The sequence below is a fragment of the Stegostoma tigrinum genome, chromosome 18, assembly GCF_030684315.1.
Source record: "Stegostoma tigrinum isolate sSteTig4 chromosome 18, sSteTig4.hap1, whole genome shotgun sequence".
NCBI classification, from domain to species: domain Eukaryota; kingdom Metazoa; phylum Chordata; class Chondrichthyes; order Orectolobiformes; family Stegostomatidae; genus Stegostoma; species Stegostoma tigrinum.
Genome location: NC_081371.1, coordinates 52513079 through 52657257, shown reverse-complemented (window position 1 = coordinate 52657257; position 144179 = coordinate 52513079). Strand labels below are relative to the sequence as shown.

The following is a 144179-nucleotide window of genomic DNA, read 5'->3' as shown; positions in this document are numbered from 1 at the left end:
CAGGGACGGATGAAGCTGAATGTCCCCTGTTCGCCAATATTTTGGATTCTCATTGCAGAGTCCATGGGGATGAAACCATTCAAGGTGATTTTACCCTCAAATTTAATCCGCCTTGTAGCATCCCACCCACTTCTCCCACAATCTTCTAACTTTCCAGCTATACAAGATGTAAGCATATATCTCATACTATCCTAATGCCTCCAAACCCCTGATTTTAGCACAACCTTTCCTTTATGTTCCTTTCAGATACTCAAAAGGAGCAACGTCTTTTTGTAATACCTTCTTAACTTGTGTGTTGTAGATGGTGGATAGGTACTGGGGAGACAAGAGGTGAGTTACCACCACAGAACTCCGAGCCTCTGATCTGACCTTGAAGCCACAGTATTTATATCATCACAGAATCGTAGAATCCCTACAGTGCCAAAAGAGGCCGTTCAGCCCATTGATTCTGCATCGACCTCGCCTTCAGTATCTGCGGAGTTGCGAATGATGCTGAACACTGTGCAAGCATTGACAAACACACCCACTTCTGACCTTATGATGGAGGGAAGATCATTGATGAAGCAGCTGAAGATATTTGGGCCGAGGACACTACCCTGAGGAATTTGAGCAGAGATGGCCTGGAGCTGAGATGAGTGACCTCCAACAACCATGACTATCTTCCAATTTGCCAGGCATGAATCTAACCTGCTGAGGGTTTCCTCCTTATTTCAATTGATTCCAGTTTTAGTAGGGCTCCTTGATGCCACACTCAATCGAATACAGCCTTGGTGTCAAAGCTGTCACTCTCTTGTCTCTGATTGGATCAAGTCTGTAATGAGGCTCACAGCTGAGTGACACTGATGAAATCCAAACTGAGCTTCAGTGAGCAGGTTATTACTGAGCAAATGCTGCTTGATAGTGCCGCTGACAGCCACTTTCATCACTTTATTGTTGTGCACTACCTTGATTGAAAAGTAAAAGGGAAATGTGTCATTAAGTTCAGATAATATAGTTTGAATAGCATGCAGTGTGTACAAGTGTAGCATTTGGATGTGCAGTTCGCAGAATTGCTGAGTGTTTAAGGTTCAAGCTCAACAAAGGAATTTTAGTTATGAGTCCTAATGGATCAGTGTTATATGTTGGTTACCTATGAGGATGAGCTGTGTTGAGCAGTCTCACAAGTTAGTGGGAAGTATGCAAATATGGCATTTGAAAACACAATCACTTACTTTAGCCGTTCATGTGAAGTTATTGAGCTTCTTAGTGGACCGTCAGGGACCTTCAGATGACTGTTAGCATTGTCCTGCTCAATTATTGAATCTCACTGCTGATGAGCTCATGTCTGGAAGGTCTCTGGGTCCCCTTTTGATTATAGGGCATCACTCTCTCTCTCTGATCTCTCTGCCAATGCATTGTCAGAAAACTTTTCAACTCTATCTCTCCCAGATTCTGCCAGTCTTAACAATTTCCCAGGTCAGATTCACTTCCTGCATGACAGTTCATTCACAACGCACCTTCCCTTTAAGATATGCAAATGAGATTGAAGGTGGCTGTATAGTATCAGAGATAATGGGAACTGCAGATGCTGGAGAATTCCAAGATAACAAATGTGAGGCTGGATGAACACAGCAGGCCAAGCAGCATCTCAGGAGCACAAAAGCTGACGCTTCAGGCCTAGACCCTTCATGATGAAGGGTCTAGGCCCGAAGCGTCAGCTTTTGTGCTCCTGAGATGCTGCTTGGCCTGCTGTGTTCATCCAGCCTCACATTTTGTTATCTAGGTGGCTGTATAGGTCTGCTTTAGCTGATGCTATAAAATTGCAAGATAATAAAATGTGAGGCTGGATGAACACAGCAGGCCAAGCAACACCTCAGGAGCACCTGAGATGCTGCTTGGCCTGCTGTGTTCATCCAGCCTCACATTTTATTATCTTGGATTCTCCAGCATCTGCAGTTCCCATTATCTCTGCTATAAAATTGCAGTTGTGAGCAACCAGCTGATTCCTACGTCCAGTAAGCTGAGTGGTGACTCCTGGGTGCATGCAGCAAAGATATCAGCCAGTAGAATATTGATGTGTTATGTAGAAGTGACATTAGGTAATTGCAATCCCAATTATATTTCAGGGGTTATCCAATTGGCCTCTAGCTTTTCACTTATGCAATTAAAGGCCAGTAGATATTTGACTGTTCAGAAGCAAACTGAATGCAAAGGAAGCAAATTTAATTTTGCATTTCCAATCTTAGGTACAAGGTGATCATACTTTTATCTGCACTAGTAAATCCATTAGATATTTGTTAATATTTGAACAGTGTCTCTGTTAAAGGTTAAATCACATGTTGCTTGAGTAAATGCAGCCTACTGGTTTGAATGGCATTTTATTTTTCCTTTAGATAGGATTGGATTCAATACTACTCTATTCTACTTGTATTATAACATGCTCATTAGCCCTCGAGCCCTCATTGGCTGCTTCAGCTCCCTAACAGCTAAAATATCCAGCCCATCTTATTTGCCTTCATAATAGACTGAAACGTGCTAGAAAATTGAGTGTGTCAATGACACAGGCTGTCATTCATACACAAATTGGCTAACAGGTTCCGGGGATAAAGAGATGAACTGTGAGCTGGAAATCTCATAAACATGTTCTCCATCTTTTATATAGTATTTCACCTTTAGCCTTCCAATATTGTTAAGGATTTACTAGATTTCACATGAATTGCTCATTAAGCTCACCATGGAAAGATACGTAAAGCAATCACTAATGTAATGTCAGTGATTATTTAATAATTATTGATGCAATGCCAATCAACATTTCTGGCTCAGAAGGGGAACAATTTTAATTCTTCAAGCCTGTTACACAACTGCAGGATGTCCCAAATATCTACACGATTAACAAAGTACTTTTGAAATGTAATCACTATTTACTCCAGATGAGGCCTTATTGCAGTAGATTTCAATTGTTCAGTTATTCAATGTTTAATTGTGTGAGCTTGGTAACTGGTCTATGTGGACTGTGTTTGATTGGTTCAGCCTGGGTGACAACTACCAGCAAAATAAGCAAACACTTCAGAAGCTGAGTGCAAACAAATAACAATTGCAGACATATTTTAAAATTCTTGTGAATAAATCCATGGTATGCTTTCAAACTAATATTATCTCTGCATTATTCTGAGGCAATAAAATATTTAACGTGATAGCTGTTGGAAGTAGACTTAAAATACAGTTGGACATGGAACATATTAATACAAGGAGAACTAGTAAGATGGAGAGCTCAAGCTGTAGAACACTGAACTGTACAGCACAGGAACAGGCCTTTCAGCCCACAATATTGTACCGAACATGACACAAATGAAACTATACCCTTCTGCCTGTGCTTGGTCCATATATCTCAATTCCTTGCACTTATCTAACAGCCCCTTAAAAACCTCTATTGTATCTGCCTCCACCACCAATGATGGCAATGCGTTCTGGACTCCTACCACTCTGAGTAAAAAACTTGCCCTTCATGTCTCCTTTGAACTTGCCCCTCTCACCTTAAATGCATGTCCCCTAGTATTAGATATTTCAACCTTGGGAAAAAGCTTCTGCATTATCCATTTTTCAAAATTGGAGAGATTTTGATTTCCTTCACACATTATTTTTACAGTAGAGAATTAAGTCAACCTTGCGCTAATTTTTCTGCCATTTGGTCAAGTGGTCACATCCTGAGAGATCATTATGTTGATAATGTGCAAATCCCGGAAGTTTTATATTTGACAGACAGTTTCCTGTTGGAAGGGCACAGACCAGCTTTTCAACCCATGGGGGCATATGCCTCATATTCACATCTGGTCAACCTACTATCCACTAACCAATGAGAAAATTTAACGGAAAAGCCCCGAGTCAATATGGAGGGACAACAACTAGAGAATTCTTGTCTGATGCCTCTCTCAGATGATCAAACACAACGCACATTGGCCATACTTAAGTTAACTGCTAAGTTACTTACCAGTAATAGGAAATATGGCAAAATTTCATAGAGGCTGAACAATGTGGAGTGGTGAAAGGTGAGGTAGCCAAGTGCAGCAAGGCCCAGGTCAATGTCAACAGCATCTCACTCCATGGTTTCTGCTTTTCATGAGCAGTGAGGCAGCTTTCTTACTCGGCAATGGGAAATTGCAGGTTGACAGTCATTATTGCTTGTTAAATGCCTTGTTAACATGCGAATCACTTCATTAAGATTCAGGTTCCCTTCTCACCAAAGGAACTTGACATCAGAAAGACTTGATGAGAAACCAAAGAGAGGTCCTGGCAGATTCAGTTCACCACTTGCTCTGAATGAACTCCACATTGGACACCAGGCACATCTCAGGGCCCTCCCCACATCAATGGACATTGCCATCTGATACGTGCCAGCACACCTCCAATGCAAATTGCTGAATTCTTTTGCACACCAATGCTACACCTCGGGCTGCCCTGGTGACTCTCATTGCAATACTGCAGCAAGGACACTGCGTGCTTAGGGACGCATGCCCAGCTCAGGGACTGGGCCAGGCTGTATCTCTGGGCTCTTCACACACTGTCACAGTGCTCACTCACTCTGAATCTACCCGGATGCTCAGAACCTCCCTCACTGGCATTGCCTTGTCTACTTGTGCTCCTCGGCCACAGTTAGCAATCTTTGTTTTCTTGCCATGTCGTTTAGCACAGACACAAAGCCAGAGAGCTCGTCATAGTTGCCAGTAATCTTCAGTCAAGGGCGTTAGCTTTCACTCAGGGCTTTCCAGTACAGTAATTCAAAAGCAGCCTCTGATATCGATCAAAGTCCTATCCAGGCCAGGCAGAATCAGGATCCTCTGCTAATAAGGTTCAGGATGGTGTTCTGAATGTTAGGCAGCGCTCCACCTATAATTACCCTTTCTGCCCTATTTTAGGAAAATTTGTCATGGAATTAGGGAAGATGAAAGTGGGTGGCACAGCTATTACTGTTGGTGCAGGTGGGGAGGTGTCCCAAACAAGTGTGACTCCAGACCCACAGAAATGCAGTTGATTCTTGACAGCCCTTTGGACAATTAGGGATAACCAAAAAAGCCAATCTAGCCCGCACTGTCCACATCCCACGAATGAATAAACACTTGATCTAGAAGATTATACACTCATCAATTTGAACTTAGATATATGAAAGGTTAAAAAGAAATCCCTTTCAATTTCACGCATCAGTTGTGCATTCACTTGTTGAAAAGAAACAGCTGCCAAAGTCTGCATGTAGTTCATAGCTGAGGTTGTACTAGCTGTAATTTTTAATCCAGCTGTCCTCAATGTTCCTGCCTGTGCAATAGTGCTCAGTTGACAGCAACAATCAGTAAGGTCACCACCAAAGAGAAACCTCCTCTCGGCCGTGCCCAGGTTGTGACTATGTCCCATTCTTGAATAAATTCATACGTCAATTCATACGAAAGATCGTACACAACACAATATAAAATAACTGTTTGTAACAATGAGAAAATGTTTGCATGTTGTATCTTTAAAATTACTATTTAATCTTATTTGTAAGTGCAAGTATTTGTAAGTTGGATGTTTGTAAGTTGGAGACCTGTGTTAGTATAGCCCCTTTCATGACTATGGTATTTCTAAGTGCACCTAACAGCCGTTAAAGTAGATATAGAAATAAAACTGGATTTTATTGTCATGTATACTCAAGTAGAAGGGTACAGCTGTCCAGGGAAAAGTGTACAATGTCACCATCCCCGGCCCCAACTTAGGCACAAAGGTACATAGGTACAAAATCTTAGGCACAATGTAGCAAAATGAGAAAATATAGTTAAAAGTTCAACATTAAAGTCCTTCTTCATATAAAGTAGAAAAATAAAGAAATAAAGTTAAAAGTTCAACATTGCAGTCTTTCCTAAATGCTTAGCCACATGCCCCACAATCTCCTCCGTGCTGGGATTAATCTTCCCACACTTGATGCAATCACATATTCCCCCACCTCTTTTACCTCCCTCCCTACTTCTTTCGAAACATCAATACCCTGGAACATCCAACAACCATTCCTGCCTCTGTGTTATCCAAGTCTCCATAATGGCCACAACATCATAGCTCCAAGTACTGATCCATGCTCTGAGTTTATCACCCTTATTCCTGACACTTCTTGCATTGAAGTAGATACACTTCAATCCATCGCACTGCCGCTTTGCCCTATCAACTGCTTATCCTTCCTCACAGATTCTCTGCTTGCTCTATCTGCCACTACACCGGCTACCCCATCCTCTGGAGTGTAGCTTCAGTTCTGACCCCCCTGCCAAAATAGTTTAAACCCTCCCAAAGAGGTCTAGCAAACCTCCCGCTCAGGATATTCGTGCCCCTACAGTTCAGATGCAACCCATCCTTCCTGTACAGGTCCCACCTTCCCCAGAAGGTATCCCAATGATGCACAAACTTGAGGCCCTCCCTCCTGTACCAACTCTGTAGCCACGTGTTCAGCTGCACTCGCTCTCTGTTTCTGGCCTCACTGGCTTGTCGCACCGATAATAATCCTAAGATTATTATTCTGCTTGCCCTGGCTTTCAGCTTCCACCTTAACTCCCTATATTCACTTTTCAGGTCTTTATCCCTTTCCTTAACTATGCCATTAGTACCAATGTGTACCACAACTTCTGGCAGCTCTCCCCCCCACCTTAAGAATCCTGTAGACTCGATCCAAGACATCCCTGACCCTGGCACCAGGGAGACAACATAATCTCCAGGAGTCTCACTCGGTACCACAGACTCTCCAGTCTGTTCACCCTGACCATTGAATGTCCTATCACTATCACTCTCCCATTCTCTGCCCCCTTCCCTTCTGAGCCACAGACACCTGGCTGCTATGGCTTTCCCCTGGTAGATCATTCCCCCCTCAACAGTATCTAATACGGTATACTTATTATTGAGGGGAACAGCCACAGGGGATCCCTGCACTGTCTGTCTATTCCCTTTCCCCTTCCTGACAGTCACCTAGCTGCCTTTTTCCTGTACCTTGGGTGTGACCACCTCCCTGTAACTCCTCTCTATCACCCCCTCGGCCTCCTGAAAGATCCGGAGTTCATTCAGTTCCAGCTCCAGTTCCCTAACATGGTCTGTGGAGCTGGAGTTGCGTGAAGTCAGAAGGGACACTAGTAGTGACCCATACCTCCCACATCCTACAAAAGGAAGTTCTGTCACAGTTGTTATGCAGGAACTGTGGCAGCCAATTGGCGCACATTAAGCTCCCATAAACAGCAGTATGATAATGAGCAGCTAACCTTGTTTCTTCTGGTAAAATTGATTGAAGGATAATGATTGCATGGGAGACTGATTCCATGGCATCATCTCCATCTGAGCGAACAGGTGGGACCTTAGTTTAGCATTGTCCTGAAAGACCGCATCTCTGACAGGCCAAGCAGCATCTATGGAGCATAAAAGCTGACCTTTCAGGCCTAGAAGGGTGTAGCTTTTGTGCTCCTAAGATGCTGCTTGGCCTGCTGTGTTCAGCCAGCTCCACACTTTGTTATCTCGGACTTTCCAGCATCTGCAGTTCCCATTATCTCTGATACATCTCTGACAGTGCAGCTTGATAACTGAACTATAGCTAACACTTCAGAGACAATCCCTTTGAACACTCTGGCACTTTGTAAATCCTGTTAATGTTAGTGTAAATATTCAGGGAGAGATTAATGAAGTATCATTTCTATGTTGAACAGTAATCATAGCACTGAAAATTGCATGACTCACACAAAAATATCCACATTTTCTCTTTTTATCACATTGGAAGCCACACAATCAAATGCCCTCTGTGTTTTTGTTGATGTATAATACAGCCAGCAGCAAGTGCAACTGTGTTAAAAGCGGAAGTATATTTATAACTCTAAATTATTGAAATTATCACAAACCATGCACACATTCTTCAAGTATTTAAGGAAATGGGTGGAATAAGGCAGAATGGCTGTATAGAGAACGAGTATATTTATTCTGGCAGTTCAAAACCATTTATTTTCTTTCAAATGTTAATTTTCTGAACTGGGAGAGTTTGTTTAATTCTGCAAAACAAACATTTTAAACGTCATATTTCCAGGCTGGATTCCAAGATCCAAGATCTTTTAAGATTCAATTCCTCCTTCAGGATCAGAGTGGTGTCAGACACAGAAAGACAAACTGGTAAAAAAAAATTGCTAAATATATTCAGTAGTGCTATTGTTTCCAGGTAGCTTTGAATGAGAGATCACTTGAGCAAAGTTAATACTTGAAAATAAACAACCAAATTGCTAATCAGTTGAATGACATGTGTATTTCTGTAACTCTACTATCTGCGAGTAAATAATAGTTTTTAGCTGAACCCTTCCAAATTAAATGGTGTTCAACACAAAATATGAGCATTAAGCATCTTACTTGGCATTTATCTTCTTACTATTTCCTATGCACATTCTCCAGCTGCTAAACAATGTGACAGAAAATTTCTACTTTTAGCTGTGCTTTAGCAGCATCTTAAATGTGTGCTGGTATTTCGAGGCAATGAATGCTGGATGGATGTATCTTCTGCTTAACCATTGAAAGTCAACATCTGTCTAACTTCACTTTATTTGTAAAGACCACGTCGAGGACATCTGTCTGAGCTGCCCACTGTTTTGAAATTGTGTCACCTTTTGTGTGTTTTCAGTTTGAAATTAACAGTGGGCCAAATATGGTAGAAAGCAAACACACTTAAAAGAATACGTCCATTTAAGTTCTTACAGTGGTTCTGCTAAAATGATCCTTAAAATCAAGTGCTTGTTATTAAAACATTTCTTTCTAAAACGAACAGCAGCAACAAAACATTTTATGAACTGACTTTGAATCAGTGACAGTGAAGGAACAATAATATTCAACCAAGTCAAGATGTGTTTGGAAAGGCGAGGATTGATTAGGCATTGTCAACATGGCTTTGTGTGTGGAAAATCATGTCTCACTAACTTCATTGAGTTTTTTTAAAAAAGTAACGAAGAGGACTGATGAGAGCAGAGCAGTGGACGTTGTCTATATGGACTTCAGTCAGGTGTTGACAAGGTTCCTCATGGTAACCTGCTTAGCGAGGTTAGATCACAGAATACAGGGAGAACTAGCTATTTGAATACAGAACTGGCTCAAAGGTAGCAGACAGAGGGTGGTGGTGGAGGGTTGATTTTCAGACTGAACGCCTGTGACCAGTGGGGTGCCACAAGAATCGGTGCTGGGTCCACTGCTTTTCATCATTTATGTAAATAATTTAGATGTGAGAATAGGAGGTACGGTTAGTAAGTTTGTAGATGCCACCAAAATTGGAGGTGTTTTGGACAGCAAAGAAGGTTACCTCAGAGTACATCGGGATCTTGATCAGATGGGCCAATGGGCCGAGGAGTGGCAAATGAAGTTTAGTTTAGATAAATGTGAGATGCTGCATTTTGAAAAGACAAAACATGGCAGGACTTATACACTTAATGGTAAGGTTGGAGTGTTGATGAACAAAGAGACCTTGGAAAGCAGGTTCATGGTTCCATGCAATTAGAGTCAGAGGTAGCTAGGCATTTGGTAGGCTTGCCATCATTCGTCAGTGCACTGAGTGTAGGTGGTGGGAGGACATGTTGTAGCAATACAGGACATTGGTTAGGCTAGTTTTGGAGTATTGCATGCAGTTCTGGTCTTGCTGCCACAGAATGGACGTTGTGAAACTCGAAAGGGTTCAGAATAGATTTACAAAGATTTTGCTAGGATTAGAGGTTTGAGCTATGGGGAGAGGCTGAATAGACTGGGATATTTTCCCTGGAGCATCAGAGGCTGACGGGTGATCTTATAGAGGCATAAGTTAAACAAACAAGGTCATTTCCCCCAGGTGGGGGAATCCAAAACTAGAGGGCATAGCTTTAGGATAAGAGGGGAAAGATTTACAAAGGATCTAAGGGGCAACTTTTTTACGCAGAGGGTGGTGCATGTATGGAATGAGCTGCCAGAGGAAGTGGTGGAGGTTGGTGCAGTTACAACATTTAAGAGGCATCTGGATGAATATATTAATAGGAAAGGTTTAGAGGGATAAGGGCCAAATGCTGGCAAATTAGTGTAGATTTATTTAGGATATCTGGTCGGCATGGATGAGTTGGACCAAATGGTCTGTTTCTGTGTTGTATCTGTCTATGCTCCTATGACCCTGGAAGGGGTTTCTCAGTGCCCTTGTTTTTCAAAAGGGATGAAGTTGCAGGTTTTCAAAAAATCCTTTGTGACTTGGAGCAGTGCATCTGTGGATCATACGCAGGCTATCTATGGTACGGCACCGAAGGAGAGAATGGAAGTTTAAGGTAAAAGAATGAGCTGTCGATCATGCAGGCTGCTTTCTCCTGCAAGGTTCCAAGTATTGTGAATGGTGTTGGAGCTGCACAAATCTGGCAAGTGGAGAGTAATCCATCATAGACCTGGCTTGAGGCTCTTAGGTGGTGGAGAGGTGCATGTGATCGATGAGCTTTTTCCTAAACTGCAGTTCTTTAAACACAACACAAACGGCATATATTTCTATCTTTCATCGTGTATTAATAAAAAAAAGTATTTGTTTAAAACTAGGACGAACCATATATGGTAACAACAAGTAACCAATCTGGCAGACAATGCTTCAAATATGATTTCTTGGCTCGCCCTTTGGTTGTCCGTTGGCTCTGATGAGGTATTTTGTGTTGTTTCTCGATACCCTGCTCTAATTTATAGCATATGTGATGTTATTGTCACCGTTATAAAATATAAGCATACTTAGAGGAGATCATTTTATAATGGAGAACAGATGGGAGCAGATGAGGTAAAAAAAGGGTCATGAGGGTGTAAGCAAATTCACTCCATATTCCCAATTTCAATATCATTCACATGTTTCAAATCTGAAACTTATTACCTGAATGTGATAGTTATTCAACCAGTAATATGAGCAGATTATGATGAAGATTCGTCCTTAAATACATACCCCATTATGAAATCGACCAAAATTGACTTTGAGTTCTTGAGACAACCTACTAGAAGTTATAGGATGGCCTCATCATTGAGATTCGTACTTCATCCCGTTTGTTAGCACTGTCACTAAGTTTTAGATCAGATTTCAGGAAGAGAAAAAAACAGAAGCTTGTTGACAATTTCATGAATCACACGTTATAAATCAGTTTTCTGTCTTGGCATTCTGAGCTACCAGCGGCAGTAAAATCAGATCCAGGCACGGATTCCTGAGTTCCATCTCGAATTCTTCCTTTTCTTCTTGTGGTATTTTTACCTTCTGGAATTACATTCAGCTTCCAGCTCAGAAACAGTTCAGTCAGTCCATTGGCCCATGCTGATATTTCCACTCCACATTAAACTCATCCATTGTAGTCCCAACAACCCCTATTAACCAATTCTCTATATTCCTGTCTCTGTTACATGGGTTGTCTAGCTTCCCTGTGGATGCCTCCATGCTTGCCACTCCCACTATTCTATGTAGTAGAGAACTCCATGTTCTCCCCATTCCCTGGATAAAGAACTTTCTCCTGAATTCCTCATTGGATTTATTCATGATAATCTTGTTTTTATGACCTCTTGTTTTCATCTCTCTATTTCTGGGGAGGCTATTGACCAATACCCACTGCAAGCTCCTTGATAACCTTTGCTACCTTGAGTACAATTCTTTACACTTTCATTTCCTGAAATGACTCTGTCCCATTCTCCCATTTGCCACACACGTTCAGATGATCTAACTTCCCACAGCTTCATTTCCAAGATAGTTTCCTATTTTTCAACCCAACCTATCTGATATGACATTTTCAACACTGATTATTCTCCATTTATAGAAATATAGAAACACAGAAAATAGGAGAAGGAGTCATCATTTGGCCCTTTGAACCTGTTTCCCCATTCAATATGATCATGGCTAATCATCCATCTCCTGTTCTCAAATTTCTCTTCATATCCTTTGATCCATTTAGCTCTAAGACCTATATTTAACTCTTTGAAAATATTCAATGTTTTGGCCTCAATTGCTTTCTGTCACAGAGAATTACACAGGCTCACCAATCTCTAGTTGAAGAAATTTATCCTTGTCTCAGCCCTAAATGGTCTATATCTTATCCTTAGACCGTAAATCCTGGTTCTGAATTCTTATGAGATCAGGAACATCCTTCCTGAGTTTACCCTGTCTAGTCCTGATAGAATTTTGTAGGTTTCTGTCAGAAACCCTTCAATCTGTTCAACCCTAGTGAATATAATTATGGATTGTAATCGAGATAGAAATCCATCTTAAATGGTGGAAAGCAAAAAGACTGGCCTGATGTGTAAGGGATGTGTTAAGTGGTTATTAGCGAATACACAAAGGATTATTTCTCAACAGTAGCCTGAAGCTTTAAATGCAAAAATTGAAATAGTTGGTACTCACATTGCAGCCAAGAATTTGTTCTATACAGCATGTGTATTATTTTTGTGTAAGCTCTAAACCATCGAAAGCAAATGAATTAAAATCTGATTTAAAATAGTGGTGCTTTACAGTAAGATTGGTGTTGTTCGTAAATTGGGGATCTCGCTGTTCAATATTTCGCAAGAGCACTATGAACCAAAGTTTATCACCAAGCCACATTATGAAAAACAAGAACAGGTGGCCCAAACCTTACTTACACAGGTAGATTATAAAGCCATCTTGTAGCAGGAGAGAGGGGTTGAAAAGGTGGAAAGACTTAAAGGAGGAATTCTAGTCCTTACGCCCTTTACAAGTGAATGCACGGCCAATAGCAGAAGAATGAAAATTGAGGATGCAAAAGAGCCCGAATTGGAGGAACACAGAGATTTTGAAGGCTTGTAGGGCAGGGGGAAGCTATTGAGGTGGGGAGGAGAGGAGCCAAGGAGGGATTTTAAGACTGTTGGTTAAGCCACACACTGCATTTAATTCTGGTCTCCCTACTATTCGCTAATAACCACTTAACACATCCCTTACACATCAGGCCGGTCTTTTTGCTTTCCACCATTTAAGATGGATTTCTATCTCGATTACAATCCATAATTATATTCACTAGGGTTGAACAGATTGAAGGGTTTCTGACAGAAACCTACAAAATTCTATCAGGACTAGACTCATTTTCTCCCTCATTTTTCACTTGGGAACCCTGCAGACATATATCAAGTTCAATAATTTTAGACACTAACTCTCCTATATCCTAGCTCCCAACCCCATATGCCAGGCTTTATTTATCACACAGTCTGTCATTATACATTACCTATTGTTAGCCACTAACAGACCCCATTAACAGCTATTCACCCTCCCAGCTAGATCATTATCAACTTCTTTGTCTGCCCAACTGTTCTTCTCTTTCTTTGGGGTCTATCCTACCTATTGTTTACTCCTTACCCCACTTCCCACCTTAAGTTCTGCATATAAACCAACATTTTCACAGCTACAATCAGTTCTGAGGAAGGGTCACCAGACCCAAAATGTTAACTCTGATTTCTCTTCACAGATGCTGCCAGATCTGCTGAGCTTTTCCAGCAACTTCTGTTTCTGTTTCTGATTTACAGCATGCACAGTTCTTCCATTTTTATTTAGAGTTAGAAGCATGTTACCACTGTTGGAGGGCTTAAGCTATAGGGAGAGGCTGAGTAGGCTGGGCCTATTTTCCCTGGAGCATTGTAGGCTGAGGAGTGAACTTTTAGAGGTTTACAAAATCATGAGGGTCATGGATACAAGTGAATAGCCAAGGCCTTTGTAGGAAGATTAGGGGAATCCAAAATTAGAGGGCATAGGTTGAAGATGTGAAGGAAAAGATATAAAAGGACTCTAAGAGGGAATATTGACTGCAGAGGGTGATATTTGTGTGGAATAAACTGCCAGAGGAGGTAGTGAGGGCTGGTGCAATTACAATATTTGAAAGGAATCTCGATGGGTCAATGAATAGGAAGTGCTTCGAGAGATATTGGCTAATTGTTGGCAAATGGGATGAGATTAATTTAGAATACCTGGTCATCATGGACAAGGAGGATCAAAGAGTCTGTTTCTGTGCTGTCAGAATGGCTCTATGACCATGTGAAGCAACATGGGAGCCAATGTGCATCAGGAAACAAAGGCTGACGGCTAAAAGAACAGCAGAGTTTTGGATTTGCACATACATGGCTCAGTACAAATGTAACAAGCATCTCAATATGCATTTTTACAGTTCAGGATATCTGTTTTTATTTTAAAGGTCTTTTAATATTTCCATTTTCGATTTGTACTAATAACATTATAAAGATTCAGAAACAGGAAAGTAACTTAAAGGGCCATCGTCCAGAAGAAACACAGGCAGAGTAATTTCATCTTTGCAAATGGACCACTAAATGACAGCAATTTATGAAGGCAATTTTTAAAATCATTCATTAATGTAACTACAAGAGGCTAAATTGGCTGCATAACATGACTACTATTAATACTGAATGTAGATTAATTTCACATTCTCAGTTGATCGTTGTCCTTTCCAACAATATGTTTAACAGCAGAATAGTAACAAACTTCTAGATTCTTCTGTGACAAGAGATAGGAATTGCAAAGTGAAATAAAAATTAAATGCCTCCCTATGATTATCTGTTTTGGTGAGTAGATATCCCCACAAGTTCTTGTTTGCTGAAGCCAAAGTCCCCTCTGGTCCAATTGACTGCCAGCTCTTCAGCCATCTAAACTTCAACTGTGGAAAGCTCTCCCTAAATCTCTTTGCCTTTCCTTCTCTCTCTCTCTCTCCCCACCATGCACCCCGCACCGCCACCGTACCCCCCCACCCTGCAACCTTTGTGGTAGCCCTGAAAATCCAGTTCCTTAACTAAACCTTTCTTCATCTGATTTAAGTCTCATTTGGCTTGACGTCAATCTTCATCTGGTGAAGTGTCTCAGAACACTTTGGAACAATAAAATTTCAGCTTAAAAGCAACTTGATATTGTTTCTGAGCTGGACCCTAGGATCTATTAGACAGTACTTGGCAAATACTGAAAACGCAGCATTCATCTCACCCTGATTAGTGCTGATATATTGACATGTGTACTCCACCCCAGTGGGCGCCAGCTCTTAGACTATTTTACCACAAGGGGCCAATTAGAGCAGAAAATATATTATTTACATGGCATTGGCTCGACATTTTTAAAGGAGGACAGTTATGGAGAAAGAGCAGGGAAATAACACTAGGAAAAACAGTTCCAAGTTAAGAGCTAGCACTGGCAGTGACACTGGGGTTGGCATTCACAATGACGCTGGCACTGATACAAATGGCTTGATTGGCCTCCTCTTGTGCAGCAATTTGGGAAACTCACCTGCAGCTTTTTCCAATGACTGAATCATTTTAAAATGACATTGAATTGTAACTGATAGATGTTAATAACCACAAACACCAAATAACCCACTGTATATAAATTCCAGATGTGTAAACGTTCAGCATATTGGCATGGAAACTTTGATTTGTTCAACAAAAGCCTCAAAATGTCGCAGTTCTATCTGGAATAATTGTTGCAGTGGTTACTTACAATGTATTACCATTAAATAACCACCAGTCATTTCTCCCTGTTGGACCCCTGGGAGGAGATTGGTTAACTCAGTTGATCGGACAGCTGGTTTGCGATGCACAAAGACATACAACACAAAAACAGACCCTTCGGTTCAATTAGTCCCTGCTGACCACAACTCCAAACTAAGCTGGTCCATAAGACCATAAGACATAGGAGTGGAAGTAAGGCCATTCAGCCCATCAAGTCCACTCCGCCATTTATCACGTCTGATGGGCATTTCAACTCCACTTACCCCCACTCTCCCCAAGGCGCTTAATTCCTTGCGAGATCAAGAAAATATCCCGGCCTCCACTGCACTCCGTGGCAATGAATTGCACAGGCCCACCACTTTCTGGCTGAAGAAATGTCTCCTTATTTCCGTTTTAAATTTACCCCCTCTAATTCTAAGGCTGTGCCCATGGGTCCTGGTCTCCCCGCCTAACGGAAACAAGCTCCCACCTGCCTGCGCTTGGCACATATCCCTCCAAACATTTCTTATTCAAGTACTTACCTAGATGGTTTAAATACTGCAACTGCACCTGCATTAAGGGCAAGACAGTTGAAGAACAATGGTAAATGCTTAGGGAAATACTAAATAGCTCTCAATTAATGTATATTCCTGAGAGGAAGAGGAGTTGCATAAAGGTGAAGAATCATCCATGTCTTAACATGAAGGCAAAAACTAGGGCATACCGTACTACACATGTTTATTGGACTCTGGAGGATTGGCTGTGACAATGGCCGATTGGACAGTTGGTCAAGAGATCCAAGTGGTGTCCTGGGTTTAAGTCCTGCCATGGAAGATGGTGGAGTTTGAATTGAGGCTGGAATTGACAGACCAATAGTGACCATGGATTGATTAACAGAGAAAAACCAATCTTAACTGATATCCCTCAGGGAGGGAAACTGCCAACTTTATAGAACTAAGGTTGGCTCTGGGCAATTGGGGATGGGCAGTGGACGCTGGTCCATGCAGCAACACCCCTCATCCTTTGAATGAGTCAAACAGAAAACTATAAACATCAGCAAAGAGATACTAAAGCAAAACCAAAACAGCTGAGGTGAACTACGGAAGAAAACAAGCAGAAAACAGAAAAACTAATACCAAACGCTTCCACAAGTACATCGAAAGGAAGATAACAGCGGAAGTAAGTGTTGGCCCTTTAGAGGACGGAATTGGTTAGATAATAATGGGAAACTCAGACATCACAGAGGCACAAAATCAATACTCCTGTTTTCACAGTGGAAGATAATAATCTCTTCCCAAAAACTGCAGTTATTACAGAGGATCTTGGTGGAAGTCCTATGTCTTTGGAGAGGGTATTAAGTAAACTGATGGGATTAAAGGCAGGTAAGTCCCTGTGACCTGGTGGCCTGCATCCTCGAGTATTAAGGGAGGTGGTAGCAGAGATAGTGGATGCATTAATCACAAAATTCAAAAATTTCTGGAATTCTGGAAACATGCCAAAGTATTGGAAATTTTACTAATGTGATACCTTATTCAAAAAGGGAGACAGGCAAGAAGTGGGAAGCTATAGACGAGTGAGTTTGGCCTCTGTAATGGGGAAATTGCTGGAGTCAATCCTAAAGGAAGAGATAACTGAACACTTGGAAAAGCGAAGATCACTTTATCAGTTTCAGCACAGTTTCATGAAGGGGAAGTCATGTTTAACAAACCTGCTAGAGTTCTTTGAGGATGTAAACAGGAAGGTGGATAATAGGGATCCACTGGATGTGATATATCTAGACTCCCAGAAGGCATCTGACAAGGTGCCACATAAAATACTGATCCAGAAGGTTAGATTCCAGAGGCTTATGGGTAGAGTACTGGCTTTGATTGAAGGCTGGATGGCTGACAGAAAGCAGCGCATTGGGATAAATGGGACCTTCTCTGGATGGCAAACTGAAACTAGTGGGGTGCTGCAGTGTTCAGTTCTCAGAGGTCAGCTATTAACAATCTATATAAATGATCTGCAAGTTGAGACAGAGTGTAACATAGCAAAATTCATGGATGATGCTAAAATGGGTGATAAAACCAGGCAGTGATGAGGAGATAAAGAGGTTACGGATGAATATTGATAAGCTCGGAGAATGGGCCAGAATCAGGCAGATGGAGTTTAATGTGAATAAATGCGAGGTTATCTATTTTAGCCAGCAAAATAAAAGGGCAAATGATATTTAAATAGGAAGCAAATTCAAAGTGCATCAATAATGAAGAATCTGGTCATTTTTGTTCATGAATCTCAGGTGCCGCATACAACCAGAAAGGCAAATTAAATCTTTACTTTTATTATCCAGTTCTTTTGCAATAAACGCAAAGTTTTGTTAGAATTATGTAAGACTCTGGTTTCACACCGGGAATATTGTGCCCCGTTTTGGTCTCCTTCATTGAGAAAGAATGTGGTGGCACTGGAGGTAATTCAGAGCAGGTTCACCAGGTTGATTCCAGGGACGAAATGGATGCCGTATGAGGAGTGGTTGAATAGTTTGGGCTTGTACTCGCTGGAGTTCAGATGACTGAGTGGGGATCTGATTGAGGTATATAAATTCTAAAGGAGATTGATAAGATGTGTGGCCGAAAGATGTCCCTTGTGGGACAACCTCAAACAAGTTGTCATATATACAGAGTGAAAGGAAGTAGGCTCAAAATTGAATCAGAGATAATGGGAACTGCAGATGCTGGAGAATCTGAGATAACAAAATGTGAAGCTTGAGATGACTGCTTTCTGAGGATTGTGAATCAATGAAACTCACTGCCCCAGAGTGCAGTGGAGGCAGAATCAGTCAACAGATTCAGGAAAGAAATAGGTATGTTTCTGATGAAAAGCAGGGCTGGGGGAGCAAGCAGGAAAGTCAAGTTGAGACCAGGATAAGGTCAGCCATGGACATAATAAATGGTGGAGTGGACGCAAATGGCTGAATTGTCTACTTGCACACCTAATTCCTGTGTTCACTACTTCCTCTGGAAGTTTATTTCACACACAAATCACTCTCTGTGTAAGCAAATTGTCCCTCAAACCTTTTTAAATATTTCTCCTCTCATCTTAAAAATATGCCTCACAGACTTGCAATCCTCCACCCTAGGGGAAGGGCTCCTGCCATTCACCTTATCAATACCCCTCATCATTTTATAAACCTCTGTAAGGTCATCTCTCTAACTCCTAACACTCCAGTGAAGAAAAGTCCCAGCCTACCCAATCTCTCTTAATAACTCAAACCCTCCACTCACAGCAACATTCTGGTAACTCTTCTCTGAACCCGCTCCAGTTTAGTAATATCATTAATAATATGCTGAGTGTCCAAAACAGTGTTTAGCCTGTCAGCTGCAGTTACAATAAGTAACCCTCATTCTCAACTTCTCCCCTTGTCTGAAGTGTGATGACCCTCTGGTTAAACCACCACTAGTCATCTCTCTGTCTCTCTCTCTCTCTGATGAGGAAGGAGCCCTATGGTGACTTTACCTTTATCACCTCTTTTTTTTATTATACATTATTTATGAACATTACTTTGGTATTTAAAGCTATGCTGAAGTATTTTAAGAACACAGCCACAATATTTACACTGTTACGGTATCATGTAAAGAAGCCATGATTTTCCATCATTATTTCATGAGCATGTTACTTGTGAGAAAGCCCAAAGAAATGAACCATTTTTGCTGACAAGTGGCTGATTCATGGCTCAACTGCATGAAAGATATCACAACCCCACAATGGATTTCATTTCTGCTCATTAAACTGCATGCACCACAATGGTGCATTTCTGCAATTTTGCTGAGCTATGACATAGAAAAACAAGCATTTCTCCCACTCTTTTGAAAAGACAAAAAGAAGCCCAAAGTTTTTAAGATGATAACATTATTTTAGCACGGTTTGGTTATTCAAAAAGATAAATTCAAAAAGACAAAAAAAGAAATTGTATGGCCTAATATCAGCGACGCATCAGGTGTCTTTCATCTGGCTTCGTCATGAATGAGTGTGACTCATGAACTGGACGACTCTGGAAATTGAAATTTTGTTCCTTGCCTCCTGCCCAACAGCAAGAAGGTATAGCTTCTCAATCAGTAATGTTCATATGAAAGAGTTACAGCAATGTGCCTTACATATTCTATGTATCTACTGTTCTAAAACAGTTCAGATTTTCATGCCCTCAAATCTCCATAAATCGATTGCGGTAATCAAAGTTGCTGCAAGATATATTAGCCCTGAAGGTAGCACAACATAGATTTACCAAATTGATAATTACACTCCAAGAGATTGCAAAAATGAGGTTACATTCCTAGAAATTTAGAAGGTTAATTGGTGAAGTACTAAGGTTTCTAGACATAAATTAGAACCAGAAAGAGAAATTATTTCCACCAGTTAAAGTTACAGTTGGAAAATTCATTAGTCTTTTTTCAGGCTATATCTTTAGGTTTATAATATTACAAGATAAAGCAGCTCACTTGTCTGGCACCATATTTACAACAGCTAGTCTCTCCACCACTAACACAGTGGCAGCAGTGTGAACAATCTACAAGATGCATTGAGGTTTCTTATACAACACCTTACACACCCATAACCTCTACCAATTATAAAGACACTGACAGCAGATACATGGGATCACCAACACCACAAATTCCTCTCCAAGTTACTCATCATCCAGACTTTAGAAATATATTGCCTTTCCTTCAGTGACACTGGGTCAAAATCCTACTACTCCCTCCCCAAAGGCATTGTGCATCTAGCTACAACAAATTGACCGCTGTGAGCAAAGGAGAAAGCTCAATGGTAACTAGGGCTAGGCAATAAATGCTGGCTCAACCAGTGAAGGCCACATCCCCTGACCCTTTTGGCAGCACGGTGGCTCAGTGGTTAGCACTGCAGCCTCACAGCACCAGGGGCCCAGGTTCGATTCCAGCCTGGGGTGACTGCCTGTGTGGAGTTTGCACATTCTCCCTGTGTCTGCGTGGGTTTCCTCCGGGTGCTCCGGTTTCCTCCCACAGTCCAAAGATGTGCAGGCTAGGTGGATTGGCCGTGCTAAATTGCCCGTAGTGTTCAGGGGTGTGTGGGTTATAGGGGTATGGGTCTGGGTGGGATGCTTCAAGGGGCAGTGTGGACTTGTTGGGCTGAAGGGCCTGTTTCCACACTGTAGGAAATCTAAGCTAATCTAATCTAATCTTCTTTAAGCCATACTTAGAGGCTAACAGAAAAAAAAGGAAAGCAAATTACCTAAATAGTCAGAGGTTACAGAGCTGAGATGCAGAGATCTGTATGCCTTACTGCAAGAATTGCAGGTACAGCAACAATATAGGAAAGCTAAATAGAACGTTATATTCTACAGTGAGGGAATTTGAATGCAGGAATATGGAGGCTATGCTTCAGTTATACAGAGCATTTGTGGTACAGTACTGGTCAATGTACATACAGAAGGGCATTAATGAGTTGGAAGCAGTTCAGGGAAGCTTTACTGTTCTCATACCTGGAATGAGCAGGTTTATGAGGAAAGGCTTGACAGGCTCAACCTATATCCTCTGGAGCTTAGGAGACTCAGAGATGGCTTCATTGAAAGACATAGGACCCTGAGTGGATGTGGAAAGAACATTTGCTGTCGTGGGAGAATGTAGACCGAGGGGTCATAGTTTAAAAATAAAGGGCCATCGATTTATAATAGGGAGTTTTTTGAATTCCCTTCCCCAAAAAGTTGTGGATGCCGAATCTTTAAAAAAATTCAAGGCAGAGGTTGATAAATTCTTGATTATCAGGGGGCATGCAGGAATGTAGAGTTGAGGTTAAAATCAGATTGGCTGTGGTCTTATTGATTAGCAGATCAGGGTCAAAGGGTGAAGTAGCCTACACTTGTTCCTTCCTCATATGTATGTTTGCGTTTTGAAATGTAGGTAGAGTGAAAAAGATCCTGTGGCCTGAGCTGGACTCTGTTGATGAACTGGATGTTTTGTTAATTATTGAATGGAAGACTCAGATTGTTCTATTGAAGAGAAGATGACAAATATTTATATCTGGGAACACCACAAATTCCTCTCCAAGTTACTCATCATCCAGACTTTAGAAATATATTGCCTTTCCTTCAGTGACGCTGGGTCAAAATCCTACTACTCCCTCCGCAAAGGCATTGTGCATCTAGCTACAACAAATTGACCACTGTGAGCAAAGGAGAAAGCTCAATGGTAACTAGGGCCACAGCTGTTTCTAAGCCAGAATGATGATGCCAACATAAAGTTATAGATACTTGTTCAGGATACTGTCCCCATGGGCAGTGGTGATCAGAAATAATTGATTCATATTTCTGCATTCATTCAAAGCTAATGTGTTTCCTGTGGCTGTGGAAAATGGGAAAGAGGGCCAAAACATATGTCATTTTAATGGCAATGGTCTAACGGTGAATCATTTTTCAGAGTTTGATTAAATCCAATGGATTTGTTCCTGTTAAACATTAAAACACATAACAAGTTATGAAGCAGAATTTACAGCAAACCAACTGATTTCTGTACATGTGCAGCTTGCAAACACTAAGCAGACCACCTGCCTGGCAGTCACATGTTGTATACATGCAGCACATGGTGTTTATAAGGTGAACTCCCTGAAAAGTAGCCGGATATGAAACACAGGCGTGCGGAATTAAATTGAAGAGCTAAATATTCTGACGATGGATCACTGGACTTGAAACATGGACTCTGGTTTTTTTTCTGTACAATGCTGCCAGACCTGTTGAGTTTTTCTAGCACTTTTTGTCTTTGTTTGGCTCACTCCAGTTTGTACATTCTTAAATTCCTATGACCAAAACATAACTTAGAGATGATCGCAGTTCCACTTCACACTATAAGGGAAGATAAACCCCTGATGAATGGAATTACATGCTTGGATTTCTTTACTTGACCCAAAGATTGATGGCTGAAATCTTTGACTATTTTTCCAAAATTTAAGAAAATCGTTACATTTTTCTTGCTATTTTTCACTAATACAAACAAAATAATTAATATCAAATATCTCTTTACAAAGCATACCAGAGTTCCAGATTTTTGATTCACTGGCATTAAAGGAGCAGTGACATAGTTCTGAGGCAGAATGCTATATGACCTAGAAAGGAACAGATAGGGAGTGCTTATTGTTTTCTGCCCTGGTTAAAGATAGGAAAACTGTGAGTTTGTATTACGGGATATTAAAATATGAGGCTGGATGAACACAGCAGGCCCAGCAGCATCTCAGGAGCACAAAAGCTGACTTTTCGGGCTTGGACCCTTCATCATATTATGGCATAGATTCCAGATTAGATAGTACTGTACCTTCTAGGCAGCTACGTAACATCATAATATGTGACAGTCCAGTATAAAACAGACCTGCCTCACCTCAGTGTCTATGTAATGCAATCAGTGTAGTGTTTTCAGTCAGTCAAGTTAGGTGTAATATAATGCAACGTACAGTAACAGCAGTAAGCACGGGATCCAGACCATGTTTGTGAGCCTGTGATATTCTAAAAGTATAAATAGTTAGTGGTAATAAACTTCAAAACGTTTGTCTCAACATGAACCTATAGCATATATACAGGCTAAGAAGCTATGAGTGGGTTTTAAAAGCCGGCTGTAACAGCTAGTTAGCAGCAGTAATTAATGCTAAAGGCTGAAAATATAACAGCAGGACAGCAGTTGTGAAATGCCTTTCTTCATACATTCATCCATCAGCTTGCCTGAGTTCAGATCTGAAGTTACAATGACAACCCAAGACTGAAGTTCTGCAACCAAAACGAAAGGCTACATAAGAACAAGGAACAGGAGTAAGCAATTCATCTCCTTGAGCCTGCTCTGCTATTGAATTCAGTTATGGCTAACCTAATCTTCACTTCCACGCCTGCTCCCATAACTTTTCAACCTGCTACTAATTAAAAATCTGTATGTCTCTTCCTTAAGTTCATTCAGTGTCCAGGCATCCATCATATATTGCAGTAGTGAATAGGTGTTAGGGTTAGTGTTAAGGCATAGGTGTCAGTTAGCTCAGTTAGCTGGATGTCTGGTCCCTGATATACAGCAATTCCATTAGCTTGGGTTCAACTCCTGAACTGGTTAAGGTTACCATTGAGGAACCAACTTCTCAAGGGCCCCTAGTCTGAAGGGTAGTGACTTATAGGTTAAAGTCACCATGACTTATCTCTCTCTCTGATGAGAGAGTAGGACAATGGTGACTTTACCTCTTAAATGCCAAAGTTCTGTTTAGAATATAGAACAGTACAGGCCCTTTGGCCCATGATGTTGTGCCAAACTTTTACCCTCATCCTAACTTCTGTCTAACCTTCACCCCTACCTTATATCATCACCCATATGTCTATCTAATAGCCACTTAAATGCCCCTAATGAGGCTGACTCCACCAGCCTCTCCGGCAATGCATTCCACGCCCCACCCCCTCTTTGAGTAAATAACCTAGCTCTGGCATGTCCCCTATATCTACCTCCACTCACTTTAAAACTATGCCCCCTCATAATAGCTATCTTCACCCCAAGTCGCTGGCTGCCCACTCTATGTTTGCCCTCCTTCTTAAGAAAGACTGTTAAATTTTTAAATTTGTTTCTTTACTCTCTATTTTTCTATCTAAGATTTTTTACATTGGTATCTTTGTACCTAAGATAGAGCAGAGAATGGTGATATTGTAACATGTCGCTGTGCTCATGTACTTCTAATAAATTTAATTCTAATTCTAATTCTAAATATTCCTGTTGAAGATAAACTTATGCATGAAGATTGTCAGGTCCATCGGCACTGAAGCATTTTAAACTTTCTCTCCAATGCATTGCCTTTTTGTCATCCAAATTGGATGCACATAACCCATCACAACCATTCTTAAGTGACTTTTTTAATTGCAATTTACTTTCCTACCTATTTGACTGCAAATTTGGCTACAGTACATTCATCCCCTAGATCATGTCATTAATAAAGATTGTAAATAGTTGGGACCCAGGGGCCAAACCCTGTGGCACCCCCCTAGTTATGTATTGCCAACCCATTTATCCCAACTCTGCTTTCTGTTAGTTAGTTAATCCTCTGCCAAAACTAATATATTACTCTTAACCCCAAGTGATCTTATCTTGTGTATTAACCTTTTGTGCGACACCTTATCAAACGCACCTCAAAGTCCAAATATACCACAACTCCTATTATCCATTTTGCTTGTTACATCTTCAAAGAACTCAGCAAATTAGTGAAACTTGATTTATCCTTCATAAGCCATGCTGATTGTGATAGATGGCATTTTAAATTTCCGTATGTCCCATTACTAGTTCCACAAAAAGCGACTGCAACAATTTGACAATGATTGACTTTGAACCAAGTAATGCATGGCTTCCTACTTTCTGCCTCCCTCCCTTTTTGAATAAGAATGTTACATTAGCATTTTTCCAATCCACTGGGACCTTTCGGAATCCAGGGAATTTTGGAACATTATAACCAATTTATCTGCCATCTCTGCTTCCACTTCCCTCAAGGCTCCATGATGTAGGCTATCAGGCCGAGGGGTCTAGTCTACTTATAATACATTAGTTTGCCACAGCGTTGAATCAGTGAATACTCTACTCTCTTTCTCTTCTGAAAAACAATTTAAAAGGTTATTGCTGATCCGACATTTTTAAAACAAAAGAAGTGCTGAAGGACAGCCCCAACCAAAGAAAATGATCCTGGAACAATGAGCAGAAACAATCACACAAAAAAAGTTCTATGCTAAAAAAAGGCCTTACCTGAGTCTGGTCATCGGTCAATTTACAATATACTTTCTCTAAAACAGTGTCAAACTAAAATAAAAATGTGTCTATCGGCAGTAGTATTTTCTGTTGGCACAAATGCCGCCTTTAGACATAAGCCTGCAAGTTTTAAATGGGCAACAACTTTAATTACAGAGAAGGGAAGTCAACAATAAACAAAAAGTTTCACTTCACTACAGAAAATTATATTGGTATTTCCAAGAGGGTAATTTTATACAGGAAAGATGAAAAGCAACCATCTCACCATGGACAGACAATCCATTGACATTCTATCAGAATTTCAGTTGCTTATAGAATTAATGTTTACTTTATGAATAGCAGATAATTGATTTTTTAAAAATGACATGCAGTCAAATGTCTTCTTGGTTCGGGCACTGAAGGGTTAGGAAGAGTAAAATCCTCTCATATTTCAGATGATGTCAATAAAATGATTCTGACAATAGAAATCAACCTTAAGATTAAGCCAATTTCACTTAAAGGACTTAAACGTATTGTGAAGCTCATGCAGAAATCAATATATGTCAAAAGATCTTATTATTTCTTCACACAGAGCTTACTATATTATCAAATATATACGCCTCTGGGCTAGCTTTTTAAAAATACATTGTAAAATTGTTTTGGGATCAAATAACAAAAGCTAAATTAAACTGAATTATATAAAAGGGAAAAAAAACAAAACAAACAAAATGAAACCAGCATGGCAGCACAATAAAAAGGAAACCTTAATCATCTAAATTAAAATATTTCTATTTTAATACAACTATCTGATTAATTCCCAACACCTATTTGCCATATTAATTTTAACTACCCCAAATGCCTTTCACTTCAATGAATAAAATGACCATTTTCAGACCTTCTCTGTAATTGAGACGCTCAACAGTACATGCACTGACAGGTGCTGGCCAATCAGGGGCTGGCAGTGCTTGTTGCTACCAGCACCAGTGGGAATGACTGGTCTGGAAAGCACTACCCCTACCATGGATCCAGGAATGATGAGGGAATGCCAGAACAAAGACGAGTGAGAACTAGATGGGAACAGTTGGCCGGGTTGGGGGTGGGGGCGGGGGGAGGAGTGGGGGGAGGTCGGTCACAGGATTGAGATCACACGTTAATGGAACATAGATCAGTACAGCATAGTACAGGCCCTTCAGCGCACAACGTTGTGCCGCACTTTTACCCTAATCCTAAGGTCTATCTAACGTCCACCATTACTTTATACTATCATCCATTTGCCTATTTCGTGGCAGCTTAAATACCCCTAATGAGGCCAACTCCACTACCCTCTCCGGCAATGCGTTCCACACCCTGAACACTCTCTGAGTAAAGAACCTGGCATCTCCCCTGTACTTACCTCTACTCACTTTAAAATTTTGTGCCCTTGTAAAAGCTCCCTTCGCCTGAGGAAAAAGTCTCCAGCTGTCCACAGTATCGATACCTCTGATCATTTTGTACACCTCGATCAAGTTACCTCTCGTCCTTCGTTGTTCTAAAGAGAAAAGCCCTAGCTCTCTCAACTTTTCCTCGTAAGACCTTCCCTCTATTCCAAGGAACATCCTTGTAAATCTTCTCAGCACCTTTTCTACTGCTTCCACATCTTACCTGTACTGAGGTGACGAGAACTGGACACAATATTCTAAAGGTGGCCGAACCAGTGTTTTGTAAAGCTGGAGCGTAACTTCATGGCTCTTGAACTCAATCCTTCTATTAACAAAAGCTAACACATCATTTGCCTTCTTAACAACTCTATTCACCTGGGTGGGAGCTCTCAGGGAACTGTGGAAATGAACCCCGAGATCCCTCTGCTCCTCCACACTGCCAAGAATCTTTCTGTTAGCCCTGTACTCTGTTTTCAAGTTTGTCCTTCCAAAATGAATCACCTCACACTTCTCAGGGTTAAACTCCACCTGCCACTTCTCAGCCCAGGTCTGCATCCTATCAATGTTGTTTAGAAACATACAAAAACTGCAGCCATTTGGTCCTTTGAGCGTCTCCAATATTTAACATGATCATTGCCAATCATCCAACTCAGTACTGTGTTCCCATTTTTTCCATGTATCATTTGACTCCTTTAGCCTTCAGAGCTTTATCTAACGCTTTCTTGAAAAAATTAATTGTTTCAGCCTCAAATGCTATTTGTAATAGAGAACCCTTACCACTCTTTGTTGAAGACATTTCACCTGATCTCAGTCCTAAATGGCTTATCTGTATCCCTATGCTGTAAGCCCCTGGTTCTGGACTCTCAGGTCATCAGGAACATCTTGCCTGTGTTTATCCTATTAGAATTTTATAGGTATTATAAGATTTCCCCCATAGTCTTCTAATCTCCAGGGAATATAATTCTAACCAATCTAATCATCATCCTACCATTCCAGGAATTAGCCTGGAAAACCTTTGCTCTTCTCCTCCAATATTTACTTGTATAAAAACTTACCAATCTCAAGTAGGACAGGCAAATGGACATGGGTTCTGGTTATTTGATAATCTGTGAAAGGATTGCTCACCTAAAAATCACACAACCTCACCCCTTAACATCACAAACAAGATTAGACAGAAATTGTCATTTTCACAACTGAACGTAGACAGATAACATTAAGTAGTTTCAGTGCTGACACATTAATTCATCAGTTATCTCCACAGACGACAAATGACTAAGTGAGATTGTCACCATTTTCTGCTTCTGTTTCAAATGTCCAGCCTCCACATGACTTTTGCCTTCTTGACTAAACTGCAGCTGTCTTACCAGAAACAGAGTCTTGTGCCAACAATGGAGGTCTCAGCCATTGGCTAGAGAGCTGGTGACACTCCCCACATCACTCCCTGTCATGGAAGGACCACTGCACCTTGTGCCAGTCAGGCAGCCGACAGGTCATCCGCAAGTGTGTCCCGAGAAACCCGGTTGTGCCAATTGGAAGCTGATATCTTGGCTGCACATCACCAGGATGTGGTGGTGATGGGTATCACTACCTGAGGCCAAGGACACCAGCCACCTGAACATGAAGGGGAGCGGTTCATGGAATGTGGACGGAGTGGGAGGGATGTGGCAGAACCAGCAGTAAGAGGCTGGTTCTCAGAGGTCCTTCACTTCCCAATCGGAGGTTATGAGATCACACCTATTAACAAGGGACCTTCACCTCTATCATCAGGCATGAAGCAAACCCACCAGGAAGAGAATAAGGCCTTTAGCGGGCTCTTAACTAGAGTGGGCCAGCACGATTCTCCACAGACACTGCCTACCACCTATCTGCCTGATTAAATCACCCGCCAACACCAAACTCACAGCAGGGGAGCACATAAGATTCCAGCCCCTATTTTAACACGACATCATTTGGTTCATTGAGCCTCTCTAAACTTCACTCCATACACGGGAACATAGATGTAATTATATAATGCTCAGGCCAAGCCTTTCCATGATTCAACAAATGGGCTCCAACAGAATTCTTCACACAGGATGCAGAAGGGGAGGGCTTTTAAAGCAATTGGCTATTCATCAGGAGAAATGGTGGCAATGTGCTAATGTCAATGGACAAGCCATCCAGAAGTCCTGGATAATGCTCTCAGGGGTTTGAATCCCACCATAACAGGGAGTCAAATTCAAATTCACTACTGCCTGGGATAAAAAGACTGGGCAAATGGTAACTTATGTTCGTTGTTGCAAAACACCCATCTAGTTCACTACATGAAATTGACCATCCTGGCCTATATGTGACACCGGACCTACAGCAATGCATCTGACTCTTAGGTGGCCTAGTCAGTGACACCAGCAACCCAGAAACAAATTAAATGTTAAACTAACAAAGCTTTCAATGTCTTTAGAGAAAGGTGGGAACCCCACTAGGTGAGATATTTTATTTCTCCCTCCAACCCTAGTTTGATTTAGACCCTTCTCTCACTCCCTGCCTCTCCCTCACCCTTGATGGTTCACATTGCCCATAACAGGCTTTGCATGTAATTTATTCAACTGGAAGCACAGGAGATTTACTGGGCGTGGTAAACAAAGGAAAAATGTATCATTGTGTGGTTTGGTGATGGGAGAAAAAAATGTTCACTTCTGTGAAAGAGCACTTCTGGGTTTTAAAAAAATGAGGGAGACTAATTTGTAGATTTATGGGAGACAAAGCTAGATTATTGGACAGTTCTTTTAAAAGGGCTCTTTTTAAATAGCCTCACCCTGTGAAGTCTGCTCCAAGAATCAAGTTTTGATACTTTTCAAGCAACGAAGAAAAGCTAAAATCTAATAATTAATTTAAAGGTTCTTGTCAGTTATAGGATTTTTATTTCTGTTCTGGAATTGCTTGCACAATCTGTTTACCAAGCTTGATTTTCATCAGTTTACTGACCATATTTTTGGATACAGAAAGACCCATGCCCTGTTCTTGTATGGCTGAGTAGAGGAGGCCGTTTTGTTCAGAATATTTTGCTCACAGGGAGATTACTAAATGAAATAGACCTCTGGAAAAGCAGATGAGGCAACACTCCTGAATTCATTTCAGAATTGATTTGATGCCAATGTGGAGCCACTTCTGAATCTTTCGGGTTGGACGATTTTAGATGGGATGATTGGCTGTCATCATTCGTTGTCATCATCTGGTGTTGTGGTTAAGACAAGGAGATAGAGATGGGATTTTTGTGGCACAGAGGTATGTGTCACTCTCTGAGCTAGAGGGCCTGGGTTCAAGCCCCACTTGCTCCAGAGGTGTGTTAGAACTTATCTGAACTGGGTGATTGAAAATATCTAGAGGCCAAGAGAGGGGCTCCTGTGGTGTAGTAATTGTGTCCCTACCTCTGATCCAGTAGATCTGAGTTCAAGTGCCACCTGCTCCAGAGGCATGTTTCAACTTCTCTGAACCAGATGATTAGAAAATACCTAAAGCCCAAGAGCTTGTGGCTCAGTGGTACTGTCTCTACCTCTGGGCTGGAAAGCCCAAGTTTCAGGTCCTGGCTGCACCAGAAAAATGTCATACTAAGACGTAACAATAGGGTAAGGAGCAGAAACAATAGCTTTGCAAATAAATCTGGTAAAGGAGCTAGGAGGAAGTGTGATGCTTTCAAAATTAACAAAGCCATTAGAATTTTTGCTCCCAGGTTGACATCCGACAGCAAATCATTTTTGAAACCACGTATCTACAATTGCGTAAAAATGAAAATGTAAAAATCTAAAATTCAAATACACCACTGCCCCCACATGTCCTGACCTACACTTATTTTAGCAGGGGAGGGGCAGGAAATCGGAGCCTCTGTGGCTGCTTATGGTTCACCATGAATCTGTTGGCTTCATAAAATGGCCTACAAATGGGTCCTTGCAAAAGAGCCCCCACTCACCTCAAGGTTTTCAATGCCGCCCTGTCTCACCATCCACTGTTGTTCCTGCTAGCTGAGGGCCAGTAACGTTCAGTCTGTTGATACTTTCTTTCTCTTTCCGCAGATACCTGCTAAGTACTTCCTTTTCTTGAACTCAAAAGTATTTTCTTTTCGTGTTTACTGAGTTTGAGTTCTATAGGGTCATCTCTCACTCATCCTATTAAAAGCCTTAATTTTTTTTGTGAAGGAAACACTCTGGCGCAGTTGGTGCTGAAAAGAATCACAACGAGATTAGCAAACTATGAGAGGGATTTGCTTTCTGCATCTGCATCACTAATGAACATGGTACGGTCAGTCCAGTGGTATGCGCTTGCCCATGTGATAACCTCACAGCAGTCAAAAAACCACATGTCTCCCAACTGATGATATGAATTAATTCCTGCGCAGTACAAATACATCCTGTACAAACAGTGAAGGCTCTCATTGCAAGAGATAATGAAACATTTTCCACAAATGTAGCCCATTGCTGACTGATCCCCGAAACAGAAGTTGCTGGAGAAACTCAGCAGGCTTGGCAGCATCGACAAAGAGAAAGCAAAGTTAATGTTTTGAGTCCTTTCTTCAGGACTGGACTTGAAACATTAACTCTCCTTTCTCTCTGCAGATGTGCTAAGATTCTACAGCAATTTCTGTTTTTGTTTCAGACATTCATCATCCGCAGTTCTTTGTTTTATACTATCTGACTGGATCAAATTTTGTACACAGAACTCGCCCTTGGATTTGTGGTACAACTTTCTCAAGTGTCCACATATGTGTACTTTACAATCGTATAAGTACAAAAATCTGTGGAACGAAGAAAGACCAATGGGTTGTCTTTCCCTTATTCCTTTTGAGGATGTGCTTGAATATCACCAATTTTTGTTGCCTACTTCCTAATTGCCCTTTAATTGAGTGCATTTCACTGGGCAGTTAAGAGTCAATAACCCTGCAGATCTGGAGTCACTTGTAGGCCAGACACAGCAAGGAAGGTAGATCCTGATGAAGAGTCACCGGGCTCGAAACATTAACTGTGTTTCTCTCTCTGTAGATGCTACCAGATGTGTTGTGTTTCTCCAGCACTTTCTGTTTCTGTTTCTGCTTCACAACTCTATCATTTGTAGTTCTTTATTTTATTGTATGGATGACAGGTTTCCTTTCCTAAAGGACATTAGTGAACCAAGTGGGCCTGTACAGCAAGTGATAATAGCTCTGTGGTCACTGTCACTAACTTTAGATTCATTATTTTAATTCAAATTGCACCAGCTGCTAATTTTGTGGGTTTTGAATGAATGTTCTCTCAGAGGATTAGGTTGGGCTTATGGATTCCCTGTTTAGTGACATTACCATGACACCACCAGCTTCCCTGTTTTGTACCCCTTTGAAGAATGAAAAACAATCTCCTAGAGTTTGTTATTTGACAAAATGTGCCTACGTTGTTTTCTATTGTTGTGCACAGGTAAAACCAATATTTTGGATGCTGGAAATCTGAAATAAAAATAGAAACCACTGGGGAACCTCAGGGCATTGAGTAGCATTTGTGAGAAGATAAACAGAGTTAATGTTTTGAGTCCGGTACGATTAATCTTTAGAACTTCTTCAGAATTGAGTTTCTCGGCACTTTCTGTTTCTATTTCTGGCTCACTTGGTAACATCCTGTACAGAAAGATTCTAGGCGAATGTCCTACTCCACAGTTGGACAGTAAAGCTGATGCTCCTGTATAGTATTGAGCCAACCTTCTGCCTGTTGACTCACTCTATATTTCTTGCTGATTCAGAAAGGCAGCCAACATAATCAAAGACCACTCCCAGTTATATTCCTTCCAACCTTTTCCATAGGGCAGAAGAAATAGAAACTTAAACACACATACCAACAAATTCAAGAACAGCTTCTTCCCTGCTGTTATTAGACTTCTGAATGGAACTCTCAAATTTTTAATTTGACCTCAGTCTTTGTGCATCTTCTCTGCAGTGGTAACATTGTATTCCTCACTCTGTTCTCTTACCCTAACACGCTTTATATGGTATGATCTGCCTGTACTGTATACAAAACAAAACTTTTCACTGTACCGAGATACATATGACAAAAATAAATCAAATCAAAAAATACTACACTGTTACGAAGTACTGCCTTTTGACCATATGTTAAACTAAAGCTCCTTCAACTTGTTCCGATGCAAAGTAAGCCATGGCACAATTTCAAAACAGCAGGAGAGGTATAACTGGTAGCCTGACCAGCATTTAACCCTGGTTATGATCGCATCACCCTTTGTGTAAGCTTGCTACGTGCAAAGTTGCTTCCATTTTTTCAAGGTTACACAGTTACTGCACCTTGAGAGTATTCATTGGCTGTCAGACAATTTGAGGCATCCAGTGGTGGTAAAAAAATGTTAAATAAATACACATTGTTTTCTTTGCATTTTTGCATTAAAGGAAATTGTTAGATTTGTAAAGAAGTGGGGTTTGATGGGGAGCTGAGGTGGGGAAGAGGAGACCTTGGTTGGGGTTCGGTGTGGAAATCCTCCATGACATTATAGGACATACTTGATGACGAACTGATTTTTTTTAATGTTTCTTCATAACACACTTTGCAATAGAACCCAATTTTCTCCCACTGTTTAAAATTAAATAAAAATTTAAAGAATCGCTACTAATTATTTCATTAAAATCTCACTTAACTACCAGATGGATAGAGTGGAGAAACTAGTAGGGTCATGGGATTTACAGCATGGAAGAGGCTGTTTGGCCTTCTACCTGTGCTGGCAGGGCGCAGGGCAATGAGAGTATTGGGTCTTATGGTCTATATTGGCACATAATGTAAAAGTTAAAAACTAAGGGTGGACTGTGATGCAGACTAAGAGGGGATATTGTTTAGAGCACAGGCCTGCCTCTATATTGTTGGCATAGCCATGACGCAAGAGCACTTTTTGAAGTTGGTGTATTGAGAGAGTTTGGTGGGCAACAGTGAGAATTTACTGGTGACAATCATTTGGTATGTTTGAGTTTAAAATGTGTTTTTCTCCAGAATCTTGTTAAAAGGTCCTAAAATTCCAACTTGCCTATGACATCTTGACCAATAGACTAATTTGTAGATTTCTTATTGCGCTACTGTCCGGACTAGCAATTGAGTTCCCTCACTGGCTGCTTCTGCTATCTTTCTAGTAGCTGTCTAGTGCTGTCTTTGATGGTCGGCTGGCAACCGGTGAAGCCATGGTACCTTTCCATCTGTACACTTCAACCACTAATGCCTCCAATATCCCATGAATCTCCCCGTAACCCTTTTTCTTCACAGCATTCTAGTTCTTTACTTGCAATTGCAGCTAGAGTTTTCATCAGTTTCCTGTAATTCTGTACAATATCCATTGATGAAGGACAGTCCACACACGCACACACACACACACACACACACACACACACACACACACACAGGTGGCCCAATTAAAAACTGAAAGAACTGCGGATGCTGTAAATCAGGAACAAAATCAGAAGTTGCTGGCAAAGCTCAGCAAGGTCTGGCAGCATCTATGAAGAAAACATTCAGCATTAACATTTCGGGCCTAGTGGCCATTCCTCAGAAGAAGCTCCACTTGGCCCAATGCTATCATCGACCACCACTATCAGATTGTAACTCTGATTCTATTCCCTTGAAAGAGCACTGGCCTGTTTTCTAGCCCACATTCTAGGACTCCTTAATGCAAAAAAGAAATTACTGCAGATGTGGGAAATCTTAAAATGCAGACAGAATTTTCTGGAATTACGGACAGCATCGATAAAGAGAACCTGAGCTAATACAGCAGGCCATGATGACTCTGATGATGCTGCCTGACTTGATGAGAAATCCAGCATGTTCCATTTTTATCTTTAGAATCTTTCCAAATCTATAAATCTGGGCTACCAGTAAACTAGTAAAAGATTTAAAAACAGTTGTAATTACCTATCTAGACATGGTAATAGATATCCCTAGAGCAGATAGAACTTGACCCCAAGCCTTCAAGTCTAGAGGCTGAGACACTACCATTGCACCACAAAATCTTCGTATCAGGAGCTTGTAAACTTAATTTTAATGATTTTCATCACAATAGTAGCTGAAGCAGGATAAACTCTTTGAGGATCATGTTAGAATTATACCTTAACTTCCACATATCTTAAATTGCTGGCATTCCAACACTCTTACTGTTAGATTTTCACTGTCCAAAACAGCAGCTTATCTGTACTGAATATTTCTCAATAAATACTTAACTTTAAGTGAGCCACCCGAACTCTTGCATTTTCTGCCTAGTTTTGACAGAACCTTTTCATTTGACTTGCTCGTCCTTGGTTGCCCATATTGTGCTAATACCAGCTCCCAGAAGGAGATGAATAGGAACAGTTGTGCTGTCAGACTTGCCAGCATTTGCTGATTTATTCGCCACCTATTGCTAGTCTCTCCAGTGGCACCAAATCTCTATTATTTGACCTGAACATCTGTTAATGTCAACCCTCTGACTGTTTGTATAACAAAGAGAGACAGCCAATCTATTGAGAAGCTTTCTGGATAACATTTACAAATCTTTGGTTGAACATCTGCAAATAAAGATAATAATGTGGCTCTTTTCCTAAAGCTTTGAATTAACTGATTACGAATGTGTTTCCTCTGACTCTTTAAAACCATAAATGTTTTCACATGTGGAAATCTCTCAAACCGAAGGTAACCTTAATGGTTATTTCACAATTAAGTCACCAGTATTTTGTGCTTAACAAAGTAAGTGATGTTTTGGAAGTGGGATGTAGGTGACTGTCCCTTCAATCCAGGCAACATCCTGGTAAATCTCCTCTGCACCTTTTCTAACTCTTTCACATCTTTCCTGTAATGACGCAACTAGAACTGGCCACAATACTCCAGATGTGGCCGAACCAGGATTTTCTATAGCCGGAGCATAACGTCATGGCTCTTGAACTGAATCCCTCTATTAATGAAAGCTAACACACCATACGCCTTCTTAACAACTCTATCCACCTGGGTAGCAGCACTCAGGGAGTTGTGAACATGAACCCCAAGACCCCTCTGCTACTCCACACTGCCATGAATCTTTCCGTTAACCCAGTACTCTGTTTTCAAGTTTGTCCTTCCAAAATGAGTCACCTCACATTTTTCAGGGTTAATCTCCATCTGCCACTTCTCAGCCCAGCTCTGCATCCTATCAATGTCCCTTTGTAAACTAGAGCATCCTATCAATGCATCCTATCAATGTCCCTTTGTAAACTCCGCAATGTCCACAATGTGACCCACCTTTGTAGCGTTTTTTTTTGCTGTTTATGCCTTTCTTCCAGGTTCTGGTCCACAAAAGGGTACCCAGAGAACTCAAATAGACACCTTCATTGCAGATAGCAAGCAAATAATTTCTGTTAAGAACATAGTTTCTCAAAAGATCATAAGGAGGAATAAAACAAAAGAAATTGCCGGGAAAACTCAGCAGGTATGGCAGCATCTGTGAAGTGTAAATAGAGTTAACATTTCAAGTCCAGCGACCCTTCTTCAGATCTGGTAGGTGCTGGAAAAAGAAGGATTGAATCTGATGACAGGAGGTGGACCAGTTGGGGAATTGAAGTGGGGGGGGGTGGTGCCTGGGTGGCTGTGGGGGGTGGAATGGTAGAATAGTTAGCAGATAGGCATAAACAGTAAAGGGAGGCTATGGCCCAGTGGTATTATCGCTGGACTGTTAATCCAGAGACCCAAGTAATATTCCGGGGACCCGAGTTCAAATCCCGCCATGGCAGATGGTGGAATTTGAATTCAATAAATATCTGGAATTAACAGTCTAATGTTGACCATGAATCCATTGTTGATTGTCAAGAAAATCTCATCTGGTTCACTAATGTCCTTTAAGGAAGGAAACTGCCATCCTTACCTGGTCTGGCCTACATGTGACTCCAGACCCACAGCAATGTGGTTGGCTCTTAACTGCCCTCTGGGAAATTAGGGATGGGCAATAAGTGCTGCCTAGCCTACATTGTCGTCATCACATGAGTGAATAAAAATAAAGAACTCAGAGAAAGTGAAAAAGTCAGTTTGGCAGACAAAGGGACTGTTGATAGTGAACAAGGGAAGAAGAGAAGCCAAGATAATAAGGTGTACAGCTGGATGAACACAGCTGACCAAGCAGCATCAGAGGAGCAGGAAAGCTGATGTTTTGGGCCTAGTCCCTTCTTCAGAAACGGCCCATTTCTGAAGAAGTGCCTAGGCCCGAAACATCAGCTTTCCTGCTCCTCCCATGCTGCTTGGCCTACTGTGTTCATCCAGCTGTACACCTTATTATCTCAGATTCTCCAGCATCTGCAGTTCCTCCTATCCAAGAAGAAAAGCCAGATAGATGATCATTGGCGCTGTGAATAGGAGATAATGGATTGGCTGGGTTGAAAGCAACCCATGTCAAGACAAGGCCTGGGGTGTGGAGGGGGTGTAATACACATGGAAGGAGTTGCTCAGACTCTAGAATTATTGAGCTTGATGTTGGGTCCCAAAGGTAGCATTGTCTCCAAATGAAAAATGAAGTGTTTCTCTCGTTGAACTTTGTTGGATTACTGCATCGAGCCCGAGACCAAAATGTGGATCAGTGGACACGGTGCTGTGTTGAAGTGTCGGGAAATGGGAATCTCAGGTCGTTTTTTATCTTTGGTCAGAACCTAGGTACACTGTGAAATGGCCACTTAGTCTACATTTTATCTCCCCAGTATAGAGAGGACTACATTGTGAGCTGCAAATACAGCAGTCCTGATTGAATGAGGTGCAGATAAATTGCTGCTTCACCTGGAAGGTGTGTCTGGAATGGGCCTCAGATAATGAGGAGGGAGGAGGTAAACAGGAGAGTGCACGATCTGTGGTTGCATGGTAAGGTACTGTGGTGGTGTGGGGAGCTGTTAAGAATTGGAGGGGGTGGGGAGTGTCCCAGAGGACTGACAAGGGAGGGGAGGAGAATGTATGCCTGGTAGTGGCATCCTGCTGGAGGTGGCAGAAATGAAGTCTTATGATCCTTTGGTTGAGGAGGCTGGCGGAGTCAAAAGTGAGGACCGGGGGAACCATATTGTTGTTGTGGGAGGGGAAGAGACAGTCCACTAAGTTAATCCCAGGTTCTGAGGGTCTGTCTTCTGAGGACGGGTGGACTACATTGGGCATCTTTGGAGTTTAGACGAATGAGAAGCAACCTGGTTAAAGTGTATAAGATCCTTAGAGGGTTTGAGATGAGAGGTGAGGAGAGGTTACTCCCTTGGTGGGAGAATCTGCGGCCTGTGGAAGTTATTAACACAGAGGGTTGTCAGGGCTGGGTCATTAATTATATTTAGGGTGGAGATAGACAGGTTTTTAATCAGTAAGGGAATAAATGGTTATGGGGAGAAGGCAGGAAAGTGGAGTTGAAGATTATCAGAACAGCATGATCTCATTGAATGGCAGTGCAGCCTCAATGGGCTGAATGGCCTACTTCTGCTCCTATGTCTTATTAGACTCTCCGGGAATCGGAAAAAAACAGAACCCCATAACAAAGTCCTGTTTCCATACGTTTATATATAACATGAAGGGTTATATGTGTTTCTATATAGTAGATGTTAAAAAGAAGCAAGATTTCAACTTATACAGCATTCTACACAACCTCAGGAGGGAATTTACAGAAAATGGATCATTTTGATGTGCACATACAGGTGTAATTACAAAGAAAGGAAACAATTTGCAAACATGAACACCAATGACCAGTTAATTTACTTTGTGTGAAAACCGAAAGAACTTGCGGGCGTTGTATGTCAGGAACAAAAACAGAAGTTGCTGGAAAAGCTCAGCAGGTCTGGCAGCATCTCTGAAGAAAAAACAATCAGAGTTTCAGGTCTGGTGACTCTTCCTCAAAAAGACACTTCCTCAGACCCTTCCTGAAACAACTGGCATCCTTTTGAACTAGGCAGAGTCACAATGCTGTTAGAGAAGGAGTTCCAGGATTTCGACCCAGTGAAAATAAAGGAACAGTGATATTTTTCAAAATTAGCACGGTAAGTAACTTTCAGGGGAACTTGAAGGGACTGGTGTTCCCATGCATCTGCACTCGAACTTCCAAATGGTAATGGGCATGGATTTCGAAGATGCTAACCACGAAGCCTTCAAGAATTTGCCAGATAATGTGGGAAGGCCATCTTGCTTGAGAACCGCAGCCAAATGCTAGAACCACCGATATCACAGCACTTCCTCCATACTGCACTGTGAAAGTCAGCCTAGAGTTGGTGCTCAAGCCTCTGGAGTGGAACTTGAACTCATGAACTTCTGATTCCAATGTGAGAATGTTACCCACTGAAGGACAGCTGAACGACACTGGCTACTGCAGATGTCTAGGCAGGCGCTGTCTCTCCGCTGAAAAGTGTTAGAGAGTTGTGAAGAAAAGTCATACAGGATTCAAAATATTAACTCTTTTTCTCTCATCACAGATGCTGCCAGACCTGCTGAGATTTTTCGGCAATTTCTGCTTTGGTTCAATGGGGAATGTTAGATTAATTCAAACCCTTCAATTAGTGAGTGCCAACCAGAATCCCAAACTAAACTAGTTCCACCTGCCTGCTCCTGGCTCATATCCCTACAAACCTTAGATAACAAAGTGTAGAGCCAGATGAACACAGCAGAGCAAACAGCATCAGAGGAGCAGGAAAGCTTGATGTTTCAGGTCTAGAACTTTCTTCAGAAATGGGGAAGGGGAAGGGGGTTCTGAAAATAAATAGGGAGAGAGGGGGAGGCAGATAGAAGCTGGACAGAGTAGAAGATAGGTGGAGAGGAGATAGACCGATCAAGGAGGCAGGAATGGAGCCAGTAAAGGTGAGTGTAGGTGGGGAGGTAGGGAGGAGATAGGTCAGTCCAGGGAGGATGGACAGGTCAAGGGGCCAGGATGAGATTACTAGATAGGAAATGGGTGTGCGGCTTGAGGTGGGAGGAGGGAATAGGTGAGAGGGAGAACAGGTTAGGGAGGCGGGGATGAGCTGGGCTGGTTTTGGGATGCAGTAGGGGGAGGGGAGATTTTGAAGCTTGTGAAATCCACATTGATACCATTGGGCTGCAGGGTTCCCAAGCGGAATATGAGTTGCTGTTCCTGCAACCTTCAGGTAGCATCGTTGTGGCACTGCAGGAGGCACAGGAGGGACATGTTGTCTAAGGAATGGGAGGGGGAGTGGAAATGGTTTGCGTCTGGGAGGTGCAGTTGTTTGTTGCGAACTGAGCGGAGGTGTTCTGCAAAGCGGTCCCAAGCCTCTGCTTGGTTTCCCCGATGTAGGAGGCCACAACGGGTACAGCAGATGCAGTATACCACATTGGCAGATGTGCAGGTGAACATCTGCTTGATGTGGAAAGTCATCTTGGGGCCTGGGATTGGGGTGAGGGGGGAGGTGTCGGGGCAGGTGTAGCACATCCTGCTGTTGCAGGGAAAAGTGTCGGGTGTGGTGGGGCTGGAGGGGAGTATGGAGCAGACAAGGGAGTCATGGAGAGAGTGGTCCCTCTGGAAGGCAGACAAGGGTGGGGATGGAAATATGTCTTTGGCGGTGGTGTCAGATTATAGATGGCAAAAGTGATGGAGGATGAAGCGCTGGATCCGGAGGTTGGTAGGGTTGTACGTGAGGATGAAGGGGATTCTCTTTGGGCGGTTATTGCGGGGGCGGGGTGTGAGGGATGAGTTGCGGGAAATGCGGGAGACATGGTCAAGGGCGTTCTGGACCACTGAGGGCGGTGAAGCTGCAGTCCTTGAAAAACGAGAACATCTGAAATGTACAGGAGTGGAATGTCTCATCCTGGGAGCAGATGCGGCGGATGCAAAGGAATTGGAAATATGGGATGGCATTTTTGCAGGAAGGTATGTGGGAGTATTCTAGGTAGCTATGGGAGTCGGTGGGCTTGAAATGGATATTGGTTTCTAGGTGGTTGCCGGAGATGGAGACAGAGAAGTCCAGGAAGGAGAGAGAGGAATTAGAGATGGTCCAGGTGAACTTAAGGTTGGGGTGGAAGCTGTCCAGGTGAACTTAAGGTCGGAGTGGAAGGCTCCCTACAAACCTTTCCTATTCATGTACTTATCCAAATGTCTTTTAAAAGTTGTAATTATACCCACACCAACCATCTACTCAGGAAGTTCATTCCACATGCAATCTACCCTCAGGGCAAAAAAATTTCCCCTCATATCTTTTTTCAAATCTCTCTCAACTCAGCTTAAAATACGCCCCCTAGTCTTGAAATCCCCCATCCTAGACTGGTGACAACAACCATTAACTTTACTTATAGCCCTCAGTATTTTAGAAACATCTATGATGTCACTTCTCAACCTCCCACACTCCAGTGAAAAACGTTTCAACCAATCCAGTTTTCCTTTATCACTCAAACTTTCCATACCTGTCAACATCCTGGTAAATCTCTCCTGAACCTTCTCCAGCTTGATCCTTCCTATAACTGAATGACCAAAACTGGACACAGTATTCCAGAAGAGGCCTCAACAATGTCCTGTACAACCTCAAGGTGACTTCCCAGCTCCTGTACTCAAAGAACTGAGCAATAAAGGAAAGTGTGCCAAATGCCTTTTCAACCATCCGATCTATATGTGATGCAAACTTCAAAGAATTATGTACCACTGCCCCTGGGTTCCTCTGTATAACACTGGCCAAGACCCAACCATTAATTGTATAAGCCCTCCTCTTGTTTGCTGTACCAAATGCAATACCTCGCATTTATCCTGATTATCCTGAGCTGCCATTTTTCAGCTCATTGACCCATTTCACCAAGATCCCTCTGTGAGCCTAGAAAACCTTCTTTTCTCTCCACTATGCCTCCAATGTTGTGTTGGACTGAAGAGTATGTTTTGGTGCCATCCAACTCTACGACTCTGTATCACCTTAAACATATTGGTGGATTTTTCAGGGTTATCTACCCTATTTGCTGGAAGAGGCATTCTACTCTATCATTTCAAAATAAAAGCAGTGTTTCTGTTTGAGTTGACCTTCAAGAAGTTCACTGTTATGTTAAGCACCTTGAAGATTACCTGTATTGGTCAGAATGATTTCTCTAACTAAAAGAACTTGTACAGAACATTCGGGATTCATAGAAACCATTAGTTATGAGAGGTAGTTTAATAGACAAATGGATAGAACAAAACATTTTAGCAACTCACTTAATAAATGAACAAAAAATTAAATAAATATATTTGAAAGCTTTTGGGTTAAAGTTTCTTTTTCATCCAATAGCTGGACTTGCATTCAGTTCATCCAAATTGTTTCATAATACTTCTGAGAAAATGTTCCACATAATTGGCTCTCCAATGAATAGAATGGGCCATTAAGCTGCTTTAATTATATGTATCTGGCAAATGCAAGAAAGAAAAAAGTAACCTTTAATGTGGAGCTGCTAAAGAACACAGGAAAATGGCACTAAAAGTCATAATAATAAATCATAATAAATATATATGTTGGAAATCACATTTTGAGACAAATAGAACATAGAACATAGAACAGTACAGCACAGAACAGGCCCTTCAGCCCACAATGTTGTGCCGACCATTGATCCTCATGGATGCACCCTCAAATTTCTGTGACCATATGCATGTCCAGCAGTCTCTTAAATGACCCCAATGACCTTGCTTCCACAACTGCTGCTGGCAACGCATTCCATGCTCTCACAACTCTCTGCGTAAAGAACCTGCCTCTGACATCCCCTCTATACTTTCCACCAACCAGCTTAAAACTATGACCCCTCGTGCTAGCCATTTCTGCCCTGGGAAATAGTCTCTGGCTATCGACTCTATCTATGCCTCTCATTATCTTGTATACCTCAATTAGGTCCCCTCTCCTCCTCCTTTTCTCCAATGAAAAGAGACCGAGCTCAGTCAACCTCTCTTCATAAGATAAGCCCTCCAGTCCAGGCAGCATCCTGGTAAACCTCCTCTGAACCCTCTCCAAAGCATTCACATCTTTCCTATAATAGGGCGCCCAGAACTGGACGCAGTATTCCAAGTGTCAAGATTATTTACAGTAATGCATCTGCTCCAATGATTCAAAACACATTCCGAGCTTTTCAAGATCCATTCATTTTTTGCCTCACTTTAAGGTCAGGTTGTACCAGAAACTTTAGTCGCAAGTGAAATGCACTACAGAAAATTGAATGATTGTTCAGATATGGGTGCATTCAAGTTACAGTTTTGCATGGCTACTAACAGATGTTTTTATCAATCATCATTTGATACGCTTTGTATCCAGGGAAGGTGATGGACTAGTGATATTATTGCTCAGCCCATCACCCAGAGACCCAAGTCATGTTTTTGACACCTGGGTGTGAATTCCACCACAGCAGATGGTGGAATTTGAATAAAAACCTGGAATTAAAATCTAACGATGACCATGAAACCATTGTGAGGGGGAAATTCCAATTGGTTCAGATGCCCTTGAGGGAAGGTAATCTGGTGTCTTTACATAGCTTGGTCGATATGTGATTCCAGGTCCACAGTAATGTTGTTGACTCATCTGGGCAATTAGGGATTGGCAATAAAATCTGGTCTAGCCAGTAATGCTGACATCCTATGATTGAATACTAAAAAAATATGATGTGAAGAGTATTTCGTACTAATTTTGTGCATGTATTAAATTTCATTGACAAATTAAAAATACATGAAATATTCAAATGCAAGAGATTTGATGGTCAATTGTTGTATAAGATAATGGTTCTAAAGGGGTCAATTTTTATATTACAGTGTTATATATATTCTACACAGAGAAGACAAGGAGTTCTGCTCTAACTTTCAAAGAAAGCAGATGTAACTATATTAGCTTTTTAAGGTCCTAGTTATTATACCTGGCCAAATGTAGATGTTACTGATTACTGTCATGCAATGAACTATCTTGGTGTAAGACCATAAAATGTAGGAGGAGAAGCAGCAAACTACATCAAACAACCCTTATCCAGTACTACACACTGGTAGATGTGGCAAATACCAAAAGATGCCAGCTCTTATTATCTGGAACCTAATCACACAATTGCTGTGATCTGATCTAACCCTTGCCACACAGGGAAGAAATCCAGAACACCCATAAGAAAGAAAAGCAAATTGAAACAAGTGAATTTATTACTTTACGAGGTTTCACACATCAAGAAGACATAGACCATGAGCAGCTGAAATGCAATTATTAATTTAGAGACAGAAGTAGCCATGGAAGCTGAAGAAAGACAAGCTTAGCAGTCAAAAGTCAAAACTTCATTCAGAAGCTGGTAAGAAGTGTTGCGACAGGAGTGTGGGCTGGGAAATGTGAAAAGAATTCAGCCACATTTAGAAAATATAGCAAACTTAGTGAAGAAGTCTCTGTAAAGAGCAAGTGAAGACTTTAGGAGGCAGGTTAGAAATCACAAAGGGAAAAGGGAATAACCTTTTGAAAAACAATGCAAAGATCAGAAAGGAAGTGTAAGAAAATATAAAAGACTTTCAAAGACCCCATATACATTCCACTACGGAGGAAAACCGGAAGTGAGGCAATCCATCTCAACAGACCCCAGAGTTTTAAAACCAAGCAGGAGAACACACCGACGCTTCATCGGAGGCTGCACTGAGGATGTTACCGAGCACAGTAATGAACCGTCTGCAAAACAAGAAACCAGCTCAGCAAGCCAACCAACCCAACACCCACAACCTGAGCTACAAATTTACTCCAAAACCTTATAAAAGGTCATTGAAATTAGGTAGGCTGCAAACAACAGTGTAAGGCTCAAAATAGAAATTTAGACCAGAACTGTCGGATTGAGAAAATTTGTTTAAACTGTAAGTGAGCAAATGAAAAGAAACTTGGTGAAAAGGTCAAGCAGAAGAATCACAGAAAATGAAAATATTTGAAAAAACTGGGGCACAGTGATTCAGTTGCAATTTCAGCAGGAAGGCTTATGAAACTTGCAGCTAGAGGGATGGTTCTTGGTGTTTTAGAAATGAACAGCTGGGAAATGTTATTTTTTTCTCAGGAAGTTGCAGGAACTCTCTATCTTGTCTGCAGAAGACAGTAAAGCCCAAAGAGAATTATGTAGCCACCACTTTAATTAGGGGGATGAGTGAGGGAGCCCTGAAAAGGAACCCAGTAAGCTGTACTAAGATGCAGATTTACAGAGAAACAAAGTTAAACTGTTTTGGCAAACGTCCGTAGCTTAGTTTGTGGATGAGATTGTTGACTTGCTTGCCAAGCTGTCTTGTTTTTGTTCATACGTTTCATCACCACACTAGGTGACATCATCAGTGGAGCATCCAACGAAGCGATGTTATTCTACTGCGTGGTACCCGCATGAGCCCTAGTTATGCCTGTCTCTTCGTGGAGTATGTGGAACATTCCTTTCTCCTGTCATATTCCAGCTCCTACCACAACTCTTTCTCCGATACATCGAAGATATCATCAGTGCTGCTTCCCTCTCTCATCTGGAATTGAAAAACTTCATCAATTTCACCTCCAATTTCCACCCTGCCCTCACTTTCACCTGGTCTATCTCTGACTCCTCCCTTCTTTCCTTGACATTACTGTTTCCATTTCTGGGGATAGACTGGCCACTAATACCCAATACAGACCCACTGACTCCCACAGCTGCCTGGACTATACATCCTCACACCCTGCTTCCTGTAAAGACTCCATCCCATTCTTTCAGTTCCTCTGTTTCTGTCGCTTATGTTCGGATGAGGCCAACTTCGACAAGGAATGCTCAGAAATGTCCACCTTCTTCCTCAACCAAGGATTCCCCACTTCTGTTGTTGACAGGGCCCTCAACCCGGTCCAACCCATCTCCCAAACTTCTACCCTGCCTCTTTCTCTTCCCTCCCACAACGGTGATAGCATTCCCCTTATCCTCACCTACCATCCCACCAGCATCCATATCTGGAAAATTATGACACCATTTCCACCACCTCCAGTGAGATGCCACCACCAGACACATGTTCCCCACCCCTCCCTTGTCCACCTTCTGCAGGGACCATTCCCTCCAGGACACCTGGTCCACACTTCCTTCACCCCCAACACCTCCCCACAATCCTACAGCGCCTTCCCCTGTAACTGGTGAAGGTGCAACACCTGCCCATTTACCTCCTCCCTCCCCAGTATCCAAGGGCCCAAACATACCTTCCAGGTGAAGCAACACTTCACCTGCACTTCCCAGAATCTAGTCAACTGCATTTGCTGTTCACAATATGGTCTCCTTTACATTGGGGAAATGAAGCGTAGACTGGGTGACTGCTTTGCAGAACATCTATGTTCTACTTGTAAAAAAGACCCTGAACTACCTGTTGCGCGCCACCCTGCTCCCTGGCCAACATCTCTGTCTCTGGCTAGCTGCAGTGTTCCAGTGAAGCCCATCGCAAGCTACAGCAGAATGTAGATAGACCGGAGAGTTGGGCAGATAAATGGCAGATGGAGTTCAATCCGGGCAAATGCGAGGTGATGCATTTTGGAAGATCAAATTCAAGGGCAAACTATACAGTAAATGGAAAAGTCCTAGGGAAAATTGATGAACAGAGAGATCTGGGTGTTCAGGCCCATTGTTCCCTGAAGGTGACAACGCAGGTCAATAGGGTGGTCAAGATGGCATATGGCATGCTTTCCTTCATCGGGCGGGGTATTGAGTACAAGAGTTGGCAGGCCATGTTACAGTTGTATAGGACTTTGGTTCGGCCACATTTGGAGTACTGTGTACAGTTCTGGTCGCCACATTACCAACAGGATGTGGATGCTTTGGAGAGGGTGCAGAGGAGGTTCACCAGGATGTTGCCTGGTATGGAGGGTGCTAGCTATGAAGAGAGGTTGAGTAGATTAGGATTATTTTCATTAGAAAGACGGAAATTGAGGGGCGACCTGATGGAGGTCTACAAAATCATGAGGGGTATAGACAGGGTGGATAGCAAAAAGCTTTTTCCCAGAGTGGGGGACTCAGTTACTTGGGGTCATGAGTTCAAAGTGAGAGGAGGAAAGTTTAAGGGAGATATGCGTGGAAAGTTCTTTACACAGATGGTGGTGGGCGCATGGAATGCGTTGCCACCGGAGGTGGTAGACGCAGACACGTTAACGTCTTTTAAGATATATTTGGACAAGTACATGGATGGGCAGGGAGCAAATGGACACAGACCGTTAGAAAATAGATGACAGGTTAGACAGAGGATCTTGATCGGTGCAGGCTTGGAGGGCCGAAGGGCCTGTTCCTGTGCTGTAGGTTTCTTTGTTTCTTTGTTTTCTTTGAGGAACAACACCTCATTTTCCGCTTGGGAGCCCTGCTGCCCTCCAGACTCAATATTGAGTTCAATGATTTTAGAGCCTAAACTGTTCCATGTCCCAGCCCCCTACCCCAGACACCAGGCCTTGTTACCACACAGCCTGCCCCTACACACCCTCTGTTATTAGTCACTAACAGTCCCCATTTACAACTATTCACCCTCCCAGCCTGAACTCCTTTGTCTGTCCAACTGTCTTTCTCTCTCTTTGGGATCTATTGTTTCGTATCGTTTACTCCCTATCCCACCCATCTCCCTACTTTTTGCATGTAAACTAATGTTTTCCCAGCCACGATCAGTTCTGAGGAAGGGTCACGGGACCTGAAATGTTAACTCTGTTCTTAACTTCACAGATGCTGCCAGACCTGCTGAGCTTTTTCAACAACTTTGTTCTTGTTCCTGATTTACAGCATCCGCAGTTCTTTCGGTTTTTCTTCTACTCCGCTTGGTGAGTACTGTCATTACCACGCAGATATATCCACATAGAGCCGAACTGGAAATTTCAGAACTGGGAAAAATCAGAACCTAGCATGGTGATGATACATCTAAACAAAAATAAGCCAGCTCAGCAAGCAAGTAAACAACCTCAACAAAGTTAAAAAGTTTAAAAGCAGGATCACATCAGAGAGAGGTGGTAACAAACTGATAATGTCACTTAACTACGAATCAAGAGATTAATGTTAATATGCTGGGGAAATGAGTTCACATCCTTCTATTATATCTGATGGAGTTTAAATTCAATGATATATCCCTGACTGAAATCACTCTTGGTGACCATGTAACTAGGTAATGAGGCTTGTTAAATAAGCCAGTGCAAACACAATGAGCTGGATGGTCTCCTTCTGCATCATAGTAATAGACATAGCTTCCATTTTAAAACTGTATCAGTGATAATGGGAACTGCAGATGCTGGAGAATCCAAGATAACAAAGTGTGGAGCTGGATGAACACAGCAGGCCAAGCAGCATCTTAGGAGCACAAAAGCTGACATTTCGGGCCTAGACCCTTCATCAGAGAGCTCTCACATTTTTTTATCCATTTTAAAACTGTCTGGATTGGTAAATTGAATATGTGCTGTGTTCCAGGCGAAACAGACATTTACAGCACAAAAGAAAACCATTCAGTCATTATGTCCATACTGGCGATACAAAAAGCTATCCAATCTAGTGATAAGAAATAACGGGAACTGCAGATGCTAGAGAATCCAAGATAACAAAGTGTGAAGCTGGATGAACACAGCAGGCCAAGCAGCATCTCAGGAGCACAAAGGCTGACGTTTCGGGCCTAGACCCTTCATCAGAGAGGGGGATGGGGAGAGGGTTCTGGAAGAAATAGGGAGAGAGGGGGAGGGGGACCGAAGATGAAGAGAAAAGAAGATAGGTGGAGAGGAAGAGATTACAAGGGAGTTGCAGTGGGAGAGAATTTCCCTGAGGTTGGTCCAGAGAGAGGAGGGTAGCTTCTTCAGGTTAGGCATCCCTGGAAGAGGTTTCGCAGTGAGGTCAAAATTGTATCAGAAATAATGGTAACTGCGGATGCTGGAGAATCCAAGATAACAAAGTGTGGAGCTGGATGAACACAGCAGGCCAAGCAGCATCTCAGGAGCACAAAAGCTGACATTTCGGGCCTAGACCCTTCATCAGAGATGGGGATGGGGAGAGGCTTCTGGAAGAAATAGGGAGAGAGGGGGTGGCGGACCATGGATGGAAAGAAAAGAAGATAGGTGGAGAGGAAGAGATTACAAGAGAGTTGCAGTGGGACAGAGATTCCCTGAGGTTGGTCCGGAGGGAGGAGGATAACATAACACAGTGTAGAGCTGGATGAACACGGCAGGCCAAGCAGCATCATAGGAGTATGAAGGCTAATGTTTCAGGCCTCGACCCTTCTTCAGAAATGAAGAAATCTAATCCCTGCTCAACTGCTTGATCCATAGCCCTGCAATTAATGGGGAGGCAATGGCCTAGTGGTATTATCACTGGGCTGTTATTCCAGAGACCCAGATATTGTTCTGGGGATGTAGAGCTGATGAACACAGCAGGTCAAGCTGCATCAGAAAAGCAGGAAGGCTGACGTTTCGGGCTGAGAAGACCCAGGCTCAAATCCTGCCATGGCAGATGGTGGAATTCGAATTCAATAAATATCTGGAATTAACAATCTAATGATGACAGCGAATCAATTGTCGGGGGAAAGACCCAGCTGGTTCATTAACGACCCTTAGGGAAGGAAACTGCCATCCTAACCTGGTCTGGCCTACATGTGACTCCAGACCCACAGCAATATGGTTGACTTCTAAATGCCCTCTGGGCAAGAAATGCTGCCTAGCCAGCAATACCCTCATCCCGTGAATGAACAAAAAAATTGAACTGGGGAGAAATGTTTGAGTCATTTGAGTTGTGAGAGCATGGAATGCGTTGCCAGCAGCAGTTGTGGAAGCAAGGTCATTGGGGTCATTTAAGAGACTGCTGGACATGCATATGGTCACAGAAATTTGAGGGTGCATACGTGAGGATCAATGGTCGGCATAATATCATGGGCTGAAGGGCCTGTTCTGTGCTGTACTGTTCTATGTTCTATGTTCTAAATAGAACATTTACAATTTACAATCATTTACTTGTAGATGAAAGAACAACTGGTTATCTGGATATTTATGAAATCCTTTTAGGTACAAATTGGCTGTTGTATTTTTCAACATAATAGCCTATGAACAATGTAATTCACTTCAGGATTTATTACATTAGCTTTAGTAATGGATCCAAATACCTATTGTTTGGAAGTTTAGTACAAATGCAATGGCTAACTTTTTATTTCAGTCCGATGTTTCTTTTCTCACTAGAATCACAGAATCATAGAATCCCTACTGTATGGAAACAGACCATTCAGCCGACTGAGTCCACACCCACACACTGAAGAATATGCCACCCAGACCCACCCCCCTCCCCACTCTATCCCTGTAACCTTGCATTTCCTATGGCTAATCTACCCAGCCTGCACATCCCTGGACACAATGGAGCAATTTTAGCATGGCCATTCCACCTAACCTGCACATCTTTGGACTGTGAGAAGAAACCAGAACACCGAGAGGGAACCCACACAGATCCAGGGAGAATGATTAAAAATGAAAAATATAGCTATGAACAAAATGGGGTAGAAAACATGGTTGTTCCACATCATCAATGGACTAGTGGACATTAGTAAAAACTTAGAACAACTTGGTTTGCAATAATGGTCATAGACTATCATGACAATGATTGGAGTAGTGAACTTGTATTTGCATAGAAGCTTAATGAGTTCCACTGCACAATATCCCAAAGATCTTCACATGATATAAATTACTGTCACATGGACATTATGTATAATTCCAAACGTTTAATAGAATACCTTCCCGTCTGACTGGAAGAGTGGAACTATAACAATCATCAAGAAGGTGGACACAATCCTGGACAAATCAGCTCACCTGACTTGCACCCCATCTAATGTTTTCAATGTACTCTCTCTCCCTCATTAATGTCCAGTGGCAATAGGGTGGTGCCTTCCCCAACCGGTCAGGGGGCCAATGGGGACTGTGTGGAGAGACAACTGGGGTATTTTTCTTTGTTTTGTTTTTGTCATTTGGCTGGTGTATGTACCTCCTGGGTAACCCAAAGTGTCTTGCATGACTGGGTAGGTGTATAAATATGTGTTATTTTTTGTACATCTTATGAATAAAGTAACGAAATGAGAGGCTGGATGAACACAGCAGACCAAGCAGCATCTCAGGAGCACAAAAGCTGACGTTTCGGGCCTAGACCCTTCATCAGACCCTCTGATAAAGGGTCTAGGCCCGAAACATCAGCTTTTGTGCTCCTGAGATGCTGCTTGGCCTGCTGTGTTCATCCAGACTCACATTTCGTTATCTTGGATTCTCCAGCATCTGCAGTTCCCATTATCACTTATGAATAAAGTATATTTTTTCAAATAAAAAAAATGTCCAGTGGCAGCAGGGTGTACTATCTTCAAAATGCAACAGCAAATCATCAAGGTTCCTTTGACAGCACTTTCCAAACCAATGACATCTAGTGCCTAAAATCACACTGTCGGGTCGTCAAAATCCTGGTAACTCCCTTGTTAATAGCACTGTGAATGTACCTACACCACAGAGACTGCAAGAGTTCAAGATAGCAGCTCAGCACCATCTTCTCAAGGACAATTAGGGACAGGTAACAAATGCTGGGCCAAACAGCGACACACACACATCCTGTCAAGGGACCAAAGAAGCATTGATATTTTTAAATTTTTCATAGTCAGAAGTCACACGATACCAGATTATAATCCAACTGGTTTATTTGAAATCACAAACTTTCAGAGCACAGTCCCTTTGTCAATACCTCACCCCAACCCTTTGCGATACCTGAACTCCTCCAATTCTAATCTTTGGTGCACGCCTAATATTGATTGTCCGAATATTACTGTCTGTGCTTTCAGTCACTAGGCCTAAAGCTCTGCAAGTCCCTGTTCACCTTCTTCACCCCTCTCCATTATTTCCACCTCTAACATGTTACTTAAAACCTACCTCTTTGACCAAGCCTTTGGTTATCTGAACTAATACTTCCTTCAATAAAAACCAAAAGAACTGCAGATGCTGTAAGTCAGGAAAAAAGACAGAAGTTGTTGGAAAATCTCAGCAGGTCCGGCAGCATCTGTGAAGAAAAATTAGAGTTAAAGTTTGAGGCCCGGTGACCCTTCCTTAGAACTGATATCTCCGTTTGTAGCTAAGATGCAAACATAGCTATACAATGTTAAAGTACCTTGAAAGGATTCTTTAGGTCAAGACCGCAAGGGAAGCATATTTTTGATTTGATTTATTACTGTCACTTGTGAACTGTGGTTCTGAGACAACTTGTCCTTATTACACTTTCCAAAAGTCTGCCATAACTTTTTCAGAGCTGCCTTTCAGAATGAGAAGGGATGCAGACTGGCTATACACATTCGCTGGCTTCACGATAAAAGTTTTTGATCAATTTGGGCTGCTTTGCATTTTCTTAAAATGGTATGTAAACTTCAAGGATTCATCAATCACACTTAAGAAAAATGTGAATTAAATGCCCCTGTCAATGCACTTTTGCTCATTGATGCATTTCCGGTGACGCAGATTTATTTTATTATACTTTTGTTTTTCAAGCCGACTGGGTATATCGGCAGTGAAAGGCTCAATAGTCAGGATTTCCACAAGATCACAAGGGAAAGTCAGTCGGCAAGTTTTCACACAGGGTGGCAGCAGTGCGGAATGTTTTGCTGGATATGGTTTTCGAAGCAAAATGTAAAATGGAATTTGATTTATCTATTAAACAGAAGAACGCGCAAGCCTGTAAGGGAGAGGACAGATTAGATTGACGGGATAGCACTACGCAGGGAGCTAAATGGCATGTGTGACAATTTGTGATTCTGTGAGAATTTTTAATTCCAAACATATAAACAAACTTGAAGAATTTACAGCCATTTGTTCTTTTAGACTGCGAGGTGTAGAGAGCACGTTGCTAAATGCACAAACAAGTTTTGAAACAACCAAAGGACAGTGGATGCTAGAAATCAGAAACAAAAACAGGAATAGCTGGAAAAATTCAGCAGGTCTGGCAACACCTGTGGAGAGAAAGCAGAGCTATCGTTTTGGGTCCAGTGACCCTTCGTCAGAACTGATAGTAGCTGAGAAAAGGTTGGCATATATGCTGAGGAGGGGTTGTAGGGAGGAGGAAGGAATAAACAATAAGTGGAGAGGGAACCCAGAGAGTGAGAGACAAACAGTTCGACAGTCAAAGAAATGAGGTAAGGTCAGCCTGGGATAATTAATAGCTACTAATGGGAACTATTAGTGGATGACAATGGCTTGTGTGTGGTAGCAGCTCATGTGAAAAAGGCCTGGTGTGTGTGGCGGTTGAGGGTAAGGACATGGAAGAAGGTGCTCAGGCCCTAAATTATTGACCTCAATATTGAGTCTTAAAGGGTACAGGGTCAAGTGAAAAATGAAGGGCTGTTCTTCCAGCTTACACTGAGCTTCACTAGATCACTGCAGCAATCCCAAGACAGAGATGTTGGCTGGAAAACCCGATGGTGTGCCTGGGGCCTTGGCTCGCGAAGAGGGAGGAAGTAAATGGGCAGGTGTTACACCTTCTGTGCTTGCATGGGAGGGTGCCGTGGGGGTGTAGGGAGGTGTTGGAAGTGGAGGAGGAGTAGCCTCCAAAATGCCCACCTTCATTCTAACCATTGCTCATTCTTCGCCAAATGAAATATTGATTGATGAATTGATTGATATATGAATTAATTTGGAGCTGGGAACAACTGCACAGAATAATAATAAAGAAAGGCTTCAATCTATATTGGCCCAGATCTTAGAATTATAAAATCATCAACGCAACAGTACAGGCAAGAATTACCCAGGAATTTCACACTTCTGATGGGCCAGTGACCAGAAATCCTCTGAAAATGTCCCAAACACTGAGTTAGAGTTGGGCCTTACAGGGCGACAACTCACTTACCTGAATAGAACTGATTCCCCTTTTCCCCTGAACTGAACCCCATAGACAGTCAAATCCATCCTGACCCAATACCAATCTACACCACAGCCAACCCAACCCTCCCCTTCCTACCATCCAAAGATATGACCCCCCACTTCCTCAAACTCACCTGTCCCTATGGAACTAATGTCCTCTCCTCCCCCAGAAGGTCAAAGTGACTTTAGGATATTTAAGCCACAGAATGTGCCACATCTCTGCTGAATATGAGAGCTGATGTTCCTCAATTCTGCTTGTGTGGACTGCTGCTCTAGACTTCAGCTAGAAAGGTACCTAGCTCATTGGTTTGTCTCAAGGTTTCTTTTAAAGTAAAAGGGCAACCTTTAGTCTGACCTAAGATCCCGAGAGTGTCTTTCTTGACACAGGATATTCAAAATTGCTTGATAGCCAGTGAAGCGATTTTGAAATGGTGTCACTGTTGTAATGCAAAAAGCACAACTTCCAATTTTCACACACCACGTTCCTACAAATAGCTAATCTGTTTTTTTTTGTGTGGTTATTGAGTGAAGTGTCAGTATTAGTCAGGACACTGGGGATGTTCTACATTCTTTATTGAAATAGGTCTGTGGAACCAATTTACATCCACCCAAGAGGGCAGACAGGGTCATTGATGTATACTTAATCCAAAAGACAGCATCTCTGATTAAGCAGCACTCTCACAGTATTATACTGCAATGTCAGATTTGATCCGCCCCCTCTAGACATGGATGGGGACTACAACCCCACAGCTTCCCTGACTCTATGGCAAGAGTGTCACCAACTGAGCCACAGTTGTCACCATACATGTATAGCAACAAATATGTATAATGACACCAGGGGCCCCTTTCATTTTCTTATTATGCGTGGATCTCCAATGCCCTTTCCACAGCAGCAACTTCCAACGCTTGACGTCAACATGCTGACACCAATCCCCTTGTGCAGGACATTGGAGTGGTTCCATGCACACAACCATGCAGCATAGAGGGAATGTTGAGAGCCACACATAACACGGACAGAATGAGTGCAAAGATTCTGTGTAAAAACTGCATGGAGTCTGCAATGTTTAGGTGGTCCTAGCTGAAGGATCAAACAATTCTGATGAACAATGGTCAGATTATCAGTATGAAGTCTGAAGCCTATCCACGCTCTCGTTCCCAAATTGTGTTTGATCATCTACATTTCTCTTTATAGTCTGGTGCAATGGTGCATAACAGAGCTCTAATAACAATGTTTACCTCAACTAATATTTCCATTATGAATGGCAAATGCTGTGTTCCATTTGTTTAAATGTTTGTTTAATGAATTGCTGAAGGATTGCCAAGACTGTTGGAGAATGAATGTACAAACAACCCCTGTCTCATATGCTTGGTCATTTGGGAAAATGAAGGGTTATGGGGAATGGGCAGGAAAGTAGGAGGGAGGAATGTTCAATCAGCTGTGATCCTATTGAATGGTGCAGCAGGCTCAAGGGACTGGATGACCTTCTCCGTTTCCTATTTCTTATGGTCTTATGATAATAGCATGAACTATTTCCAGGTTCAGTACAGACTAATGGTCTCTCTTTCCTGGCATCAACTCCAAGTTTGAAAGAAAGCCTTTGTTTAGAAGCATGGAATTTTTCATTGCTCACACCAGCATTCATCCCCTGTTCATTGATAGAGACAACATCAACTTATACATTTATATATCACCTTGAACATTATAAAAGAGAGTATGACACCGAGCCGCACAAGGAGATATTAGAACGGATGACCAAAAGTTTTTGGGAATTTGAAGAGAATTATGGAGCTTAAGACCTTAGACAGATAAAAAGTCAGCCAAGGGTTATGGGCAGAGGAATGCTACATTGCCAGAGGTGTTGTGCATTGGATGAGTCATTAATCCATTTACCAATGTAGGTAGATATTACATCAACTGACTATATTAACTGGTCTTTGCTGTTCTGGGATTCTACATCAAGAAAACGAGTTTCCACATTTGCAACAGGAACATACCACTGAGTCACTGCACTGTCTCAAGAGCGTCCTGCCATCCTGTGAACATGAAAGAGGCCATACAATGCCAGCCCCTGTCCTTTTGATCTTGTTTTTGAACTATTAAACATGGGCATTTGGATTCTGTTTCACTTTTATGCCACTGCAGTTTGCAGCGTGATAGTGGTAAAGTGGGAATACCAGAGGCTTACACTAATGCTTTTGGGGGATTTATCCGACCACAGCAGTTGGTGGAATTTATATTCACTGAATAAATCTGGAATAGAGCGCTAGTTAGAGACCCCCATGACAACTATCACTGATTACTGCGAAATTCGAAGTGGTTCCCTAATGTCCTTGTGGGAAGGAAATCTGCCATCTTTACACAGACTGCTCAGCATGCGACTCCAATGCCAGAGCAATGTACCTGCTACCTGCCTGCCCACTGAAATAGCCTGGAAAGTCACACAAGAGCAATTAGGGATGGGCAATAAATGCTGGCCTTGCCAGTTATGTTCACATACAATTAAAGAATAAAGAGATTGCCTTCAGTTCTGTTCACCACACTACAGGAAGGATGTGGAGGCCTCTGGAGAGGGTGCGGAAGAGGTCTATCAGGATGCTGGTTGGATTAGAAGGTATGACTATAGGAATGGCTAGGAAAATAGGGTTGTTTTCTCTGGAATGGTGGAGGCTGAGGGGAAGCTTGTTAGAAGTCTCTCAAGTCAATAAAATTATGAAATGCATAGAAAGGGTTGACAGTTAGAATCTTTTTCCAGAGTTGAAATGTCTAGTACTAGGGAGCATGCATTCGAAGTGAGAGGGATAAAGTTCAAAGAGGATGTAAGGGGCAAGTGTGGTCGGCATTTAGAACTTGCTGCCAAAGTTGGTGATGGAGGCAGATATAAAAGGGGCATCAAAGAGGCTTCTAGATAAGGACACGAATATGCATGGAACGGAGGAATACGGACCAAGGGCAGGCAGAAGGGATTTGCTTATTTTGACATCACGTTTGACATAACATCATGAGCCAAAGGGCCTGTTCCTATGCTGTACTGTTCTATGCCCTATTTTCTAGATCCCAATTCTTTCACTCTTCTGAGGTATTTCTAAGGATGACCAAATTTAATAAGGAATAAGACTAAACAGATAAAGAGAGCATTTTTTTTTGATAGTCGTTAACTTAGCTGTATTGGAACATGTCAGTAATCAAGAGTTTATTCCTGAGAAGGAATCTGTTCAGACACATGAATCTCTGTTTAACTAAATTGAATCGCCTCCTATCTCATATTTATAGACCATATTTTCGCCTTTTAACTTCAACTCGTTCCAGACTTGTTTAACTGGAAAATGAAAATATTTCATTATCTAGCCTCCGGGATATTTCAGAGGACTATGAGAGGATTGTGTCAGCTGAGTTAAAAATACAACTCCTGCGATGATTCACTTCCCAAAACCAGCACCTAGTCCAAGGCAAGCTGATCTCAAGGTCAAGGAGTCAGGAAGTCGGGGTTGAGGAGGCCCTGGGATCTAAGCTAAGTCATCTGATCTCAGTTAGAGTCATAGAGTTTACATGAATAAAGAAACCCATTTGTGCCAGTGCCATCACTCAACGTTACGTTGGCAACTGAGGCGGGGAAAATAACAAATTAAGAGGAACTTGATATTTATAAAGACATTTCTAATGTTTCTTTATAAGTATATGTTCAAGCCATTGTATTAATTATTCTACCATATCCATTATGGTAGTACTTTGCAGTAAGATATTCCAGATTCAAATAACTTTACGTTTGCGAAAAATCACCTAACTTGTGCACTTGTTCAGAGGTTATCCTGAGCATACAATACTTAGGAGTCTTCAGAATCACGTAATCATGGGACAGAGACGATCTAGTTGCTAGACCCAGTCCAGTATCCCAAGTGGTTTTCTGGGGACCCCAGTTCAAATCCTACCATGACAGGCAGTGGAATTTGAACTCAGTTAAAATCTGGAATTAAGAATCAACTGATGACTATGAAACTATTATCAGGGAGAAACACCCAGCTGGTTCACAAATGCCTTTCAGAGAAGGAAACTGCTATCCTTACCTGATTTAGCCTACATATGACTCTTAATTGCCCTCTAGGCAATTCTAGATGGACAATAAATGCTGGCCTTGTCAGTGAGGCCTATATCTGATGAATGAATTAAAAAACATATATAAAATTATCTCCAGCAATAACACAGCGTGGGGCTGGAGGAACACAGCAGGCCGGGCAGCATCTGAAGAGCAGGAAAATTGACGTTTTGGGTCGGGACCCTTCTTTAGAAAACCTCAAACACTTAGGGGATTTTTTCTGCAATATTTTAGAAAGCACAAACTATGAGGGTGGCAGACACAGATTGAACATTTTATTTCAAAATAGAACTGGATAAATACTTAAAGGGGAGTGATAATGGGAACTGCAGATGCTGGAGAATCCAAGATAATAAAGTGTGAAGCTGGATGAACACAGCAGGCCAAGCAGCATCTCAGGAGCACAAAAGCTGACGTTTCGGGCCTAGACCCTCAGCTCTGATGAAGGGTCTAGACCCGAAACGTCAGGTTTTGTGCTCCTGAGATGCTGCTTGACCTGCTGTGTTCATCCAGCTTCACACTTTATTATCTTAAATACTTAAAGGGGAAATGTTTCCAAGGTGATATGGAACACTTAATTCTTTCAAAGAACTGTCGGGGATATGATGTGTCAAATTACCCTCTCGGTGTTGTGTCATTCTATGATAACCTAACCATGCCCAAAATTTCTGGTCTTTTCTGTGAGTTTATGCTTTATATTATTACAACATTATCTTGTGGGATCAAGGGGAAGGAGGTAGAGGAAGGAGTATACCACAGAAGGAGAATGGAGTGAAGTTGGGTTCAATGGATGCCTATTGGTTTGGGTATTGGAAGGAAAAGGTTTAATTCTCACCTTCTCCAGGTATGTGTAAGAACGTCTCTGAACAGATTGATTTGAAAAGATTTTAATTGCTTCCTCCCCCAAGATTTGGCGGGGTATTTAAGACTGCTGCCATAATCTTTTTGTTTACTAAGTTTATATCTTTTGTGTTTCGTTTATCAAATTTGGGTAAATCAGCAAGAAGGCCACCCCACAGTTGTCACTTCTCTCCGGCTGGGAACAAAGTTAATCAGGTCAGTGGCCAGATGAGGCCTTTGAGTGGTCATTAATTGACCACTTAATGGCTTCAATTGGTAGCAGGGTCAGGATGTTTACCAGAATTTAAGCGCTGAGGTGGCAGAAAGGTGGTGAGTATCTTGTCAGTGCCAAACTGCCCAATTATTTGCCCTTCCCAACTAATTTGCCCACCAATTCTTTGGAGAGGAAAATCTTGGCCTCAGAGCTATAGTTTCAGAATAGATACTATCCAATTTAAACAGAAAAAGGAAATGCCTTTTCACAGATTCAGAAATCTCCAGATATCTGTGGAGGCTAAATCATTAAATACATTAAAGGGGAAGGTGTGGCTCAGTGGTAATTTCAGTGGACTGGTAATCTAGAACTCCAAGCATAGGTTCTGGGGATGTGGCTTCAAATCCTACCATAGTGAAACTTGAATTCAGTAAAACCTGGATCACAGAGCTGGCCTAAGAGTGGCTATTGTCGTAAAAACCCAGTAATGTCCCATGGAGGAGGAAATCTACCACCCTTACACAGTTGTTGCCTAGTTGTGATTCCAGGCCCAATGGTTGACTCCCAACTTGATGTAGGGACATAGCCAGTAATGCCCATGTCCTTTGAATGAAGCAAAAGAGAATTCAAGTTTCAAATGGATAGATTTTTGAACTGCGGGTCAGCCAAGCATCATGGGGAACAGGTAGGGAAGTGGAGTTGAGGCGGAGGGCAGACCAGCCATGTTTTGTTGAATGATACAGAAGGCTTAAGAGGCCAAATGATCTCCTTCTGCTCTTACCCCTTACGTTCTTGTGCTATGTTCGCAAAAATACACAAAACCAGTTCACTGAAGGAGACAGAGGTTCACATAAATCTGCCCACAGAGTGCAGATTAATTTTATCTCCTCTTATTAATTTTGCTTCCTGAAATGCCTGAGTGCAATCACATCAGCTTTAAAGTTCACTGTTTGATGAGAGCTCCAATGAAACATATTAATGTGAGCTGACCTCCAATTATGTCTTGATCCCGAGAGTAGACAAGCAGGCAAAATGATAACACCATAAGAAAACACTTTTGTCAGAAGCATACAATCTCACCAGGGTCTCAGCTCACACAATACAAGAGCTGATCAACACCCATTACTTCAAGTATTTATCATCCAAAACTAGCTGTACGAGATCAAAAGACCTGCCCAGAATGCCCTTATGACTAAATTATTGTGTGTTATGCTTCTACTGTGTGATAGGAAAGCTAATTATAAAAGCAGAAAACTCTCCAGACAGGTATTATGTTCTTTTAAAAAGTTCCCAGAAATTAAGCAAAACAATTATTTCTTGTTTCCTTTTCTTTTCTCACAAAAGCAGGAATATGACAAACTGGCCTATGCAAGCAAAGCAAAGCAGCTCATCGATAACTCTGCTGCCTGCATCTTTATTGCTATAAATCCAATTCACCCCTGTGTTTGCTGGCCAACATTGATACCCACTCTGGCATTGTAATTTTTTTAAGTTTTAAAATTCTCCTCTATGTTTTAAAATCTCTGCACGTCTTTGCTTCAGGCTGCACCGCCCCCTCCCCACCCCCACCTCTGTAAATCATCAGTAACCCTGCAGAGGCCTCTGCCTGTTGCAAATCTGGCCACTTTCACATCTTAAATTGCTCCATTACTGGGCCCAGAACTTCAGCAGCTTATGCCCTTACCATTGGAAATCTTTCCCTTTGCCTGTCTACTTCACTTTCTTCATTGAAATGCTCATTAAGGCCTAGCTCTTGGACCAAACCTTTGATGACCTATCCTAAAATGTCTTTATATATCTTGGTGTCAAATTTTGTTTGCCAACATTAAGTGCCTGGGTTATTTATTGAGTTATTTGTGCTACACCAATGCACAATGTGGATTCCGTTGACTACATGGCTCTAAACATTGCAGTCCAGTTAAATTATATGTAATTATTACTTGCATCATATAACGACATAAGGGCAGAAGTAGTCCATTCAAGCCCTAGAACCTTCTCTGCCTCCATTTACATGTAACAAACATATCTTACAATTTGATTTTGTCTTCTTTGTTTCGATGTGAAGCACTGTTGCAATGTTACCCAACAAATCTTGTTTTCCAGTTTACAAAACGAGGAACAGAGAGGGTGGAAAGATAAGTGAGTGTTTCCATTGAAAAGCAAAGAGTTAATGAGGCTACATTGTCTGTCTGAACTGGTTTCAGAGGACATAATACATTTAGCTGAAATCTTTGTAGATTAAGCAACAATCTCATTCATATTGTGCTACACCAGTCCTTGCCTGCAGTGAGGTATTTGTCACATGTAAACAATTTCAGCATGATTTTGTGATTACCGCAGCTAGACAAGGAACTTTGTTGTGGGAAAGGATTTGGAATACCCACCGGTGAATTTCAGTTCTTCTCTTGAGCACATCCCAACCACTGAATTCTCATTGTTAGCCTTAAATTGGTCCAATCTAAAAACTGGCAATGAGAAACATTGCTAAGACTGCTGGGGTCATTCCAATTGTGAGCCCTCAGCAATATGGGAATCAGAGGTTTTACAGCTCAAGGCAATTAAATTTTCCTATTGCCATGAGGATCCTGGCTGTGGCTACATACTTTGTTGATTCAAATATTTTCAATTAGCAGTGTAATCAGAACTGTGGACGCAAGGCTTTTGCGTTACGAATTTACTACAATTAAGTGTGCAAAATGCTTTGCAGAAGTAACAAATGCAAAATGAGGAAAATCTTTTCCACACAGGAAATAGTGAGGGTCTGGAATGCTCTGCCTGGAAGTGTGTTGGAGGCAGGTTCAATTCCGTCGTGCAAAACAACATTAGAGGATTATTTAAATAGATGCAATGTGAATTACAGAGAACAACAGAATATTGGCGCTAAGTTAAAATGTTCAGTGAGCTAGTGCAGACCCAAAAGGCTGAATAGCCTCCTACTACACCATAACAATTTTGCAATAGCTCATAAAACAGTACTGTATAACAGTCTCCTAAATATGCTCTGACATACGTTTTGTCTTGTTTTGAATAAAATAATACAAACAGTGCACTAGTTATATTGTTTGTATTATTTCTCATAGGAGCCTTTATGGTGCAGTGTTTAGTGTTCCTCTGAGACCAATGATCCAGGTTCAAATCCCAGCTTGGGATTTGAAGACAGTGTGTTCATAATGGGGCCAAAAGAATTGGTTATCAAACGCTAGGTCCTTTAAATAAGCCAATGACTGGTGGCCAGAGACTTGGAACCAGAGAACATGCTCCGACTCCATATGGTCCAGACGAAACAAGTAACTTCTTTCTACAAAACTATTTACCTGGTCCTCCTGTGACTGGGACCCTTGTTATTAATAAAATGTCTCTCAAAGCTTTCACAGTTAGATAGTCAGACAATAAAATGTATTTCATGGAGATGTTAAATGGGGACAACAAAAAGCATGGAAAAAGAGATGGGCCTCAAGGCTTACTGGCCTTCACTAGTTCCTAGTCTGTTAATCCCTCAATTTTATGTCTTTTCTAAAATGTTCTAATTCTCCACTCCATCCTTGGCCTCACCTCTCCCTATCTCCATAAACTTCTCCATCCCTCCAAACTTTAAGGTTGTATGCTCCCCAGTTCTGGTCTCTTGCACCTCCCTGATTTTAATCATTCCACTCTTTCAGCTGCCTCATCGGTAAAAATTCCCTGATTTCACCTTTACATTTTCCCCCTCTCTACGTCCTTTTCCTCTTTAGACCAACCATTTAGCCATCTGTCCAAATACCTCTTTATGTGGTACATTTTATCCATATCCAGCCCTACCAAGAAAACGAATCTGATGTCATCTGAAGCCTAGCAAGATTCATCAAGCATCAAAACTGGGAGATTTTTCAAAATTAATTTCTTACATATGTTTGTTTCATGTCAATTTAATTGTTGTTGGCAGGCATTTTAAGAAAATAGTTCATGGTTCACTGCAAAGGCATGTTCTGGTGAGGAAGTAGGTTTCTAAGAAGGAGATAAGCCAACTATTGTTAACCAGGGAAGTTAAGGACAGCATTAAATTGAGAGGAAAAACATAAAACATGACAAAGATTAACGGTAAGCCAGTGGATTAGAGAAGTTGTGGAAAACCAACAAATGATGGCTAAAAACAAAGAAGGAGGAGATAAACTTAGAAGGTAAACTTGCAAGTAACTTCAATATGCACAGCAAGAGCTTCTTTAAGTATATGAAAAGGAAGACAGATACCAAAGTGAATGGACTCCTTCGAGAATAAGGCTGGAAGAATAATAATTGGGAATCAGGAAATGGCAGGGATTTGAATAATATTTTGCTTCAGCCCCCATGGTAGAAGACACTATTGTAGTATTCCTAAATGAGTAAACATTCAAGGGGCAAAAAGCAAACAGAAAACATGTATAATAACTATCACTGGAGGAAAAATGCACTGAGGAAATTAATGGGGTTAAAAGTCTCCTAGACCTGATAGGATGCATCTTGGGATCGCAAAGGAAATAGCTACAGAAGCAGCGGATGCGCAGAATTCTTCGATTCTGGATAAGTCCCCAAGGATTGGAAAACTGCCAATGTAACACATTTATTTAAAAGGGGAAGGAGACAGAAACATCTAACTCTGGGCCAGTTAGCTTAATGTCTGTAATTGGGAAAATGTTAGAGGCTATTATAAACTGCAGAGCATTTATAAATATATATATCATTATCAAGGAGTGTCAGCATAACTCATAAAGCAAAAATCATGCCTGACAAACTTATGAGAATTCTTTGAGGAAATAACAAGCAGGATAAAGGAGAAAAAGTGGATTTTTAGAAGGCGTTTGATAAGGTACCACACATCAGGCTAATTAATAAGGTAAGAGCCCATGGTGTTGGAAGTAATAGGTTAGAATGGATAGAGGATGACTAACCAGTAGAAGACAGAATGTAGATAAGAGGTGCACCTTCGGGATAGCAATTTGCTAAGTGGAGCCCTATCAGTGCTAGGGCCACAGAAGAGTAATATTGGATTTGACACATCTGAAGATAATTGCAATTTCCCAGTAATTCACAAATTGAAGTCATTGAGCTATTGATGGCCATGCAGGATTAATCCATGGTATGATGTGTTATGTAACATTGCTAAAAAAACGAGTGCAGTAACTACCAGTGAATTCTGATGGTAATGTCACGGTAGATGCTTAATGACCTTTACAAGCATTACTTCTGCCCACTTACTGTGCCATGGTGTTATCAGATTTCCATAAGGCAATGATTTGCAACAAAAATTAAGGAAGGTAAATTCACTATGAGCATATTTTTATCACACTCTCTATGTCATCTGTCCTATTATCTCCAAATTTCTCATTTTGCTGCATTATCTATTATCACGATATTAAATAATACACAACTTTAACATAAAATATGAGTTTGAGTTACTAGCAAACCTTGATTTTCTACTTCCAACTCAAAGTGACAGGGTTTCAGAAATAACCTTAATATCATGATATTTCTCATAATGCAATTACAACTCACCCCTGCCACGGGGAAATCCCAAAACCACATTGCTAAAAACATTGATTTAAATGAGCTAACATTGATATGTATAAAATGCCCCAATATACATATTGTATGGACATAATATGGAACAAGGGTTTATTTAATTCTTGCATGTGGCATCACTCGGTATACTATTTTGCATTAGTTATCATCAATGTATCTCTGCTATTTATAGGCATTTTGATTTGATTTGTTACTTTCACATGTACCTAGGTTTTGTGTGCAGTACAGGCAGCTCATACCATACAAAGTGTATTACCATGTATAGAACAGAGTGAAGATACAATTGCAGAGAATCTACACAAAGAGCAAGATTAACATTAAAATTAAAATTTGAGAGGTCCATTCAGGAGTCTAATAACAGTGAGGAAGAAGCTGTTCTTGAATCTCCTGGTGCATATGTTTAAGCTTTTGTATCTTTTGCCTGACTGAAGAGGTTGGAAGAGATTATAGCTGGGGTGGGAAGGGTTTTGATTATGTTGGTTACTTTCCTGAGGTAGCGAGAAGTATAGATGGAGCCAATGGATGGAAGGTTGGTTTGCGTGATGGACTGGGCTGTGTTCACAACTCTTTGCAGTTTCTTACAGGTCCTGGGTAGAGCAGTTGCCATACAAAGCTGTGATGCATCCGGATAGAATGTTTTCTACAGTGCATCTATAAAAATTGATAAGAGTCTTTACAGATATGCTAAATGTTCTTAACAGCCTGAGGAGGGAGAGACACTGTTGTGCTTTCATGACCATTGCATTAACATGGGTGAACCAGGACAGGTTGTTGGTGGCCATCACTCCGAGGAACTTGACACTCTTGACCATCTCCACCTCAGCACCACTGATGAATGGTGCATGCCCATTTCCTTGCTTCCTGAAGTCAATGACCAACTCTTTTGAAAGAATGAATCTTCTTTATTGTCATGGCATTCAACGTAAAATACAATGAAAAGTGTGTGTGTCACTCGGCATAAGCGCCATTCACAGTAAAACATGAAGAAAGAGAATTTAAAGAGAGTGCTACTTTCCCATCTCCCCTGCCACAGCACACCATCACCAAAGTCCCGCTCTGTGCTTCCCAATCCATGTCATTGCCACCATCAGGGGCCTACAACACGTGGAAGTGAGAGTCCTATTCCAGGCCTCACAGGCTGAATGACCACAGTGCCTCTGAAGGCACCACCACTGCTACTCTGGAACCTATTGAAACCACCTCCTGCTGAAGACGTCTCTTTATCAGGTAAGTTTGAGGAAAAAATGAAGGACTAGAATCCTGGGCACAGGAGCCCAAACACTGCCTACTCCACCACTGCCATTGTTATCTTTACATGAAGACACCAAGCACACTATCTCTTTCCTGCCTTCTGTCTCTTCATTCTTTGAGATCCTCCTATTATGATCATGTCATCAGCGAAGTTATAGATAGAGTGAGAATGAAATAATGTTCTCAGATATGCTATGACGCACCTCCAGAGTTGGTGGGGACTTGGACCCTAGATCTTCTGGCCCAGAAGTTAGAATCATGGAATTGTACAGTACAGAAGAGTCTGCACTGACAAAAACAATGCCAAGTCTACGCTAACCCTGCTTTTCATTCAATGTCCCTCATAATCTTATACATCTTTGTCAGGTTTCCTGTCAAATCTTCTTTCATTCAATGGAAGCAACATGAGCTTATCCAGCCTCTCTTCAGAGTTAAACTGTTCCATCCCAGGCAACATCCTGGTGAATCTCCTCTGCATTCCCCCTAGTACAATCACATCCTTTCTGTAGTGTGCTGATCTGAACTGCACACAACATCCAGCTTTGGCCTAACCAAAGTTTGGAACAATTCCAACATAACCTCTCTGTTCTTGTAATCTATACTACGGTCGATAAAGGCAAGTATCCAATATACCTTCTCAACTGCCCTGTTAACCTGTCCTGACACCATCAGGGATCTGTGGACAAGCACCCCAAAATGCCTCTGTTCCTCTGAGCTTCCTAGAGTCCAGCTATTCATTGAGTACACCCTTATCTTGTTCCTTTATCAGGGTTGAATTCCATGTGCCACTGACCTTCCCATCTGACCAATCCATCTGTATCCTCATGTAACCTAAGACCTGTTTCTTCACTGTCAACCACCTGGCCAATCTTCCTGTTATCTTCAAATTTGCTTATTACGCAAACACCACCCGCACCAAATTTTCTTCTATCTTGTTTTTATATGTCATGAGCAATGAAGAACCCAACACTGATCCCTGTGGTACATCATTAGACACGAGCATTCAGTCACACAAATAGCCTTCAACTGCCACCCTTTGTCTCCTGCCACTAAGCCAACTTTGGATCCAAATTGCCAAGTAACTTTGGAACCCTTTTGATTCCACCTTTATTATCAGTTTTACATGTGGGGCTGTGTCAAAGGTTTTGATGAAGTCCATATAACCTACATCACCTGCTCTACCTACATCTTCACACTTGGCCACCTCCTTCAAAATGTCAATCACAATTCTTAGGTATGGCCTCCCTCTGACAAAGCCTTTTCTGGGAGAGTGGTGGAGACAGATTCCATAGAGGCTTCAAAATGGAGGGAGATACGTATTTGAAAATGATGAAGTTGGAGGGCTATGGAGATAAGGCTAGAGAATAGGGCTAGCTGGGTAGCCCTTTTGGGAGCAGGTACAGACATGATGGGCCAAATGGCTTCCTTCTGTACTGTAATATTCTATGATTCTCAGATTCTATCCACTACCAACCTGACTTTTGCAGTTCATAAGCATATTGAAGTCCCCCGTGATTATTGTAATAGTCCCTTTCTTACATATCTTTTCCAGCTCCTGATTTATTTTTCTTCCCCACACCTTGATCCATCAGGATCTTTGTCCTCTCCTCTACCCACACAGATCCTACACCTTCCAACTCAATAATCACTTCTTGCTATCAATTTAAGTTAATCTCTTACAAACAAAGCAACTCCACCCCTTCCGCCCATTGGCCGATAGGACATGTATTCTCTGATATTTAGTTCGAGCCCTGATCCCCTTGCAGCCACATCTCTGTGATACCCACAACATTTGTGCTGCCAATTTCAATCTGCACGACAAGCTCATTTACCTTGTTTCGCACACTGCTTGCATTTAAGTACAACACCCTCAGTCCAGAATTAACTGCCCCTTTCTCATATTTGTCCCCTTATCTGCTGTGCCTCAAATTAGATTCTTAAGCCTTTTCACACTCTCCATCCAATTACTTGCTCTCTGAACTTTAATAATCTCCCTCTCCCCCGCCCCTTTAACTTTTTCCAGAATTTTCCATACACTGAAACCACCTCCCCAGTATTTACTTTAAAGCCCTATCCACGGCCCGAATTATACGATTCACTAGGACTCTGGTCCCAGCATGATTCAAGCGGGGCCCATCCCATTGGAACAGCTCCTTCCCCAGTACTGTCCCATGAACTTGAATCCATTTCTCCCGCACCAATCTTTTACTCTTTAAGGGTGGCATGATGGCTCAGCGGTTAGCCCTGCCACCTCACAGCACTGGGGACGCAGGGTCAATTCCATCCTCAGGTGACTGTCTGTGTGGGTTTGCTCCAGTTTCCTCCCACAGTCCAAAGATGTGCAGGTTAGGTGAATTGACCATGCGAAATTACCCGTAGTGATGTGTAGATTAGGGGGATGGGTCTGGGTGGGATGCTCTGAGATTTGGTGTGGACTTGTTGGGCCAAAGGGCCTGTTTCCACACTGTAGGCATTCTATGAACCACATGTTTGCCTCATTGACCCTCATTGATTACCACCTAAGCAGTTTGCTCATGCTTAGGTGGTAATCCTGAGATTATTATCTTTTTTATTGTGCTTTTTAATTGGTCCCTGGCTGCTCATATTCCCTTAGCAGATCACCTTTCCTTTTTCTATGTACAGGTAGTTCTCCTATATCATGATAGTTGTGTTCTTGCGCAGCCTCACGCTACAGAAAATAGTGCGATAGAAAATTGCAATACTGTACAGCAGGAAGTTTGCATTATCCAAACAACGTCCACTATTCATCAAACGCATTATAGCCAATTTGCTTTATCGAAACACCTGTTATAGAAAAAAATACCTGTATATCGTTGGAACCTATGTGGACCATCACAATTGGATCTTTCCCCTCCTACTCCAACCTCTTCTGCAACCCTAGTGATATATCCTGCACCAGGCAGGAAACAGAGCCTTCAGGACATTCAATCCTGGTTACAGAGAACAGTATCTATTCCCCTGACCATACCATCACCCATTACAACTCCATTTCTCTTTTCTCTCTCCTCTTGAATGGCTCCCTGTACCACAGTGATTGGTCAGTTTGCTCATCCTCCCTACAGCCCCCAATTTCATGAAGTCATGGAGTCATGAAAACAGACCCTTTGTCCCAGCTTGTCCATACTGACCAAATATCCTAAACGGATCTCATCCCATTTGCCAGTATTTGGCCCATTTCCTCTATATCCTTCCTATTCATGTACCCATCCAGATGCCTCTTAAATGTTGTAATTGTACCAGATTCCACCACCTCCTCTGGCAGCTCATTCCATACATCCACCACCCCCAGCATGAAATTGTTACCTGTTAGGTCTGTTTTAGATCTTTCCCCTGCACCTCAAACCTACGCCCTCTAATTTTGGACTCTCTTACACTGGGAAAAAGACCCTGGCTATTCACCCTATCCATGTCCCTCATGACTTTATAAACTTCTATAGGGTCACTCTGAGCCTCTTATGCTCTAAACAAAATAGCCCCAGCCTGTTCCGTCTCTCCCTATAACTTAAACCCTCCAACTCCGGCAACATCCTTGTAAATCTTTTCTGAGCCCTTTCAAAGTTTAACAACATCTTTCCTACAGCAGGGAGACCAGAATTGAATGCCAGCTTGCAAATGTGGCCTAACCAATGTCCTGTACAGTCTCAACATGATGACTCAACTCCTATACTCAAGGCACTGACCATTGAGGCCATAGGGAGCAAGAACCTCAAATCTGTTAGACTAGCTCAAGGGCTGAGGCTCCTTTAGCATTCCCTCCTGGACCTTTCTACTTGCTTCACTCACGGTCACGCTATCCTATCATTGATTGCTGACTGAATTCCTAGTAGTTAATCTAAGGAGTGTGACTGCGATTTAAACAATCTCCATCAACCACAGCAAAAATAATGCCTGACTGAAATTGCAGCAAAATCTCCCAGTTGTAGCCGAGTGTTTGCTCCAGGAAAGAGCAGTATTAACACTATGTACATTGGAGTTATCAATATCAGCCTGTAACTGTAGTTGCCTCATATTCTAACAATCAGAATTAAGATAAGTTCTGTGCATGCATATGCAGTTATATGTATACATGTATTGTGGAGTGTTTTATGCTCTAACTTTATATTGTGAGCTATATTAATGTTCATTTGAAACTATTGTGGCTGAACTTGTAGTGCCTGAACCTCACAGTTTGTTTACTTTACAACTAAAATTACTGACCCCAAGCCAAATTGTAATATAAATTTGATGGTCTGTTCAGGAGCGTAATAACCTGAGAATAAAGAACTGCGGTTCCCCCAATCATTGGAAGTCTAAAACTTCTTTGTAAGTTTCCTTATTAAAATGCAAGCCTCATAATTGTACATTTTCTTTGGGATGACTTAACTACTTTGATAATGATTTCCTAACTACAGTGGCAGGCTCTGTCACACTCCAGATCCAAAGGTTTTATGGTTCAATCATTATCAGACTCATGGAGCTTTAAGAGTTCATGTGATATGGTGGTAGTGCCTTAGAGCCAGGAGACCTTGGTTCAAGTCCCATCTACTACAGGAATAACATGCCTGAAGTGGCTGACTGGAACTGCCTCCAACAGCTTGCTTCCATTTCAATGGAACATTTAACATTTTTATAAGGATGGACTTTTCTTTCTAAATATAACAAAGACTTGGATTACATGGCAACGTTCACAACTCCAGGGTGTCCCAAAGCGCTGCATAGGCAATGAGGTGCATTTGTAGAGTATGCATTGTTGTAAAGTCGGATACATGGCAGCCAATGTGCACACATGAAACTTTCACAAAGACCAATATGATAACAACCAGATGATCTACTTTTGTGATGTTGATTGAGGGATAAGTATTGGCCAGGACACCAGAGATAACTCTGAAATAGTATTATAGTGACCATTATCATCTGAGATGTTAGCCCCCAGCACCCACCCTCCAAAGCTGCATCCAAGGAATTGGAAAAATACAATCCCTTACATTGTCAGGGACCAGGGATCAAGTCCAGCTTTGGTAACTTTCTGTTTTTCACATCCTCCTCATGTCTGCATGGGGTGTCCATTGGGTGCTCTGGTTTCCTCCCACAGTCCAAAGATGAGGTGGATCAATCATAGTAAATGCAAGGTTACAGATGCTCTTTGGAGGATCGGCACAGACGTGATGGGTGGAATGGTGCCTTTTTGCCCTACAGGGATTGAACCTCGAAACCACAATTTTCTGACACAAAGATGATAATGCTATCCACTGAACTATATTTGGCACCTTGATATAACCTATCATTTATATATCACAAAGGAATTCCATGGCTGATAATGGACACTTGATGCATGGCTTGATGAAATTTTTGTAGATTCCCCAAACTATCAACATTTTGTTTTTCCTCTTTTTGAAACCAAAGTAAATTACTTCTTTCGCATCTGCCAACAGTTTTGCATTTGCAGTTAGTTTGTTTCAGCTACCTTCTCTATCTGGTAAACCTGTAATTGTTCATTACCTTTTCCTTATGTTAGGCATCTTCAAAGCAATTTCATTATGATCTGTTATTAAACCACACTTCTTGGGAGATTGTCCTTATTACTGTCAATCAAATACTATTGTCCACATATACCACAACACCCTCAGTTTTTCCTCAGCTCTCTGTTTTTACAAACTAATTTCTCCACTCTGCCACAATCTGTTATTTAAGTGTTATGATTTGCCTCAGACTATACTTCAAGACATTTTCAATGACTTAGTGTAAGAAACACAAGACCTTCTCTTCAACTGGTATGATAATTCTTTTTTCTTCTTCATTTAGTCAGCAATGCAATGACAAGCCTGCATTGACAATTTCGGTACGGGGGTATTATGTTCGGTAAAATAATAGACAATTTGACATTCTACAATTTCTCAAGTAGATGGCTGGCACTGAATTTGGCTTTTATAAAGTATGGCATTCTTAACTAATTGGGAGGGCAGGAACAAAGGAGCAGGAGTTAGCAAATCAGCCCTTTGAGCCTGCTTCACCATTCAACACCATCATGGTTGATCATCCAGTTCAATGCCTTGTTCCCACACTAATCCCCTTGTTCTTCATGTCATTGTATTTAGAAACTTATCAACTTTTACTCAAAACATACTCTATTACAGAGCTTCCCAAAGATTTGCAAACTTCTGATTAAAAAAAATCTTCATCTTATTCCTAAATGGTTTCAACTTTATTTCACAGTTTGCAAAGACATTGAAAGTGGCTGGAAAATTCCCGGAGTGCATAACGATACACTGGGTCTGTTTCATTAACAACTTTGGGAGCTATATAACATTGGATTCCAGCATTCCTGACAGTTTTTATAAATTCTTTCGAATGTTCAATATGTTCGACAATAAGAACATAAGAAATAAGAATGAAGGGTTACAGGGAAAATTAGGAAAATGGGCCTGAGGAATGGTTTGGCTCTTTGAGCCTGCCCTGCCATTCCTTAAGATCATGGCTGATCTTCAGGTCCACTTTCCTATATTTCCCTGTAACCCTTCATTCTCCTACTGATCAAGAGTGTTATCTACCTTAGTCTTAAATATACACCACAACTCTCTGTGGCAGGGAGTTCCAAAGACACTCAACCCTCTGAGTGAAGAAATTCCTCCTCATCTTAGTCTTAAGTTGGTACCTGTTCATTTTGAGGCTATACCCTTTGGTCCTAGACTCTCCCGTGAGGGGAAATGTTCTCTCAGCATTTACCCAATCAAGACCCTTAAGAACTCTATATGTTTCATGGAGTTCACCTTTCATTCTTTTCATTTCAAATGAATAGAGTCCCAATATGTTTAGCCTTTGCTCACAAGACAATTCCTCCATACCAGAGATCATCCTACTGAGCATTCTCTCAACTGCTTCCAATGGAATTGTATCTTTCCTTAAATAAGGGGACCGAAGCTGTTCTCTGACTGTGGTCTCACCAGCATCTTACACAGTTGTAGTAAGACCTCTCTACTCATATACTCTAACACCTTGAAATAGGGGCCAACATTCCCTTACCTGTATCTGTGTGCTTGCTTTCTCTGTATAATGTATAAGAAACTCCAAGTCCCTTTGTGTGCAGCTTTCTGCAGCTTTTCTGCATTTAATTAATATCCTGGCCTTTTGTTCTCCCTTCCAAAATGAACAACTTCACATTTTCCCACATTATTTTCCATTTGCCAACATTTTGCTCACTTACCAAATCTTTGACTATTTCTCTGTAAACAGTCTATATTCCTCTCGCAACCTGCCTTTCCACTTGCTTTTGTGTTATTTGCAAATGTGGCTATAATGCATTCACTTCCTTCCTCCAATTCATTAATAAATATTGTAAACAGTTGCAGTCCCAGCAATGATCCCTGTGGAAGTGCACTGGTCACAGGTCACCAACCTGAAAAAAGAATCCCTTATCCCCATTGGCTCTTTCCTGCCTCTGAGCCAATTTTCTCTTCATGCTAATATACTACTCCCAACACCATAGGGTCTTATGACTTAACCTTTTGTGAGATACTTTGTCAAACACCTTCTGGAAGTCCAAATACAACACGCCTACTTGGTCAGAGTTAGCAAGAACTGCAGATGCTGGAGTCAGAGACAACGCAGTGTGGAGCTGGAGGAACACAGCAGGCCAGACAGCATCAGAGGAGCAGGAAAGTTGCCATCTCATTTCGGGACCGTTCTTCAGAAATCTGCCCTTTTCTGAAGAAGGGTCCCAACCCGAAACGTCAACATTCCTGCTCCTCTGATGCTGCCTGGCCTGCTGTGTTCCACATTTACCAGATCCCCTCTCTCAACTATATTTGAGATTGAAGATCGGTGAAGATAGACAACTGCACAACTCCTCCACAATAACCCTCAACACTAGAGCCCCCACCAAGGATGCATTCTCAGCTCTCTACTGTACTCCCTGTACACCTAAGACTGTGTAGCCAAATTCTGAATGAACGCCATCAACAAATTTGCTGACGACACCACTGTAGTAGGTCAGATATCAAACAATAATGAGAGAGAACACAGAAAGAAGATACAGGGCTTGGTGATATGATGCAATGATAACAACCTCTCTCAATGTCAGCAAAATATAAGAACTAATCACTGACTTCAGAAAGAAAGGAGGAGAACATTAATGGAACTGAGGTTGAGACAGCTGTGAGCCTCAAGTTCCGTGGAGTGATGATACCTGATAACCTGTCCTGGACTTCCCAAGTAGATGCAATGGGCAAGAAGGCACAACAATGCCTCTTCTTCCTCAGGAGGCTTCGGAAATTTGGCATGTGCATAAGGACCCTCGCCAACCTTTACAGATGCACCATCGAAAGCGCACTGTCCAGGCGCATGACGGCCTGTTAAGACAACTGCTCTGCCCAGGGCCATATGAAACTACAGAGTTGTGAACACAGCCCAAACATTCATGGAAGCCAACCTTCCATCCATGGACTCCATTTACTTCTCGTTGCCACGGAAAGGCTGCCAACATCATCAAAAACCCCTCTGACCCTGGTAATGATCTCCTACAACCACATCCGTAGGGCAGAGGATACAGAAGCCTCAACACATGCGCTGACAGATTCAAGAACAGCTTCTTCCCTGCCATTATTAGACTGATGAGTGGACTCTCTCACTTCCAATAATGTCGATCTTGTTAATGTTGAACTTGCTTCGCGGCCCTCCTCTGCAGTGTAACCTGTATGCCTCATTCTGGCTAAGGATGCTATGATCTGCATGTACTGCTCGCAAAACATAGCTTTTCACTGTGCTTAGGTACATGTGACTAGAATAAAGCAACTCAAAATCAATCAAGATCAAATCCTCAATTGTGATTTCCTTTTCATGAGGCCATGTTGTCTCTGTTTGATTAAACTATGATTTTCCAAATGTTCTGCTACTCCTTCCTTTGTAATTTGATCCAATATTTTTCAAACTATTGGTGGGAAGCTAATCAGCCCATATTTACCTGCTTTTTGAGTCCAACCACCCCGATCTAAATAGGTGTGGCACATTGACAGTCTTCCAATCCTCTGGTATTTCTCCAGACTCCAATGGTCTTAGGAAAATTTCAACCAATCCATTCACCATCTCTGTGGCGACCTCTTTTAGTATCCTCAGATGCAAGCCATCATGACCAGGGAACTTATTCATCTTTAGCCCCATTAGTTTGTGTAATACATCTTCTTTAGTGATGCTACTTAATGCCTCCCAACCTTCTTTCGTATTAACGGAATGTTCAAAGTATCTTTGATAAAGACTGATACAAACAATCTTTTTTAACTCCTCTGCCATTTCCTAGCTCCCCAAAACCATCTACTAGATTTATTTTCTGAGGGTCCTATGTTCACTTTGACCTCTCTCTTTCTTCTTATATTTTTAAAGATTCTCTAATTGTCAGTTATTACATTCTTCAATAATTTGTCCTCATAGTGCATTTTCTCTGTTTTTATTATCTTTTTAGTTCTTCTTTGCTGGAATCTGAATTTAACCCAGTCCTAAGAGGCAATTACTGATTTTCTCTGATTACCTCATTATCTCTGTTTTCTTTAAACTTAATACTCTGCTTAACTTCCTCGGTCTGCCAAGGATAATTTATTCTTCTCTTAGAATCTTTCCTCCTTACTGGGTTATAGTTTTGCTGATGGTCATGAATTACCTCCTTAAATGTCTGCCACCGCTTGCTTACTGTCTTCCTGCTAAGCTATTCACCCATCACACTTTAGCTAACTCTACCCTCATTTTATTGTAATTCCCTTTATTTGAGGTAAACACAGTTGTTCCCAACACAAGATTCTCACTCTCAAACAGAATATTAAATTCTATCATGTTACGTCCACCACATTCTAAGGAATTTTTTACTCCTATATAATTTATTAAACCTGCCTCATTAGCCAGCACTAGATCCAATATAGCCTGTTCACTGGCATGTTGCTCAAGGAAACTATCTCTAATGCTTTTTATTACTTTGTTGTCATAGCTATCCTTTCCAACATGATTTACCCAGTTAACATGAAGATTAATGTCACGCATATTCTTTTAGCATAATCTTAATTTTTGTCTATTTAGAGCCTTTACATAGAGTGGCATACAAAAAAGATACACAGAGATCATAATGATACATACGAGTGCTTGCTCATGAGTAAGTATTCTTTGAGCCATTCTCCCACATGAGAGTCCCCCCAACTTTTGTCACTTGATTTATTCATTCATGGGATGTGGGCATCACTGGCTAGACCAGCATTTTATTGCCCATTTTTAATTACCAGGAGAACAGTTAAGAATCAACTGCATTGCAGTGGGTCTGCAGTCACCAGTAGGTCAGACCAGGTAAGGACAATAGTTTCCTTCCCTAAAGTGCGTTAGTGAACCAGATAGGTTTTTCTGACAAAGATTCATGGTCATCATCGCACTATTTGGGTGACATGGTGGCTCAGTGGTTAGCATTGCAGCTTTACAGTACCAGGGACCCATGTTCAATTTCATCCTCAGGTGTGTGAGGTGTTTGCACACTCTCCCTGTGTTCACATGTCTTTCCTCCCGCAATCCAAAGGAATGCTAGTTAGGTAGCTTGGCCATGCTAAATTGTCTGTAGTGTCCGGGGATGTGTAGGCTCGGTGATTATCCATGGGAAATGCAGGCTCACAGGGATGGAGTTGATTGCTCTATTTCATTCAGTAAAGGTTAATGGTTATTAAAAAAAATACAGTCAGTAGTGACTAGTATACTGTCTAAAAATTAGTCATGTTTGCTATTTTGTCTGGAAACTTTTCTCCATAGCAACAACAGCCCTAGCTACTGATTGGTTTAATGACTGGAGAACCAATGAAGAAAGAGAGTGACACAGTGGTTAGCACTACTATCTCAAAGTACCAGGAACCCCTGGATTCCATTCCAGCCTTGGGTGACTGTCTGTATAGAGTTTGCATGTTCTCTCTGTGTCTGTGCAAGTTTTCCTTTCGCTGCTCTGGTTTTCTTCCACAATTCAAAGATATACAGGTTAGGTGCTTTGGCCATGCTAAATTGCTAGGAATAAGCAGGCAGGGTGGGGTAGCTATGGTAAATATGAGCTTACAGGGACAGGGTGGGGATGCTTTCCAGAGAGTCGGTGCAGACTCAACTGACTGAATGGCCTCATTCTGCAGTGTAGAGATTCTATGAATTCAAAATCATGAGCTTTGAAGATCACTGAAAATCTCTGCTTATGTATTTGATGAGGCAACATGGATTAATCTTGGATTCACACTTGGAGGAACATATATAAAAGGAGCAAGAGGACAGGAGTACTTGAACATTTTATTGCAGTTGTGTGCATATTAGCAGATCACATTGTGAGAAGAAATGAAAGCTTTGGTTTGTCACAAAATGGTAAGTTTCTGGGCTTGATAGAACTCTTTGGTAAGTTTGATCTATTCCTCACAACCATGTGAAAACACTCCATACAACCAGATGAAACGACACTGAAAGCAGTGGATTAGGAAACACTCATATTTCTCTGAATCGATGTACGATGACTCATTCAGCTAATGGGTGAAAAAGTAAGACGGTGTATTTTGGATGATCTGAGAAAAGCAGGTTACTTCAGCTTCTCCATTGACTCTATACGAGGTCTTTCATACGTTGATCAATGAACTGTTACTGCAAGATACCATGGCACCCAATAATGGTTTCTGCATTGAACTCCTACTAACTTCCCTTGAATTAAGATAGTAGCGAAAAGCGGGCCAACATGATGCTGGTTTAGCTGAGCAATGAGTGTAAAGTTGATTTCAGTAAGTGAAGATGCAAGTCAGCTAGCACGGCGAGAAACTACAATGGCAAAAATAAGTATGGAACATATATTTCATCACTGGCACTCACTGAATCTTGTTGGCTGTGCTGCTGTTGATTGTTGCCAAGATGCAGGAGTTTCCTTTATTGGTGTGCAACAAATATACACACTCTTCCCATCCACTAAAGGAATGGACAGAATCTGAACCATTTTGGATCCTGATTCCACAATACCAAAACATCTCTTTGACACCAACAGCACGTGCAAAGGCGACTTCAGACATAGCTGAGCATTATAGTTATTGAGAGTTGTTGATGTTTTTATTTATCTTTCTACTGATGGTAGCAAAAAAGATGATCTAAGGAGGGGAGTTGGGATTCCACAGGAGATAATGCAGGAATTTGGAGTTTGTGTTGACACCAGAGCTCTGGAATTGTTTGATAGATCTGTTCCACAATTCCAGCAAGATCATACAGGATTTACAGACAGCACTGAGAACACATGGCAAGCGTCACCCACCCCACTTCTACTACTTGATAAGAAACAGAGGAACATTTTGATATAGAGATAACAAGGTGTAGAGCTGGATGAACACAGCAGGCCAAGCAGCATCAGAGGAGCAGGAAGGCTGACGTTTCGTCCTAGACCCAGGTGAACTCAATGCACCAGTAAATCTTCCCAATTTAGACAACACGTATGTGAATGAAAGGAAAAGAATGAGAAAGAAAGAAGCAATTGAGGGCAATGCTCCTAATGATGATAAAATGCTTTCTCCAAGAGATACATTCCAGGTGAAACATTTCATTCAAAAAATGGATGCGCTCAAAACCAACTTGAAAAAAAGAGTGGAGATAATGGGAACTGCAGATGCTGGAGAATCCGAGATAACAAGGTATTGAGCTGGATAGGTACAGCAGGCCAAGCAGCATCACAGGAGCACAAAAGCTGACGTTTCTGGCCTCGACCCTTCATCAGAAATATTGGTCCCGGCAGGTGGCGGTATTGGTGGAGTGCCATTCAGTGACTAAGGCCGGGGGGGAAATAGCGAGCTGGTGCCGGCAGGTGGAGGTGTTGGTGGATGACCATTCGGTGGGCCAGCAGGCGGGGGAATAATGAGCTGGTGCCGGCAGGTGGCGGTGTTGATGCAGGACTGGCCTTACGGGAACGGCGGGATGAAGGCCCCTGGCGATGATGGCTATTAGAGGCCGGCGCTATGAGGATTCAGTGGAAGAGGGTGGTGCGCTCGCTGCTATTTATTTATTGCCTCTTTTCTATTTACGCAGCTTACATCGTCTTTTTTCAAGGGCGGCGGGGATCTGGGGACCGCCGGGTGACCGCCCCCAGAGTGCGGAGTAAAGGTAGGCGCGGCCCCCGCCCCCGGGGATCCGCAACACCCCATCGCCACATACACACACATATCCCCCAAATTCTCCCCATGCCAGATCCCCAATAACCCCACTCCCACCAGATCCCCAACACCCTCCCCACCACCAGATCCCCAACACCTCACCACCTCCAGATCCACAACACCCCCAGATCGCCCAAAGCCAACACACCAGATCCCCAATACCCTACCCACCAGATCCCCAACAACCCCCCACACCAGATCCCCAACACCCCCTGCAGACACCAGATCCCCAGCACCCCCCGCGCGCACACACCAAATCCCCAACATCCCACCCGCACACACCAGATCCCCAACACCCCCTGCACACACCTGATCCCCAACACCCCCTGCACACACCAGATCTCCAACACCCCCTGCACACACCAGATCCCCAACACCTCACCACCTCCAGATCCACAACACCCCCAGATCGCCCAAAGCCAACACACCAGATCCCCAATAACCCCACTCCCACCAGATCCCCAACACCCTACCCACCAGATCCCCAACAACCCCCCACACCAGATCCCCAACACCCCCTGCAGACACCAGATCCCCAGCACCCCCGCGCGCGCACACCAAATCCCCAACATCCCACCCGCACACACCTGATCCCCAACACCCCCTGCACACACCAGATCTCCAACACCCCCCGCACACACCAGATCCCCAACACCCCCCACACACACCAGATCCCCAATACCCCCACCAGATCCCCAACACCCCCACCAGATCCCCAACACCCTCCCCACCAGATCCCCAACACCTCACAACCTCCAGATCCACAACACCCCCAGATCGCCTAAAGCCAACACACCAAATCCCCAATAATCCCACTCCCACCAGATCCTCAACACCCTACCCACCAGATCCCCAATAACCCCCCACACCAGATCCCCAATAACCCCCCACACCAGATCCCCAACACCCCCTGCAGACACCAGATCCCCAACACCCCCCGCGCGCACACACCAAATCCCCAACATCCCACCCGCACACACCAGATCCCCAACACCCCCACCAGATCCCCAACACCCCCACCAGATCCCCAACACCCCCACCAGATCCCCAACACCCCCACCAGATCCCCAACACCCCCCACCAGATCCCCAACACCCCCCACCAGATCCCCAACACCCCCCCACCAGACCCCCAACACCCCCACACCAGATCCCCAACAATCCCCCGCACCAGATCCACAACACTGTCCCCAGACCAGATCCACAACACCGTCTCCACACCAGATCCACAGCACTGTCCCCACACCAGATCCCCAACACCCATCTCCAAGGACACCAATATGCCCTCCATGTCTTAAACATATCCCCAACAGCTCCCCCTTTCCAGACTCCCAAAACCTCCAAACTCATTGCCCCAAACATTAAACTCTCTCCGACTGAACCCACCCAATGCCCCACCATGTCCATATCATCTCCCCTCCCAGATCTCTAACATTCCAAACTCTTTCCCCCAAACTTCAACACCCCTTTCCTAGTCAACCCCCAGAGCCCATTGAACCATTTTTCCCAGCGATCCTCCATTATACCCCCTCTGATCCAATGTTACACCTCCATTCCAGTCTCAATCCCTCCCCACTCCTCATCTTAACTTCCCATCTCACTTCACACCCCGCCACTCCCCCATCTCATCTCATTTTCCACACCACCCCAAGTTACAAGATGTTGAGAACTAGATACTGTACCAAAATTGCCTGGAATGGACATACACTGTGTGGTGTTTAGAAGAGGTACAAATGATCTTGTTGACATTTAAACATGTCTTGCAGAGCGTGTTGTGACAGATATGGAGAGACTTTTATTCCTTGTCTGTAAATTCTTGAACTGGATTATAGTTTCTCAGTAAGGGGCTCAGCTATAAGAAACAGGAGCAAGAGTAGTGATAATGGGAACTGCAGATGCTGGAGAATCCAAGATAATAAAATGTGAGGCTGGATGAACACAGCAGGCCCAGCAGCATCTCAGGAGCACAAAAGCTGACGTTTCGGGCCTAGACCCTTCATCCTATGTCTTGGGTGGTGGGGTCGGATTGTAGATGGCGGAAGTGTCGGACAATGATGCGTTGTATCCAGAGGTTGGTGGGGTGGTGTGTGAGAACGAGGGGGATCCTCTTTGGGCGGTTGTGGCGGGGGCAGGGTGTGAGGGATGTGTTGCGGGAGACGCGGTCAAGGGCATTCTCGACCACTGTGGGGGGAAAGTTGCGGTCCTTGAAGAACTTGGACATCTGGGATGTGCGGGAGTGGAATGCCTCATCGTGGGAGCAGATGCGGCAGAGGCGGAGGAATTGGGAATAGGGGATGGAATTTTTGCAGGAGGGTGGGTGGGAGGAGGTGTATTCTAGGTAGCTGTGGGAGTCGGTGGACTTGAAATGGACATCAGTAACAAGCTGGTTGCCTGAGATGGAGACTGAGAGATCCAGGAAGGTGAGGGATGTGCTGGAGATGGCCCAGGTGAACTGAAGGTTGGTGTGGAAGGTGTTGGTGAAGTGGATGAACTGTTCGAGCTCCTCTGGGGAGCAAGAGGCGGCGCCGATACAGTCATCAATGTACCGGAGGAAGAGGTGGGGTTTGGGGCCTGTGTAGGTGCGGAAGAGGGACTGTTCCACGTAACCTACAAAGAGGCAGGCATAGCTGGGGCCCATGCGGGTGCCCTTGGCCACCCCCTTTGTAGGAAGTGGGATGAATCGAAAGAGAAGCTGTTGAGGGTGAGGACGAGTTCAGCTAGGTGGATGAGGGTGTCGGTGGAGGGGGACTGGTCGGGCCTGCGGGACAGGAAGAAGCGGAGGACCTTGAGGCCATCTGCATGGGGAATGCAGGTATATAGGGACTGGACGTCCATGGTGAAAATGAGGTGTTGGGGGCCAGGGAATTGGAAGTCCTGGAGGAGGTGGAGGGCATGGGTGGTGTCACGGACGTAGGTGGGGAGTTCATGGACCAAAGGGGAGAAAATGGAGTCCAGATAGGTGGAGATGAGTTCGGTGGGGCAGGAGCAGGCTGAGACGATGGGTCAACCAGGGCAGGCAGGTTTGTGGATTTTGGGAAGGAGGTAGAAACGGGCCATGCGGGGTTGGGGAACAATGAGGTTGGAGGCTGTGGGTGGGAGGTCCCCTGAGGTGATGAGGTCATGAATGGTGTTGGAGATGATGGTGTGGTGCTCGGGTGTGGGGTCATGATCGAGGGGGCGGTAGGAGGTGGTGTCGGAGAGTTAGCGTCTGGCCTCGGCGATGAAGGAGCAAGAGTAGGCAGCTTGGCATTTTGAGTCAGCTCTCTTATTCAGTAAGATGATATCTGGCCTGTTCGTATCTCAAATTCTATATTTACATCTTCTCCCAATAGTCTTTGTTCTCTTTCCTCATAAGAATGTAGCTATCTGTGCCTTTAAAGTACTTAGTGATCTTGCCTCCACCTTTGATGACAGAGTTTCGAATTTGCACAAGCCCCTGAGGGAAAAATAAATTCTCATAACTAAAAGGGGGATCCTTAGTTTTAAAATGGTGCCCTTTGCTCTGGATTCCTCATAAATGAAAAGATCACTATCACATCCCCACCTTGTCAAAGTGGTTCCCAAACTTGTATGTTAACTTGTATTCACTCCTGTGAAGCCCAGTTGAAACGAGACCAGTCTGCTCAACCTTTCTTCATAAGACAACCACTCTCTCTTCATGGCCTCTCCATACCAACTAATACTGTCCTCCCACCCCAGAAATTCCGGTTTCAACTCACCGTCATGCAATTCTCACAAGGTTTGGTAAGGTGGATGCAGGAAGGCAGTTTCCCAGACTGGGGTTAGATTCCCTACAGAGTGGAAACAGGCCATTCAGCCCAACAAGTCCACACCGCTCCTTGGAGTATCCCACCCAGATCCATCCCCCTATAACCCACATACCCCTGAACACAACAGGCAATTTAGCATGGCCAATGGACTGTGGGAGGAAACCAGAGCACCCGGAGGAAACCCCCACAGACACAGAGAGAATGTGCAAACTCCACGCAGAGTCGCCCAAGGCTGGGATCAAACCCTGATGCTGTGAGACTACAGTGCTAACCACTGAGCCATCTAGAATCAGGGGACACAATCTCAGAATAAGTGTTAGATCACTCAGAACAGAGATGAGGATCTTTTTCATTCAGAATCTGACAAATCTTCGTGATTCTCTATTCCATTGAGCTTTGAATATTCAGTAATTGAGTATATTCAAGATAGAGATTGATAGATTTCTGCATGTTAAAGATAGCAAAGATATCAGAGGGGAGGCCATCCCTAGCAGTATTACCACTGGACTGTTAATCCAGAGACCCAGGTAATGTTCTGGGGACCCGGGTTCAAATCTCACCATGGCAGATGATGGAATTTGAATTCAATAAATATATGGAATTAAGAACTCAATGATGACCATTAATCCATTGTCAATTGTCCAAAAAACCCATCTGGTCACTATTGTCCTCTACAGGTCTGGTCTGGCCTACATGTGATTCCAGAGCCACAGCAATGAGGTTGATACTGACCTGCCGTCTGGGAAATTAGGGATGGGCAATAAATGCTGCCTAGCCAGAGACACCCTCATCCTGTGAATTAAATTTTGTAAACATTGAGATAATATAGTTTAGTGGCAGCAGATCAGTCACGATTGGTAAAGCAGGTTTTATGGCCAAATGGGAGATAACAAGGTGTAGAGCTGGATGAACACAGCAGGCCAAGCAGCATCTTAGGAGCAGGAAAGCTGACGTTTCGGGCCTAGACCCTTCTAAAGACCCGAAATGTCAGCTTTCCTGCTTCTAAGATGCTGCTTGGCCAGCTGTGTTCATCCACTCTACACCTCGGATTCTCCAGCATCTGCAGTTCTATTATCTCTTTTTGGCCAAATGGCCTACTTCTCCTGTTTCCTATGTTCATTTAACCTTCACATAAATCCCAGTTGTTTGGTGAATAGTCCTTCAGACCTGAGAACAGGCCATACTGCACTCTTTCTAATTGTTAATGGCGTGTGGTGACACTAGGGAAAATAGAGTCTCACCTTTAACAGCAAAAGGTAAATTTTAAAAGTAGTTTCGTTGCATATTTTAATTAGTAGGAGAGAGAGAGGACATTTATCATAGTTTGTGCATTAACATAACACTGCAACCTTGTTTTGGTAAGTGAGAATTATTAAATTGTGGAGGGTTCAGAAAATATTTACCAAGATGTTGCTGGAACAGGAGAGTTTGAGTTATAACGCTAGGCTGGATTTACTGAGACTTCTTTCACTGGAGCGGAAGAGGTTGAGGGGTGAACTTCTAGAGGTTTATAAAATGGCAAGGGGCATAGATACGATGAATAGCAAAGGTCTTTTCCCTGAGGTGGGGAGGTCAAAACTAGGGTGCGTGTTTAAAGGTGAGTGGAGAAAGATTTAAAAGGGACCTGAGGGGCAATGTTTTCATACACAGGGTGGTTCATATATGGAATGAACTGCCAGAGGAAGTGATAGATGGAGGTACAGTTACAACACTTAAAAGACACATGAGTTATATGAATAGGAAAAGTTTAGAGGGAAATAGGCCAAATGCAGGCAAGTGGGATTACTTTAGTTTGGGAAATTTGATCCATGTGAATGAGTTGGACGAAAGAGCCTGTTTCTGTGCTGTATGTCTATGACTCTCATGACAACCCATTAATTACCCTGTTAGTACGGAGGTGGTGATGGCCTAGTGGTATTATTGCTGGACTACTAATCCAGAGACCCAGATAATATTTTGGGGTCCCAAGTTCGAATCCCACCATGACAGTTGGTGAAATTTGAGGTCAATAAAAATATCTGGAATTAAGAATCTAATGATGACCATGAATCCATTGTCAATTGTCTGGAAAAATCATCTGGTTTACTAATGTCCTTTCGGGAAGGAAACTGGTATGGATCTGGAGTCACATGTAATGATGGCAGTGTGGTTGACTCTGAACTGCCCTAGGGATGGGCAATAAATGCTGCCTAGCCAGCAATGTCCTCATACTGTTAATGAATAAAAAAAAAATTAATTTCAGGTAACAGTCTAGTAATCCCATGCTGAACCACCTCCAGCACATTTACATCCTTCCTTAAATAAAGAGAGAAAACTGCGCACAGTATTCAAGATTTGCTCTCACCAATGAGAGTTCAGTGCCATGTATAATTAAGGATAACATGCCAATACCCACCTCAATCCCTTGCTGCATCTGCTAACTGTTTGTGATTTGTGCACGCAAACACCTTGATCCCTCCACATCTCGGAATTCTTCAGTTGTGTTGTACTTCAGTAATACTTTGCTTCTGTAGATAGTTTAGCTCAGTTGGCAGGATTGTTATGCACAGTGATGCCAACAGCACTGTCTGAGGTTACATGAAAGCCCTGACTTCTAGACCTCAACCCCCAACTAAGGCATGGTGACCCTCAGATTAAATTTACCACCAGTTGTCTCTAATTAAAGTGAGAGCAGTCCTCTGGGACCATAGCAACATTACTTTGCTTAATTATTCCTGCCAAAATGAACATCACATTTCCCCACATAATACTTCAGCTGCCAGACATCTGCCCAGTCACTCAACATATCTATAATTGAATGTGAGGCTGGATGAACACAGCAGGCCAAGCAGCATCTCGGGAGCACAAAAGCTGACGTTTCGGGCCTAGACCCTTCATCGGCCCGAAACGTCAGCTTTTGTGCTCCTGAGATGCTGCTTGGCCTGCTGTGTTCATCCAGCCTCACATTTTATTATCTTGGAATTCTCCAGCATCTGCAGTTCCCATTATCTCTGATATCTATAATTGATCTGCCAACTCCTTATGCCCTCATCAAAACATATTTTACTACCTATCTTTGTGTTTACAGTAAATACTATGCCTTCACATCCCCCATATAAATTAAAGAAAGGCGAGACCCTGTCACAGACCTCTGCAGGATATTCGTCACATTCTGCCAGTTAGAAAAAGACCCAATTATGCATTCTGATTTCTGACAGCCAGCTAATCTTCCATCTACACCTGTATGTTACCCCCACACCATGAGTTTGTAATCTGCATGTGCGGCTACCAAGCTATATAGATGAATTAAGTGAAAAAACAAAGATTATAAATGGAGTATAATGTGGGAAAATATTATGATCCATTTTGGCAGGAAGAATAAATAGAAGCATTTTACCTAAATGGTGAGAGAATGCAATTCTTTGAGATGTGGAAATAAGACCATAAGAAATAGGAGCAGGTGTAGGCCATTTGGCCCTTTGATCCTTCTCCAACATTCAATAGGATTATAGCTCATACAACTCTCAGGATCATAGAATCCAGAATTCTTCACATCCAGTTTCCTGCCCCTTCTCCTTAACCATTCATTCTCTGACTGATCAAGAATATATTGTTTCTCAGCCTTAAATATATACGAGGACTCTACCTCCACCGCCATCTTTGGTAAGGAGTTCCGTAGACCCTCAACCCTCTGAGAGAAGAAATTCCTCCTCATCTCAAACTTCAGGTGCCCCTTAATTCTAGGACTATGCCTTTTGGTGCTAGACTGTCCCATGATGGAAAACATCCTTTCAGCACTTACTCTGTCACACCCCTTAAGGTCCTATCAGTGTCCATGGATCACCTCTCTCTCTTTTGAATTCCTTTGAGTAGAGTCCTAACCTGTTTAACGTTTTGCTCATAAGATAATCCCTTCGTACCGAGATCATCCTATTGAGCCTTCTGTGAACTGCCTGCAATGAAATGGTATCTTTTCTTAAATGACAGGATTAAAACTGCTCATAGTACTCATGATGTGATCTCAGTAGCACCTTGTGCAGTTGGAACAAAACTTCCCGACTGTGAAATTTCAATTCCCTTAAAATAAGGGCAAACATTTTTAATAATGCACAAATCTCTTAGATTTTCTAATCACGCTGTTCAGAGATGTTATTGCACACATCTGGAGCAGGTGGGACTTGAACCTAGATGCACTAGCTCAGAAGCAGAGACAGTACCGTTGCACTACAAGTCTCCCTGACCAACATTCCATCAGTCTTCCCAACCACCTCTTGCACCTGCATGCGAGCTTTCTGTGCCTCGCACACAAGTAGTGCAAGGTTCCTTTGTGTTGCAACTTTCTGCAATTTATCTCCATTAAATCAAGGCATCTTAATACATGAATCACAATGGTTAGTATACAACATCTAAGGAAGAAAGCTAATAAAATGTTATCATTTCTCACGAAGAGAATTGAATACAATTGTAGTGACATAATGCTTCAGTTATGCAGGTCATTGGTGAGACCACATCTAGAGTACGATGTACACTGTTGGTCTTGTTATTTAAGGAAGAATGTCAGTGGATTGGAAGCGTTCAATGGTTAGTCAGACTCAATATCTAGCATTGGCAACTTGTCTTTTTAGCAAAAACTGGGCTTGTATCCATTGGCGGTTAGAAAATTGAGTTGAGTTTTTTGATACAAATAAGATCCTGAGCAGATACACAACAAAGAATTATGGATACTGAAACAAAAACAGAAATTGCAGGAAAAACTCAGCAGGTTTGGCAGCAGTATGGAGAGAAAGCAAAATTAATAATTCGGGCGGAGTGACAGATTCTGAGCAATCTTGCAAAAATGGATATGTAAAGTATATTTCTTGTAGACCATTAAGGGGACATAATTTTAAAATAAGAGGCTAACCATTTAAGACACAGATGTGGAGAAATGTTTTCTCAAAGGTTGGGAGACTTTGGAATGTTCCTCAAAAGGTGGTGAAGCAGAATGTTTGAATACTTTCAAGGTTGAGACAGATTGAATCTTGATGAGAAGGGGCTGAAAAGTTATTGGGGTAGCAGCGGTAGGGAGTGAACTGATCAGTCATAGTCTTGCGTGTCAAAGTGGTCTCAGAGACTGAGTGGTCTACTCCTATCCCTGTCTTCTATGTATACTCACATCTATCTACGTAGTATCCTCCTTACAACTTGCCCTCTCTCATATTTTTGTATTGCCAGTGTATATTTGACTGCAGGACAGGTAGTCCTTCATCCATACCATTAATACGCTTTGCAGTGATTGTTTCAGATTTCCAGCAACCGCAATATTTTGTTTTCTGTAGATGGATCCTGAATAGTTGAGGCCCCACCGCTGAACTTGACCCCCTCTGTGAAAAGTTGCCTCTCAGGGCTTTTTTAAGACTTCTCCTCTCACCTTAACATATGCTCCCTAGTTTTTAGTTCACCGCCCTAAGGAAAAGATTTTTGCTGTCCGTCTTATCTGTGCCCATCATAATTTTGTAAACTTCTATAAGGTCACCTTTCAAACTCTTACAGTCTAGTGAAAAAAAGCCTCAGCCTATCCAGCATCTCCTTATAACTTAAACTATCCATTCCTGGCAACATCCTGGTAAATCTTTTCTGAGTCCAGAACAATTTAATAATACCTTTCCTCGGATGAGAAAGTAGTAATTAGTAGATCAACAAGTTAGCTAGTATGGTGGAATAGATTTAAGGGACTGCATGACTTTATCCTGTTTCTCTTTCTTCTGTCATCTATCTAAGCTACTGCAAATATGATCACAATGTCCTCAGATTTGATAACCTTTTTCATTTGCTGATCATTGCTGCATATCACATGAATATGTTTATTTGAAGTAATATCTCGTAAAATCAACACAGCTTTTTTCTGAGAAATTAATGTTTATCTTACATCAATATTAGTCAAATGAATCAACAATGAACATTATTTTGTTGAATGTAAAATTTGCTAAGAATATTTCAATTTCATTGTTACTTCTCAAGCAATACTCATGAAACACATGCCATATTTTACACTTGAGATTAAATTTTGTGTACAATTATTCCATCCACATAAATGTTTTGCTGAAGTTATTTTGAGACTTCAAGTTTGACTTTAATCACAGTGTTCTGCTTACAGTGCCGCACCTCCACCTCCCTAGTTTAGTATAACAAAGAAATTAAAGTAATTTGAGTTTCAGAAGCCACGTCTTTGATTTGAATTGGATCAATGGTTCTCACATTATTTCATCTATACACCACATGGAGTTGGCTAAAGTGGCCATTTTCCACATACCAATCTGATCCTACCCACTTTTGCTTTACATGACAAAGGAAATCCATCAATGGATGGATCCCTTAATGGGAACTATGAATATTTTGCTGCTATTTTGTAACTAAACATATTAAGTTTATGTGCTTTGGGTAGGGTAGGGCTGATCGAGGATTGTAAAGCAAATTTGTGCACGGAGCCTAAAGAGATAGGAGGGGCCCTTAATGAATACTTTTCTTCAGTATTCACAACTGAGAGAGACTTAGTTGAAGAGAAGGACAGTGTGAAACAGGCTGATAGGCTAGAGGAAGTCGATGTTAGTAAGGAAGATGTGCTAGGGACTTTGAGGAAGTTGAAGATAGGTAAGTCCCCCAGGCCTGATGGGATTTATCCAAGGATTCAGTGGGAAGTGAGGGAAGAGGTTGCAGGGCCTTTGGCGATGATCTTTTCGTCCACACTGCCCATGTGTATAGTGCCGGAAGATTGGAGAGAGACAAACATCATTCCCTTGTTCAAAAAAGAGAATAGGGATAACCCTGGAAATTAAAGGCCAGTTAGCCTTACATCAGTGGTGGGCAAATTATTGGAAAGGGCTCTGAGAGATAGGATTTATGATCACTTGGAAAGGCACAGTTTGATTCATGATAGCCAGTTTGGATTTGTATGGGGTAGATCATGCCTCACAAACCTTACTGAATTCTTTGAAGAGGTAATCAAACACATGGATGAAGAGAGAGCAGTGGATGCGGTATACACTGATTTAAGCGAGGCATTTGATACGGTTCCCCATGGTAGGCTCATGCAGAAAGTAAGGACAAATGGGATCGGGGAAAATTGGAAGATTGGATTCAGAATTGGCTGACTCTTAGAAGACAAAGGGTGGTAGTAAATGGAAAATATTCAACATGGTGCTCAGTCACGAGTGATGTACCACAAGGATCTGCTGTGGGATCTCTTCTATTTGTGATTTTTGTAAATGATTTGGATGAAGGAGTGGAAGGGTGGATTAGCAAGTTCACGGACAATACGAAGGTGGGAGGTGTTGTGGACAGTGCAGAGGGCTGTTCTAGGTTACAAAGGGGCATTGATAGGATGCAGAGCTGGGCTGAGAAGTGGCAGATGGAGTTTAACCCTGAAAAGTGTGAGGTGATTTATTTTGGAAGGACAAACTTAAAAGCAGAGTACAGGGTTAACAGAAAGATTCTTGGCAGTGTGGAGTAGAAGAGGGATCTTGGGGTTCATGTTCATAGTTCCCTGAAAGCTGCTACCCAGGTGGATAGAGTTGTTAAGAAGGCATATGGTGTGTTAGCTTTCATTAAAAGAGGGATTGAGTTCTGAGCTGTGAAGTTATGCTTCAGCTATACAAAAGCCTGGTTCGGCCACATCTGGAGTATTGTGGCCAGTTCTGGTCGCTTCATTGCAGGAATGATGTGGAGGCGTTGGAAAACATGCAGAGGAGATTTACCAGGATGTTGCCTGGAATGAAGAGAACGTCTTACAAGGAAGAAATAGGGCTTTTCTCTTTAAAATGACAAAGGATGAGAGGTGACTTGATAGAGGTGTGCAAAATGATCAGAGGTATAGGTAGACTAGACAGCCAGAGACTTTTGCCTATGGTGGAGGTAGCTTTTATGAGGGGGCATAGTGTTAAAGTGAGTGGAGGTAGATACAGGAGAGACGTCAGAGGTAGATTCTTTACTCAGAGAGTGGTAGGGACGTGGAATGCATTGCCGGGGAGGGTAATGAAGTCAGCCTCATTTAAGTGGCTATTAGATAGGCATATGGATGATAGTATAAGGTAGTGGTGGAGGTTAGATAGACCCAAGGAGTAGGGTAAAATTTCAGCATGACATTGTGGGCCAAAGGGCCTGTACTGTGCTGTACCGTTTTATGTTCTGTGTTACTGATGTTATAAATGAATTATTAATTCATGCCAGAAACAGAAGTATTGATTCTAAATATCAGCATAAGAGAACATTACAGGCTGGTCAGATGAGCTGACAGATGCCAAGTAGAATTCAATCGGGATAAGTACAACCTGATACATTTGGACCGAACAAACAAACCAAGGGAATACATGAAGGACAGCAGAACCCTGAGAACCACCAGGGATCAAAGGGACCATGGTGTGCATGCGCATCAGTCCCTTAAGCTAGTAGCCCGGGTTAATAAAATGATAAGGCATTTGGGATTTTTGACTTTATTAGCTGAGGCATAGAGTTTAAGAGCATGGAGGTTATTGCTGGAACTGTATAAAGTGTTAGTTAAGCTACAGCTAGAGTATTGTGAACCGTTCTGGAATATATTGTAGGAGGAATGTATTTGCACTGGAAAGGATACTGAGGAGCTTTATCAAAATGTTGCCTGGGCTGGAGGGTTTCAGTTATGAAGCGAGATTGGACAGACTAGACTGTTCTCCTTGCAGCAGAGACAATAGCGAGAGGATGTGACTGAGATATAAACTTGTGAGGGATATAGCGTAGACAGGAAGGAACTTTTTCCCTTGGTGGAGCGATCAGTGACCAGGGACGTTGGTTTATGGTAAGGAGCAGGAGGTTTAAAGGAGATGGTGAGGGATGAGTGTGGTAGGAATCTGGAACTCACAGTAAGGGTGGCAGAGGCAGAAGCCCTTATTAGATTTAAGAAGTATTCAGATGTGCAGTTGTGATGGCAAGACGTACAAGTATATTGGCCAAGTGCTGAAAAATGGGATTAGAATAGTTGGGTTTTAGGCTTTTAGGCCCGAAACGTCAGCTTTTGTGCTCCTGAGTTGCTGCTGGGCCTGCTGTGTTCATCCAGCTCCACACTTTGTTATCTTGGAATAGTTGGGTGGTTGTTTTTGACTGGTGCACAGTCAGTAGTTTGAAGGGCTTGTATTCTGTATTGTAGACCTTAAACAGGAATTGCTGGAGAAACTCAGCGAGCCTGACAGTATTTGTAGAGAGAGTGAAACAATTAATGTTGCAAAACTAATATGACTGCTCTTCCAAAGACCAGAGAATTTCTAGCGCTTTCGGTTTTTATTTCAGATCCCTAGCATCCACAGTAGAGTCATAAATATATACAGCACAGAAATAGATCCTTTGGCCCAACTTGTCCATGCTGACCAGATATCCTAAATAAATCTACTCCCATTTGCCAGCATTTGGCCTATATCCCTCTAAATCCTTTCTATTCATATACCCATCCAGATGCCTCTTAAATGTTGTAATTGTACCACCTTCCACCACTTCCTGTAGCAGCTCATTCCATACATGCACCACCCTCTGCATGAAAAAGTTGCCCCTTAGTTCCCTTTTAAATCCTTCCTCTCTCACCCTAAACCTATGCCCTCTAGTTTTGGACTCCCCACCCTGGGAGAAGACCATGTCTACTTACCCTATCCATGCCCCTCATAATTTTATAAACCTCTATAAGGTCACCTCTCAGCTTCTGACTCTGCAGAGAAAATAGCCCCAGTCTATTCATCCTCTCCCTATAGCTCAAACCCTCCAATCCTGACAACATCCTTGTAAATGCTTTCTGAACCCTTTCAAGTTCCACAAATTCTAGTAGCAGGGAGACCAGAATTCAATGCAGTATTCCAGTAGTGGGCTAACCACTGTCCTGTACAGCTGCAACATGACCTCCCAGTTCCTATACTCAATACACTGACCAATAAAGGCTCAGTTTGAATTGCATCCCATGTGGTCATTGCTTTTGTCTCCATGCTTTTTAAAAGTACTGTTTTGATTGTTTTCCCCCCAAAGTTTCAGAACAATGCAACAGCTTATTAAAAGTAGTTGCTACTCCTAGGATTTGAGGAAATGAGCTCCAACACTGAAAATACCTCTAAAAAGGAGCAGCTGCAACAGGCACAATTATTTTCAGTGCTCCATGATGGATTACCCAGAATCCTATTTTGCTTTGTTTTCACAAAAGAACACATTGATTTGAAAATGTTACAAAATCAGCACAATAAACTTCTTTTGAGAAAGTAATGCTCATTTTACATCTACATTAATCAAATCAGTCGTTTTAAGTACATAAAAGTACACGCATTTGCTTATAAAACTACATTCTTGTCCATGCTGTGCTGACTTGTGCCTTGCACTTTGGAATCAGTCTGATTGTGTAATTCTGTGGAAATGACAGGGATGAGATTCTGGCCTTTTTTAACTGACTTCTGTCTATTTTATCTGTAAATTCTGCTTTAATTTCAGATTTCAAACCTATTTTGTCTTTACACTGTAATATCGCTTTCTTCCACTGATCTACCAAATTTTTACAAGCAGATCTTTCCATTTTGTGTCAAATTGGTCTGTCAAAAACTTGGTTTAGTGTTTTTCTTGAACTGAAGGATTTAATCTTTCAATTTGTTTTCAGAGTGGGAAAACATTTGAGTTGATTTTAATTCAGGTATGTAGGGAAGTAGAGCAATTTGGCTTAATGCTTCTGGAATCCTGATCTGCCTGAAATATCCTGAGCCACATTTTTCTTTCCTTGTGCCTTTTTTAAATTCACAGTTAGACTTACCAATCTGTTAAAAGAACTCTCAACTTCTGATTTGCTGCCCCAAGTCTTTTTTTTCCTGAGTTCTTGTCAAATTTCTGTCTATTCTGTTCACTATGACTCCTGTCTTTTCCAAAGAGCTAACTTTCTTTGGCTTACTTTTCTCCTTCTCCAATCTCAATGATTTTGATGAACAGTCCTCAATATTGGGAAGGATTTTCTGTTGTCCAAACATTCCCCCATCCCACATGCACACAAACACACACACACACACACAGACATATACATAAACATGCACTTTGTTATAGAGTTGCTGAGGCTTTTATACCAGGCTCTGACTTAACAGAGATTAGTTAAATTGCCCCTAATCTTGCATTAGACATCTGTCACCTGCCTTCAACAAAGACAGTGTTTGCTTATGTAGCATACAGTTACATATTGATACTGAATGAATTCTGACGACTTGTTCTTTGCTTAGTTGATGTCAGCAGCTGGAGACCACAATTTTCCTCAGCGTTTCTAGATTGTAGAGTAGTTATAATTAGGTAGTTTAATTGTCAGAATAAAGGCTGGAGTAGATATTGTTTAAAAGGCAGAGCGTGGAAAGAGAGCCTGAAGTGTGTTGAGAAGAATTTTCTAGGTCACCCATGCTTCCAGTTGAACGAGAAAACAGTCATTTGTTCTCGGGAATGAGGTGGTCCAAGTGGATCAGGTGTCAGCAGGGCAACATTTGGGGACAGTGCTCGTCACATAAGGTTTAGTTTAAACATGGAGAGGGAAAAGTGCAATCTGGCATTAAAAAAAATTCTGTGTTAGAGGGCTAATTTTGTTGGAATAGGAACCAATCTGCCTCAGGTAAGTTGGAACCTTAGATTGGAAGACACAACTAAGGTGGGAGAGGAGATAGTTCCAGTACAGTCTAAATATGCTTCCATGACATGGGATGACAAGTCAAACAAAACCAGTGGTCACTGATGGCAAAAGGTATAGAGAGTAAGATGAAACAGATAGAGGGTAAATATGACAAATGTCAGATGGATAATACAGTTGAGAATCAGATTTAATACAGGAAGTTTCGAGGCTAGGAGGAAAATGAATTAGTGAACAGCGAGTGTGAGAAGAGGTTGACAGCTAACGTAAAAGGAAATTCAAAAGCCTTCAAATAGTATATAAATAGCAAAAGAGATAAGAGGAGATGTGGAACTGATGAGGTTCCAACAAAGGAGATTAAGGGTAGAGGCAAAAGGCATAGCTGAGGGGAAACCTCTCTTCTCCCGACCTTCCCCAAATGCCACTTTGCATCCCTCTCTACCTGGGAGGAAGATCTGATTGAAGTCATATTGAAAGAGGAGGTAGTTGATTCAGTGATAAATTTTGATAAAGTGGACATATTTGAGTGTTGACATTGTTTAAAAGTGATAAGTCTGCTGACAGTAGTTTAAAATAGTTATGGAAAAGGATAAGTCTTGCATAAAAGTTAAAGTCCTTAATTGGAGTAAGGCAAATTTTGAGGGTCTGGAACAAGAACTTTCAAAAGCTAATGGAGTAGACTGTTCACTGTTAAAGGGCTGCCTGTTAAGTTGGAGGCCTTCAAAATTGTGATAACAAGAGTTCAGAGGTATTGTGTTCCTGTTAGAGTGAAAGGCAAGGCTAGCAAGATTAGGGAACAATGGATGAACAAAGATATTGAAGTTCTAGTCAAGAATAAAAAATAATTATATGTTAGATATAGACAACTGAGATCAACTGAAGATCAGTCTTGAAGAATATAAAGACTGTAGGGCATTCTTAAGAAGGAAATCAGGAAGGCAAAAAGGGGATATGAGATCGCCTTGGCGGATAAGTTTAAAGATAATCCAGAAGGATTGTGCAAATACATTAAGAGCAAGAGAGCATCTAGACAGAGGAGGATCCTTTAAAATTCAACAAGGTCATCTTTGTGTTGAATCTCAGGAGATGGAAGAGAAATGAATAGTTCATGCCAGTTTTACTGTTGAGAAAGAAATAGAGGCTAGAGATCTCCAGGAAAATATATTGATGTTTTGAAAACAGTTCATGTTACAGAATAGGAAATGCTGGGGGTCTTAGAAAACATAAAGGTAGATAAATCTCCACAATCTGATCAAGTGTATCCCAGGATGTTGTGGGAAGTTAGGGAGAAAATTGCAGGACCCCAAGCAGAAATACGTGTATCATCTGTATGCAAGGGTGAAGTACTGGCGGGTGACTAATATTGTGCCATGTTTAAGAAAGGCTGTAAGGAGAAGCCTGGAAATTGTAGACTTGTGAGTCAGATATCGGTGATGGGTAATTGTTAAATGTGATGTTAAAAGATAGGATTAACATGCATTTTGAGAGGCAAGGATTGATTAGTGGTAGTCAGCGTGATTTTGTGTGATAACAAGGTGTAGACCTGGATGAACACAGCAGGCCAAGCAGCATCAGAGGAGCAGGAAAGCTGACGTTTTGGGCCTAGACCCTTCTTCAGAAATGAGGTGAAGAGATTACAGGAGAGTTGCAGTGGGAGAGAGATCCATTGAGGTCTTTCTGGAGGCAGGTGGGTAACTTCAAGGTAGGCATCGTTAGAAGAGTCTTCGCAGTAGGGTTGAAATTGTTTCAGAGATAGTAGGAACTGCAGATGCTGGAGAATCTGAGATGTCAAGATGTAGAGTCGATGAGCACAGCAAGCCAAGCAGCATCAGAGGAGCAGGAAAGATAACATTTCAGGCCTGGACCCTTCTTCAGAAATGGCTTTGTGTGAGTTTTTTAATGAAGTAGCCAAAAAGATTGATGAGGGCAGAGTGGTAAAAGTTGTTTACTCGGTTCCGCACGCTAGACTAATGAATAAAGTCGGAGACAAAATTGGTTTCAATGATAGGAGACAGAGGATGGTGGTGGAGGAACGTTATTTTTTGAACTGGAACCCTGTGACCAGCAGTGTTCCTCAGAGATCAGTACTGGCCCACTTTTGTTTGGCATTTATATAAATGATTTGGATGAGAATATAGGAGATTTGCAGTTGACACCAAAATTGGTATCACAATACAGGGGAAAGTGGAGAAGGTTATCTAAAATTGCAGAGATCTTGATCAGTTGGGTCAGTGGGCTGAGGAGTGGCAGATTGAGTTTCTTTTGGAGAAATGTAAGGTGTTGCTTTTTGGTAATACAGCAAGGAGAGGACTTATACAATTAGTGGTAGGGCCCTGGCTGGTGTTGTAGAACAGAAAGACTTAGGGATTTGGTGCATAATGCTTTGAAAGTTGCATCACAGGTAGGATAGGGTTGTTAAGAAGGCATTCAGCACACTTCCCTCATTGCTTAGAGTATAGCTTTGAGTATAGGAGGTGAAATGTCATGTTGAGATTGTACAGGACGTTGGTGAGACCTCTTCTGGAGTACTGTGTGCAGTTCTGGTCGCCCTATTACGGAAAGGATATTATTAAACTGGAGAGGGTTCAGAAACAATTTACCAGGAAGTTGCCAGGAATGGAGAGTTTGAGTTCTAAAAATAGACTGGAAAGATTGGGACCATTTTCAGAGCAATGTACCAGATATAGGGGTGACCTTATTGAGTTTTATTTAATCATGAGGGGCTTAGATAAGGTGAATGACAAGGGTCTTTTCCCAAGGGTGGGCAAGTCCTGTCTCCATTGGTGTAATCAAAAAGCCCACTAATATAGCCAATGTGTAAATAAATGCTAACAGGACAACTCACTGGGGTGCAACCTGAAGCTGTGAAACCTCATCCCAGCTAGGCAAGAGGAGAAGAAGAAAGTTGCAAGAAAAGCCTTCAACGGGAGAAGTATATTTATGATACATTGAAAATTTTTTTGTCTGTAAAAGTTTCTGTTATTTTGGGAATACATATTGTATTACTAATACTGTGTAAACATGACTGAGTTATTCCACAAGAATACTTTTGTTCCTAGCATGTTGAGATAGAGACTTTTCTCTCACATACTCTGTTAAATATGGATTTGCAGAGAGTGTTCGTCCATTTCAGAATGTTGAAGAGCAAAATGATTTTCAACAGCCAGAACGAGACGATGAGTGGAATCCATGGGAAGAGGATGAAAAGTTAGAGAATGCTTTACAGCATATAGTTCAGCTACAGGGATTTCAGAAACAAATTTTACAAAACCGATCCAGACAGAAGAAGGTACAGATCTGGGGCAAAGCTGCAATTGGTAAATCCACTTTGGAAATATTTGTCTATGTACATCATACTTCAATACTGCGTTTTGTTTTTACTGACTGTAAAACATATTCCAATTAATTTCAGTTGCTGGGAGAATATATTTTGTAGCAATAATTGTTCAGTTCAAATGTATGTATTTGTTTAGACCTACTTTCTGACTAAGTTGTCTCAACCTCTCTCATAGCTGTCAGGAAGGAAGTTGGTGTTGTCTTCCATGATAACGGGATTTGAAATCTGTGAACTATGTAACTTTGCACGTTCCGGGCTGAGACTGTTTTTCATTTTTGCTTAGCTTCCTTTGACTGAGTATGTAAACGGGTAGCCTTACTTTCATACCTCTATAGAGTTAGTTTAGTTTTTTAGATTAGATTAGATTCCCTTCAGTGTAGAAACAGGCCCTTCGGCCCAACAAATCCACACCACCCCATGAAGCATCCTACCCAGACCCATTCCCCTATAACCCACACACCCCTGAACACTACGGGCAATTTAGCATGGCCGATCCACCTAGCCTGCACATCTTTGGACTGTGGGAGGAAACTGGAGCACCCGGAGGAATCCCATGCAGACATGGGGAGAATGTGCAAACTCCACACAGACAGTTGCACAAGGCTGGATTTGAACCCAGGTCCCTGGCGCTGTGAGGCTGCAGTGCTGGCCTCTGAGCCACCGTGCCGCCCCATCTTGCCTAATGTTCTCCCATCCAGTGTCTCCTCGCATTTCTCTCTATGCTCTGTCTTGTTTGTTTTCTTCTTTCCCTATTAGTGAGTGTGCTGTAAATATGAGATGCATTAAAGAGGCCTGAGATGAGTAATGTAGCTTCGTTATGTTGTTTTCTTATTGCTGGGGGTAAGTGTTGAACATAATTGCAGCCTCCAGCTGCTGCTGAGCAAAGAGCAGGGCTCCAGAATAAACTTTCCATCAATAAGTACCTCAATGCTACAAAGCAAACATTGTCTTTGCAGAACACTGGTGACAGATGGTTCTTGCACAAAGGCAATGCTTGGTCAAGTTAACTAATCTCATTCAAGATGCTAAGAGTCTCACTCTTAGAAGTCAGAATCTGGAGTAGTCCCTGAAATATACATGCAATACTGCACTGTTCTGTTCATCCTGTGACATATTCTGAATTCTGAGCTATTGCCTATCATTGCCTTGAATTTAGGCAAATTTGTAATGTATTTCTGAACCCAAGCTTTTAAGTTAAATTATGTGGCCATATAACTGAATATCAGAATAATCTGGTTTAGATTGACATTGACTTTCCATGTGTCACTCACAGTTTTAGGCTGTCTTGCAAACGTATCACAAGAATGGCAACATCCATGCACAATGGCTCATCCATTGGAATTGGTTCTTTGAAACCCTGGTTTCAATGCTGGAGGGTGCAGCTTTATGAAGGAAAATCAGATTTGTACAATGGTCTTCCCATTTGATCCCACTAATTCAACCAATACACCGCTAGTGGAAGCTCTGAAGAGTCGGAATATGATGTCAGTAGATTGTTCTGGTTTTGTTGTAGTAGGGCTGGTTGCCACATAGTCTTGTAGACCAGGGCCTAGATTGACTTCCAGAGGATCCTATTAGCAAAGGCATGGTGTTGCAGCTTGAAGAAGATAGCACTGGCACAGGTATATCTAAGCTGGCCTACTTTGGTGGTCCCTTGGAAAGTTGGCTACTAAACAGTGATGCCGCACATATTCCAGAGACACCCAACCACATAGGTGGTGTGGTGGATGCTCAGTTGGCCTGGGGAAGATTAGAATCATGGAATCTCTACAGTACAGGTAGAGGCCATTCGACCTATCATGTCTGCACTGAAGAGCACCCACCCACGTCCACCTGTCCCCACATTACTCTGCATTTACCAAGGCTAACCAACCTAGCCTGAACATCACTGGATACTATGGGTCAATTTAGCATGGTCAAACCACCTAATTTGCAAATCTTTGAACAATGGGAGGAAACTGGAGTACTCAGTGGAAACCCACACAGACATGCAGAGAAAACGAAAAACCACATAGACTGTCACCCGGGGCTAGAATCGAACCTGGGTCTCTGTTGCTGTGAGGCAGCAGTGCTCACCATTGTGCTGCCCTAGTTGTTGGAGGGCCTTCGTCGTAACAATGTTTAAGGACAGGCCAAACTTCATAGATGAAGCACTGGAAGGTAAAGTGTTTTGAGTGTAGGATTTGAAACCGGCCACTTTTACATCCAGATGAGGGTCAAACATGGTTGTGTAATCACCCCCACTTTATTCATCACTGAACGGAGCATCATTATCTGCCTCATCTGTGAGAACTGACCACCCATTGTCAGCATCCAGTATCGTCTTGATGGAAAGCTCTTCCAACTTCTGAGCCAAAACAACACTCAATACAACAGAAACAGATGGCTGCTGCCTGATGGCTTATCTGGCAGGATGCTTGACTCTGTTAAAAATCGGAGCATGAATAGACCATATGCTCCCTGAAGACAGTTTCACCAAAATAGGATTGTAATTGATGTTCTACCTCATTTTCACTTTTCCACCCTACCTCCATATGATTCCCTTAGTGTCCCAAAACTACTGATTGTAAATTTTGGATATGTGACTGAGCACCCACAATCCTCTTGAGTAGAAGAATGCAGTTGTTTACAGCCCCTCGAGTACAGATATTTCTTTCATCCTAGTACAAAAATGACCACTAGCCCTTCATTCTGAGACTGTGAACCTCTAGGACAACACTCCATCCAGAGAAGCATCCTCTCAAAATCTCCCGTGTCGAACCCCTGAAGTTGTTTGTGTTTATGGAGGGGATGGAAGGAGGGGTTGCTGTGCTCAAGCTGTGATCTGCTTTGTGGTGTGTTAGGAGAGAGTGGAGATCTAGTCGTTAGGGTTGTTCTGTGGTTTGCTCCCACTTCCTCCTCCCTGGTGAAGTTTCTCATTCAAGCATTTGCTGATTATGTGGCACAAGCCAGAGATATGGGAAGTCTCCAGCCTTGTGCTATGCATTGCCAACCTGTGGAAATATACTGCCCCGCTGTCTGTTTGAAAATACATCTGATGCTCCCCAGTTGCCTCTGGAAGACCATCTTGTGAGTTGCTGAGGTGTGCTCACCAAAGAGTCATTCGCCAAATTTTCAATCCATGTTGTGTTAACAGTTAGGAACAGGAGTAGTCCTCAAGCCTATTCCACCATTTAGTAAGATAATGGCTGATCTGTGGCCTAATTTCATGTACCTGTCTTTGATCCATATCTCCTAATATCTTTGCTTAACAAAAACTTACCTCAGATTTAAAATTAATAACTAATCTACCATCAACTGCTGTATGTGGAAAAGCGTTCCAAATTGCTATCTTCTTAATGTGTAAAAACGCTTCATAATACCTCTTCTGAACAAATAAAAACTGCGGATGCTGTAAATCAGGAACAAAAACAGAAGTTGCTAGAAAAGCTCAGCAGGCCTGGCAGCATCAGTGGAGGAGAAAACAGAGTTATCGTTTTGGGTCTGATGACCCTTCCTCAGAAGTTCTGAGAAAATCAATGTTAGCTCTGATTTTTCAGCAGCTTCTGTTTTGGATCTCTTCTGAACAGACTGGCTCTAATTTTTAGACCATGCCTCCTAGTTCTGGAATCTCCAACCAGCGGACATAGTTTGTCTTTATCTACCCTGTCTTCTCCTTTTTCTCCTTTAATATCTTGAAGACTTTGAACAAATTACCAGTTAACCTTCTAAATTCTAAAGAAAAGAGGCCTAATTTGTATGATTTCTCCTCATAACAAAGCCCAAAGTCCAATTATAACAAAGTGTGGGGCTGGATGAACACAGCAGGCCAAGCAGCATCTTGGGAGCACAAAAGCTGACGTTTCGGCCCTAGACCCTTCATCAGAAAAGGGGGATTGGGAGACCGTTCTGAAATAAGTAGGGAGAGAGGGGGAAGCGGACTGAAGATGGATAGAGGAGAAGATAGGTGGTCTGTAGGCAGGTGCTGAGGAAGGTGATGTGGTACCTGGTTTGCTTCAGGACATGGTCGAGCAGTTTCAAGGCCAACGAGATGACAAGAGAGTTGCAGTGGGAGAGAGATCCCCTGAGGTTGGCCCAGAGGGAGGAGGGTAACTTCTTCAGGTTAGGCATCTGGAAGAGGCTTTGCAGTGAGGTTAAAATTGTGATCAGAGATAATGGGAATGGCAGATGCTGGAGAATCCGAGATAACAAAGTGTGGAGCTGGATGAACACAGCAGGCCAAGCAGCATCTTCGGAGCATAAAAACTGAAGAAGTTACCCTCCTCCCTCCGGACCAACCTGAGGGGATCTCTCTCCCACTGCAACTCTCTTGTCATCTCATTGGCCTTGAAACTGCTCGCCCATGTCCTGAAGCAAACCAGGTACCATGGCCACATCACCTTCCTCAGCACCTGCCTATAGAGGCAGATTATCCCCAATGGACTACAGTCCACATTTAAGCCTTCCCAATTTGGCCTCAACCGTGACCATATCTAAATGAATACCAGTCACATCTGGACATTGAGCAGTTTTTCTGCCGCCTTACTGACCTATCCCCTCCCTACTTCCCCACCTATCTTCTCCTCTATCCATCTTCAGTCCGCCTCCCCCCTCTCGCTATTTATTTCAGAATCCTCTCCCCATGCCCCTTTTCTGATGAAGGGTCTAGGCCCGAAACGTCAGATTTTGTGCTCCCAAGGTGCTCCTTGGCCTGCTATGTTCATCCAACTCCACATTTTGTTATCTCCGATTCTCCAGCATCTGCAGTTACCAAAGTCCATGTATCATCCTTTTGAACCTAAATTGTACTCCCTCCAAGGCAGTATATTCTTCCTGAGATCCCAGATCTGCTCACAGCACTCCAAGTGGTATCTAATCAGAGTTATATATCAGCTGGAATGGCATTGGCGATGCTACAGTTCACTACAACCCTAACTTTGGGAGATAAAAATAGATCATATTCAGCTCTTGAGCACTTTACCACAAACCTAGCTGCAAGTACAGGCAGAGGAATATCAAATAAAGATATAACTGGGCTTATTGACGACAATACTGTTCTATGCTACTGAAATCTTCACTGTGAAAACTGACAAAAGAATAATGATTACCTTGGCAAGGACTCAGGAATGATCCAGTATCCACAGAATAAACCTAAACAGTAGAGAGGACCTTCTGAATGTCAGTAAAGAATTGCCAAGAAAAGCAGAACCATATTGAAGGGCTCTGAGTGACATGGTACATTTAAACGTCATACATATGGTTCCTTGGGTTGTGATTAAAAAAGCTTATTTGTTTGACTGTGATGGCTAGAAGGGATTCTTGATCCATTTCTCAGTGCCTATGAACCCACTGCATTAACCTGATTCCATCACCATTCAAAACCACCAACATACAGACTTAAAGAATAACTAAGTGTTGAAGTTTCTTCTTGTAGTCAGAGTTTGCACCTTGGAGGATTGGAATAAGGTAGGGTTCTATTTTAAAAATTTGAAAATGTTCATAAATCACTTTTGTACCTATAGAAAAAATAATGTCATTTAAAAGCCTCTTTCTGAAGTCAATTGTTTATATGCCTGGTACTGATACTGTTGCATAATAACTGGCTTTCAGTTCTACAGCTCTAAACCCATCCTCTTTAAAATAGGGCTTTATCTCTGGCAACATATTCTTGGTGGCCAGCTTACACCAAACGATGTGACAGCTCAGTGGAGAGAAGGGCAACTGAAGGCTGGAAATTTACATCTTAGGTAAAAGTTTACTATCACATGAATTTTGGATTTTGTTCTGTATAAGAGAGAGACTTTTACCCAAAGCAATTTTGAGGCTATAGTCAGGAACTAACTTTCTAAACTGTCTTTCCTAATGCCTTGATCCATGCCCTACCAAAATGAAAAGTTATTAACTTTGCACCACATTTGTGTTTTGTTGTGATGATTTAATGAATAAAGCCCATGATTTTAGTTTTTGCGTAGTGAATAGAAAGCAGGAAGGAGATAGGCAATGCACCTGTATCCAGATATTAAAAACCTTTAATAAAAAGTAACACTGCCAGGGGACTTGGAACAATAAACCTAATTCTTATCATCAAAAAGGGATATCGAGCTAGCTTGAGGAATTATAAACTAGTAACAGGAAAGGGACTTACAATCAATATCATTTGGTGAAAATGTTTTATAGAATCGTAGAATCCCTACAGTGTGGAAACTGGCCATTTGGCCCCACAAGCACACACCAGTGCTCCAAAGAGCATCCAAACCAGACTCACCTCTCTACCCTATCCCTGTAACTCTGCATTTCCCATGGTGAATCCATCTAATGCACACAACCCTGAACACTATGGGCAATTTAGTATGGCCAGTCCACCTAATCTGGACATCCTTGGACTGTGGAGGAAACCCACTCAGACACAGGGAGAATGTGCAAACTCCACACAGATAAAAACCAAAAGAACTGCGGATGCTGTAAATCAGGAACAAAACAAAGTTGCTGGAAAAGCTCAGCAGGTCTGGCAGCAACTGTGAAGGAGAAAACAGAGTTAATGTTTTGGGTTCGCTGACCCTTGCTCAGAACTCAGATAGTTCCCTAGGGTCGGAATTGAGCTTGGGTCCCTGGCACTGTGAGGCAGCAGTGCTAACCACTGCGCCACCTTGCCACCCCAAACCAAAGTGAAGAATGAGGACGCCGATCCCACTACCTTCCACAGTGCTTTCTGTTAAAGTACTTCTCACTTTTCGCCCCGCTTCATAATCTTTAATTTCTTTGCTATCTTTCACTGCATCCATGCATTTAAGATTTTGAGCATTGTGAACACTGCAGTTTAAAATTAAATGGGTTTGGAATTACAGGATAATAATTCAGGATTTGACCTAACTTACTTCACTGAAAATAGTTTTGTTCTTGTCATAAAGTTAACTAAATTATTGTTTGAATTCTCCTTGGGGAAGTGAATGATGAGGGATAATGTGGGAGAGGCGCTGAAGATTTTATAGCGTTTTGCAGTAAATTGAGAGAACGTTTTTCCTGTTGGTAGGCCTGTTATTTAAAGGATACAGATTTAAAATCAATGGCCAAAGAGCCAAGAAGGAAATGAAGAGATTTTTTTTAACCCAGTGAGTTATGATCTGTGTTCATTGATTTAACAGGTAACAGAAACAATTCAATAGCACCCTTCAAAAAGGAATTTGTATCCGGGAATAAGAAAGTTAAAATAGAGTTATATGCTAGAGCACGAAAGGATTATTCAGCTAACTCTTTCAATGATCCTTCATCACTGCTGCATGATTCCGTGATTTGTCAAAACAGTACATTGGCTGAGATTGATAATGAAATGTGAACACTTTTCCTAATGGTTAAATTGGCCTCTTGCTGCAAATATTTTTCAACAGTACTATAGGATTCGATATGCCATTTTGCCTATTTTAGTTTTACTTTATTTTTCTTCAGTTTCTGCACTGGCCCTACAGCAGTTCCTGGAAACATCCCACTAGATACCGAGAATGTGGTGCTTGTGCTAAATGGCAGGGAAGGAGGGAAGATCAAGTTTGCCACCCAGTGGCTGCACTATGTGCAGACACTCCTCCGGACAAACAAACTTCAACATGTAGCTGTCGTTCTCCTTGGCAATGAGAAGTGTGAAAATGACTGGATTGAACCCTACCTCAAAAAACACGGAGGATTTATCGATTTGATTTTTCTTGTGTATGACAGCCCTTGGGTAAATGAGGAGGATGTTTATCAGTGGCCACTAGGCGTGGCAACGTAAGTACATTGTTAGCTTATGGCATGTTGCTCAGTTCCTAAGTGTACATTTGTTTATAATTTGATAAGCTTTGTTTTACCTGTGTGCTACCTCTTGATGACACAATTTGAAAAAAATGGTTTTAGATTTCACATCTACTTTGCCAACTCAGTAGTACCTTTCAACTTGCTCACTGTCACTTATTTCAGCCAATTAAATATTAGGAAGTTTAAAGCTACCAACTTTGATAGTCATCACAAGCTCCTTTCCCTAGCTGAACTATTGCATCCATGGCATCTTATTTGACTCCACGATAACTTCTAACCAGCTTGTGGACGTCATTTTGATGTTAGTTCCAGTTAAGTTGCTCTTCTTCAACCTTTTTAAAAAAAAAGCCCAAATGATGGGCACATGGTATCATGTAAATGTAAATTGCTTTACCTCTGACTTTCTACTCTGCTTGACAGCTGGCCTTCAGAAAAGAGCCCATGCTTAGAAGCATACTGCTTTCTGCCACAAATGTACATAAGAAAATATAGCTTATTTTTCAAATGGTTTTCAACTTAGCTTTACAAAGTATTCCAGCACAGAAACAAATCATTTGGCCCAACCGATGCTTTCTGATAGTTACACTGTTTAACCAAAATTGTTCTTTTAGTCAAGGATTCCACATTCTACCCACTGCCTGGATAAAGACGTTTCTTTTAAATCTTCTATTGTATTTATTTGAGACTATTTTATATTTATAGCCTGTTACAATCCCAGCTAATATTGCCACTGAACAAGTAAAAATCCCAGATAGAAATATCATTTGATTTTGTTTCAGTTTAATGTGGTGGGCATTCACTGAAACACTGGCACCCAAGCTGCAGATTTTCTTTAACAATAAAATAGATGTTTATTACGTAAAAGGGAAAATTAAAATGCACAGCAAAAAAAAGTGTATCATCCCAAATAGATTGTGAGAAAAGAGATAAGTCAGAGGCTGGTGCCGTTGGGAAGATGCACACGGTGGCAGGAGCGTGGCAGAGAATGAGATAAGACTGATAAATTAAACTGCATTTATTTCAGTGCAAGAGGCCTGACAAGTAAAGCAGATGAACTCAGGGCATGGTTGGAAACATGGGACTGGGATATCATAGTTATTACAGCTCAGGGAAGGGCATAACTGGCAGCTTAATGTTTCAGTTATAGATGTTGTAGGAAGGATAGAAAGGGGGGGGCAAGAGAGGAAGAGTGGCGTTTTTGGTCCGGGATAACATTACAGCTGTACTTGGGAGGATATTCCTTGGAGTACGTTCAGGGAAGTTATTTGGGTGGAACTGAAAAGTAAGAAAGGGAAGATCATCTTATTGGGATTGTACTATAGCGTCCAGTAGTTAGCAGGAAATTGAGAGGCAAATTTGTAAGGAACCTTAGGTATCTGCAAGAAAGGTAGGTTTGTAATGGTAGGGGATTTTAACTTTCCATACGTAGACTGGGACTGCCTTAGCGTAAAGGGCTTAGATGGAGAGAAATGTTAAGTTTGCATAAGAAAATTTTCTAATTCAGCATGTGGCTGAACCTATTAGAGAAGGAGAAAAACTTGACCTTCTCTTGGAAAATAAGGAGGGCAAGTGACTGAGGTATCAGTGGAGGAGCACTTTGGGGCTGGTGATCATAATTCTATTAGTTTTAAAATAGTTACAGAAATGGATAAACTTGATTTAAAAGTTCAAGCTTTAGGTTGGAGTAAAGCTAATTTTGATGATATTAGGCAAGAACATTCAAAAGTTGATTGGGAGCGGCTATTTGCAGGTAAACGGGTGGTTGGAAAGTAGGAGGCCTTCAACAATGAGATAACAAAAGTCCAGAGGCAGTATGGTCTTATTAGTGTGAAGTGCAAGGTTGGCACGAGTAAGGAACACTGGATGACTAGAGAAACTGAAGTTCTGGTCAAGAAATTGGAGGAGGCACATGGCAGATATTGACAGCTGGGATTGAATGGAATCCCTCAAGGAGTATAAGGACAGTCAGAGGGAAATCAGGAGGGTAAAAAGGGCACATGAGATGGCTTTGGAAAATAGGGCTAAAGAGAATCCAAAGAGATCTGATAAATACATTAAGGGCAAAACAGTAACTCGGGAGAGAGCAGCCTCCCTTAAAGATTAATAAGGCCATCTCTGTGTGGACCCGCAAGATATGCATGAGATACTAAATGAGGATTTGACGTCAGTATTTATTGTGGAGAAGGGTATGGAAGCTAGAGAACTTGAAGAAATAAGCAGTGATATCTTGAAAACTGTGCCTATTACAGAGATAATGGACACCTTAAAATGCTATAAGGTGAATAAATCCCCATCACCAGATCGCGTGTATCCTCATCTTTGTGGGAAGCTAGGGATGTGATTTCTGGGCTCCTTGCTGTGACATTTGCACGTTTGATAGCCACAGATGAGGCCCCAGAAGACTGGGGCTTGGCTAATATGGTGCCATTATTTAAGAAGGATGGTAAGCAAAAGCCAGGGAACTATAGACCAGTGAGCCTGACGTCAGTAGTGGGTAAGCTGTTGGAAGAGATTCTGAGGGACAGGATCTCCATGTATTTGGAAAGGCAAGGACTAAATCAGGATAGTCAATGTGGCTTTGTGCATGGGAAATCATGTCTCATTAACTTGTATTTTGAAGAAGTGACAAAGAAGGCAGAGTGGTCAGCATTGTTACTGTAGACTTCGGCAAGGTGTTCAACAAGGTTCTGCATGATAATCTGGTTAGCAAGGTTACATCACATCCAGGGAGGGCTAGCCATTTGGATACAAAATTGGCTTGAATGTAGGAGACAGAGGGTGGTGGTTAGAGGGTTGCTTTTCAGACTGGAGGCCTGTGACCAACGCTATGCCACAAGGATCATTGCTAGGTCCACTGTTTTCTGTAATTTATATAAATAATTTTGATGTGAATAAAGGAGGAGTAGTTAGTAAGTTTGCAGATACACCAAAATTGGTGGTGTAGTGGACAGTGGAGGAGATTATCTCAGAGTACAACAGGGCCTTGATCAGATGAGCCGATGGGCTGAGGAGTGGCTTATCAAATTTAATTTGGATAAGTGTGAGGTACTGCATTTTGGAAAGGCAAATCAGGGCGGGACTTATACACTTAATGGTAGGGTCCTGGGCGGTGTGGCCAAGCAAAGGGATCTTGGGGATCAGGGCTCATTGTTCCTTGAAGGTGGAGTCACAGGTAGTAAAGAAGGTGTTTGGTATGCTTGCCTTTATTGGTCAGTGCATTGAGTATAGGAATTGGAATGTCGTGATGCAGTTAAGAATGTCAGGATGTTGTTAAACTTAAACTAAGTGCAGAAAAATTTGACAAAGATTTTGCCAAGACTGGAGGGTTTGGACTGTTGAGAGAGGCTGAATAGGCTGGGGCTATTTTCCCCAGAGTGTCGGAGATTGAGGGGTAACCTTACAGAGGTTTATAAAATCATGAGGGGCATGCAGAAGGTGAATAGTTAAGGAAGTCCAAAACTAGAGGGCATGATTTAAGATCAGAGGGGAAAAATATAAATGGGACCTAAGGAGCAACTCTTTCAGGCAGTGGATGTAAAGAATGAGCTGCAAGAGGAAGTGATGGAGGCTGGTACCATTACAACATTTAAAAGGCATCTGGATGAGTATATGAACAGGAAAGATTTGGAGGGATATGGGCTAAATGCTGGCAAGTGGGACTAAATTAATTTAGGATATCCAGTCGCATGGACGAGTTATATCATAGAATCCCTACAATGTGTAAACAGGCCCTTCAGCCCAACAAGTCCACACTGACCCTCAGAACATCCCACCCAGACCCGTTGCCCCTACAACCCACCTCATCTACATATCCGTGAACACTATGGGCAATTAAGCAAGTTGGACCAAAGGGTCAGTTTCTGTGCTGTACATATGTAGGACTCTATTCCCCAACAATTTATAGCATTTCAAATCCATAGAAATTATCCATCTGTACCAAATCTTTAAGTTTGACATAACTGCTTCTATGCAGTTCTGTCTCTGAAATATGAAGTAGTTTTACATAAATAATCGTGAAACTGAAAGCTTATGCTATCCCAGTCTTTTAATAATCTGCCCATTTCCAATTTTAGTTTGGAAGCTTCACCAGCTAATTCTTGTACCAAGGTAACTGAGCTCCTTTTCATTTGTCCCAGACTGCTTAGACAAACTATTTTTGCTTCTTACTCCAGTCATGTATCCTACATATAACTGCCCTAACAGATTTCAATCTCGTCTTTCTCTGAACTAAAGTCAATCCTTGATTATTCAAAACTGAAAGTAAATAAATGCATTTTAATTTTTTGCTCCTTCTGTCATAAGCTCAACATTATCAATAGTCTTCGATTGGAATCCTGTTTGGGGATTTACAGTTACCTGGTCTCCCCCTCATGCCTGGTTAGGTCACTGTTACTAGAAAGGACTCTCTGACTTTTTATAAACCCTTTACAAAATCAACTATTACCTATTTACCATTAGTTTGAAATCCCTTACTTTCAAAACGATATGAATATGTTTTAGTTTATCCTCTTAAACCTTTTCATAATCTTGAGCCCATTCTCAGGTTACTTTCTCAATATTCTGTTTTCTAAAGAGCCTCAGCCTGTTTGGTCTTGATCATTCAAGGTTTGATTAACATGTTCTGTTCAGTGCTGTGTCAGAGTATTAGTATGCAATGCACGTATGTGTGCACAGCTCATCACTTATCAAATGATTTAAAAAGCACTCAAAATAGTACTGCAGCCTTCTCAGCTGAAGCACATCTGGCTCTCACAAGTCCCTGACCTCCAACACTACTGCTTTCTGCTTGGGATCTCATTCTTCCACTGCAGTTCCTCACTGCTGCTACTGTCTAATTGCCAGTGGAAAGAAAAAGTTAAAATGCACCTCATGGGGAAGGAAAAATGTTGTTTGAATATTAATTGAGACTGAAGTTTGACCTTTAAAGGCTCTGGAAGTTCCCAGCACTCCATGAAGCAGACTGCTACATAGCAGATTAAGCTTGTTGCATAAATGTTATCATTTGACCTTTAGCGTAAACAGGAACATTGTGGATCAAAATCCATCTGTTCGAAGGAAGATCTAATAATTACACTGTACTTCTTATTTCAGCTACAGGAACTTCCCCATTGTGGATCTCAACAACCTAATGTTGCATTCGTCAAGGCCATACTTGTGCAATTTCCTCGGAACTGTCTACAAAGGCTCCTCCAGGGAAATCTTGTTGAATGTATTGAAACGGGAAAGACTCAATACAATGTGTCTTATCTCAGTTAGAGAACAGTAGGTCCTTTTCTTTGTGTACCTCATCCTGCTTTTAAATGGCAACTACATAGCTACTAAGCTTTAAGTAACTATTTTTTCTGGTATGTTCAGTAATATTGAGAAAACAGTTCTTTATGCCAGTAGAATTTCTGGGTAAGTGAAGGACAGACTTTGAAACAGGCCATTTGCCTCAGCAAGTTGACGTTAATCTTGATGTTCCCCAAGTGCTAGCTCCTACTCTACTTCATTTAACCCTGTCTACATGTACTTCTATTTCATTCTCTCTCATCTACTTAGTTCAGTAGTGAAGGCTCAGTTAGGGCACTTGAGGGCTATGCGGTAGCCAGGAAAGACCTAAAGAGAGAGCTCAGAAGAGCCAGGAGGAGACATGAGAAGTTGTTGGCGGATAGGATCAGGGTAAACCCTAAGGCTTTCTATAGGTATTTAAGGAATAAAAGAATGACGAAAGTAAGATTAGGCCCAACCAAGGATAGTAGTGGTAAGTTGTGTGTGGAGTCAGATGAGATAGGGGAAGCGCTAAATGAATATTTTCAACAGTATTCACCCTAGAAAACGACAATGTTGTCGAGGAGAATACTGAGATACAGGCTACTAGACTAAGTGGGATTGAGGTTCACAAGGAAGAGGTATTAGAAATCCTTCAGCGGGTGAAGATAGATAAGTCCCCTGGGCCGGATGGGATTTATCCTAGGATCCTCTAGGAAGCCAGGGAGGAGATTGCCTAGCCTTTGGCATTGATCTTTAACTCGTCATTGTCTACAGGAATAGTGCCAGATGACTGGAGGATAGCAAATGTGGTTCCCCTGTTCAAGAAGGGGGGTAGAGACAACCCTGGTAATTATAGACCAGTGAGCCTTACCTCAGTTGTTGGTAAAGTGTTGGAAAAGGTTATAAGGGATAGGATTTATAATCAAGTAGAAAAGAATAAATTGATTAGGGATAGTCAGCATGGTTTTGTGAAGGGAAGGTCGTGCCTCACAAACCTTATTGAGTTCTTTGAGAAGGTGACCAAACAGGTAGATGAGAGTAAACCGGTTGATGTGGTGTATATGGATTTCAGCAAGGCATTCGATAAGGTTCCTCACAATAGGCTATTGTACAAAATGTGGAAGAATGGAATTGTGGGAGATATAGCAGTTTGGATCGGAAATTGGCTTGCTGAAAGAAGACAGAGGGTGGTAGTTGATGGGAAATGTTCATCCTGGAGACCAGTTACTAGTGGTCTACCGCAGGGGTCGGTGTTGGGTCCACTGCTGTTTGTCATTTTTATAAATGACCTGGATGAGGGTGTAGAAGGATGGGTTAGTAAATTTGCAGACGACACTAAGGTCGGTGGAGTTGTGGATAGTGACGAAGGATGCTGTAGGTTGCAGAGAGACAGAGATAAGCTGCAGAGCTGGGCTGAGAGCTGGCAAATGGAGTTTAATGCAGACAAGTGTGAGGTGATGCACTTTGGTAGGAGTAACCAGAAGGCAAAGTACAGGGCTAATGGTAAGATTCTTAGTAGTGTAGATGAGCAGAGAGATCTCGGTGGCCATGTACACAGATCCTTGAAAGTTGCCGCCCAGGTTGACAGGGCTGTTAAGAAGGCATACAGTGTTTTAGCTTTTATTAATAGAGGGATCGAGTTCCGGAACCAAGAGGTTATGGTGAAGCTGTACAAAACTCTAGTGTGGCCACACTTGGAGTATTGCGTACAGTTCTGGTCACCGCATTATAAGAAGGATGTGGAAGCTTTGGAAAGGATGCAGAGGAGATTTACGAGGATGTTGCCTGGTATGGAGGGAAGGTCTTACGAGGAAAGGATGAGAGACTTGAGGCTGTTTTCATTAGAGAGAAGAAGGTTGAGAGGTGACTTAATTGAGACATATAAAATAATCAGAGGGTTAGATAGGGTGGATAGGGAGAGCCTTTTTCCTAGGATGGTGACGGCGAGCACGAGGGGGCATAGCTTTAAATTGAGGGGTGAAAAATATAGGACAGATGTCAGAGGTAGTTTCCTTACTCAGAGAGTAGTAAGGGAATGGAACGTTTTGCCTGCAACGGTAGTAGATTTGCCAACTTTAGGTACATTTAAGTCGTCATTGGATAAGCATATGGACGTACATGGAATAGTGTAGGTTAGATGGGCTTGAGATCGGTATGACAGGTCGGCACAACATCGAGGGCTGAAGGGCCTGTACTTGCTGTAATGTTCTATTCCCCATATTTGCCTCAAGAACTCCATGTGGTAGTGAATTCTACATCCTCACCACTAAGCAGATAATTTTCTACTGGTATTCTTGTTAGATTTGGTTAACAACCATCTCACATTTATGGTTCCTAACTTGGTATTCTTCCATCAGTGAAAATATTTTCTTTACACAATCATACATTCCCTACAGTGTGGAAACAGGCCCTTCAGCCCAACAAGTTCACACTGACCCTCCAAGCATCCCATCCAGACCCCATCCCCGTATCACCCACCTAATCTATACATCCCTTAACACTACAGGCAATTTGGTATGGTCAATCCACCTAGCCTGACCATCTTTGGACTGTGGGAGGAAACCAGAGCACCTGGACAAAACCCATGCAGATGCCGGGAGAATGTGCAAACTCCACACAGACAGTCACCCGAGGGTGGAATCGCACCTGTGTCCCTAGCGCTGTGATGCAGCAGTGTTAACAATTGAGCCACTATGCCTCTCATAATCTGCCCAGTCTTTCATAATGTTATTGGTTGAAAGACTCCTTTGCAAATGGATTCGTCATCATGGATTCCTGCACTAAATTGTGATACCATTTAATACTCAAAATGTGAAAGTACTACCCACAAAGAGTGTTTTAATAATGCTTTTAAAGAAATAGGTAATTATTTAGAACAGCACTTTGAGGCCCGTTTCCCTGATGTAGACAGTAATGAGATGGATTAAACAAATAGCAGTTAAAAAAGAGCGTAACTCCACTAACAATTGCTTTGAATGTTCATGCATAACATATACAATTAGTTAACAGATCATCAATACAAAGGGATGTGAATTACTGGTAATAATCACCCTATTTCTACATTTGACTGGCTCACAGCTAGTATTGCTTAGTTTTTAAAAAAATCCTGAAAATGTACAAATTTCCTTCCCTCCTATTCTAATATTGAATACTCATTCAAATATGACATCCGTAGGAATTTTTTACAGGCCTGTGCAAACCCAGTCTTGTTTGTCTGACATTAGGTCATAAAATGAAGTTACACTATTGCAACCTGTGAGCTGAACCATCTTATGCAGTATATGCAGATCAACTAGGTGAGCTGAACCTAGAGAGTAAGTTACAATGAATCAAATTGCAGGGAGAGATTAATGTTTGTTTCAATAATTTGTTTCTGGAGTAGTCAAAATTTAAGGAAGTCAAACTGGCAGCTTTTCCAAATAGTAAGAACCAAACCAACCAAGAGATTAAGATAAACAGAATATGCTGGAAGAAGTCAGCAAATCAAATAGTGTTCTAATGGCACATGCTTACTGCATGAATTCAAATAGAGTGTACAGTGATACCTGAGCCAGCCTCCTACCTCCACATTTCTCCTGTCCAAAGTAAATGTGAGACTTAACACTGAAAGCCAAAGCAGCCATGGTGCTTATTGTAGATAAGTCTTTAGAGGCTGGTACCTTCTCAGTTACTGTTAATTTATACAAAACAGCTTGGATAATGATGGGATAGTGCAGGGGGAGGGGCTTAGATTAGTTCACAGGTCAGCACAACATCGAGGACCGAAGGGCCTGTTCTGTGCTGTATTGTTCTATGTTCTATGTTTTTTTCCTCCTCCTCCCCCCCCCCTCACGCAGTCAACGCATTTATTGCTGTCTCACTCTCCAAAGAGATTATTTCACAAAACTCTTGAAAAGTCTCTGCAAACTTCAATTTGAGACTTATTGGTATGAAAGAAATCATTCTGCACTAGGGAGAGAACAGTAGTTTGTATATTTATCCAATGATACATTACGGGGTAAGCATGGGTGGGGTAGATCAATCAGCTGCATGTATTAGACTCAGCATCACAAGAATGGCCCCTGTTAACACACAACCGTCATCTCACATGCCTTCACAATGATGCCATCTTAGGAGGAATCAAGAAAGGTTTGCATTTTAATGACCTAGGGATGTCCCAGATCAATTTACTGCAAATGCAGCACTTTTCTAGTCACTGTTGTAATGCAGCAAAGGCAGCAGTTAATTTGCACATCATAAATATGATCAGCAATGTGACAATTAGCAGTTAATTAGCAATGAGATGGTAAGAACTGCCGGTGCTAGAATCAGAGACGACACAGTGTGGAGGTGGAGGAACACAGCAGGCCAGGCAGCATCAGAGGAGCAGGAAAGTTGACGTTTCAGGTTGGGACCCTTCTCCAGCTCCAGACTGTGTTGTCTCAGTTAAGTAGTAACATTGGTTGAGTGATCAGTGCTGTCCAAGAGAACAGAAACATCTCTCCAGATCTTCCTAAACAGTGTTTTGGGAATTTTCACTTCCACTTGAGACAACAGATGGGCCTCCTGCTTAATTTCTCATTGAAAAGACAACACCTCTGATGGTATAGTATTCTATCACTACTGTGTTGGTAGTGTCAGTCTACTTTTTTTTCAATTTTCCTGACAAATTTATTGAAATGTAGAAAATGTATAACAGGATGAAATCTGTCGTCCAAAAGAGACTTTTATTGGTGTTTAGGCTCATTTCTCTGGAGTGAAACTTGACCCCACAATTTGAAGATGAGACACAGCTGCTGTATGAAAGGAAAAGGGACCACAGATGCTGCTTTCAAAAAGCAACCATGAATTGAGCGTCAGAAAGGCTGGTAGCGCTAACATTTATCAAGGACAGTTGAGAATTAACAAAAGCAATAGACATGTTTTAAAAAGTACTTGTCAATTATTCATTAAAGTAGGGAGGTAAAAACAGTCTTAGAACATATTAAAATCCCCACAATAAATACACACATAATTTCTATGGATTTTCTGTTTTCCATGCTGCTTCCCTGTGGGTAGCCTGCTTTATTTTTAAAGATAACCTACAGCTCAGTTTGATCTGTTCCCAGGCCATCTGCTTTTTTTATGTGTTCATGCATATTTGCTGACTTCTCACCACTGGCACTGAGTCATTTTGTCCACTTCCAACAGTGCTGTCACTACTTTTCTTTCCCCTGGCCACCGAGCATTCTCCTTGCTAGGTGACCACAATTACTTCATGTGTGTCTGACTGGACCAGGTAATGCTGCTGAATGTTGGAGTGTATACTCCTCCTGTGAGTTAACAAAACACTTCTTTATATCTTACAAGAATTTTTCTCTGTTACAAAAAGGTTTTTGATGGGAAGCACTTTTCATTAATAGCGCTCGCTTCAAATGGTCATGGTTTTGTTGGGGCAAACGGAAGGAGAGATGACAAAATTATCAAATTGAGATAACTAAGACAATGAAAAGATTGTATGGTAGGTAAAGTGAAACTGTTTACTTTGATGTGGGAACCCAGAAGAAAGAACAGATACTTGAAATGAGAGCCAGACTATTCAGGAATGAAACCAGGAAGTCCTTCTTTATATAGATAGCATAAGCATCAGGAAAAGATCCAATCTGAGTTGCAGGTCACCTGTTAAATTTGGTCTTGTCTTAAAGTCAGTAGGTGCTGTTCCCTCATGGAACTGACGCAACAGGGATTGATAAAAGTTTCTAACAGATATGTCAAAAGACATCAAACAAAGGCAAGTAAATCAGGTAGAAGTGCAGACAAGTATGTTCACATAGAACGGGCTTGGTGGGTTAATTAACCACCTCCTATTTTTCAGTTTCTAGAACCAGAGTCTGAAGCTACTGCTAAGGCTGCACATTGCTTCTGTATGGTCACTTGCTATAAATTGAAGAAGCATTTAAAAATGAACAAAATTGAGTTATTTGAATTTCTGAATTTTATTATGCAAGAAACTTCATTTTTGTGGTATTGGTGCAAGAGGGAATGTCTTGGTGTTTGACACAACTTTATCGTTGTTTTCTTGTCTATTCACATGGGCTGAGTCTCTTTATCTCTCCCAGTGTTTGTTCTACACTACTGTGGACACCTGAGACCAGCTGGTGATAGTGCTGCCTGACCTAGTCACAATCAGGTGCACAGAGAACACACTGCTTATTGTGCACAGATTCAAACCAAGCTCCAAAAATTAGAATTTGGGTACAGTGAAATAGCAAATAAATAATTACTTCCAGAGGAGAATATTTTAAGTAAATCAGATATCAGAGTTACAGCAAAAGCGAAGCAGTAGTGTGCGAATAACATACGTCATTACATTCAGGGAGGCAATAGCCTACTGGTATTTGACTGTTAATGCAGAGACCGGGTTAATGTTCTGGGGACCCTGGTTCGAATCCCACCATGGCAGATGGTGGAATGTGAATCCATTAAAAATCTGGAATTAAGAATCTAATGGTCACCATGAAACGATTGTCTGTTGTCAGTCCATCTGAGTAAATGCCATCCTTACCTATTCTGGCCTACATGTGACTCTAGACCCATACTGATAGTTAACTGTGAGCAACTTGGGATGGGAAATAAATGCTGGCCTGGCCCACCTCCTGTGAATGAAGTTTAAAATGATATGTTTAAATGCTTTGGGTACAAAAAAATGTACTCTAAAATTAAAAGTTGTAGGAACTGAAATTAGTTACTTTTTTTGTAAATTTCCTAAATTCAGGAGAGATTTTGAGGTTCAAGCAATAGCTAATGTAACTTGATTTTTTTAAAATCAAAAGATACAAATGCTCTTGAAAGATCTTTTACAGATTGTTTACATAGATCTGGTGAAGGCCTGGCATGTTTAACTAAAATGACTGAAATGCAGTTGATGTTGTGTACACGTACTCATTTGTTAGCAGGATCACTCCAGTTTCTACTCCCAGGACATGGGCTCAGAACCTAGGCAGACTATGTAGTGCTAAGAGGGTGCTGCATTATCTGGGGTGCTGTCTCTTAAGGGGATATCAAGTCAAAAATAAACATCATTCAAGCATTCTGACCAAATACAGATAAACTGAACATTTATTCATTTGTTCCTTCTAGGACTTTGGTGTGTGCAAATTGGCTGTTAGGATGGCCTAAGTGACAGTGATGGCACTAATGGAATAATTATTTGGCTGTTAGGTGCTGTAGGACATCTGATAACATGAAAGACAGTTCTCAGACTTTTTAAAAAAAAAAGTTGATTTGGTGTTCTACTTCAAATTAACAATCGATAGAGTCCTAGAATAGGCAGTAAAATATGGCCTCGGCTCATGTACTAAAGGAATGATCTGTAATTGGAGAAAAATCAACGTCTTTTTGGAATTCTCTACATCTTTCTGTCATTGCTTGCTTTGTTACTGTTTCTACAACATGGTAATATAGTGGGCTGAGAAACTCTGTTTACTGAACCAGCTTCATAATTTTTTTTTGATAAATTTCAGTGCTTTTGTCACAAATGGAAATAGTGATTTGATAATTATGGCCCACTGTTGCATGTCATTGCAAAATATATAAATGTATAAAAATCCCAGTGAGACTAGTAAAACATGACTGGCTGCTACCCAGGGCAGGTTTATTTAGTAACTAAAAATAACTATTTATTGTAATAAACTTAACTTTAACAAAGAGCAATAAAAGGAAGAAATTCTTATTTTTTCAGCCTAACCCCCTCAAAACACCAAACACACCCATTCAACCATGGTTAAGACAGACAAAAGAAAAATAGTTTATCACATTTAATATAGGTGGCAAAAACAACAGACAACATTAACTAAATTTTGAATCGTATAAATCCAAAGCACAGGTGAAAAGCCCTTTTTCTCTTTGCCCTTTTGAGTTTTGTGATAATAGGATGTTGTTGTCTGTATGACGTTATCTGTGAGGATTGTTGTCTTTTGATTTGAAGGTTGAGCAGGTAACCTTGAGTTTTTTTTCTTTTTGAATTTTGTCTTTCCACCTTTCTATGGTTTTTATGCCTTTTCCCCACACAAGGTGGGAAGCACCCAAACTGTCTGCAGGCTGGTTCTTTTCACTGTCTTCTAGTTTTGGCATTTATAGCTTTGTCGCACTTAGCAGCTCAGCCAATTGAAAAACTGTTACCATGCAGAATTTCTTTGACTTGAAAGATCCTTAGTGTCTTTCAGTCTTGATTGCATCCCTTTTTGTTTCCTAACATCAGCATTGTATGACACAGCTCAACAACTGTCACACTTGTCTTTCACATTGCAAAATTTTCTGCTTTTCAGTTTGAGCAGTTCAACTTCCATTTTACTGTGTTGTCCAAAAAAAAATGTGGTTTCTTACATTCTATAATAGAATAAGATGATATTACAGGGATTGCTTTGGAAATATTGCTGTGTAGCTTGTCAGTTCTCCAAGTATCTTAAATCGTTGGTCATCAAACTGTAGCTTAGCTGCTAAGTATTTTACAATGTATCCTGTTGAAATTTTTTAGCTGTGCACTTTGGAAGTAAATGAGCTCCATGTACCAGAGATATATCACGGTAATTTCTGGAAAAGTTGCAAAATACTGTATAAATAGTGAAAACACTGCATTCTTTCAGAAAGTTTGGCACAAGAAAGCCTATAAATTAAATCAGTTAATTGTGAATTCTGGAGACAGTGGGTTTTAAAAACACTTGGGGGAAACTATCAAATACCCATAAGACATTCAACCCACCCAATATTGTGTCCAGAGATAGAGGGAACTGCAGATGCTGGAGAATCTGAGATAACAAGGTGTAGAGCTGGATGAACACAGCAGGCCAAGCAGCATCAGAGGAGCAGGAAGGCTGACGTTTCAGGCCTAGATTCTTCTTCAGAGGGTCCAGGCCAGAAACGTCAGCTTTCCTGCTCCTCTGATGCTGCTTGGCCTGCTGTGTTCATCCAGCTGTACACCTGGTTATCACTGTTGTGTCCAGTTCACTTGGTGTATCTTGCTTTCCCTACCAGTTGTCAGTTTTCATCAAAGAAAGATTTACATTAATGCAAGCACATATCCCAAGTATTTGCTTCACTGAAGTCCATTGCATTAAAGCACAGTTGCTATTGCGTAGACAACATGTCAGCAATTTTACACATCTTTCTGTCTGCTCCGATTGCCTTGGGCCTGTTGTGCTATGTCATCTAGATGTGTTCTCCTTTACTTACTTCTGAACGTATGTTAAATGTTCCATAAGATAATGCTCCAATTAAAAATGAGATTCCTGAATGTCTGAAACCATATCCTTATACCTTAATCTGCCTCACTAATTAGTCGAAGACCTTAGTAGTAACTTTTCCTGTTAAATAATTTTCAACCTACTCTAACTTAACCTAGATCGAACGTCTCCAGTCTTCATTGTTAGAAATGAGAGACCAGCCTATGCTACTGACGATATATAACACTTGTTATATGTTTGATTTATCTATTCAAGCAGCTTTTATAAAAGACTAGACAATGGATTCATTGGTGAAGCAATGACACTCCTCACTGACCCAAAAAAGGACCCTGACCACAAGTGTCCAGCAGTTTTTCAGGAGTGCACCTCCATGCCCTGATAGTTTGTTTCTGGGGATCTCTGAGTCAGGGATTGTCTCTCTAAGTCAGGGATCTGTCACAAGTAGTGATGATGTGGAGGTGCCAGTGTTTGACTGGCATGGACAAGGTCAGAAATCACGTGACACCAAGTTATAGTCCAACGTTTTCAGAGTCTTAGATAATAAGGTGTAGAGCTGAATGAACACAGCAGGCCAAGCAGCATCAGAGGAGCAGGAAGGCTGACATTTCGGGCCTAGGAAGAAGGGTCTAGGCCCGAAACGTCAGCCTTCCTGCTCCTCTGATGCTGCTTGGCCTGCTGTGTTCATCCAGCTCTACAACTTGTTATCATAGGTTCTCCAGCATCTGCAGTTCCTGCTATCTCTTTCAGAGTCTTATTCCTTCAACACCTGAAGGACAAGTAAGACTCCAAAAGCTTGTGTTTTCAAATCAACCTGCTGGACTATAGCCTGGTATCGTGTGATTTCTGAACAAGTAGTGATGGCATAAAGGAAACATCCAGCTTCAGTGGAGTATTATTTTAGATAGCAAGCCATCACATAAAAATCATTGATACTCTTTAATTTTCTCATTGAATTTTAACCAATTTTGAAATAAATGCTTGTTACACACTAATGGATTAAGGTAGAAGATAAAACAAACCTTCAAATATTTATTTTGAAGAAACGGACTTCCTTCTAATGGAGAAATATGACATTCAACAAAAATTATTTTAGTGCCAGTTGGGTATTTCTCCTTTAATTATGAATACCATATGTTGTTCAGAACAAATTTACTGTCATTCAAAAGGCTTTAAATTTTTTCAGAGTTTTTACAGTGAGTCACCGAATTGATGTGCCCACTGGTTCAGTAGACAGCGCACCCTACAGAAAAGCTCAGTAAAACTAGCAGCAGCTTCTGGATTTCCATGCATTAAAATTTCCATGTGCAGCCTTCAAATATACTGTCAGTATTAGTAAATGCTCATGGTTCACCATCATTGCTACCATAAATTCTGGACCAATACCTCTTGATTTTGTAATTAATATCATGCCATCTCTGTACATTAGGTTGTTTATTTGGAGATTGAGTTCAGATATGATTCATCTAGCCTTTTGTAATGAACTAAAATAGGAATTATTGAAAAGACTGGTTTGCATATCACAGTCTTATCGTATCCCTAAGGTTTGTTCATTTAGTGACTCAGTATCAACTCTACCTTGCCATTAGCAATTCCTTATCGGTCTCATTATCTTTCCCATCACTGTTGCTTTAGTAGCCCATGACAGAACATGTATCTATTCTTCATTCAGTAACATTCATGTCATCATTCTTTCCTTCTGGTTGTTCCATTGGATCTGATTTATTTTCCTTTACTATTGTAGAGCCGATCCTTATCAAACTCTAACCTGCATTTGGTCTGTTTCCCCTCCCCTGCAAATCTGAATTATCTCCGGTTCACTTTTGTTTAGCCTCTTCACTGCATTGTTTCTGTTTGTCAGCGGGTTCTGCTGCTTTATCAATTTCTTTTCATGCTAAAGGATGCCTGCAAAAATTCAGGCCAGCGCTGAATAATCTTTTTTGCTCCTTGTGAACTACTGATGGTACCTCATTATGAATGGTTGCGCAAAGTTAACGTGGCCTCTTTTCTTCCAAACTTTGCAAGATTCTTGACCTAATCTCTTGGTCCTGCTGTACTTGACAGAAAGGCTGTATAAATGTTACTTATGAATGTCAATTACAGGGAGTTGTGCTGCTGTTGCCATGGAGTTTTAAATTGGTATCTGATACCGAGAGGGTGGGGGAAATTGGATTTAAATCTGTGAAGTAAAAAGCAGAGTTAATGTTTCAGGTCCGGTGACCCTTCCTCAGAACAGTTCTGAGAAAGAGTCACTGGACCTGAAATGTTAACTCTGTTTTTCCTTCACAGATGCTGCCAGACCTGCTGAGCTTTTCCAGCAATTTTGCTTTTGTTCCTGATTTACAGCATCCGCAGTTCTTGCAGTTTTTATTTAGATTTAAGTCTACCTGGTGAAAACAGTGTCAGACAGTTGAATACTATTTGCCATGCAGTGAAGCAAAGTGGATAAGTTGAATTGAGGTACATATCAGCCTTGAAGTAAGATAAAGAATCGGCATTTTGAGAAATTTGTAGAACCATAAAGAACAAAACAGGCCTACCAAAAATATACTACTACCCTACACGTTGAGCTGAATGGCCTATACTGTTTCTGTTTACAGCAGATTGTCATTGCGGATGAACCTCATTTTCTAAATTGCCCTATTTTTCATGTGGAAAATAATTGTTTTATTATGAATAAATGCACAAAGATTTTCAGAAATGAGTTTTTAAAGTTCTGTCTCAGTCCTCTCACTTGCAAAGGAAATTAAGTCGGATGTATTTTTTTGTATATGTCTTAAACAATGATCACTAACAAGCTACAGGTTTATCTTAACACTGTTTAGTGTGTGTTGACCAAATGTAATTTGATGCAGAAGTGCTAGGAAGCTGATTTTATTTAAGGCGTTTGCAGTTTATGACAGGCACGAGGAGGCGTAGATTGTAGATGAATGTTGATTTCTGTCATTGTTTCTCATGTAGGTGGTTACCTCAAGAAACAAGTGAAAGCTTAAAGAAGTATCAGGATGCTTTGCTGCAAAGTGACCTCACGCTGTGCCCTGTGGGAATAAATACTGAATGCTACAGAATCTATGAAGCCTGCTCTTACGGTTCTGTTCCGGTTGTCGAAGATGTCATGACCCCAGGACAATGTAGCAACTCATCAGTGTTCCAGAATGCCCCATTGCGACTCCTGAAGTTAATGGGAGCACCATTCATTTTCGTAAAAGACTGGAAAGAGTTGCCAGCTATTTTAGAAAAAGAGAAAGCCATGAGTTTGCAGGAAAAAAATCAGAGACGGAGAATTGTCATCGAGTGGTTTAAGCAATTCAGAATGCAACTGAGACAAAAGTTTGTTGATATCCTTGAAAGACATTTTTTTTAAACACTTCGATCTCCTTCCCGAGATGGTTTCTAACACCTGTTTACTATTGTAAACTACATTTACTTTCGCTGAGTATGCCAATACATTTGGCATAAAGGTATTACATAAAGGAACTGTCTGTTCCATTTTGATGTAGGTTTTGTTCTCAGTGAGGAACATTTGATGTTATTTTCCACTTGAAAAAGATAACTCGGAACATCTGACTCCAATTCTGAAATCTATATCCATAGGAAAGCTGGATTTTGACTTTAAAATGTTGTGCTTGATGGTTGAGCCCTGTGCTTTTCTGAAGAATGAATAATTTGATTATTTCCAGTTTAATCAGAGAAATGAGTCCTGACCGTGACAAGCCGAAATTCTCAATACTTTACTGCCCTGTCACTGCTTTGATCTTGCCCACTATCATTTAGGCTAGGCTTTACCCCTCAAAGCACAACTAGCATTATGAATTTAAATGAGGGACAATGCACCATGTTAAATTATCAAAGAAGAATTGGTATTTGATTGTATTTTAAAGGCACTGCTTTGAAAGTGCTGAGTTCTTGTGTGAGAGAAAGCTGCCTGGCTACTTCAAGACAATTCATGCATCAGAATTTGCAGTGTTTTATAATAATTCTGTTTCAGCATCCTTACAATGCCCAGGTCAAAATGGGAGCCATCCTGGGCATTCATAAGTGATGGGAGGAGCAACAGTTGGGTGAGATATTCACTAGGTCTTCTTGGGAAACCACCTTTGAGGAGTGCTGCAGGAGTGTGTTCTTCCACAGTTAAAAAAAAGTTATCTGATTGTTACTGTTTTGTAGGAGCTTACGAATTAGCTGCTTATATTACACTAGTTACTTTCTCAGTTAATACATCACTAGTGAAATGCTTTTTGATGTCTTGAGGTTGTGAAAGAGTGTTTCAGAAGTGGAGAGCCTATCTGTCTGTCTTACCCAGCCCTCTGGACCTATAGCTCTGCTTTTACTTGAGTAGTCATGTAGCAATTCTCCATTGAAATGGCCGCAAAAGCACAGTCTACTCTTCTAGATGGTCCAGCATTTCCAATGACGGTCAAAGTGACTACAGCACATAATCATTTGATGTCAGCTTGCAACAGGGAACTGCTGGACCTTGTACTGGGGAGCAAGGTTGGTCAAGCATTTGCAAGGGACTATGATCATCATATCTGAGAATTGAGTTGGCTGTAATCAAGGAGTAGGAACAATCTAGTTTAAAAGTCAATAATTTGTGAGGCCCCACTCCAGTAGAGTGAGAACAGACATGCTGTAGTTAATTGGAATCAAAGATTGGAGGTTAAAACTAACCAAAAAAAAAGTGCTCTCAAAGTCGAGGTATTTTGGGCACACGAGGTTAAGTTGCCGTGATGACAAACTAATCCTGAACTCCATGGACAATGAAAGTAACATAGAAAATAGGTGTGGGAGTAGGTCATTCAGTATGATCATGACTGATCATCCAACTCAATCCTCTGTTCCTGCTTTCTCCCCTTTCTTACCCTTTGATTCCTTTAGCCCTCAGGACTTCATAAAACACATTGACAAAATTCATTGTTTTGGACTTAGCCTCTTTCTGTGACAGAGAATTACCCAGGCTCGCCAGTCTCTGGGTGAAGACATTTTTGCCCAGCTCAGTCCTAAATGATCCTTGGGTAGTGATCCATGGTTATCGGATACCTCCTGCATTTACCCTGTTTAGTCCTGTTAGAATTTTATAGGTTTTCTTCGGAACTCCAGTGAATAAAGTCCTGACTTCATACGTTGTCTTGCCATCTCAGGAATCAATTTGATAAACCCTCATTGCACTCCCTCCATAGCCAGAATGTCCATACTCAGATAAAGAAACCAAAACTGGATACAATACTGCAGGTGTGGTGTCACTGAGGCCCTGTACAATTACAGCAAAATGTCCCTGCTCCTGTACTTAAATCCTTTTGCTATGAAGGTGAACATACCATTTGCTTTCTTCATCACCTGCAGTACCTGCATGCTTGTTTATCAACATAGCATACAATAAAGCAGGAAGGGTACAAATGGCAGGTATGAGGGAGAACAAGGCTGACTATAGAAAGTTCAATGGGAAATATGAAAAAATAATTGAGAAGCAAAGTGTAAGAGACTTGTAGCTAATATTAAACTGAATACAGAACTCTTCTACAGGCATATTAATAGCAGCAGGGTAATAAAAGGAGGGTGACTGATTAGAAACTGTTATGACCAACTTGGGGAAGTGTGTTGAGTTTTGAGAACCACTAATCAAGGGGTTGTGTTTTCATCGAAGTGTGCAAAGTCCCCAATGTACCTGTCTAATGGAATCGCATTAGCAGAAAATACTGACCAGGTTCCTGTTCTTAACAAAAACTACTATTTATTACAGAAAGAATTGTTCACCTATGACTAGAAATAATCTCTGAACTATCAGTATAGAGTTCTATTGGTTGAAACCCTAATATTTTAAAACCCTGTTACGCGCACACACAAACAAAAGCAAAATGGTGTATTGAGTGGAACACAAAATGCTGGGGAAATGTTCTCAGGCAGCAGTCCATAGGATTCAGTGAAATGTTCCTAACACCACCTGCTCTTCGATCTCTTCTGAGTTGTTTAAATTCACAGGGGGCACAGTGTTTGGATGCCCTAATTACAAAGTTTCTTATTTACTGGTTAAAGGCAACAGCTTACAGCAACTGGTCAGAGAAAATAACTGGGGGAGGGGAAGGGAATTCTGAAATAAATAGGGAGGCGGATAGAAGATGGATAAAGGAGAAGATAGGGTGAGAGGACACAGACAGGTTAAAGAGGCGGGATTAGAGCCAGTGAAGGTAACTGTAGGTGGGGAGTTAGGGAGGGGATAGATCAGTCCAGGGAGGACGGACAGGTCAAGGAGATGGAACGAGGTTAGTGGGTAGGAGATGGGGGTGGGTCTTGAGGTGGGAGGAATTGTTAGTGAGGCTGGGACTAGCTGGGCTGATTTTGGCATGTGGTCGGGGAAGGGGAGATTTTGAAGCTTGTGAAGTCCACATTGATACCCTTGGGCTGCAGGGTTCCCAAGTGAAATATGAGATGCTGTTCCTGCATCTTATGGATGGTGCCATTGTGGCAATGCAGGAGGCCCAGGATGGGCATGTTGTATGTGTGTTTTGGGGGAAGGGGATGTTTGAAATGGTTCACAACTGGAAGGTGTAGTTTTTTGCGAACTGAGTGTAGGCGTTCCGCAAAGCGGTTCCCAAGCCTCTGCTTGGTTTCCCCGATGGAAAGGAGGCCACAATGGGAACAGCAGACACAGTATATCACATTAACAGATGTGCAGGTGAACATCTGTTTGATGTGGAAAGTCTTCTGAGGGCCTGGGATGGGGGTGAGGTATAGGGGCAGGAGTAGCACTTGCTTCAGATGCAGGGAAAAGTGCTGGGGGTGGTGGGGCTGGAGGGAAGTGTGGAATGGACAAGGGAGTCAGGAGAGAGTGGACCCTCTGGAAAGCACATAACTGTGGGGAGGGGAAAATGTCTTTGGTAGCGGGGTCGGATTGCAGATGTCGGGGGATGATGCGTTGGATTTGGATGTTGGTGGGGTGGTACGTGAGGAAGATGGGGTTTCTGTTTTGGTTATTATTGCGGATACGGGGTATGAGGGATGATTTGCAGGAGACACGGTCAAGGGCATTTTTGATCACTGGTGGAGGGAAGTTGCAGCTCTTGAAAAAAGAGGACAGCTGAAATGTTCGGGAGTGGAATGCCTCATCTCAGGAGCAGATGCAGTGGAGGTAAAGGAGTTGGGAATAGGGAATGGCTTTTTTACGGGAAGGTGGGTGAGAGGATGAATATTCTAGGTAGTTGTGGGAGTCAGTAGGCTTAAAATTGATATCAGTTTCCAGTTGGATTCCAGAGATGGAGACAGAGAGGCCCAGGAAGGAGGGAGAGGTGTCAGAGATTGTCCAGATAAGCTTAAGGTTGGGGTGGCAAGTGTTAGTGAAGTAGATGAACTGTTCGAGCTCCTCGTGGGAACACAAGGTGGCGCCAAAACAGTCATCAATGTAGTGGAGGAAGTGATGGGGCATAGGGCCGTTGTAGCTTTGGAAGAGGGATTGCTCCACGTACCCTAGAAAGAGGCAGACATGGCTTGGGCCCGTGTGGGTTCCCATGGCCACCCCCTTTGTCTGTAGGAAGTGGGAGGAATTAAAAGGAGAAGTTGTTGAGGGTGAGGACAAGTTCAGATAAGCAGATGATACAAGGGGCATCCTTTTTTGCGTACTGCTTCTGTGATCCTATAACAACAGCCACATAATTCATTCTGATGTCTACAAGTAGGAACAAGAATTTGTTTCCATTGTGTTCCCTGTGGGTGCCAGGACTCAGTGGGAAAGGACTCTTCTGCTGTAGCAGTCTCCGCACATGCACAACCTGTCATAAATTACATGCATATGTCAGCATTAAGGCACTTCAGTTAGCAGGCAGACTTTGTCAGTAGGGAAGGCTGCTGTTCCATTTTAACTGCAGGTTGTGAGTGACACTGCCACTGAATTGTGCAGGTCCATGTTCAAATTCCTGGCAACAATTGTGCAACATTTAAACTGTACAAGTTCACTAACCACCACTTCTCAATCTCTTTAAACCAGCATAGCACTTGCAGCCTACCATGGGACAAGGCTACCCTTTGTGCGCAGGGCAGTTAAGATCTCTACCATTGCTTGTAGAATGGTGATTAGCTCATGGGATAGCTAGAACCAGCATGATACACATATTTGGGGTCCTTTGGTGCCTGGTCCTGGTCAGGTCTGGGAGTTCATTCCAGTTGAGCCCGTAGAGAGGTTTAGACATCATGGATGTACGCTGCATTCTGTGAGGATATTGAGCAAAAATAAACTAGCAATACCTACTAGTGATTGATAAACTGATCAGTTGATCATCTTGTCTTTACCTATCCCCATTGATGCATGAACAAATTTCAGTAACACTTTGTACCAGCTGTTCTATCTGCTATGGTAACAAGCTGCAAAGGTATATCACAGATAACAAAGTGTGGAGCTGGATGAACACAGCAGGCCAAGCAGCATCTTAGGAGCACAAAAGCTGACGTTTCAGGCCTAATTCTCCCATGGCTGAGGCAAGAGCTATAACATTAAATGTTATACATGTGTTATCCCATAGTAATTTGCTCAAGTCACTTAGCATTCCAACAGGATGGTCTTCAAGTGACTGTGATGTGGATGCTGGAAGACTGTTCGAACAAAGGTTTTTGAAATGCTCATAGCCAGCAACCTCTTATAAACTTGGCTCCACAAGAGTGGCAGTTCACCTTTAACAGCAGCCCTCTGACATAGCTACCTGTCTCATGGAGGGAAAGGATTCACAGATGTTGCTATGATGAGAGTCAGCAACTACCTACCAGCTGGAGTCATACAGAACTCTAAGAGATTTGTGATTTCTGGAGGCTACTTATCCCATCTCCAGAACATGGGTATAGGAGTTCCTCAGGGTAGATATTTTCTAATAAACCTCTTCAGAGGCTACTCCCCTCTGGAGCAGATGTGACTGGATCCTCCTGACTCAGATGTAAAAACGCTACCACAGCACACGAGACCCCAGTTACTTAGGATAGTGTCCTGTGCCCAACCATCTTCAGCTATTTAGTCAAAGATCTTCCCTCCAGGAGAAGGGGTTGTCACTGAAGTTGGCACGGCGTTTAAGACAGAAAGTAGTTCTTGCCAGCATATCACATACCAATAAAGCAGCACTGGAAAAGAAATATTGTCATCACACAACTGGCAGGCACTACTATTGTTGAATCCTGTGTGAACAATATGTGAGGTGCGGGGGATGATGGCCATTATTGACCAGAAATTTATCTGGACCAATTGCATAAATGCTGTGGCTACAAGAGCAAGTGAACCTGGGCATTCTGTGCCAAGTATTTCAAATGACTGCCCAAGGCTTTGCAACTGCCCACAACATATGAACTTAGTACAAATGCAATGCTGTGCAATTGTGTAGACCAGTGCAGCTACAATAATACCGAGGAAGTTCAAAACAATTTGGGACAAAGTTGCCCACTTGGTTACCACCTAATCCACTATTTAAACATTCATGCCCTCCATCTACAAGATGCACTGCAGTAAAATGCCTAAGCTGCTTTAAAAAGACCACCAAATCTTAGCTTTCATATGATGGAGGTTTAAGGGCAGCAGCTGCATGGGTAGGCCACAACTTGCATTTCTTCAAGTCCCATACCATTCAGACTTGGAAATATATTTCCTAATTGTTATCAAGTTAATATCCTAGAACACCCCACTTAACAAAAATGCAGGGATTCATGAGCATGGCTCACCATCAACTTCTTGAGGGGAGTGAAGATGACAATTGTCAGCTTTGCCAGCAATCCTCATATCCTCTAAATGAATAATGAAAGGAAATTGGATAGTTAGCAAGAAAACCACAACTGAAAAATTAGCCTCATCCCACAACAGATACCATATCATATTTTAGAAGGAGATTTGCTTGTACCAAATTGGAACTTAGACATTCTGGAACTAATCTGTCAGCTACTGAACTCCACTGTTAATACAGGAACTTGGGAAATACAGGATTAGTTCTCATCAATGATATCTCAAACTCTCTTTTGTGTGTTACCATTAATTCTACTCTCAATACTTTTTAAGTCAGTGCCATCTAGATTGTAACATTTCCCAATGTTAAAAGAAAAGGTTCCATTGTGCCAACACTGGCTCTTTTACCAATCATTTAAATCTGTGTCCTTGGTTATGAACATTTCTGCCACTGGAAACTGCTCTCTATTTCCTCAGTGAAAGCTAGTTCTAATTTTAGAATCAGAGAGTTGTACAGCATGAAACAGACCCTTCAGTCCAAACTGTCCATGCCAACCAGGTATCCTAATTTTGAGTATCTCCTATCAAATATTTTTACTTTGCTATAAGGATGCTGACTTCTCCAGTCTCTTAATATAAATATGTCCCTCATCCAAGAGTCGATTTTAATAAATTTCCTCTGCACCCTGTGCAAAGCCTTGACAATCTTTGTTGAGTTTTGTGCCCATAACTGAACACAATACTCCATCTGAGCTCTAAACAGTTTTAATAAAGGTTTAACATTATTTCCTAGCTCTTGTGCCCTCTGCCTTTATTACTGAAGCTAAAAATCCAATATGTACCTTTTAATAGCCTTGTCAGCGCAGGGTGTGCAGTCACCCACATGTGAGTCTCTTCCTGACTTCCTTTAACTTTGTATCATTTTGTTTACATTATATTATATCTCATCTATCTTTCTGTTGAAACATACCACTTCCCTCTTCTCTGCCTTATATGTCATCTGCCATCTGCCTGTCCATTTTGCTGCTTAGTGTGTGCTTCCTACATTTCATTACCTTTCTCGTTGTTAAGTGCATTCCTTGTTTTGAGTCATCTGTCAGCTTCAAAATTAAACCCACTGAACCTGTCTCTAGGTTTTTAATATAATTAATCGTATGATTTCAAAGTGCCATTGCATTTTAGACTGAATTATGGCTTAGTGCCTGACCCTCTTGAATGAATGCAGTTTGTGTGATGCCAGTACATATGGACTGCTGTTAGGTAGAGAGTTTCAGGATTTTAACGAAAGAAAAATTCACTGGACTCATTGATGGTTCTGTTGCCTCTCCACAGGTGCTGCCAGACCTGCTGAGTTTCTCCAGCAATTTCTGTTTTGTTCAGGATTTTATCTACAGCTTAATGCCTGGTTCTTGCTTACTAAAGTGAATGAACACAATATTTGTATCAATATGTTATATCACAGAGTGGCACTGAATGTGGGTTTTATGATCAGTGTTCCATACAAGCTGTAGATTGTTCCCTACAAATGAGAAGGTATTGAATATATTCAAAATGCACTGAAAACAACAAATGCTGGAGATCACAGTTGGGCAGACGGCAAGCTAACATTTTGAGTCCAGATGACTCTTTATCAGAGCTGAAATGAAGTTTGGAGGGGTCAGCATTTATGCAGTAGTTTAGGGGGTGGGTGTAGGGTGCTGGTGGAGAAAATATGGTGATAATTCAGATTAAGCGATCGTGGTGTGAGAATGGCCAAATAATGGTGTCTCTTGCCAGAATTGAAAGGACAGTAAATGAGATGGGGACGGGGGGACATGATAACAGGCTAAAAGATAGGGAAGTAATGTTTCACAATTTAAAGGTGCTGTACTCAATATTAAATTCAGAAGACTGTAAAGTGCCTAGATTGAAGATGAGATATTGTTCCTCCAGTTTGCACTGTGATTCACTGGAGCACTGCAGCATGCTGAGGTCATACAAATGGGCACACAATCAGGATGCTGTGTTAAAATGACTGGCTATGGGAAGGTTGAGGTCCTGCATGCGCACAGACTGGAGATGAGAAAACAGAGGGTGGTGGTTGATGGTAAATGTTCATCCTGGAGTTAGTTACTAGTGGTATACCACAAGGATCTGTTTTGAGGCCACTGCTGTTTGTCATTTTTATAAATAACCTCGAAGAGGGCGTAGAAGGATGGGTTAGTAAATTTGCAGATGACACTAAAGTTGATGGAGTTGTGGGTAGTGTGGAAGGATGTTGTAGCTTACAGAGGGACATAGATAAGCTGTAGAGAGGGGCTGAGAGGTGGCAAATGGAGCTTAATGCAGAAAAGTGTGAGGTAATTCACTTTGGAAGGAGTAACAGGAATACAGAGTACTGGGCTAATGATAAGATTCTTGGTAGTGTGGATGAGCAGAGAGATCTTGGTGTCCATGTACATAGATCCCTGAAAGTTGCCACCCTGGTTGATAGGGTTGTTAAGAAGGCGTACGGTGTATTAGGTTTTATTGGTAGAGGAATTGAGTTTTGGAGCCATGAGGTCATGTTGCAGCTGTACAAAACTCTGGTGCGGCCGCACTTGGAGTATTTTATACAGTTCTGGTTGCCACATTATAGGAAGCATGTGGAAGCATTGGAAAGGGTGCAGAGGAGATTTATCAGGATGTTGTCTGGTATGGAGGGAAGGTCTTATGAAGAAAGGCTGAGGGATTTGAGGCTGTTTTCATTAGAGAAAAGATGGTTAAGAGGTGTGCTAATAGAGACATACAAGATGATCAAAGGATTAGATAGGATAGACAGTGAAAGCCTTTTTCCTCGAATAGTGATGGCTAACACGAGGGGACATAGGTTTAAATTTAGGGTTGATAGATATAGGTCTGAGGTAGTTTCTTTACTCAGAAAGTAGTAAGGGCGTGGAATGCCCTGCCTGCAACAGTAGTAGACTCGCCAAGTTTAAGGGCATTTAAATGGTCATTGGATAAACATGTGGATAATAATGGAATAGTGTAGGTTAGATGGGCTTCAGTTTGGTTTCACATGTCGGCGCAACATCGAGGGCCGAAGGGCATGTACTGCGCTGTAGTGTTCTATGTTCTACGCTCTGCAAAAACAGTCACCAAGTCTGTATTTGGTTTCTCCAGTGTAGAGTAGGCCACATTCGGTGCAGCGAATACAAAGCACAGGGTTGGAGGAGGCTGGTTCACCTGGCAAGACTATGTAGGCCCTTTGATGGGGAACATGGAGGAGGTGAAGGGGCAGGAGTTTCTCCTGCGGTTACATGGGAAGGCTGTGTAAGTGAAGGCTGTGGAGAGGTGAGGTGGTGTTGGTGGTTGTGGAATGGACGAGGGTGTCCCAGAGGGAATGATCCCTGCGAAACGCAGACAGCGGGAGTGAGGGGAAAATCTGTTTTGGGGCGGTGGTGGTGGTTTTCTGCTTGGGGTTGTCTGAAATGGTGGAGAATGATCCGTTGAATGAAGAGGCTGGTGGGATTGAAAACTGAGGACAAGGGGAACCCAATCACGCTGTTGTAAGTGATGGGAAGGGACAAGGGTGGAAGCATGGGTGATGGGTCACATGCAGTTGAGGGCCCTGTCAATCACAAAGGGTAGGAAACCACAGTCATGGAAGAAGCAAGCCATGTCTGCAGCGCTGTGTTGGAGGCTAACATCATCCGAACAGATACAATGTAGGCAAAGGAACTGGGAGAATTGGATGGAGTCCTTGCCGGATGTGGAGTGTGAAGAATTGTAGTGAATGTAGCAATGGGAGTCAGTGGCTGTGTAGTGGATGGCAGTGGACAGTTTATTCCCCGAAATGGAGACAGAGGTCAAGGAAAGGGAGGGAAGTGTTGGAAATGGATGATGTGCAAGTTAAAAGGGAGGGGAGAAATTGGAGGCAAAATGAATGAAGTTTTCAAGGTCCTGCTGGGTGCATGAAGTGGCACTGAAGCAATCGTCAATGTTTCGAGGAAAGAGTTGTGGGAGGGGACCATTGTGGGACCACAAACTAAAGCATAAATGCTGGTCCCTCCACACTTCAGTTCTGATGAAGAGTCATCTCGACCCAAAACATTAGCTTGTTCTCTCTCCTTGGATACTGTCTGACCCAATGTGTTCTCCAGCATTTTCAGTACAGATTCCCATAGCTGCCGTAATTTGTTCCTATTTCTAAAATGCAGTTTAGAATGATTTTTTTTCTAAAATAGGTCTTTAAATGCACATTGATTTGACTACCAGAGGGTAGTAGCAAGGACTCCTCGTATGGGCCTCAATCGTACCGACTGGATTAATCTGAGAAGTTAGAACTGGAGATATTGCTGAATTGTCCAGTTGTGTAAGTGAAGCAGACTTTTCAAAACCAGACTGCCTCTAGATCTAATACTAATCTTCCCTTCTAGTGAGGAGCAGACTTGCTTAACTGTAATTTCATTAAATATTCATAAAATAGCTTGAAACCATCTTAATATGTTGTATGCTTTTCTTCTCATTCTCTAAAATTGTGCAAAAGATGAACCAGCGGGAAAAAATATAGAGAAACAGAAGTAAAAAATTCAGCTCTTCATCTGTTCCACTGTTCAATGAGATCATAGCTAATTTGTAAACTAATTCTGTTTACCTGCTTTGGCTTCATATGCCTTGACACTCTTGGCCAGAAAGAATACCTACCAATCTCAGAATCAAAATGATTATTCATCTATTGGATGAATTTGAGGAAATATTCCACATTTTCAGCACAATGTTTGTGCACGGTATTTTGTAAATACTATCGCAGAGTGCCTTTGTATTACTAATCTTTTTTGAATACCATACAGCGGCTCCCATTTTAATGACAGTTTTATCTTAATTTTGCATTATGTATATTGTAATATCTTTGTATTTTTCTGGGGTTTTTTGTGGACTGAAATGGCAACTGTTGTAAGAACCAAGGATTGTTGAGGGATTAATACAGTTTTCAAAGTAATCTGATACTCATTGTAATTGCTGTTTACTGCACTTATTAGATGAGCAGGACCCAGAGGATTGCACAAATGGAGATTCTCCCCACCTCATTCAGCTGATTGATGTATGAACTAGTGACCAGTTATCGATGACAAAGTTCATCTCCCTGACAACTGTGTGATTGGTTCCTTTATAGCTGAACTGCTTAGGGCACTGAGCAGGAAAGGGAGAAACCATCAGATCTTTGCCAGCTGCCAAGCTATCTCTCTTCCATGGAGTAGAATCTACTTTAAACTTGAAGAAACCCAGCTTATTTTTCCTTCAGCAGTTGCTTTATGCTGTGACTTCATCTTAATAAGTTAGAGACTTTTATAAGTGTGACCCAGTCACCCTATGCCTTCTACAATCAAGTGAAAACAACTTGAGAAGGAAGATTGACAAATACAAGAATCATCTCAGCAAACAATGTAGACACGGTCCACTAAACTGCTTTCCCAATCTTTCCCAATGCCCATAACACCCATGACTTCTCCCCCAGTCTATCTCTTTCTATGTGTGTGCATGTGTGTTTGTAAGGAGGTCAAAGTTTTAATGAGTAGAGCAATATGCCAGCAGTTCATAATCATTTACCTGTAGCTAATGTTTATTTATTATTAAGTATGGAAACCTGATCCATGCTTTCTTCATCCTGTGTCTGAAAGTAATCTGAACTGGGAAATTCTGTGTACTTTTATAGACAATAGGTGCAGGAGTAGGCCACTCGGCCCTTCGAGCCAGCACCACCATTCATTATGATCATGGCTGATCATCCACAAACTCTTTTACTTTTGTGATGATTCCCCTTGAGGTGTGACAATACCAAGTGACAGCCCCTTGAAGTTTATTGTTAAATTACTTTTTTCTCCATATAATTGCATTTCCAATTCAACATTAGGTATGTCAGCATTTTAAAATGTTATATTCTTTTTGGTAGATCTTGATCTTTTTGATAACTTACAGGACAGGGAAACACTTCCTTCGGCAGTTTCTTCAACTTCAAGTCAACCTGTGCTGGGCAATGTTACATCACTTTGAATTTAGTTTGCTGAAGTATTCCTTAGACAATCTGATGGCTTCACCTTATTCACAAACCTTTTACCATCAAATAGGTTACATCAAGAAACCTAAGAGAGGCTCTACTTCCCACATTGTAGTTGAAAAATGCCACTCAAGAGTATGATGAAACGAGGGAATAGAATCTGATGGCCACAACGAATGTAGAAATGTTAGCAACAATTAAGTTGTGAAGTATGTAATTGTATGTAATCCAGTGATAGATAGATAAATCCTGATCATTGATGGAAAGTGAACAAATGAAGTTAATCAGTCAACCCACTGAAGAGTCAAACAGAAACACAAAGAACTGTGGGCGCTGAAAAGCTGAAACAAAAACAGTGTGTGCTGGGGAGACACAGCAGGTCTGGCAGCATCTGTAGAGAGAGAAGGCAGAGTTAGTGTTTTGAGTCCAGTGATCTTTTGTCACAACTGACCAGAACATTTCTGAAGAAAGGTCACTGGACTTGAAACATTAACTCTGTTTTCTCTCTCCACAGATGCTGCCAGGCCTGCTGAGTTTCTCCAGAAACAATAACAAAGTTGTTAGAAAAGTTCAGCAGATTTGACAGCATCTGTTGAGGAGAAAACAGAGTTAATGTTTCAGGTCCGGTGACCCTTCCTCAGAATGGAAGCAGCATTCTCTGCTTTTTTTACACTCGAGATTCAAACAGATTAAACACTGCTGGTCATAACATATTATGAAATTAAAATGTCTTTCAGCCAATTGAAATTTCTCTACTACTTCCATATCAGATCCCAATGCCATGTAAGTGAATAAAATTATAGCATTGGCTGGTCACTTCCTAAATATGCTGATGACCCTCTTTTTGTTTTCATTTGTCTTTTGCATCCCCTGTCTGTAAGATGTCTTTTTCAAATATCATTTAATCTTTAGCCATTTTCAAAAATTGTTTTTCAAAGAGCAATTAGCTACAAGAAAGTTGTTAAGTAAGTGAGTGGCATGGCGGCTCACAGCACCAGGGACCCAGGTTCAATTCCAGCCTTGGGTGACTGACTGTGTGGAGTTTGCACATTCTCCCCGTGACTGTTTGGGTTTCGTCCGGGTGCTCCGGTTTCCTCCCACAGTCCAAAGATGTGCAGGTTAGGTGGATTGGCCGTGCTAAATTACCCATATTGTTCAGGGATGTGTAGATTAGGTGGGTTACAGGGGAAAGGGTTTGGGCAGGATGTTCTGAGGGTCATCGGTGTGGACTTGTTGGGCCGAAGGGCCTGTTTCCACACTGTAGGGATTCTATGATGAACTAGTCCTTTCTACCCAGCTCTATTGGGCATATTTCTTAACTAATCTATAGGTGGCAGTGTGAGTCTACAGAGGAACAAATAGATTTTGGTTTACACACCCTGACGATACATGATTGAGAAAAACAAACGGGAAACACAGAATTCTTAGACCATTGAAGAAATAAACCATTCACCAACCTGAAAGGTCATTTACTTATAGAACAGTCAATCTCCTGAATCATTAAGAACACATTTCTAATCTGCCACAATCTAAGTCTTCAAAGAAGCCATCCTGATTGTTCTTTAAAAAATCTATCAAGACAACAGTCCAACTGGAAAGTAAGCGTACATTCTATCTCCTGTGATTCTGTAGAAGAGTATTCCAATAGTGAAAGACCTACAATCATTAAATTGATTTATTACAGTAGGTAGTTCTATTCACACTGCATAATGAGGTTTTATTTTTAAGTGGGCATTAAATTTGAAGTGCCATTTTGTATTTGTAATAACGCCTGTTCACCCATTAAGATTACATGTACCACTTCATTTCTCTGTAACAAATACTGCTGAGTTGATAAATAATTTAGCAGCCTTTGCATTGTGAATATGCTAAAATAAACCTGTAATGTATCCTTTGCTTTTTAAGCTCATGCCAACTGACTTGCTGAATGTGTTTCTTGCAAGTTATTCTATTGATGGAATGCCTGAGAGGCAGTACGTTAACAAAATATTGTAAGTGTTTAGTTTCCAAATATAAAATTGATAGCTGTACATGTATAAAAACATCTATATTAAGAATCTCCAGCATTATCAGACAAATGGACACAAACTGTATAGGATGTAATGTCATTTCTCAAGAAACTTCCAGCATATTATTCTATCTCCTACAAATATGTGAGATGACAAAGTGAAAACATATGGTCCATTTAGTCTGTACATCACAATTTGTGCATTGCAAGACAACACACTCTGCCCCAATAGGAAATCATGTAATCTCTTGGTTATGTATGGGAGAAGTCCACATTTCCTCATTGTCATTGTTATATTTTAGATGAGGTGTTGCCAAGGTTCCCTTATTGGGTTTTAGTTCATTATGTCAATAGGTTGGAATGGGAATTAGACTCAGAGGCACAATCCTGTTCTTTGTGGCAATGGTCAGCCTTCAACTGGTATTGCTCACGTTAATCCTGTTATCTATCCCTTTCCTTCTTCCCTTTTGTAGTGTTACTTATCAAATCCTTATCAAATTCCCTGTAAAATGCTGTTGCCTATTTTACTACCACAGTAGTTACGTGTGGTATCACACTTCACACACTAAACATTGGCTAAACAAAAAGATTTCCTGCTTTTTGGAGTTTTAGCTCATTCATCATATTAAAGCCGAAGAAAGGATGGAATGGAATTTAACGGAGTCTCTCAGTCCTGCTTTCTTCAAGTGATATTGCTGAGTCAGGAACCTCCTGTCACAGATAGTAATCTTCCACTGCTTATCACTTCAATACTTTTGCTTGGAAAATGCATTTGAGCCCTTTTTGGTTCCAGTGGAAAACGCCTGAGATTGTTGTCTTTCTCCACGGCTATAACGTCTCATTCCCAGTGTTCTATAACCCTTTAATGCCATTAAATACCCAACTGTGTGCCCAGAGTTACACATTATATAGCAACAGTAGTCAGCCAATGTTTTACACAATTTGGATATCACTATGCAGCTTTAGATTTGCATGCTAATGATACATTGTGCCATACCTAAAGCAGAAGGTTCCTTTTGTTGATGTAAATCGGGGATGCAAATGACAACATTAATCTTAACTGTATAATTGGAACCATTATATGCCTAGGATCTTCAATTCTCTCCCTGAACCTCAGCATCCACATTTAAGATGTCACTTACATACAAAAAAGCTTTTGGTCATCTGTTCTAATATTTCCCTATGCAGTTCAGTGTCTGATTATACCTATGTGAAGTGCTTTGGGATATTTTACTACATTAAAGATGTTACATGAATGCAAATTGTTATATACTGGTCCCCTTTCACTTTCAATGCACCCTCTAACATTCCAAGAAAGCTCTGTTTAATATTTACTGCTGCAAACCTCACAGCATTCAGCTCCTGCATAATGTAAGATTCTGGTGCATCTGAAATTAACACTTCAAGATCTTGCACTGTTTCAATGATCTTTCAACCCACTGGTGCAGGAGTTTGAATCCAGAGCTGAACTGTGAGATTTTAAAAAAGACTGCCTCTGTCCTTTACAAGGGTTTGGTGAAATAAGAATGACTTGCAGTTTCACAGTATGCAATGAATCTGAGGCTATGATGTGATATCTTCGATCGTATAAAAAGGAAACAGGATGACTGAAGGGCTGGTTTGTGGGGGAGTGTGTCCGACTGGCAATGCCAACTTTGCATTGGAATGGTAAAGAATCTAACAGCAGAGCTGTGGCATATCTTTGCCTCAAAGAGACCATTGCATGGTTCCACGTTAAAACTGACCTAGAACTTGGGCCAATGAATGCCTTGAGTGGCATCCTTCATTACAGCTCAAAATATGCAACAAATATTTGAAAGCAAAGAGATTAGTTTTGAAGTTACATGGCAGCTAATTTGCATGCAGCAAGGCACCATCAGCAGGAAATAGTGTACTGACAATTTAATCTGTATTGGCACACGGCTATATACTGGTGATCCAATGTTTAGCACTGCTGTCTCATAGCACCGGAAACCTGGGTTCTATTCCAGCTTTGGGCAACTGTCTGTGTGGATCTTGCACATTCTGTGTGGGTGTGTGCCGTATGCTCCAGTTTCCCCTTGCAGTTAAAAGACATGCAGGTTAGGTGGATTGGCCGTGACCCCTACCATCCAGGTATGTGCCGACTAGGTGGGTTAGCCATGCTAAATGCAGGGTTAGGGTGACAGGTTGGGTCCAGGTGGGATGCTCTTTGGAGAGTCAGTACAGTCTCGATGGGCCAAGTGGCCTCTTTCTGCATTGTGGGGATTTGATGATTCTGTGACAGTGGTGGCTGTAAGCTGAATGTTGCCAAGGACAACGGTCACAGTTGCTTCTCTTTTTGATGTCCATTTGAGTGGGCGGACCTGATTGCACATTTCATGGAAACGTTATTGCCTCCAACAACCACGCTACGTTGCTTCCTTGGCGCCAGTCTGATATGTCAACCTATGTTATATGTTCAAATCATAGTGAGAATGCCACAAGTTGAGCCAAACTGAGGCCAAGATCAAGTTATCCTTGCTAAAGAAAAACGTTAGCAGAATGACAGATGTCAAGTAAATTACAACAGTGTTGCTCATATTGACCTTTAAAGAATGCAAGAAGCAGTGAACTTCAGAAACACAGAGAATGTGAGAGAAACCCACCGGATCTGGCAGCATCTGTAGAGAGAGAACCAGCATTAATATTTTGAGTCTATTATGACTCCTTTTCAGAGCTGCCCAGAGTGAATTTTGGTTGCAGGTTTTAAACCTCTGTTCCTGTTCTGGTTTCAACCTACTGTTTTTAATTAGTCCCAACCTCCTGATGTAGGTTTGCTCCAGAGTTCAGACAAATTCAGTGGTAAAGAATTAAATTGCACCTCCCCAGTAATTGCTATTTACTGTTCAGCAAGATTAATATTTGGCACAATGCACATTCTCTGAAACTGCAAGTACTAGAGAGGAACAAAATATCCATGATGAGCAGTATAAACATTCTAACTACACACTGTTTTGTCTCCAGAAGGCAAACCTCAGGAGAAACAGTGAAACACACTACCTTCAAAACAAAATACCAGCACTTAACTTTAATTAAGACAGAATTTGACATTTTCAAAACATAATCAAAGCTTTATTTGCAGCTTTCATCTGTTGGATATAGATATGTGTAAAAAGTGTATATTTCTGCAGTAGCTATGATTTCTCATGTACCCTGTTGCCCATATCCTAATCCATAGTAAGTCCCCTTGTTGTCTTTTGCATTCACTGACCTATCTTGCTTCCAGTGCTGCAATGTTCATTGCATTGTTCATTTGTTCTATGGGTCTACGGGCACTGTTCAATCTATCTGCGATCCCAGTCATCTTGTTCTCCAGCTCAACAGTCATGTAGGTACTTTCGATTCTTTAATTCTAGTCTCTTGGTTAACTCCCACTTTGTTGGCTCTATCATTGACGGCTATGTCTTCAGCTGTAGACAGGTACTGGAATTCGTTCCTTAAACCTCTTCATCTCTCTTTATGAGGCACTCTTTGGCCAAGCACTCAGACACTTGCCCTAGTGTCTCCGACTCTCCGTTAACTACAGTATTTGTGTGGTAACAGTTCTGAAAAGTGTTATGGGATGTTGCACTGTTGTAAAGATGCTACACAAATGCAAGTTACTGTTGTTGCCTTTATGTCAAGATAACTTGTACCAGTCAAGGCTCAGTATGCCAATTTAACCTACCTTATGTTGTGCAAAATTCTTGAATGATTGTTTACGCAAGTATCTCCACCCATTGAAGGTTACAGTACAGATGGCGATCACCCAGTCTATTGTATCTGTCCTGATTCCAAGGATAAAAATCTTGCATTTATTTACAATCTGCCATGACCTCAGAATGTCCTAAACACTTCACAGCAAATGAAGTATGTTATAAACGTTGCCACTATTGGAATATAGGAAGTGTAACAGCCAATGTGCACACTGCAAGACCCCACAGACAACAATGTAATATAGAGCAGATAAGCTTCCTTTTAGGTATCGGTTGTGAACTCCCAGCTCTTCTGTGATATGTGCCTTGGGGTCTTTAGATTAAGGTATATGAATGAAGAATTATAAACTATTAGAACAAAGTGGCATTTATACGTTGATCACAAATGATGGCCAAAAATAAATCATTGGGTTTCTATGGTTTTTCCATTAGTTGTCTCAGATGTTCAACAAATTCATAATATATGTAATGACATTTTTACTTACATACAAATGCCAAAAACAAAAATACTCCAAATCCTAATAATCTTAATGGTTAGTACAAAGGTTATAGGCTCTATGACTTCCAACATGTAGACACTTAAGATGAAATAACTGAGCAGTGGAATTATCTCAGGCCCAGGAGGAGGCTATTCGGCCTGTCGTAACAAAGTTGGCTTTCCTTGGAGCAATCCAGTCAAACCCACTCCTTAACTTCAAGTAGCTCTTCAAGAGCCCATCGAAATTCCTCTCAAAATCATTGGTTTTCTCTGCTCCCACCACCATTAAGGACATCGAATATCCATCATGTTTGGGTAAAAACATGTTCCTCCTTATGTTTCCTCATGGCCAAGACTCTAAATCTGTGATACTGAATAATACTGCATGACAATATGACTATGTTATAGAAGGAAAACAAGGAAATATGTATCATCTATGCAGAAAGAAGGTTCACTGGGCTGATATTGAGTGTTGTGAGGAAAGGTTCAGCAGATATAGCCTGTATTCGTTGGAGTTTAGAAAAATGAGATGTGACCTTATTGCAACATACAAAATTCTTGGGGGGCTTGACAAGGGAGATGTGGAAAGGCCATTTCCCCTTGTAGAGTATAATGTCGGAGTTAGGGGTCGCACATTTAACATAGACGAGGAGGAATTTCTTCTCTCAGAGAGTAGTGAACGTTGGAATTCTTCACTGCAGAGGGCTGTCAAGGCTGGAATATGTAGATTTTTAATCAGTAAATATTATGGGGAATGGGCAGGAAAATGGAGTTGACGATTACCAGATCAGCCAGGATCACATTGAATGAAGCAGCAGACTGGATGAGCTGAATGGCCTATTTCTGCTCCTGTGTTTTACAGTCTTACCTAGGACTTCACCAGGAGATGACTTAAACCTTGCTGAACAGGGAGGCAGGTTGCTGAAGACTCTATTCCTCACCCACCAAAGACAAACAGGAGAATGCTACACTCCAAACAAACAGAAGACATACTAGAAAGATAAAGTGCGCCGATAGCTCACAATTTTCCCAGGATTTTCATTGTGGGAGTCTTCTCTGAAAAAGGGTCACTGGACTCGAAATGCTAAATCTGCTTTGTCTCCACAGACGCTACCAGGCCTGGTGAGTTTCTCCAGAAATATCGCTTTTTTTTTCTTCAAAAAGATTTTCCTTTGCAGTTCCAGCAACTTTGGTAACATCGTCCCAATTGCGTGCATGGAGCCTCCCTCAAGAACATTTCTGGCGTCGCAGTGCCACCTAACAGCGACTAAAAAGTGCATTGCAGGATTTTGCAACTGGTATCAATTCAGGAAACAGAGGAAGACGCTCCTGACGTGCAGATAAGAATAAATGATGTGCTTGTTGGGGGGGGGGGGGAAGCGACTAAAATCGTCCACCTCCGAGGTGAAAACACGCACCCTCGCTTGCATTAACAGCTGGAAGTGATTTCCACAATAACGTGGCTTTCATTTCCTCAGAACGTATTACATAAGGGGGAGGCTTGTTTCTATGGTATTTCCGCAAACAAAAGCGCCTCATAACGGAGCCTATGTTCCCCAACTTGGATGTTGGGAGGGTGGAGAGCTGGGGGAACAAGTGAAGGGCGGAGAAACCTCTGACAAACCCATTTGCAGAGCTGATCCTTAATAACCACATGCGAACCATAACTGGCCGTAAGTGAGAATACTTAAAGTTATCCCCACCCCCAAACGACCGATGATCGACTCATTCAGGCAAACGACTGGGGGAAGCAGCAGGAAATCTAAAACAGACAGCAATAAGCTGTTAAAAGCACCGCTTCATAAACCATCAGACGTAGGTGCAGAAGTAAGCCATTCAGCCCATCGACGCTCTTCAATAATCGTCAATTCCACTTTCCTGCCTTTTCCCCCAGAACCCCTGAGAATTACTTATGGATCGCTGTGTGCTGGGGAGAATTGTATTACGTGGGCAGCCCAGTGTCCTTTACCTTTCTGGTTTGGCAACGTCTAATCCGTGTTTGTTATCAAACTTACATGTTTGGCGTTTTGACTAAAAACACATTTTGACCCTCTTCCCCACAGATGCTGCCAGACCTCCTGAGTTTCTCCAAGGAAGGGGTGAGGGTAGGGGTCGGGGGTGGGAGAAGTAAGAGGTGGGGGGGTAGGGGTCGGGGGTGGGAGAAGTAAGAGGTGGGGGGGTAGGGGTCGGGGGCGGGAGAAGTAAGAGGTGGGGGGGTAGGGATGGGTGGCGGAAAGGAAGACGAAGTTGAGGGGGAAGGGAAATGGGAGAAAGGAGGGAAGGAAGGAGGGGGGAGAGGAGTGGGAAGGAGAAGAAGGGGACGGAGAAGTGTGGGGAAGGAGGAGTGGTACTAGTGGAGAGAAGAGGGGATGGAGGAATGAAAGGGAGGAGGAGGAGGAGAAAGACTAGTGAGGGTGAGTGGAGTGGAGTGGAGCAATGGAGGAGAGAGAAGAGGTGAGGATGAATACAGAGTAGAGAAGAGGAATGAGGTGATGGAGAAGTGAGGGGAAGGAGTGATGAGGAGGCGGGCGCAGTGAAGGAGTGAGAGCCCCGCCCCCTGGCCCTACCATTGGTCACAGACGTTCTATTTCGAACGTTGCCCAGGCGACGGGAGACGGGAATGGTCAGAGTCTGTATCAATCTCAGCCGGGGGCTGGTTTCCGCTGTCCCTGGTGAAAGCTGAGTCAGTCAGTCTCTCCGGCAGCAGGAGCTGGGGCTCTGGTAAACTTTAATCCTAGGCACCTCATTGCAATTTCCTCTATTTCCACTGACCACCCCCCCCCCCCCCACACAACATTCTCTCTGTTTCTCTCCGCTCAGACTGAGAGAAGCTGCGGATTGTGTGAAATGAACTGTCTCCCTGGTTGTTACTGAGGTTCTAAGAGTCTTTTAAGACCTGGAAAAAAAACAGGAAGAGGGCATCAGTCAGC

The 144179-nt window shown here is 41.9% G+C and overlaps 2 protein-coding genes across 9 annotated transcripts in view; both read left to right on the top strand.

Annotated features, from left to right (window-relative positions):
* The first annotated feature begins 78144 nt into the window (after positions 1–78144).
* rxylt1 (ribitol xylosyltransferase 1) lies at positions 78145–135409 on the top strand. Of its 5 annotated transcripts, none has more exons than XM_048549397.2 (6): positions 78154–78247; positions 96929–97112; positions 102756–102858; positions 104555–104869; positions 109988–110158; positions 122308–135409. In XM_048549397.2, exons 1-6 carry the CDS (start codon positions 78224–78226, stop codon positions 122708–122710), a joined length of 1200 nt encoding a protein of 399 aa, XP_048405354.2. In that variant the 5' UTR covers positions 78154–78223; the 3' UTR covers positions 122711–135409. The 5 variants fall into 5 exon arrangements, with proteins under 5 accessions (XP_048405356.2, XP_048405354.2, XP_048405353.2 ...); XM_048549396.2 differs by having other exon boundaries at positions 78160–78247; positions 96909–97112; XM_048549395.2 differs by having other exon boundaries at positions 78160–78368; positions 96909–97112.
* An 8554-nt stretch (positions 135410–143963) lies between these two features.
* The window catches only part of LOC125460846 (SLIT-ROBO Rho GTPase-activating protein 1-like), a 269583-nt gene continuing 269367 nt past the window's right edge, over positions 143964–144179 (top strand). For 3 of the 4 annotated variants that reach the window (XM_048548950.2, XM_048548951.2, XM_048548948.2), the window contains exon 1: positions 143965–144179. This exon is cut by the window's right edge and continues 408 nt beyond it. The gene's annotated coding sequence lies outside the window, so the exon portion shown is untranslated. The other variant, XM_059652548.1, reaches the window with a different exon arrangement.

Excerpts from the sequence above, each read along its gene's own strand:
- rxylt1 (XM_048549395.2), top strand. The coding sequence starts at position 78,224 with ATGAGGATTCAGTGGAAGAGGGTGGTGCGCTCGCTGCTATTTATTTAT. Across the intron at positions 97,113-102,755 it reads CTGGGGCAAAGCTGCAATTG|GGCTTTATCTCTGGCAACAT; the intron begins GTAAATCCACTT and ends TCTTTAAAATAG. Across the intron at positions 104,870-109,987 it reads TGGCCACTAGGCGTGGCAAC|CTACAGGAACTTCCCCATTG; the intron begins GTAAGTACATTG and ends TTCTTATTTCAG.